This window comes from Malus sylvestris, chromosome 12, assembly GCF_916048215.2.
Source record: "Malus sylvestris chromosome 12, drMalSylv7.2, whole genome shotgun sequence".
Taxonomy (NCBI): domain Eukaryota; kingdom Viridiplantae; phylum Streptophyta; class Magnoliopsida; order Rosales; family Rosaceae; genus Malus; species Malus sylvestris.
Window position 1 is genome coordinate 23,116,082 of NC_062271.1, and position 144,179 is coordinate 23,260,260.

Genomic DNA, 144,179 nt, shown 5'->3' on the forward strand with positions numbered 1-144,179 from the left:
AATTCATTAACTTAAGGAGAACTTGAAGGTTAATTTAAGCGTATCTAATTAACTTGGGGTGTTGAGTTTCATAATTCAGTGGAAGAACAACTGAAAATCGTTTTGTTTGCAAGTGTGTCATGTGTGGAGAAGAACCTCCTAACTAGCCTTTTATCCATCCTTTTCATCTGAAACGTTTTACAATCTGTTTGTTTTAAAGTTGCTGTTTTGTTTTCAATTTTCGTCCAAAACAAATCCCTCTTTATTTTGAAGTCTTAGATTAGTTAGAAAGTGTTTTGATTTGTGTTTTTAAGTGTTTTGAGTCAAGTTATAACATATATTCGTCCAAATTTGTGTTAGTACTCAAAACTGCCCAGATTGTGCTTCTAAGGCAGTTTTGAGTGTTTATTTGCTGTTTTGGTTCCTTTGCTTTGTTTTGGTGTTTTAACTTTTAATTTTACATTCTTTGAGTCTAGTTTAGTGTTTTAAACTTTGTTTTTACATTATTGAGTTAGTTTTCAAGAGTTTAGCAATCCCTCCTAATCCCCGGTTTAGAACGATCCCTACTTACATCTTTACTACAATTTGACAAAAGAGGGTTTAATTTGTGTGCTTATATTTTACGCATCAAATTTTTGGCGCCGTTGCCGGGGATTAGCAACTTTGCTAATCCCTTGTTTGTTTTGTTTGTTTCTTTTATTTCACTTTGTTTCTGATTTTGTTTAAGTTTCTGACCTAATTTTGTTTCTTGTTTCTTAGGTACTAGTTTATGACTAGAAGTTCTCAAACGGTTCGTGCGAACATCTTGGACTTTGACGACGACTTTGAGCGGACTTTGAGAAGGGCAAGGAACCAGCAAGAACACAACCCACCTAGCCCAGAACCTGACCTTGAAGAACAAGTCCTAGAAAATGAGGATCCCACGGCACAAGTGGGTGAAGAAGATCAAGGCATGGCGGTGGACAACCGTACACTCAAAGAGCTCTCGGCCTCGGGATTGGATAATGCCGCACCCTTGTGCATCCAATACCCCACGGCTGCCCAAGGTAAGACGGAAGAGTTTGAATTAAAGTCAAGTTTGCTTCATCATATTCCTAAATACCATGGCTTGTCCATGGAAGATCCTAACAAACATTTGAAAGAATTTGAAGTAGTTTGCTCTAGTATGACTCCCGTCAATGTTGACGGAAGTATTTTGAAGATGAAGGCTTTTCCATTCTCTTTGGTGGATAAAGCCAAGGATTGGTTATACGAGTTAGCTCCTGGCACTGTCACATCTTGGGAGAGTATGAAGAGAGCATTCTTGGAGAAGTTCTTTCCAACTTCTCGCATCATCCTCCTACGCAAAAAGATAAGCGGAATCCAGCAAGAAGAAGGTGAGTCTTTTCCTACATATTATGAACGATTTAAATCACTTGTTGCTTCTTGTCCACAGCATCAGATGAAGGAGGAGTTGCTTTTGCAATACTTCTACGAGGGTCTCCTACCTCTAGAACGTCAAATGCTTGATGCTTCAGCGGGGGGAGCATTGGTGGACAAAACACCCATGGCTGCCAAGATCTTGATCTCTAATCGAGCGTTGAACGCTCAACAATACGAAGGAGTAGGCCAAAGGGGACCCCCACGGCATCAAGTCCATGAGGTAAGTTCGACTCCCGACATTCATTCACAATTGGCTAATCTTACTTCTATTGTGTCTCAGATGGCCGAGGGCATAAAGATGCAAGGACCAATTGTATGTGGCGTATGTTCCATCCAAGGACATGTCTCCGAAAAGTGTCCACAATTGATTGAAAATGATGGATGGGAAAGCGCCCATGCAATTGGGTTTCAAGGTCAAAACCAACCAAGGAACGATCCATATTCAAACACATATAACCCCGGTTGGAGAGACCACCCAAATTTCAAGTGGAGGGAGCCCCAACAACCTCAAAACCAAGGAGGTTTTAGGCAACAACCCCCGGGGTTCTTCACCAAGCCGTACACACCCAATCAAAACCAACCACAATCTGACCCAAATGCTTCAGGTACGTCCCTAGACAATGATGCACTTCTTAAGATACTAACCAAGTTGACTCATGGGCAGGAAAAGCAAACCCAAGCAATGCAAAGCACGAACATTAGGGTAGATCAATTGGAGAAGCAAATTGGGCAGATTGCGGAGTTTGTTGGGCAGTTTAGAGAACAAGGAAAGCTTCCTAGTTCAACCATTGCAAATCCAAAAGGAGGCTTTGAAACCGCAAATGCAATCATGCTAAGGAGTGGAAAAGAAGTTGGGGCAGGTCCTACACCACCAAAATCAGGTCCCAAAGAGGATGAAATGTTGAAATCTGAAGAGGAGACACCAAGTCCACTCACGGCAAAGGTAGCACCACCTTTGCCGCAAGCACCCATGGCCACTAAGCCATCCAATTCGTCCACCCTAGGTAAGATGAGTCCAAGTTTGGTTAAGTCTAACATTATTCCACCCAATGTGCCCTTTCCTAGCAGATTTTTGCAATTCAAGAATGAAGAGGAGGAAAAAGATGTTCTAGAGACATTTAGGAAGGTTCAAGTTAACATACCTCTCTTGGATGCAATCAAGCAAATCCCGAAGTACGCCAAGTGTTTGAAGAAGCTTTGTACAACAAAGAAACGTTTTCGGGAGAAAGAAGTGGTACAGGTAAGTGAGAATGTGTCTGCCATGATACAACGTAAACTACCTCCTAAATGCAAAGATCCGGGTAGTTTCACCATTCCTTGTGTCATTGGTAATACTAGGTTCAAATCTGCCATGTTAGACTTAGGTGCATCCATAAATGTTATGCCATATTCAATTTATGCATCTATGAACCTAGGCAAGTTAAAAAATGATGGTGTAATCATACAATTGGCCGATAGATCTAATGCCTATCCAAAGGGAGTTGTGGAAGATGTTTTGGTGCAGGTTAATCATTTGATCTTTCTGGCGAATTTCTATGTTCTTGAGATGGATGAATCAGATCATGCTCCTTCATTGCCCATTCTCCTTGGACGGCCTTTCATGAAAACGGCTCAAACCAAGATTGATGTAGCCAAAGGAGAAGTAACTATGGCATTTGGTGGTGATATGATTTGTTTTAAAATTTCTGAATCCATTGAGATTCCTAACGTTGTTCGTTCTTGTTGTGTTATTGATACAATAGAAAAGATAGGGACGAACCATTCAGCCCCTAACACAAAGGTTGCATCAAGAGCCATGCAAGACGAGGGAATTGGAGTAGAGCATAAGGACCCCACAGCCACTGCCCTTAAGATAACCAATGTGGCCGAGAACACCATGAGGAAAAAAGTTCATGTTGCTGCCACTTCATCACAACACCAAGGTAAGACACCTAGTCCAAATCCAATTCCCATTAAAATTAAGAGGTGGTTTCCTTCTTGGGTGCAGGTACCCGTGCAGATCCCCGATGGTGGCCTAAGTCACATGGATTGTAGGATGCTCAACGCCCCAATCAAGGAGGATTACTATCCTCTTCCATTCATAGAGTTAGAGGATGAGATCCCACTAGATGCCGTGGGCTCCAATGGGGCATGATTGTGTCATTCGCGCTTCGTGGGAGGCAACCCATGCCTTCACCTTAGGAACGATGGAATATGCATTCCCTACTCAGATTTGCGTTCTTAAACCCTTTTCTTTGTTGTTTCTTTCAAATCTGCCTATTTAGTTGTTTTAATTGCTGTTTGTGTGTTTCCTTTTGTTTGGTGTGATTTTATGTTTGAAACATTGAAGACAATGTTTGATTTAAGTGTGGGGGGGTAACTAAGTGTTTTTTATGCAAATTCGTGGGATTTGATCACCCATTACTTATAGACTTGTTCCTTGCTGTTTTTAAGTGTTTTTAAGCAGTTTTGGTGTGTTTTAGTATGTTTTGAAGTAAAAATCCGAAAATCACATAAAAATTTGAAAAAAGTGTTTTGAAAAGCTTAAAAAGAGTGTTTTGAGTCATTTTTGTGTGTTTGTGTCTAGGATACCTTCCAACACAATGATGAGGATTCGGTTTGTAATTGCATGGCTGTTAAAATGAGTTATAAACATGGAGGACAGTTTGATTTACTTTTGGTATATGCTTGGTTGTGGTTATAGCTTATGAATTCACATGCAATCATAAAGGAAAAAATCAGTTTTTGTAACATGCTTGAAGGAAGGAACTCAAACTAACGCTACAACCTTGTGAGACTTGAGCCTAAACGTTTATTTAGAGAGTTAAAATCTGTGCATTCTTGTTTTCTAATGTCGTTGCATGATCTCATTATTCTTTGCTTGGTTACTACTTAGAAGGCGTCTCATCACTTAGTTCCAAATGCTAGAACTCATGTCAAATTCATTCAAAGCATGTTATTGATTTGCATAACACATATTCAAGATGAAGTTGTGTAGTTACCACCACCTTAGCCAAATGCCGTGTGCCCTCTCTCATTTTATGTTTAAGTTTAACCCCGTTGAGCCTTGTTAACCCATGTTATCCTCACCTAGCCTAGTTTAGGACCATTCTTACCCTTGTTCTTGAAGCATAGTAAAGCATGATTCAAATTGAATTCCTTTTGATTATTGTTTGGCAGAAAATAAGTGTGGGGGAAGGATTCTAATTGGGTAATAAGTGTGCCATAGGCACGGCAAGGAAAGAAAAAAAAAAGAAAAAAATGAAATTCGTGGAAAAAGAAAAAGAAAAAGAAAAAGTGTGTGAAAAGAATGAAAAAAGAGTTGAAGGATGTGAAAAAGAGTTCTAAAGTAGAGTTTGTTGAAGAAAGGGTCCAAAAAGTTGTATTTGACCCTAAGTGTGCTTGAATCTTCCCTTTGTGTTAAAAGTTGATTTCTGCATTCTAAAGTGAATTCTAAGTCTCAATTTCATTACTTTGCTTGCTTATGCTTTAAGAATGTTTGTTATCCTTATCCATCCTTTGTTAACCAATACCCCAAGCCCCATTACAACCCTTGACTTCAATCTTGAGTGTTGTGCATTTCAATTTGTGGAGTTTGAATTTGGTATGAGCATATGGTGTCACTGGTTCTCGCATCTAAGTAATAGCATTCCATTCATGAGATCATACCTTAACATGATTATTAACTCCAGAAATTGCGTTCTTTGTTATACATATATGTGAGCATTCGTTTTCATATCTACATCAATCTTCTCACATATAACTAGTATAGGGTGTGTAGTTAGAAAATCTGAGTGAAAATTGAGTGTATATCTTGTAAGGAATTGAGGGAATTCTCTAAGGCATGTTACTACATTCAAAATCATGTTTTAATTGGTTAAATGTGAACTCGTACGTGGTGACTATGATAAAGTATGTGTTTAAGTGTGAAGAGGATTAAAATCTGTGGAGATAATGATCTTTAACATGTCATGTGCATTGGAAATCCCTGAGGCAAACGTTGGAAGGTTTAGGTTGTGTTTTGTTTGTTTTGTTTCGTTTTGTTTTCTTTAGTTTGTTTGTTTTGCTCGAGGACTAGCAAAAGCCAAGTGTGGGGGAATTTGATAGGAGCATATTTATGCGACTTAATTGGCTTGTTCTCGTGCATTTAAGTTGTGTTTACTTAGCTATTTTAGTGTTTAAAGTCACTTTTGTGTGTTTTTAGGTTCTAAGGCCAAAGTGTGCAAAAAGAAGCAAATTGGAGCCTTTTGGAGCAAAATGAATGGATAAATTGAAGTCTTGAAGAAAGTTGGTTTCCTAATCCAAGAAGGATTCCTAATCAACAAAGGATTCCTACTCATTTGAGGATTCCTAGAAGAACAAGGATTCCTACTCCAACAAGGTTTCCTACCTGAAGTAGGAAAGTTAAGCCAAAGTTTCCTATTTTGGTTGACCTTCCCTATTCCTAAATGTCCTTAATTTCCAGCCACTTTGAATACCTTTTAAGCACTTTGGGACACCAAACAAAGGCCCTAAACCACTCTAGGACCTTTGCCGCACCTCCCTCATCCTTTCCTCTTCCTTGCCGTGCAAGGGAGAGGGTTTCTTTCCCACAATCTGACTTAAAACACATTCCGTTTGTGTTTTAAGTAATTGCCGCATATCCTTGCCTATTTCCTTTAAGTTTCTGATTTTATTTCCTAATTCTAGAATCCTTAGACTTAATTTCTGATTTCCTAATCAACCTAGGGTTTTAATTTCTGTTTTCCTTTAAATAATCCTCCTTGTTGTAGCCACAAAACATACCACACACACCCATTCACATCCATTCACGCCAGAAATCTTTCCCCTACCTTTGCCGTGCCCAACCTTCACCCAAATCCATATTTTCTGACCCCAAACCTTCCTAGCGTGCCATACACCCATCCTAGACACCTTCCCACCATTCTCCATCATCCAAAACCCATCCAAACCATCTCCATACCTTGTGCCGCAGCAAGAAGGAACAAGGAGTGCTCTTGAATGTGCTTGCTAGTCTATTGCAGATTGCTGGAACTTTTAGGTGTAATCTTTCTTATGTTTTCAATGTTTCAATTCAATAAACTTTGTGTTGTGAGTATGAGGAACTAAACCCCCTTAGTTGGGGGGTGATTCGAAACCATGTACATGCTTGCAATATGATTTGATTACATTCAGTTGTTATTTCATAAGTTGTGGATTCAATTCGTTCATCTACTTGATTGATAACTTATTTGTGTATGTTGATTGAGAGTGCACGCTTAGTTTTCATGCATGAATATGATGCTAGATTATGAGGGAGTTTCACCTAATAGTTACAATCTTATAATCACAAGTAGTGAAGGTCGCTTGAAAACGATCGCGTTGAATGAATTCTTGGCACTAGTTTCATGCTCATCATAGTAACGAATGCCTCGTCAACACTTATAGTTCTCATTGTGCTTCATGATTCTTGATTGTATCTTTATTGTGCTCGTCACGTAAGGAACCTTTGAGGAATGCTTTGAATTGTTGTATGCGCTTTCCCATCCAATTCATTAACTTAAGGAGAACTTGAAGGTTAATTTAAGCGTATCTAATTAACTTGGGGTGTTGAGTTTCATAATTCAGTGGAAGAACAACTGAAAATCGTTTTGTTTGCAAGTGTGTCATGTGTGGAGAAGAACCTCCTAACTAGCCTTTTATCCATCCTTTTCATCTGAAACGTTTTACAATCTGTTTGTTTTAAAGTTACTGTTTTGTTTTCAATTTTCGTCCAAAACAAATCCCTCTTTATTTTGAAGTCTTAGATTAGTTAGAAAGTGTTTTGATTTGTATTTTTAAGTGTTTTGAGTCAAGTTATAACATATATTCGTCCAAATTTGTGTTAGTACTCAAAACTGCCCAGATTGTGCTTCTAAGGCAGTTTTGAGTGTTTATTTGCTGTTTTGGTTCCTTTGCTTTGTTTTGGTGTTTTAACTTTTAATTTTACATTGTTTGAGTCTAGTTTAGTGTTTTAAACTTTGTTTTTACATTATTGAGTTAGTTTTCAAGAGTTTAGCAATCCCTCCTAATCCCCGGTTTAGAACGATCCCTACTTACATCTTTACTACAATTTAACAAAAGAGAGTTTAATTTGTGTGCTTATATTTTACGCATCAGTGGGCCGAAGTAACTAGATGTCGTCTTGAACTGATACTTGATATGAGGCGGTGCTCAATCTGAAATGATGCTCAACTAGAAGTAGCACATGTTGCGAGGCTGCTCTGCTTATGGCTTATGTTGCCTTAGTTAGCTCGGTTTGTGGCGTTGAAGGTGAGGGAGTCCTTTTTATAGAATAAGGGCTCGATCTTCAATACATGAATGATGGGCTAGAGTGGATGCTCTCTAATAATAGTGAAGGAGTCCCTTTTATAGAATAAGGGCTCGCTCCTCAATACATAAGTGATGGGTTAAGAGTGATGCTCACGGCGAGGCGGTTGCTTAGCTGGCGGTGATGCTCTCTAATGATGGTGAGGGAGTCCCTTTTATAAAATAAGGGCTCGCTCCTCAATACATAAGTGATGAGTTAAGAGTGATGCTCGAGGCGAGGCGGTTGCTCAGTTGGCGGCGATGCTCTCTAATGAAGGTGAGGGGGTCCCTTTTATAGAATAAGGGCTCGCTCCTCAATACATGAATAATGGGTGTTCTCTAATGAAAGTGAGGGAGTCCCTTTTATAGAATAAGGGCTCGCTCCTCAGTACATAAATAATGGGCTAAGTCCCCCAAGTATTTTTTATGAGGCCTAGTTGAAGCCCAATATATGGTGTATAGTGTAATCCCCCAAGTCTTCGGTTAATAGAGTCTATTGGCTGGAGACTTCAAATTGAATCCATGTATGGGCCGAAGTGGCGGTTGTTCGGAGGCGGTATTTGTATACCCTGCACTGAAGCTTTGTAGGTGAAGTTTTACAAGTGAAACTTTGAAGCTGGAGCTCTGTAAATGAAGCTTTTGAAGCTAGAGCTTTTGTAAATGATGCTTTGAAGCTAGAGCTCTGTAAATGAAGCTTTTGAAGCTAGAGCTTTTGTAAATGATGCTTTTGAAGCTAGAGCTCTGTAAATGAAGCTTTTGAAGCTAGAGCTTTTGTAAATGAAGCTTTCGAAGCTGGAGCTTTTGTAAATGAAGCTTTTGAAGCTGAAGCTCTGTAAATGACGTTTCTGAAGCTAGAGCTTTTGTAAATGAAGTTTTTGAAGCTAGAGCTCTGTAAATGAAGCTTTTGAAGAATGAAGCTTTTGAAGCTAGAACTTTTGTAAATGAAGCTTTCGAAGCTAGAGCTCTGTAAATGAAGCTTTTGAAGCTGATTGACATGAGTGATGCTCATGAATGTTTATGTTGATTGACATGAGTGATGCTCATGAATGTTTATGTATGATTGACATGAGTAATGCTCATGTATAATTTGAAATACTAAGCGTACTTTTGATCACCTGGTTGGTGATAATATGTATGGGCCGAAGTGGCGGTTGTTCGGATGCGGTATTTGTATACCCTGCACTGAAGCTTTGTAGGTGAAGTTTTGCAAGTGAAGCTTTGAAGCTGGAGCTCTGTAAATGAAGCTTTTGAAGCTAGAGCTTTTGTAAATGATGCTTTTGAAGCTAGAGCTCTGTAAATGAAGCTTTTGAAGCTAGAGCTTTTGTAAATGAAGCTTTTGAAGCTGGAGCTCTGTAAATGAAGCTTGTGAAGCTAGAGCTTTTGTAAATGAAGCTTTTGAAGCTAGAGCTTTTGTAAATGAAGCTTTTGAAGCTGAAGCTCTGTAAATGACGCTTCTGAAGCTAGAGCTTTTGTAAATGAAGCTTTTGAAGCTAGAGCTCTGTAAATGAAGCTTTTGAAGAATGAAGCTTTTGAAGCTAGAACTTTTGTAAATGAAGCTTTCGAAGCTAGAGCTCTGTAAATGAAGTTTTTGAAGCTAGAGCTCTGTAAATGAAGCTTTTGAAGCTGATTGACATGAGTGATGCTCATGAATGTTTATGTTGATTGACATGAGTGATGCTCATGAATGTTTATGTATGATTGATATAAGTAATGCTCATGAATGTTTATGTATGATTGACATGAGTAATGCTCATGTATAATTTGAAATACTAAGCGTACTTTTGATCACCTGGTTGGTGATAATAGCGGCAGGCTGCCGAATAAATTTGGGGTACTGGGCGTACTTTTGATCACCTGGTTGGTGATAATAGCGGCAGGGTGCCGAATAAATTTGGAGCCATAGGGCCTGGCTTTTTTGGGCATATGGGCCTTCGCCCTCCACATAACATTTCAGCCTATTACTTTGGGTTTGCCGTTTTTTTTTTTATTACCCTCCGATGAGGTTTATACAGATGTCTCCGAAAGATAAGAAAAATAAATTACATCATTAAAAAAAAAATTGCTGCAGATATTAGGGGTGGGTTCAAAAAACCGAAAACTGAAAAAAACCGAAAACCAAATCGAACCAAAACCGAAAAAACCGAACCGAATGAAAAAACCGAACCGAATTGAAAAAACCGAACTGAACCGAATTCTTTTGGTTCGGTTTGGTTTTAGTGATCTAGAAACTGAACCAAACCGAACCGAATCCATTTGAGTCCCCCGAGTATTTATACGAGATCTAAATACAAAGGCCCTAAGTATGATATAAACACTTTCATCACTTGGTTGGTGGTACAAAGGTGAGTTCCTTCATCACCTTTCATCACATTTCATCACCTGGTTGGTGGCACGAAGATGAGTTCTTTCTTCACCTGGTTGGTGGCATGAATGGCAAGTTGCCAAATGATATTAGAGTACAGGTTGTCATTTCATTACCTGGTTGGTAGCTTGAAGGAGAGTAGGGGTTGTACATTTCATCACCTGGTTGGTAGCATGAAGATGACTTCATTCTTCACATTTCATCACCTGGTTGGTGAGAATAAGGGCAAGGTGTCGAGGCACATTGTAGCAAGTGTCGAATGACACAAAGTATGTTGAACCCTTTCGAAGCACAGTTGACTTATGTATGGGATGTGTTGGAATGTATGACTGAACGAACATACTGTGAAGTTGTTCGTTTATTTGTATAGTCTTGTTGATATATACTTAGACTTTGTTTCATGTTGGAAGCATTCATGTTGAAGCTATGAACCTGAGTGTTTCATTGCTAGGAATGTAAGAGGATTAGGACCGAGTTGTCTAAATCACCTCTTTATTAAATTCATGCCAAATAGTCTTTGTTACATAGGATGCCGAACGGCTGAAGCTTAACACTTGTACAATGTGAGTTTACTTGTAATAGTACTTCAAGTGATCAGTGTTCCATGGATGGTCAAAGGTCTTGCCATCGAAGCTTCTAAGCTTGTAGGAGCCAGAACGACTAATGCCAACAACTTCAAACTGTTCATCTCAGTTTGGACTAAGTGTTCCTTCACTTGGGACTTTGTCGCAGAGTAATATTTTCTTCAATACCCAGTCCCCCACTTTGAAAGAACGAGGTTTGACCCTTGAGTCATAGTTGTTTGAGATGTGCTGCTTGTAAGCGACATTCCTCAAGTGAGCCTGGTTTCTGTGTTCCTTAACTAGATCTAAGTTGAGGGTAAGTTGTTTGTCATTTTTGCTTTGTACGTAGTTCTGGACTCAGAATGTTGCTTGCTCAAGCTCAACTGGGACAACTGCCTCTGTACCAAATGCAAGTGAGAATGGGGTTTCTCCTGTTGATGTCCGATACGAAGTGCGGTATGACCAAAGAACTTGGGGTACAAATTCTGGCCAACAACCTTTAGCCTTGTCCAAGCTGGTTTTCAAAGTTCGCTTGATTATTTTGTTGATGGCTTTAACTTGTCCATTAGACTGGGGATGAACTGGGAGGCAAAACATAAGTTGATGTTGAACTTAGAACAGAACATCCTGAACTTATTGTTGTCGAACTGTCGCCCGTTATCAGTGACTATCGCATTGGGAATGCCGAATCTGCAAAGGATGTTCTTCCATACGAAGTGTTCTATTTTTGCCTCGGTAATGGTTACCAAGGGTTATACTTCAGCCCACTTTGTGAAGTAGTCAACTGCAACGATTGCATAGCGGACCTTGCCCTTCCCTGCAGGCATTGGGCTGATCAAATCAAGTCCCCATTGGGCCAAAGGCCAATGGCTGATCATAGGAGTGAGCGGCTCGGGAAGGGAGTGAGGAATAGTTGCGTAGCGTTGACACTTATCACATGAGCGAGATATTCTGATGGTATCTTGGTGGAGCGTTGGCCAATAATATCCTTGGCCAAAAGTCTTGTGTGCTAAGGATCGAGATCCAACATGATCTCCGCAGACTCCTTCATGTATTTTTCAAAGGACAATTTCTGCCTCCGCGAACATAAGGCATCTTAGGTATGGTAGGTTAAAACCCCATTTGTAGAGTTGGTCATTAAAGATAAAGTAACGGGTAGCCTTGTATCGAATCTGCTTAGCTTAGACTTTATCATTTATGAGGGTACCATGTGCAAGGAATTTATAAATCGAGGTAATCCAACTATCCTCCTGTTGTAAGTTGCACACTTCTGCGGCCATGGTGTTTGGTGCTGCCAACAATTCGACCTGAATTTTTTGTCCCTATTTTGTCTTCCACTGCTGAGGCGAGGCGAGCCAAAACGGCTGCATGACTGTTTACCACTCGAGGAATTTGGGTGATCTGGTAGTGGAAGTGCTTGAGCAACAATTGTGTTTGTGCCAGATATGCTGCCATTGAGCTATCCTTAGCGTCAAAGTTGTTGGTGACCTGGTTAACCATCAATTGGGAGTCACTAAAGATATCAATTCGTTTAACCCAAGGTGTTTGGCCAAACGTAAGCCTGCTCGAAGAGCTTTATATTCGGCCTCATTATTCAATGCCTTGAATTTGAAACGAAGAACATACTCCATTGCCACTTTGTCAGGGGTCGTAAGGACTAGTCCTACTCCACAACCCTGTTGGTTGGACGAGCCATCAACATATAGACTCCATGCTGGAGCTGTTGGTTCTATTTTCTGAGCTTCTTAGGGTAATGAAACCACTTCTTTAGGCATAGAAACAATGTCAACATGATATGTGAAGTCGGCGATGAAGTTTGCCACTGCTTGGCCCTTCTCAGCTGGCTTTGGTTGGTAGGAGATGTCAAACTCACCCAATGCTATCTCCCATTTGAGCATTCATCCCGAAATGTCAGGCCTTTGGAGTATCTGCCGAAGAGGATGATTGGTAAACACGATGATGGAGTATGCTTGGAAGTAAGGGCGAAGTTTTCGAGCAGACATGACCAATGCTAGAGCCAATTTCTCAATGTTGGAGTATCGTGTCTTCGCATCTTGTAAGGCCTTGCTAGCGTAGTAGACAGGCCGTTCGACATTACCATCATTTCGAATGAGAAGGGAACTTACTGCTGAAGTTAATACCGATAGATAGATAATGAGAGTGTCACCAACCTCAAGTTTGGAGAGCATAGAGGCCTTACTCATGTAGTCCTTGAGGTTTTTGAATGCCTTGGCACATTCATCAGTCCATGTAATGTATTTCTTACTTCCCTTAAGTGCTTTGCAGAAAGGAGCACATCTGTCTGTGGCCTTAGAGATGAACCTAGTTAATGCCACCACCTTACCAGTAAGGCTCTGGATGTCTTTTGAAGTTACCGGTTCCTTCATGTCGAGGATTGATTTGATTTTCTTGGGATTAGCCTCAATGCCTCGTTCGCTTATCATAAAGCCTAAGAATGTGCCAGAGCTTATGCCAAAGGCACATTTGTTGGGGTTCAACCTCATTTGATACCTCTTCAGAATGGTGAAAGTTTCAGATAGGTTAGTGATGTGTTGGTCAGCATGTTTGCTCTTGACTAGAATATCATCAACGTAAACTTCCATGCTCTTCCTAATCTGTTTGGCGAACATTGAATTGACTAGTCTCTGATAAGTCGCTCCTGCATTCTTTAGGCCGAAGGGCATGACTTTATAGCAATATAGTCCCCTGTCAGTAGTGAAAGCTGTGTGTTCTTGGTCCGAATGGTTCATGAGGATTTGGTTGTATCCTGAGTAAGCATCCATGAAGCTCAAGAGTTCACACCCTGCCGTAGAGTCTATAAGTCTGTCAATGAAAGGAAGAGGAAAGTTATCCTTCGAGCATCATTTGTTTAGGTCGGTGTTGTCGACACACATTCTCCACAAGACCTTTTAGAGCGGGAGACTTTCTTTGGTCGAATTTTTCTTAACAAGGACCACATCTGCTACCCATGTTGGGTAATTGACTTCGCGGACGAAGCCTATGCCTTTGAGTTTTTCAACTTCTGCCTTCATTGCTTCGTATTGTTCAACATCATAAGATCTTTACTTTTGTCTCACCGGCTTGGCATTGGGGTCAATACTCCAGCGATGACATATGATATCGGGAAAGATGCCTGGCATGTCCTTGTATGACCAGGCGAAGACCTCAGTGTTCTCTTGCAAAAAAGAGATCAATGTCAACCGAATGGGTGGTGACAAGGTGGTGCTAATCTTCACTATGCGATCTGGATAATCTTTTGAGATAGAAACCTTTTCCAACTCTTCTGCGGGTTGTGCTTGCTGGGTGAAAAAGTCATCTCGAGGATCGTCAAGTTGACTATTGCCACTGTGAAGATCCAAGTTGGCTTCATCTGGGCTGGTCTTTATGACTTGGTCATGTATAGAAAGGGTTTCCTTGGGCACAGACAGGTGATGTTGCTTGACCGAAGTGTTGTAACATGATCGTGCACTAAGTTGATTTCCTCTGATGTAACCATTGCCATAGAGGGTTGGAAATTTCATCAACAACATATGTGTGGATACCATGGCCTTGAGATCATTGATGCATGTGCATCCGAAGATGACATTGTATGTTGTTGGGCAATCAACCACCAGGAAGTTAGTGGTAATGGTAGTTGTGTAAGGGCTTGTACCAATGGCGAAAGGTAAGTGTATGCTCCCCAAAGGTTGCACGATATCACTGGAGAAGCTTATCAGAGGAGAAATCGAGCTATCGAGCAAGTGTTCAGCTACATTAAGTGCCTTGAAAGCTTCAGCAAACATGATATTGACCGAAACCCCCGTGTCTACCAGGATTCGTCGTACTTCAAAGTTGGCTATGTGAGCTTCCACGATCAGTGGGTCATTGTGAGGGTAGATGATACCTCTTTCTTCCTCAGGGTAGAAACATATTGGATCCCAGTTAGGCTTTTGATACTTGCCTTCCCTGATGTCTTCCCCGTGAAACACTTGGTGACCAGGCCTTAAAGCTCGTTCGCTGTATTTCATGGCTCTATTGGAAGATTCAGATATGGGTGTGCCGCCGCTTATGGAATATATCACATTCACTTGCCATTGGTTACAGTTATCCCTTGAAAGGTGAAGGAGGAATTGATCAATTTTTCCTTCAAGCGCCAAAGCTTCAATATAATCACGAAGGTTGATACACTTCTCGCCGTCATGGCCGTTATGCTCGTGGTAGCAGCAAAACGTGCCCCTGTTCTTCGTGGGCTTGTAACCCAAATGCCTCGGCACTGGCTTAGGTATCAGGTGTGCTATGCTGGGGTAAATGGCCACGCATGTGGCGTTCAAAGGTGTGTATGTCTCATACCTCGGGGTAGGGCCTGTCCTGACACATGCTTGGCCCACTGTGTTGACTGCCTGGGGGCAGGCATTATCGTGGCGATACCCTTGGTTATCGGGATAGTGTCCCTTACTCTTTTTACTAAAATGAGACTGGTGAGGATGTAAATCTTTCCTTTTGCCCAGAGGTTGATATGTCTATTGTCTTGGCGAAGTATTAAGTAAGGTAGGGGGAGGCATCGCTGCCGTTTGGAAGGTCGAGGTCTTCTCATTTGGTTGGATCTGGCTTCCACTCCCTACTTGCTGATAAAGGGTGGCTATGGGGGGTTTCCCTTGATATGTCATTGCCTCGGCGGAGACATGGTTGTAAGCCTGTGCCATCACCTCAGAGTAAGTCTTCCAAGTGTTTGCATTGATCATGTACTTAAAGAAACAGTCACGTAGGCATGCCGTGAAGGCTTTGAGGGCAGTTTTGTCGTCTGCCTCGGCACAACGGGAATACTCATGGCTGAAGTGGCCAGCATATATACGTAATGACTCGTCTGGCTTCTGGCAAATAGTGTACAAGTCATCCGCAGAGTGCAAGCGATCGGTTTGGAAAATGTGTTGAGAAACAAACAGTTTCCTCAATTCCTCAAATGAGTCTACCATCTCAAGTGGAAGATGACAATACCAGTTTAGAGCTCCGCCAGAGAGGGTGGAAGGGAAGAGAAGACATCGCTCTTCGTCGGTGTGCATCCGGTATGCCATGGTAGACTCAAAGAGGTTAAGGTGTTCAATCGGGTCCTCATTTCCAGTATAGAGTTGCAATGTAAGCTTCTGCTTTGTCTTTGCTTAGAGGGGGTGTCGAGGATCCTCCTTGTAAGAGGGCCAGGCCTAGGTTGGTTCCAATCAGGTATCTCAGCTTGTCGTTTGGCCTTCAACTTGTTTACTTCCTTAAGGAGCTGTAGAACAAGAGGGTCCTGAGTAGAGTCGTGTAGGAAGCTTTCTTTTATAAATCTCCATCTCCTATTGGAAGTAGAAAGGTTTGATCAAGAGCATGTGATTTTTCCCTGGACTCGCCGTACTGACTTCCAAGGTATGTCTGTCGGAACATCTCAGAGTCCCCTATACCTTCGTGTTTCTCTAAGACTTGTTGCTCCTTTCCCAAATTGGTAGCCGGCTTCGGACATGGGAGGGGACCGAGTCTTTCAGAGACCCTTGGGTCATTGATTTCGAGCTTACATGGATGGGATTGTCTCGACGTTGCTTTAGGAAGTCTCGACAGTCGCGAAAGACAGCTTTTGATCCTTCCACTCCTTCTGTAAGGAGGTGGCTTCCTCCACTCCTCCTACTTCGGGTCGAAGCAGCTGGGTTGAGAGAAGTCTTATGTTGGTAGCCATTTCGATAAATAGCTCGCTCCTCAACAGGAATACCCATGTCGAGGGCAAATGACCCTCTGTGTTGGGGGGCACCCAGTTGATGGTTGACTTCCACAAGGGTGATAAGCTCGTGTGTTTTAGTATATCTAGCCTCGTTGAGCATCTCGAAGACCTTCTCATACTGCTCTTGGAGGATCTCATTCTTCATCTCTATCTTGTTGTTCTGAGCCTCCAGCTCATTGACTTTAGCCTGAAGAGCAAACTTCTTTTGTTCCTTCTTTCGTTGCTTCGCATCAGGTGCAAGAGGGGTGTCATTCTGTGTGTTGTGGCTTCCTTCGCTCCCCATGTTGGAAAGGGATGCCTGGTCAAAAGAGAGTGTACGAATGGTGGAAACCAACTTGACAAAGCTGAAGAGAGTAGGTATAAGTGTCGTTCCCACAGACGGCACCAAATGTTGATGCACAAAATCAGTGAGGACTTTGGTACAACAGAAAGTGTTAAGTTTGTGACCTTCGCTAGATTGATCCGGTCACTAGTGTTGATAAGTATGTAAATGGATAGAGACAGGGAAGCAAACACAAGATGTACGTGGTGCACCCAGATTGGCTACGTCTACGAAGTAGAGGAGTTTTCATTAATTGTGAAGGGTTTACACAAGTAAATAAGTTCAAGCTTTCCCTTAGTGAGTACTAGTGAATGATTTAGTACAAATGACATTAGGAAATATTGTGGGAGAATGATCCCGTTTTATAGAAGAGTTTCTAGCTTTGTTCTGACATTGACACGTGTCGTGTTGTGATTGACTTCTGATGTTGACACGTGTTGCGCTGTGATTGGCTTATGATGTCGACACGTGTCGCACTGTGATTGGCCTCCTGGTTAGAGGGAAACTCTTCTGGATCCTTGACGGTATAACGTTGACCGGTGCTCAGTAGTTTTGGGATTGGTCAAGTATGGTAGAAACAAAACTTTTAAGCATAATGGACCTTAAAGCCTTATTCAAGAAAAGGAAAAATAAACAGAAATAATAAAAATTAGAAATTAATTCCCTCCTAAAGTCCATTGAATAGCATTCTCATGTCCATTTGATCTTCAAATCCGTTGTAGTTTCATCTTCTTGTTGTAACTCATATGTCTTTGTGCAGTTAATTAGCCTCTTACTCCACTGGAATTACTCTAGACACTTAAAAAACTCATTTTTCATTTCATTTTTGCAAAACTCAATATTTAATGCCTATAAATTAAAACAATATAAATTAATGTATTTAACCCATTTATATATACAAAATCCAAAGAAAATATATGATTAAAGCCCTTGGACAAATTTCTGGTCTCTCTTCTCTCTATAGCTTTCCACAAATCTGGGGGTTTTTTTTCAGTCAAAGTCGTAGTCTTTAGGGCAAAATATAAAACTTTGTGTCACCATCCAATTTTTAGATGGACAAAAAATTGCCATGGACCGAAAGCAAACATCTTTTAACCGAATTGTGTTAGCATCATCACAAGTTTTCAAAGATTAGGATTGGAATTTGGTGTAGCCAATTTTTCTGCTTTGTAACAAAGTAGCAGTTACAAAGGAGACTTTGACCCCCACAGAGTTTTAGGTGGACACTTGTGAAGCCACACTAGTAAGACTACTAAAATTGTCCGGAGGGTACATGTGAATTTGTGATCATGCAGCTAAGATTTTTTTTTTTTTGTTTAACCTTTTCTCGTCGACTAATTGACATTTTTATCTTGCAAGATGAAAGGAATCGTTGCTCAGCCTTTTTAAATGATTGTTATTTGTTGATTGATAAGATTTCATTGTGTGTACTGTATGATCAATTAAAAGCCGATTAAAAGGCTAACGTCATCTGGATATTTGCAAATTCGGGAAGTCATTTCCAGACTCCACTTTCTTCCCTGGCACTACTTCCTTTCTACTCTTACAATTTGTTTTTAGTACAATGATATATTTTACATTAAGGAGAGGGGGAGTTCGACTAAGCCACACAATTGGCCACCTAATTTGGTGTCATATTCGTCATGGACAGGATTTGAATCTAAGACCTCTCATTTAGTACTGAGTGACATTTCTACTCTTACAATTGTATTGAACATTTGTACTGAATAAATCAAAAGTAAATCGATAATAGAAACAAAGGAATGAGTGCACCAAAATAACGAAAATGTGAAATTACCATCCTACAAATAATTATCTATTCTTGGCCCAATCTACTGCATTGGACCCCCTCTTTACGTAAGAAGAATCAGGGTCCAATACACATTCTAAAGCCTAAAGCCCGAAGTGATGATTTTTCAACTAGGCTCAAAGGCATGACATTTTAAACTTTGAAATTTCAACAAGGGCTAAAAACCCTAGCATGTGTCTGTTCATTCATCTGTACCACCTGAGATCCATGAAGCGCCAACATTGTCATTCACTCAGGTTCTAATGCGTGGATTCGTAACATCATATAATTGCATACTTGAAATTTTCCTCCGTTGTCCATGCGCATACAATGTGTTCGTCTGGAGGAATTTTCGATGGGGACGTTTCCTGGCCGACGAGCACACAACTTCCCGAGAGGTTGGCGCCGGTTGATATTGTATGTCGGGCTTCTGCTTATTAGCGGGCTGTAAGAGAATGACAGAGTTAATTCTGAAAAGTGCCTTTGTGGGGCCTTAGGTGTAGGCCTTGAGGCTCATAATCAAAAATAATTTTGGGTGTTCAGGCGTGCCACTGCCATCTTTAACATGACAGATGTAAAACAAATGTTTAGTTTAATTGTATATGCCCGAGAGACCAAGTTAGCTATGAAAGGTGCCTTTGTAGGGCCTTAGGTGTAATCCTTGAGGCTCGCAATCAAAACTAACCAAGTACTCGAACATATAGTGGTTGTTTCATTGTTGCAGAAGTATTACAACTGTTATACTTTAATCACCCGAGCCCGCAGAGCAGAACGAACCCAGATAGGTGCCTTTGTAGGGCCTTAGGTATAGGCCTTGAGGCTTCCCATCAGAATTAATTCTATACTCAAACGTTTTGTGGCAATCATAATATAACAGAAGTAAAACTAAGAAATAGGTTGATTACTTGCGCCCCAAGTAACTTCGGACTTCTTGTTATCGAGGATTGTCATGGATGGGTTAAGTCCACATAAAGTTCCTTTTTATGCCTTGAGACCAAGGACTTTTGATTGATCAATCTTGTATGCCCAAAATGTTAGAACTTAGATCTAGTCAAGCTATGAGTGTGGGTTCCAACTTTATCTTTTGCATGGTTGGGCACCATTAAACTGGCCAGATCCAAGAACCAAGAAGCCTTTTAATCATAAACTTGCTAGAAATAACTTGGATACAGATGGAAGTATACATCATATTACTAGATCTATGACTGAAAAGACAGAACAAAGAGGGTCGGGCAAGGTTGATCGTCTTGCAACTTCCTCTCTTTGTGATTTACAAAGGGTTTGAGTGCTAGAAGGGGAGATTGGGAGATGAGTTTATAGGAGGGAATCGATACTACGGCAAGATTCAGACAAGGTAGCAGAGCTTTTACAAAGGCTTTTTGGTGAAGGTTGATCCTGAAAAGGATGAAGGCTTGGTGCTGACTACAGCTTCGTATGCAAATCTGACTTGAGCAGAGTTTGTGTATTTGTTTGTTTGATTGAGTGTATTTGTTTGTTTGATTGAGTGTCGTTATCTCTGATTTCTCTTTCCCTTTTTATAGATGATTTGGCTTGGCTGCCTGCAGCACTGATCTTGCCCGAATGCAGCTGAAAGGTAGTGACTCATCAGCTTTTTACTTGTACTGCCATTATAAAGTACTTTTAGGCTGATTAGTTGGCTGGTCTACACCACTTGACCTCTAGGTAGGTGAGCAAGTAGCTTAAGTGATCTGCACTTAGTCGGGAAAAGGGCTTCTTCCGCCTTCTGGGCTTAGGCTGAGCCTTGGGCTTCCTTCCTTATAGACCTTCTTCTGGCTAACTTCCCTTTGAACCCAAAGTTTAAGTTTTAACCCAAACACAATGTTTTAGCCAAACAGCACGCGAAAAAGGGAATTTGATGGAAACATGCTAAAAAAAGAAGAAACTGCAGTAAGAGAAGAAGGCCGAGTGCATGAAAAGCTTTTTCAGCCGAACAGCACGCGAAAAAGGGAATTTGATGGAAACGTGCTAAATAAAGAAGAAACTGCAGTAAGAGTAAGAAGGCCAAGTGCATGAAAAGCTTTTAATGACTGGTGTTGCATGCTTGTTTGTACACACTGCAAATGGGTCCTCATTTTCTGCCTTTATTGTTTTCAGTTTTGTTATTTTGTGCGGGTTTAAAGGATCGTAACAGATTGCCCATGGGAACCTTTGTTTACTTATGGCTCAATTCTAGGACCACCCTCCACTTTCATTTCATGTCTGCATTTTCTATTTTGCAGAGAGTTGAAAGCCTCACTACTTGTTCTTAGTCACTAGGATTCAAAATCTAAGTTGTTGGTTTGTTTCCATTCTAGTATCTTGGGAAGGAGATGGAAGACCGACAGTAGAATTGTTGTTAAATTGATAATGGTAAGCACTCTATCATTAAAGCTACGATTTGTATGAGTTGTCGAAGTTAAAGCAGATGATGTTAATTTACCGTAGTGGTGGAAAACATTCATACATATGCACCCTGGTGCGAATCTGATCCCCACCGATCTCCCTACCCCCTAACAACTAACAATTAAAACATTCTTTTGAAAATATGACCTTAGCCCATAAAACTCAATTTTTTTTACAAACAATCCAACATAATTTTTTTTTACATGAATAAAATTCGGCAACTAGGCTCCACATAAACAAATTAATTAATTTTATTTGACTTTACACATTTTGTATCTTTCGGATGCTTAAAATATCCCTAATTACAATTTTAACGTAAATAGTTAATTGTAGGGTAAATTACATAGTAATCCCTCAAGTTTGAGGTCTATTACAATCCCATACAACATCTTTTAAACATTTCACTTTCATACCTCAAGTACTATTTTGTTTCAATATAATACATCCGTTAGATTTTTCATCCATTAATCCGTTAAATGCTGACGTGGCTGCCACATTGGCTGCCAAATGTGTGCCACGTGGCAAAAAAAAATTTAATTTTTTTTTAAATTGAATCTTCAACCCAAAAAAAAAAAAACCAAAACCCCACTTCGTCTTCCCTCCCTCCCTCCCCCTCCCCCTCCCCACACCCCCAAAAAAAAAAACCGAACCTGCAACCCAGATGAAAAAGAAGAAAGAAAAAAAAAAAAAAAAAAAAAAACCCATCTTCATCTTCCCCGACCCTCCTTCCTTGCAACCCACTCATTTCTTCCCCCCCCCCCTCCCGTCTTTCCCAAACCCACCGCACCCATCCTCCACGTCCTCCTCTGCACCCACCCTCGCACCCACCCCTGCACCCACCCTAGCACCCACCCCCTGCACCCACCCCCTGCACCCACCCTCCTCCTCTACACATCTCACTCCTTAAATCCATACCCATTGGGGAAGATGGGATTTGAGTTGCAGGGAAAGGGAGATGGGTTTTTTTTTTTTCTTCTTTCTTTTCTGGGTTGCAGGTAGTGTGGAGGGGGGTTTGAGTGAGGTGGGTCGCGAGGTTGGGGGGTGCTACAGAGGTTGGTCGCATAGGGGGGTGGGATGGGGGATATGGGGAAGGGATAATCGTTTTGGGGGGGAAGATGGGATCTGGATTTGGGTTTTTTTTTTTTTTTTTTGGGTTGAAGATTCAGTTTAAAAAAAATTAAAAAAAAAAAATTTGCCACGTGGCACAAATGTGTCAACCACGTCAGCATTTAACAGATTAATGAATGGAAAATCTAACGGATATATTATATTGAAATAAAATAGTACTTGAGGTATGAAAGTGAAATGTTTTAAAGATGTTGTATGAGGTTGTAATAGACCTCAAACCTGAGGGGTTACTATTTAAAGTGGATTTGAAAGGATATATTAATGATTCTCCAAAGAAAAATACATTACTTATTGGGAAATTTTATTTGAACTCATCCTACATCCAATGTAAATTTTAAATGTGATTTGTCTTTTTACCCTATTGCATAGCGGATTTGAGTTTTTGTTGAAAGTTTAAACATAGTGAATTTTTATCTGAAAAATATAAATTGTAAGGGTCTATATCTAAAGAACTTGATTTTTTTTTTTTTCAAAATCCCATAGCGTGAGGAGAATATAAAGTGAGAGTTTTAGTGATATATAACATGGTAACTTAAATTTACTTGTGGCATCAACAAATGGGAAACACAAAACATGAACCAAGAAATGGAAAGCAAAATTACGTGTTCCTATTCTCCCAGATACTTTTGGCATCATATAGAATGTGAGCTTCTAACTCAAAATTAATTGCCAGTAAGTTGAGATGCGCAAGATAATTTAATTTTTCATGTTAAAGCTTTAATTTTCCGACGTAGAGATACACACTCTCACTGGTGGAGCCAATGAAAGTCCAGGAGGATCACTTGACCCTTCTCACTTCCAAGTTTTAATTACATGATTGTTTGTATTTGGTTGTTTTATTTTATTTTATTTTTTTATATCAAAGTTTTTAAAGCTTTGACCCTTCTGGTCTATTGAAAAGTATGACACTTTAATTCTTTGACCTGTGTCCTTAGAGATGTAACTCGTGAATGAAATTTACCATTTTCTATTTTTTTTCTCTAATGTGTTAACTTAGCTAATCACATAACCCTGGTTATACAATTTATGTCTAATCATGTCACATTGGAAATGTAGAAGCTAATATACATAATACATTTAAAATTGTCATCAACGAGCTTTCAAACTATGATTTTGTGTTATTATATAAACTTTCGTAATTTTTTTTCTTTTTCACTTTATGCTTCTAGATATTAGTTAAGGTTGACCCCGCATTGTAGAATTTCAAGTTTCGACAATGCACACTCAACATCTCTGAGTTCTGAATTTGCCAAATAGTAAAGAGAGAAATACAGTGGAAAATACATGACTTGGTAAACAAAAAATTGATGCACTTCATTAAAAAAACCAGAGTAGATAACAACAGCCAATTTAGGACAACCCCATTGAACTTAATTCTGCTACACCAGCAAAAATGGGATTTTTTTTCCTTAAAAGATTGGAAATTTTGGATTCTGATACACGATTGAATCTAAATTTGAAACAAAGTCCCTACTCATCTCTCAAACCCACAAATGTGAATTACTAATATTTTACCTATGACAAACACATCTGTAGTGGTATGCACTATGGATGGGGTCATTTCCCTCCACAGGGACTTGCTCAGCTCTGCACTTGTACTTGCACCCTCTGCATTCATTGTAAGTGCATGTTGGTGCTGTTGATCCAATCATCAGTCTCCTTGCATAGTTCATCCTTTCCTTGCTTCTCTATATCCTCAAAATTATAAAGAATCATTGTCAGCAAAATATATCAGAAAAATTATGGTCCTTTTATTTTGATTTATTTATTTATTTTATATGCCTGTCTATATTCATCACCTGCTTTGGTTTTTCTCCTTGTGATGTAGAGAAATCATTGACCCTTTGATTGTGTGGAAGTTCTGCTACTTGAGTTCTGGACCCTGCAGCAACAATGAAACCATAAAATCAAAATGATGAAAACAAAAAACAAACTTTCAAACTATCAATGCTTGGAAATTTGGTGACTGGGAGCCTGGGAGCAAGGAAGAAAAAAAGGAGGAGAATTTTGGGCAACTAACACCCATTTAGAAGAGGTGGCTAGGTCAGTGTGCCCGCCCATGTACCTAAGTTGAAATCCTCGTTCCAGTATTACAATAGTTTAGACTATCGTTTTTATAAAAATACGATATTTGAAAAAACCAAGAAGCTGGAATCAAACATTGGGCAACAACCAATTTGGAAAAGGCAGAATTTTTAATTTTAATTTTGTGAAAGAATGAATTTAGATAACAAAAGGGAAAGAAGGAAAGAGTTTAATTTGCAATGGATAACCTTGTACAACATAAGCTGCAAAGAGTAAAAGTGTTGTGAAGAATGGTAAGAGTAGTTTAAGCCCTGATTTGGTACTGAGATGATTCTAAAAAAAGCTGGCAGCTTATTTGTGTTTGGTAAACATTCAGCTTCAGCTTTTTTTCACAGTTTTAGGTGAAAAAAAGCCAAAAACAGGAAGCTGCAAAACTCAGCTTTGAAAAACCGGTTTTTTTTCATATCTGTTTTACATAAAAGTTTACTACACACTATAATACTGTTTTTTTTTTTCAAAAGCACTTTTATAAAAAAGTTTACCAAACACTCTACTGCTTTATTTCACAGCTGTTTATTCTCACAGTACAGCAGAAGCAGCTTTTTTCCAAAGTACAGCAATACCAAATCCGCCCTAAGTCTTGTGGATTTGGCCATCTTTTTCTTTTTCCCTATAAATGAGAGATGAATTATTTGTGGTCAATATACTGGAAGGATAAGAAGTGAAGGAGAAGGAGAGGGTGAGGTGTGTCGCAATGAGCTATGCTACTGAACCAGTGAAGAGATAGGGTGGCAAAAATCTGTGCAGTGACTCAGACTCGGAGGGAGGCACACATGCACCTACAATTTAAGGACCCCTTGGGACTATATAATCTAGAAATTATGCCTCTTCGCCAGAACCCGTGGGACTATATAAGGGAATCTTTGGTGTGAATTGACTGTAATTCCCATTCCTACTCAAATATTGCAAACATAAAACATGCACAATCACAAATGCACGCGCATCCATAGATTTCCACTAAAACTTGAATTTGAAATGTTACGTAAGATTTTTTGTGCTACAACAAAATTGTTAAATGCATTTTTAAATTTCTCTAGATTTAGAGAGTCCCTATCCCACTCTTCAAACATTTTTTTTTCGATTATTAAAAGATGTGCTTGGCAAGGTTTACTAAAAATGAAATACTCAAAAAAGGTCAGATGATGAAAAGTTATTCTAATTCATTTTTTAGAACAAACCACATGACTCTTATTTGGGAAACGCAGTTTGGATTGCGAGTGATCGACTGAATACTCTTCATGTTTGCTTATTGTTTTATTCTTCTTAGTTAGATGCGTCGAGTATTGTGGCGGTGAGACTTCAGCTCATGTTGGCATAGTTTCATGATTGAGGCTTAGGTCATCTCCAACCCAAGGTTCAAGAGAGTTAGAGGGCCGAAAATAGCTTGAAAACCATCTCCAACCGAGAGCCAGGTCAAAAGGCTTGTGGGCCCCATTGGACAAAAAAAGGCCAAAAGGTCAACTGGCTGGCCCAGCCAGCCCCGTGGCGGCCACATGCTGATGTCATGATGACATCATATTTGATTTTTTTTTTTGCAAATTTTTTTTTTTAAAAAAAGAATTAAAAATTCTATTTTTTCCCCTATAACTGCCTAAGTCATCATACAACATAAGTAACATGAAACAACATTAAACAATATTAAACAACATTAAATAACATTAAGTAACATTAAACAACATAAAAAAATTTAACAACATGAAAATTATTAACAATTTATAACATAAAATTACTGAGGTAATTTAATTTAAGTAACCATAGTAATTCAATTAAAATAATAAATTATGTTTGGTCCTTTGGTCCTCGGCTGGAGATGATTTTTTTTTCACAATGCTATGTTTGGCCTATGGCCCTCTAGCCCCTCGTTGGAGATGGTAAGAAATATAGCAGTCCAATGTTCATTAAAATATTAATTTTTTGGAGGATTAAAGGACTCGTTTGGATATGTCCTTATTGTTTAGACAGAAGCCTTGGTTGTTTTCAGTTTCGTGGACTCAAATAATATATTATAATCGGTTATGTGAGTTTCTTGATTGTTTTCGCCGCTTTTTTCCGTTTTAGTTTTTGTCCTTTTAATGTGAAGCATGGCGCACGTTAACCACACACTCTTTTAATTTTAAATTATTGAATCAAATAAATTAAAGAAAAATAAAGGATAAAAATTAATAAAAATTTGTAGTTATCACCGTCTTATTATTTTTACAGTCATATTGAAATTCGTACTTCGTTGATTAAGATTGAACAAGTTATAGTGCTTCCAGTGCTTACCTCATTTAATGATAGAGTCCAAGTCTTGTTAAATAAAGAAGAGTTACATTTAATTGTGGAAAATTGAAATGGGGAAAAGGTGTGCTCATGATTACAAAGGGAAATGCAAAACGACAATCTAATTGAGTTCTCCATTACCCCCACACTCATACGCACACCTAGGCCTGGCAAACGGGTCGTGTCTGTCGTGTTCGTATCATTTTCGTGTAACACATGTTATCTTAACAAGTTGTGTCGTGTCACACCTGTTATCTTAACGGGTCCTTAACAGGTCGGGTCAACGGGTAAAGTGACCTAACCCGATATGACCCGTTACGACCAGTTAAGAAAAATATATTTTTTTCTTAAATTTGCACATACCACACATTGCCACATAAATATTACTTCAAAAACACATTTATCGTTTAAGTACTACATCTACACTCGAAAATAAGAGCTTAATAAAAAAACATTTATACACTACTAATCAAAATTTTAAATTTAATTTAATATATAGATTCACTTAGGGGTGGGTTCGGTACGGTTACCGTACCAAAACCCTTGTACCAATTACCGTACCAAACTTTCGGTTTGGTAAAATCTATTACAATTACCGTACCAAACTTTCGGTATACCAAAGTTCGGTATTGCCAAAAGTTTGGTTGGCATGGTATGGCAATGGTAATTGCCATTTTGTTTTGGGACAAAATATGTTTTTGTTTTTTTAACCCAATTCAAGGGCAAAACTTTTTTTTTTGTACCTTTATCTCATACATTATAGATTAAATTCATTTATTATTCATCATTCACAATTCACACACATAATAATTCAAATGAAGCATCAAGATTCATCATGAAAATTAAGCTTACAATCCAAATAGAAGTTACGAACCAAAACAAATAGAAGTTAACAATCCAAATAGAAATTAAAGTTTCAAACCAAATGAAAATTGGAAGTAAACTTCAAGAAGGAGAATTCATTGATCAGTTATTCAAGCTTGAGATGTCGAAGCTTTTGGAGGAGGCATTGAACTTGTAGAAGATTGAGTTTGTATCAAGCTTACATTACAAACAAAGAAAACATATTAATTAGTAGCAAGAATAATTAAAGTTGAAAACCATTTAATAACAAATTTACTAAAAAAATTAAAGCATATCTTTCTTGTTTTCTCTTCTTCTATTTCCTTGTAAAATTGAAGCATATCTTCCGTTGGTCCTTGTAGAAGTTTACTTCACCTGCCCTCAGCCAACCAGTAGTACACACTAGTGCCTCAATTATTTTAGGAGTCAAGAATACCCTAAAAGGGTTCACAACCCTCCTCCCTAGACTAAATGCATTTTCACTAGCAACAGTAGAAGTGGGGGTTACAAAGATATTTTGGCTATTTTTGAAAGAATTAGGAACTCTTTTGTGTTTGATTTCCACAATTTTAAGAGATCAAAGTCACCAACAACAATGCTAATATAAGTAGGGTTTTATTTTCAAATTATTGGAATATTATAAATATGTGTTATATAATTATGTATTATATAAATTATAAATTATAAATTATATTGTATTTTCGGTATGGTACGGTAATACCGTGGTAATGATATCCATTACCAATACCGTACCATGAAATTTCGGTACGGTACAATACTGTACCATTACCGATTGGTACAAAAAATTTGGCACAAAATCGGTATGGCACGGTTGGCAATTCGGTTGGCATGGCAATTTGGCAAAAAAATCCACCCCTAGATTCACTAACACTTAAGTGCTTATTCATACTTTCATAAAGTATAACATAAGATTTTGTGGTATCCACTATTGTAAATATTTTAAATTGAAGATCGAGTTCATTCATTGTATTCATATAGGGTCAAGGAGTGTAGCTATAAAAAAATCATCAAAATCGAAGTTAAAATAACCGTTAAATCGTGATTTTTCATTTTATAACCGTCGAAAAGTTTTGTCCCGTTACTTGATCTCTTAATGTTTGTTTTTTGCAATTTTTGGCGTATGTGATCTCGAAGTATATACAAACATGTTTGACAATTGGATCGTTGAAACTAGTTTCGTAGAATGCATATCCCATAAAAACAAGAGATTCACTAATACTTAAGAGTTTATTCATACTTTCATTAAGTATAACATAAGATTTTGTAGTATCCACTATTGTAAATATTTAAATTGAAGATCGAGTTCATTCATTGTATTCATATAGGGTCAAGGAGTGTAGCTGTAAAAAATCATCAAAATCGGAGTTAAAATAACCGTTAAATAGTGATTTTTCGTTTTATAACCGTCGAAAATTTTGTCCCGTTACTTGATCCCTTAATGTTTGTTTTTTGCAATTTTTGGCGTATGTGATCTCGAAGTATATACAAACATGTTTGACGGTTGGATCGTTGAAACTGGTTTCGTAGAATGCGTATCCCATAAAAACAATAGATTCACTAATACTTTAGAGTTTATTCATACTTTCATTAAGTACAACATAAGATTTTGTGGTATCCACTATTGTAAATATTTTAAATTGAAGATCGAGTTCATTCTTTGTATTCATATAGGGTCAAGGAGTGTAGCTGTAAAAAATCATCAAAATCGAAGTTAAAATAACCGTTAAATCGTGATTTTTCGTTTATAACCGTCGAAAAGTTTTATCCCGTTACTTGATCTCTTAATATTTGTTTTTTGCAATTTTTATCGTATGTAATCTCGAAGTATATACAAACATGTTTGACGGTTGATCGTTGAAACTAGTTTCGTAGGATGCGTATCCCATAAAAACAATAGATTCACTAATACTTAAGAGTTTATTCATACTTTCATAAGTATAACATAAGATTTTGTGGTATCCACTATTGTAAATATTTTAAATTGAAGATCGAGTTCATTCATTGTATTCATATAGGGTCAAGGAGTGTAGCTGTAAAAAATCATCAAAATCGGAGTTAAAATAACCGTTAAATCGTGATTTTTCGTTTATAACCGTCGAAAAGTTTTATCCCGTTACTTGATCTCTTAATGTTTGTTTTTTGCAATTTTTGGCGTATACGATTTCTAAACATATACAAACATGTTTGACGGTTGGATCGTTTAAATTAGTTTTGTAGGATGCGTATCTCATCTTTTCCTCTCTTTTTTGTTTCCTTTTCTTATCATTTTCTTTTTTCCCTCCCTTTTTTTTTTGTTTGAAAACTTTTTCCCCCCATTTTTCTTCAAAGGGCGGACACCTCACCTCACCTACACTACCCGGTACAGTGGTACTGGTACACCCATCTTTCCCTCTCTTTTTTGTTTCCTTTTCTTATCATTTTCTTTTTTCCCTCCCTTTTTCTTTCAAAGGGCAGATGGCAGATGCATATTAATTGTTATTGTTTTTAGGGGTATAAAATTTAATATATATATATATATATATATAATTATTATAGTTAATATTTTGGGGGTATAATTATTATAGTATATATAATTATTATAGTTTTTAGGGGTATAAAATTGTTAAATTAATATATATATATATATATATATATAATTATTATAGTATTTGTTTAGGGTTATAAAATTATTAAATTAATATTCTGCTTATCGTGTATCATGTTACCCACGTGTATACCCGAACCAACCCGTTATCTTAACATGTGCTTATCGGGTTACCCAATAACGACCCGATTCGTTATCATGTCGACCCGAACACCTGTTAATTTTGTATCGTGTCGTGTCGGGTTATCGGGTCGTGTCAAGAATTGCCAGGCGTACGCACACCACAGACAAATCAGGCGCTTTTGATTTCCCCCATTTTTTATAAAGAAAATTAATGAAAAGAGTTTGAAAATTTTGAGTTTTAACGATAAAGAAAAAAAAGAAATATAGTTTGTCTGACTCTGATCATCCACCTTAAAGAAACCAGAGGATTATCGTTGGATTTTCTTTGTGAGGATTCTGAGAATTTTTCAATCATATATGTTTATCGTATATCGTGTGATCAGAAATCATTGTAAATTTTTTAATTAAAATTGAAAATAAACAATACTTGATAAAAACTAATCATACGATATACAACGAACGAATGTAATTAGAAGATCCTCGAAATCCTCACAAAGAGGATCCAGCAAGGATCCTCACAAGGAAAATCCAGCAAGCGAGGATACTCTCACTTAAACAAAGCCTCCATCTTGGACCCAACATGCCTGCCTGCCTGCCTCCCTCCCTCCTCATACTTCATTCACATTTTTGCTCCACATAATCATGGATTATTATACAAACATAATTACATATATTCTCAAAATATTTGCATGATCAATATCTCCATTTGTGCCGCTAATCACTCCACATGGCATCTTTCCGACCGAAAGATCGCAAACCAACGGTACACTACTCGTTTTATTTTTATTTTCGGGCATGTCGTAAATAAATTTTTTTGAAGATTTATGTCTCTATGGACTCTAAAATTGCCATCATCAGGATAATTTGAGGCAATTAGGGTTAGAAATGAGGTGGGTAGGTCTAATGATGGTGCAATTGGTATTGGAATTGGACTCCCTATCATAGCCATGGAAAGAAGTATATGATTATACAAGTTTTATTGTGAAGATCCCAAGACACGAGTGCAATTTCTAGGCATACCTACATAAGTAAGGTGGCAGGGATTTACTGAAAGTGAGACTCTTTATGAATTTTCTGTCACTTAATATAACCATAATTTTGTGACAACGTTATAAAATATTATGTCAAAACATAATGCGACAGAGAATCCATGAAGAATCCCACTTTTGAGAAAGTTTCCTTAGCATTTCTCTACATACACTACCACCTCTTCTCTTAGGACTTTACAAATAATCCAAAGAAAAATGTATAGGAGAGTCAAAAGTGAGACTCTCTACTATCTCAATTTTTTGACACAATATATAATATTCACACGAAAATTAACGTTAAACTGTAAAGTGACATTCTATAAAAAAACCATAAGAGTCTCTATAACATTTCTCTATTCCAAAATATAGATCTTTGGTGTGTGCAAAGTCTTGAAATTTACACTTCAAAAAAAAAAAAAAAAACTTGTAGTAGATTTATTATATAAATTGCATGAAAAAGAAAAGAAGGCCTTTGCTTTTTTACCCCTTGTCTTTTTTAGTGGTAAAAGTAGAGAGAGGCTGAGGAATTGTGATTAAATGGAAAGGATGTGCTTAAAAGACAGAGGTCAAACAGGACAGATCCCCAATTCTCCATATTTCTTTTAGGGATAGAACAATGTAGATCATGTGTAACACACGTATCTTCAAGTCTTTAAATTAATTTGTTAAATTGGGCTATAAGGGACCTAATACATGATTTTGGAGGCTGGGCTTTCATTGTTCCAAACTTCCAAGGCTCCAAGCTTAAGAATTTTGTTGATACTTTGATGATATGTTTACTTACCCGGAATGGTATTGGATATATTCTACTTCTCGACCTCTCATATGTCCCATGTTACAATTCGTCATCCAATATCTAAACAACTGGGAATTAGATTGAACGAGAAAATATGTCCGCGCGTTGTTGCGAGAACCTGTTGTTTCAGGTATAATCGGATGAATAAAACACATTTAAATTGAATAAATTCAACACAATCATGAACAAACAGAGGGATACATAAGTGAATTGAGGTCGATAAGATAAGCTGTTTTGCTTTTATATACATTCAAGTGAGCTGGCATATAAACACATTGCACAACATCTTTGATTAGAAAGAGATGGTTTCCAAAAAAGGTCTGTTTCCTTAAGAAACAAAAGAAACATATAGTTCACACATAAAATTTCAGTTACCAAATCCAAAAACAAAACAAAAAAACAAAAATGTGACTCTCTCTCTCTATGGCTTATATGAAGTGAATTCCCCAGTGGCAAGTAATATACTCTCATTAGCCCAAGAGGATATGAAATTGGTCGAGTACATTGTTCTAGCCATTTGGATCAAAAGCTCAAGTTTGCATTTTGCAAAACCCTAAATACTCAGACATATGAAATCCAATCTTCCACTTTACAAATCATATATGGGTAAAATAATAGCTCTAAAGAAACCGGAAGAAGTAAAAGCCTTTAGAACACAAATATACCTGAGGTTCCAAAATATGGAGTTGAGGAAGCGTTTTCTTCTTATTTTGAGGGAAGACGAATGCAGCTCTGAATTTGACCCATTTTCTTAACCCGCAATTCCTATAACCCATAAATTTTTTTAGTGTCATTCAAAATCACAAATACCCCAGATGAATTGAAAAACTGCATATATTAGTTAAAAACACCTGAACGGCATCATATTGCCTGTACTAAATATAACAATACCCCAAATTTATGGTGCTATCAAATTTATGTATATAACAACAACAACAACAACAAAAAAGCCTTTTCCCACTAAGTGGGGTCGGCTATGTGAATCCTAGAACACCATTGCGCTCGGTTTTATGTCATGTCCTCTGTTAGATCCAAGTACTCTAAGTCTTTTCTTAGGGTCTCTTCCAAAGTTTTCCTATATCTTCCTCTACCTCTTCGGCCCTGAACCTCTGCCCCGTAGTCACATCTTCGAATTGGAGCGTCAGTAGGCCTTCTTTGCACATGTCCAACCCACTCATTCCTAATCTTATCCTTTCTCGTGAGCCCACACCTCTAACGAAGCATCCTCATCTCCGCTACACCCATTTTGTGTACGTGTTGATGCTTCACCGCCCAACATTATGTGCCATACAGCATCGCCGACCTTATTGTCGTCCTATAAAATTTTCCCTTGAGCTTCAGTGGCATACGACGGTCACACAACACGCTGGATGCACTCTTCCACTTCATCCATCCCGCTTGTATTCCATATATTCTGTCTTTGATCGGCTTAGGCGAAGACCTTTAGATTCCAACACTTCTCCCCAAAGGTTAAGCTTCGCATTTACCCTTTCCTGAGTTTCATCTATCAACCCTATATCGTCTGCGTAAAGCATACACCGAGGAATAACATCTTGAATATGTCCTGTTAACTCATCTATTACCAATGCAAAAAGGTAAGGACTTAAGGATTGTTGATGCACAAAATCAGTGAGGACTTTGGTACAACAGAAAGTATTAAGTTTGTGACCTTCGCTAGATTGCTCCGGTCATTAGTGTGGATAAGTATGTAACATGATAGAGACAAAAGAGCAAACACAAGATGTACATGGTTCACCCAGATTGGCTACGTCCACGAAGTAGAGGAGTTCTCATTAATTGTGAAGAGTTTACACAAATACATAGGCTCAAGCTCTCCTTTAGTGGGTACAAGTGAATGATTTAGTACAAATGGCATTAGGAAATATTTTGGGAGAAGAAGAGAGTTTCTAGCCTTATTCTGACATTGACACGTGGCGTGTTGTGATTGGCTTCCGATGTTAACACGTGTCGCGCTATGATTGGCTTCTGATGTCAACATGTGTCGCTCTGTATTGGCCTCCTGGTTGGAGGGGAAGCTCCTTGGTTGGGGACTTGCAAGATCCAAGCCGCTGAGTAATCACGAAACTTCTAAGTATCGAAGTGTGGTATCGTCTACACTTGCCTTATCTGTCTCATAGGTAGATGTGGCATCTTCTCTGGAAGTACTCTTCCTCCGTCTAGGGGTGGTATCTTTAACTGGTGGAGATGCACAAGGTAATGTATCAATTTCACTTGAAGCTTACTTGTAGTTTCAGGTGTGGTCAAGCGCGATACAAACCATATAGTAGGAGTCCCCCAAGTCGCCGAGCTAGGGGATCTGCTGAAAGAGGTAACAAACAAGGTAAGCAATCAGAGCTCCAAGCAATCAGTCCTAGATCAGAAGTTTGATTTCGAGTTCCGGCTGATTGTTCTCATTCTCCTTATCTTGCAGGCAGCATGAAGGATAAAGAGAAGAAAAGGAAAAAAGATGATATGAGATACTTTTGCTTTTGAAGAAGTAACTTTCCACAGGCTTATTCTTGAACTGGGCTGGAGGGTTTTCTGGTTACCTCCAGAGTATAAGGCCGACTGAAGAATTTGAGGGTCAAAACAAGTCCATCAAATCTAGAGTACGTTCGACCCTGCTGATATGGGATACTTTTTCTATTGACAAAGTAGTGGAAGTATCGACACATGTTCTGTTACGCTTGTCTCCACACGCTTCCTTGTATCCTTCTCACTTGCCCTATCTGTTCCTCAGGCAGATGTGGTATCTTCTCTGGAAGCATAAGATGTTGAAGATGAGTACTCGAGAGCAATGCTAGGTAAGTAATCAGGTAAGGGGTTCCAGGCAGTCAATTCCTGACTGGAAGCTTGATTCCAAGTGCTGACTGATTGCTCTCTTTCTCCTTGTCTTGCATGTAAGAACAAGGCCAAAGGAAAAGACTGGGAAAAAGCATGATATGGGATACTTTTGCTTTTAACCCTGATGATATGAGATATTCTTGCTCTGGTGTAGCTTGTTTGTAGAGGTATTATCGGGGGGAAAGAAAGCTGAGTATTTCGAGAGGCTTCGTTGGGAGTGCCTCTCAGATATGAGGAATGGTTGAGCATTTTTGCAGGTCTGCCTGTCCGTTGAGGATGGAGGTCGACATATATAGAAGTCTCCCTAACAACAAGTAGTAATGCTATTCTTTTACCCTTCTTGTTCATAGCACTGTAGTGGGAGCTGCCAGCTTCACGTGTTTTAACTCTGTCAGAGCACTTTGAAAAAGTGGTCTGTGGTATCTGGAAAGCTGATGTTGCGTGTGAAGATTATAGACAAGCTTTATCCAAGGAGATCTAGCTCTCGAAGTTGAGAAAGCGATGCCTCTTCGGTTTTCGAACAAGCGATTCTGTTGAGGATCTGGCTCTCAGGATTCTGAGAACGGTGCCTCTTCGATTTTTGAGAAAGCACTTCTGCTGGGAGTCTGGCTCTTGAAATTCGAAGAGCGGTGTCTCTTCGATTTTTGAGAAAGTAATCCTGTTGGGAGTTTGACTCTTGAGATTCGGAGGGTGGTGCCTCTTCGAATTTGGAGCAAGCAATCTTGTTGGGAGTGTTTTCTCGAATGTGAGTAAAGGTTGGGCATTTTCGCTAGTCTACCTTGCCAAGGAGCACAGAGGTTGACACACAGGGACTTTCCAATTATCCAGCAGTGGTGCTGTTCCTTTACCCTTATAGGTAATAATATGGTAGCTAAACCTTCAAAATTTATGTGTCTAAACTTTGTTAGTGATGTTTCTTTGCTTTTCTTTACCCTTCTTGGTCATAGCGATGTAGTGGAAGCTGCAAGCTTCACGTGTCTAAACTTTGTCAGAGATCTTTGGCAAAGTTATCTGTGGTACCCATGAGTTGATGTTGCGTGTGGAAAGTGGATGATTGAACAGTAAGATTCACGTGCTTTCTACTTCACCAGAAATCTTCGACAGATTGCCCGTAATTTCCGCAAAGCTGAGTGTGCATGTGACAGGTACTGACAAAGCTAAGAAAGCAGATGCCTCTTCGATTTCTGAGATCGGCCCTCGTGATCTCTGAGCAGCCCAGCTTTTGAGAAAGCAAACACCTCTTCGGTCTCTGAGATCGGCCCTCGTGGTCTCTGAGCAGCCCAACTTTTGAGAAAGCAAATGCCTCTTCGATTTCTGAAGCTCCGTCGAGTGCAGATTTTTATAGAGGCTGGCATTAAGTTCCAAAGCACACTTGAATCTCCACCAGTAGAAGCTCTCTTCTTGCACTTCTAAGATCTTGATTTGTCCGACCTCTTCTCTCTTCAACACCTTTGAAAATGTCTGGCCCTTCCGACTGTCGTTTTGACTTGAACCTTGGTGAAGAGGCAACCGCGCCTTCTCCAGACAACATATGGCGCCCATCCTTCTTATCCCCTACTGGTCCTCTTACCATTGGAGATTTTGTGATGAAGAATGATATGACCGTTGCGTTGGTGGCCAGGAACATTCTCACTCCCAAAGATAACAGACTTCTTTCCAGACGGTTTGATGAGTTGGCTGTTAAGGATTCTCTGGCTCTCAGTGTTCAATGTGCAGGTTCTGTGTCTAATATGGCCCAACGCCTATTTGCTCGAACCCGCCAAGTTGAATCATTGGCAGCTGAAGTGATGAGTCTCAAGCAGGAGATTAGAAGGCTCAAGCATGAGAATAAACAGTTGCACATGCTCGCACATGACTATGCTACAAACATGAAGAGGAAGCTTGACCAGGTGAAGGAATCTGATGGTCAGATTTTACTTGATCATCAGAGGTTTGTGGGTTTGTTCCAAAGGCATTTATTGCCTTCGTCTTCTGGGGCTGTACCGCGTAATGAAACTCCAAATGATCAGCCTCCGATGCCTCTTCCTTCTAGGGTTCTGTCCAGTACTGAGGCTCCAAGTGATCACCCTCTGGTGCATTCTCTTTCTGGGGCTCTACCGACTGCTGAGACTTCTCCTAAGCAACCTTTGTGAAGGCCCCCTCTTGTTTGTTTATTTTGATTCATGTATATGTACATATGTGTAACTTATCGGAGATATCAATAAGTAAGTTTTGCTTCATTTCAACGTATTGTGTTAAATATACTTTGCTTCATTTCAACGTATTGTGTTAAATATACCAAAGCCTTCTTCACTAAGTTCTTTGAATTTTTCTTTTGTTGAAGCTTGTATGTTGAAGCTTTGTGAGTGAATCATGTAGGTTGAGGTAGTATTCCCTTAATTTCTCGAGTGAGGAAAACTTCTCAGTTGGAGACTTGAAAAATCCAAGTCACTGAGTAGGGTCGGCTATATGAATCTTAGAACACCATTGTGCTCGGTCCTGTGTCATGTCCTCCGTTAGATCCAAGTACTCTAAGTCTTTTCTTAGAGTCTCTTCCAAAGTTTTCCTAGGTCTTCCTCTACCCCTTCTGCCCTGAACCTCTATCCTGTAGTCGCATCTTCTAACCGGAGCGTCAGTAAGCCTTCTTTGCACATGTCCAAACCACCGTAACCAATTTTCTCTCAACTTTCCTACAATTTCGGCTACTCCTACTTTACCTCGGATATTCTCATTCCTAATCTTATCCTTTCTCGTGTGCCCACACATCCAACGAAGCATCCTCATCTCCGCTACACCCATTTTGTGTAAGTGTTGGTGCTTCACCGCCCAACATTCTGTGCCATACAGCATCGTTGGCCTTATTGCCGTCCTATAAAATTTTCCCTTGAGCTTCAGTGGCATACGGCGGTCACACAACACGCCGGATGCACTCTTCCACTTTATCCATCCAGCTTGTATTCTATGGTTGAGATCTCCATCTAATTCTCCATTCTTTTGCAAGATAGATCCTAGGTAGCGAAAGTAGTCGCTCTTTGGTATTTCCTGATCTCCGATCCTCACCCCTAACTCATTTTGGCCTCCATTTGCACTGAACTTGCACTCCATATATTCTGTCTTTGATCGGCTTAGGTGAAGACCTTTAGATTCCAACACAAATTTATGTATATAAATTGAGATATATTTTTTAATGACACTAAAGATTAATTCTGAACTTATGGTACTATCAAAGTTATGTATACAGCATACCTATATAGTATGATTCTAATTTACATATGTTTCTTATCAAAAAATTTATAACATAAATTTCAATATGTATGCTTACAACGCAAAAATTTTCTTTCGTTTCGTAAAATTACAAATAATTCACTAATACTTCATACATGGAGCGGCGAACCACTTTAGTTGGGTTCTCTTGGCACATATTTGAGTTAGAAAGTCAGGAGAATTCTAAAACCAGCATGAGATACTTTAGAACAATGACAAAATAGGGTGTGGATGTGTTTTAATATTCCTTCCAACAAACAACAAAACGTTATCCCCTAGATGAAAAAAATACAACAGAAAAAAAAAAAAGCACATGCACTTTACCCCAATGGCGCATGAGTACGAATGGATCCTAAATTTGACCTGAGTAAAAGTTGATAAAAGGATAGTACTTCTTATATATATTTGTACCAGCTAAGGGCAGCAAAAAAATTAATGAGCAATCAAAAAGTAGCCAAAACCGCTTCAGCCATATGCATCATGAAACACAATCTAAGCTATCTGGACAGACTATCTAGAATCATTATCTGATATACTGTTGCAAATATGCCTCTATAACAAACACAAAACATTGAATTCCATTACCTTCTTGTTATTGACCTCTTTCTCAGTCAAAATCGCCAGAGCTTCCGAACTGTCGACCAGGACCATGTCGCCTTCGTGCACCTGTGGCCAAAGCTGAAGAGGAGATTCAGAATTATAATATATCATACTGACAGATTCTCAGACACATTTCATTGAACACCTAATGTGCCACGTTCTCATATGCTTTCTTGTAAGATTGATTGAAGAACAGTAAGTTTTTGAACAAAATTAACTTCTAAATGAGTAATTTAACAGAAAAGAAGCAATAAAAAGACCCATAAATCTTTAATTGAAGAACAATACTTGGTATTTGAACAAAATTTAACTTCCAGATGAGTAATTTAACAGAGAAGCAGCAAAAAGAAACCTAGAAATCTTGAAAAAAAATTGTCTATAAGAAATGAAATTGAGCTCAAAAAATGGAAATATCACTTCAATTAAGCAGCTTTTCAGATGTTTACAACTTAAATATGCATGATAACAAAAAGAAGCATCATTTCTTCACTAATTGTACACTAACAGAAAAACCCTAATTCATATTATTCAGATTACAAATACACAAGACCAAATAGCTAAGAAAGCTGAAGGGATTTACCTTTGGATTCTTTGGCTTTCAAATGGAGTTTGCTTGTGTATAGGCCTGTAACTTCGTTTGCAGGCGTGATGTTTCCATGGAATTTCTCTCGGGTTTACATAGAGAGCAAAGCGAGAGAGCTCTCCAGATTTTGAGCAAAACCCCCCTAAACTACGACGTATATAGCTTCAGCTGGGATACAGGTAAACAAATTCAAAGGTCAAAACCTAAAACTGAGCTCAAAAACTGGAAATCTCACTTCAATTAAGCAGTTTTTCAGATGTTTACAGCTTAAATATGCATGATAACAAAAAAGAAGCATCCTTTCTTGACCAATTGGACACTAACAGAAAAACCCTAATTCATATTATTCAGATTACAAATACAAAGGCGACCAAATAGCTAATAAAGCTGGACAATTTGACCCCAATCCAACCCAAAAATTGTTGTGGTTATACATGCAATACCCGCCTAAAATATCAACAATTCCAAATTAAAATGGAAAAATGAAATGAAGCAACATAGATTGAATACAATTTGGGGAAAATTATCTCACCTGGAGCTCCGAATCTCCAAGAAGTCTCGATCCGAGCAGGCTTCGAATTGGGATGAAGCCATTAGGTCTGGGGGGAGAGGAACACGGAGCTACTTTGAGAGAGAGAGCATGCGTTGTCCTTTTGTTTTATACAACCACTGGACCGCAATTCCTTCACAACAAATTATATGCATGTGTTAGTTTTACAAGTTCTAGTCTTGCAATCGACTAAAGAACACCATAATCGAAGAGTTTGAAGGGGTTTACCTTTGGATTGTTCCGCTTTCAGATGGAGTTGTTTGGTGTATCAGACTTCTGAGCTTCTTTTTCTTCTATAAGACCTTTTGGTTTGGTCCTCCACCTCTGTCATTTCCTCCTCATCGCCTACTTCCACATCATCTACATGCGAACACTGCCTCTAGAAGAGCCTTACCAATAACCAAGTTAATAAGCATAAGTTCAAACATTAAACGAATATAAAATGATATATGTACAAAAAAAAAATGTTCCATTTTTACATGAACAACTAAGCAAAAGCATTATTACAACTAAGCATAAATTTTGAGGACAAACCTAAACCAGATGCTTTCATCGTTAACACGAATAACCATCTATATGAATACTAATTGCATACTCCCTCAAGGTCCTATGGATAACTATGAATGTTTACAAATTCACCTGCCAATGACAAACACAAAAATAATACAAAAAGTTTTAACATGAATAAAAAACATATGTATACGAAATGGTAAGCATATTAATCCATAAGATATTGATGATTCACATACAGCCAATAAGAAAGGTATCAGATAAGTGTTGCATAAATAAAATGACACAGTAATCCGAACAACCACTACAAACGGCAATGCCATTACGAAATAATGCAACTTTTTTTGGATCAAGAACTTAAAACACCAAGCAACTTCACATTGTTCAACAAAAATAAGAACCAATAATTCATACACATTCACAGATCTTCATAACAATTGAACAACAACAAATTAAACTAAAGGTCGTACCCAGTGCACAAGGCTCCCGCTTTACGCAGGGTCTGGGAGAGGTAAATGTCGGCTAACCTTACCCCCATTTATGGAGAGGCTGCTCCCAAGGGAGAGGCTGCTCCCAAGTAGCTCTACTTTATTACCCTCAATATTCGACATTGGAATGCAATGCAACACTACAAATTACGAACAATAAACATGAAAAAAATAAAACCCCGAAAAGATACAGCAATGCATCGGCTGCATGATCCAAATTTACCACAAAAACTTTCCTGCACACCAAAACAACAAATTGCCACTGTAAATATTTCAGATGTATTCAAAAACCAAAATTGAAGCCATGGAAAAACTTGAAAACCCAGAATTCAGAGTGAAAATTTTTACCTTCGGATGAGCTAGATATACTCAGACATGCCATTGCAGTAAGTGGTATTTCTTAACCCAGGCGGGCCAATCACCACTTGCCAAAAAAAAACCATTTTTGGGTTTTAACATTGAGCAGTAATAAACCCAACAAAGAAATCAGTCAGGTAAAACTAACATCTCATTTCAATTTTTCAATTGACTATTTAATTATGTAAATCTCACATCCAAGTGTTTTAAAATCACAGAAGTTGTTAACCATGTCATCTGATAATCATAAATTTAAGAAAATTTAAAATGAATTTGATTCACTCCAAATGTTGATATTATATGTTGACATATATATTCACACCAACAAAAAATTCAATTTTGAGCAGCTGAGATCAAAATAAAAACAAAAGACACTAATTCCAGTGCCTACACATATAAACATCGCATAAAAACACTCATTTTCAAATGGGGGGCAATCTCATATAAAGTTATATGTTTATATGGGTAGCAAATAAGCAGTATAGATGCAGGCACATTTATAAAGCTAAACCACATATCGATTTCATAAGCATATTTTGCTTAAGCTTTTATCAAGGGAGACATGCAAAATCATACAGAAACATCCATGAGCAAACTGGACAATTTCAATATATATGGAAGCACGCATGAAATCATAATGAATTACCAGAAGCTCACACTCAACATATCCTAGTACATTAATGAAGCCGCCCATTTACAATCAGGCACAAAACTATACAATGCTTGCAAACATTTAGCCATAAACCAAACATCAGAACTGAATCTAAGATTTGAGGATCGATCACATACCAGCTTAACAGCGACCTCCTCCCCACTGTGTACATTTACACCTAACACCAGAAGAGCAATTTCATTACAAAACACATTAAATTAACACAAAGAATAATTTTCTAAGGAAAAAAGGATATTAAGCACTGATTACCATACCTAAATAGAGTTCTTCGAAAGACCCACTCCCAATCTTCCTCCCCAGCTTAAACTTCCCAGCAATCACATGCTCCATGATGCAACAATGTCCAATAGGATTCGACCCACAGGCTCAAAATGGCTTTATTTGACAGCAATTCGTGCAAAATTCTGCCTTCCCAGTCAAATCCAGTTGCACGACATGCTCAACCGGCGAAAATATGCATATCCCCTTCTGATTCATCCATTCTGAAATCTGCAACCTAAAACACATTATTACGAAAGCAGAGGAAATTCCGATTACTTATGATACAAACAAACACATAAACTAACAAAAATCCTAATTCCCTCTTTCACTCACTTTCTTTAACTAAAATTTAATTACTTTGATTCTTCTTTCAATTTTCTTTCATTTTCTGAGCAACCAAACAGGGGATAACACAAATTGCAAGGTAAGAAAGAAAAATGGAAACCTGGAGGGCTTGGGAGAAGTGTTTCCATTTTCAGAGGTCGTGAATGATGCGCTGAAGCTCGGTGACTCGGAGTCGTCGAGCTCTGGAACCACATTCAAGCTAGGGTTTCCGAGCAAGCTGATTTTGTTGTAGAAGGTTAGCTACTTGGTCCTGCTCGTGTAGTAGGTCCTGCTATTGTACTGGGAACGATTATAATAGCAAATACTAAATATACGCACAATCAAGAAAATCAAAGGTAGTTTTTGGATAGGAAGGAAAAAAAAAACAACAGCAATGTTTTAAAAAACTCGCCTCGGGGCGCGCCTAGGGCGCCCTTGAGGCTGGGCGCCATGGATAACGCCTCAGTTTTGCTGGAGTGGGCGAAAGGCTTCGCCGGAGCCGCCTAGGCGTCGCCGGAGCCGCCTAGGCGCCGCCTCAGTGGTTTTTTTTTTTTTTTTTTTAACTCCCAAACCCAAATTTTGGGTAGGATTTTAACTGCCTCACGCCTCTTCCTTGCACTTTCATCTCTATGCCTTTTTTCTAATTTTTATTTTTTATATAATGGATGTGTATGCGGTCTACGTGCATTGTTATATGTGTGCTCATTGTGCTTTTCATTCTCTATTTTATACATATGTAATATAATATATTGTTTTATCCAAATACTTAAAAATGTCACAAAAACTGGGTGGCTGTCTCCACTGACCAGCCACCGAACAATAATTATTAAACTAACTTACACTTATCCAAATGCAACGAAATTTTATACACATAAACTAGACACACAGTACGACAGTCTCACAAATTTTTGGGATTTTTGGAGTTGATTTGCTATTTAAATTAAATCGTACAAAAATAGTACAGAAACCTATTTTAAATAATACCAATAAATTTTAATTCACAAGTTAAGAAAACGAGTTAGGGGACATGCTATCCACCACCAAATAATCATGTAAGTATGTTATGTTTCATTCAAATCCCTTTTATTTCCGGATGAAGATGCTCAAGTTGGCTCAATGTTAGAACACAACCTATTACTCTTTCTTACGTAGTATGTTAAGAGAATGGCGTTTTCAACTTAACTTAGTCCCTAGCATGCAATCTAGAATGGTGTGTTCATAGATTTAACAAGTAGAAATCATTAAGAATAAAAAGAGTTTGAGTCATCACAAGGCATTGTAAGTACTGGTGTTGTCTTACTTATCCTAGAAATCGTTTCACATGTTAACCACAATTAACAAGTGTTACTCTAGAACATATATAGGTCCTCATTCAACAAGGGCAGGCATACATATACTCATAGCATTAAAATCCTAGATATGCTCACTATGTATGCATCCATAGAAACACATAAAGAATTTATCAATGACATAAGTAGTGAAACAATTTTCATCATTTCATAAAAGTCATTCAAACAAAATATCACAACAAACTTACAATCATATTCGGGGCTTCAAAACAGCCCCTAACTACTTAAAATTTAGTTACACATAATTATGTGATTAAACCAAAAGTAAAATATAAGTTTGGAAAGATTTAACCGAGAGAGAAAAGAGTGCTTCAGTGCTTTGTCTGCCCAGCGTCCTCTACGAGCTGCTCTCTGTTTTTCTCTAAAAGTCGCTGCACCTCAAGGCAGCTTTTCTTTTTTTTTTTCTTGTTTTTCTTCTCTGCGCAAGGCTGCTTCTGTTTGTCTTCCTCAAGCTGCCAAGGGGCAGCTTTTTTTCTTCTCTTCCTGCTCACTGCCTTCTCTCTTCTTCAGTTTTTATTCTTTTCTTTACTCACCAAAAGCAGCTGTTATGCTTCTCCTCTTCGATTAGAATATTGCCATCCCACTCACAGCTCTCCCTTTTGTTCTTTCAAGCCGCCTCCACCATCTGTGAGTCTCCCACTTTGGATTAATTAATCAAAAAAATGAATGCTAGCTGGACTCGATCACCATAAAAAAAAAAAACTCTGATCCTTTCTTTTCTTTTCTTTTTTTAGTGGAAGATGATGAGCTGCCAATTCCTCTATCATTTTGCTCCTAGAAACATAATATGGCAAAAGTATCACAAATCCTATAATACGTAAAAACAAGGTAAATAGCTAAAAAATATAAGGAACTAACTAAGAAAAGACGAGTGAATTTGAAGTAAAAATATATATAAATATGATCCGATCAAATACCCCCACACTTAGCTTTTGCTAGTCCTCGAGCAAAACAAAGAAAACAAGAACAAGTAGTAACAAGAAAAACATTAGCTTTCCCCTATGTGACCCTCATAGAATTTCATTTGAGAACACAAATCAACAAGAACCATAGCTAGCACCAAACAAGCTAATCCAAGTTCATCTTCCTTATTCAAATATTAGCAGTAATCTTTAAATCATCCTTGAAGTGTAGTGTGTGAGATAGCCATGCTAATGCAATTTCAAGTTTTTATTTTTAAAATCATCATATGCAAACTAGCGACATTCTCACGGGATATGCACTCAATCACACATGTGTTTAGTTTTAATGTGTTTCGCTAAAAAAATCAAATGTGAAATTTCTACCATAAGCTTGCATAAAGATCTCATCTCCACAATCATAATTGCAAAACTTAAATCAAGAGGACTTTTATTGGATATAATGAGGTTTAGGGATAGGGTTATTGAAACGAAAGAATAGGAAAACACAAGTTCCAAGCTATATTGCAAGCAATTCTTTTCTTTAGATTTATAAGAACTCAAGCTCTCCAGCAATTCTTCTAGCACCTCCAACCACACCCTTAAACTGAAACTTTAAAAACTTTTTATTTTCTTTGTATACAATCTTTCTTTTTCTTTTTCTTTTCTTCTCTTTTCTATTTTTTTTATTTTTTTTATTTTTTATTTTTTAAATACAAACATGAAATACCCCCACACTTATTATTTTGCCAAACACCTTCATAGTACTTCACAAACGTTTCTCATAAGACAATTGATAGGAGCATATTTATGCGACTTAGTTAGCTTGTTCTTGTGCATTTACGTTGTATTTCCTTAGTTATTTTAGTGTTTAAAGTTATTTTTGTGTGTTTTCAGACTCTAAGTACAAAGTATGCAAGAAGATGCATTTTGGAGGCCTTTGGAGCAATTTCGGGCTTGGAATGGATAGCAAATGCATGGGCCAAAGTGGATGGACGAATTTGAGAACTAAAGAGGCCAAGAATGTGAAGAATTATGGTCCAAAAGATGAAGAATTCAGCCCAAAAATCTGCACTCCAAGTTGCACACTCCTTGCCATGCAAAACACATAGAATTCCCTTTGGATTCCATGCCATACTTGATCACTCTTGTCCCCTACATAATTTCTAATTTCATGCTTCAATTCATTTAATTATTACACTCAATTGCTTGATACCTCTTGTTCCCTTCACTCATTAGATTTTAGACAACATTTACATCCATTACATGCACCAATTGATGCTCCATCATTCACATTTGGAATCCAATGCCATGTGCAACACATGTTGTTGCACCTTTGACCCATTTGTTGACACATTTCACCTCCCTTTCCATCTCTATGCAATGTACACAATCATTCATGCTCCCTAGCTACAAGACCACTCCATTTTACCCTTCACACTTTGCATCATCACTTCATTTTCACCCTTGGACCATTGCACACCACACACACAAACTTGCCATGCACTTCATCCCTAGCCTAACCTAATTCTCTAAGGTTTTTGGGGCCTATAAATACATGTTTACACCCCTTGGCCAAAGAACAATCCCCCATATTCATCATTCTATCACAGAAATTCGTCCATACACACCCTAGGAAGCAAAACACCCCAAAAACACCATTCTAGTGCCTAGAAAACAAAACAGCCACTCCACCTTCTTCCACCCTCTTTGCCTAGTTCTCCACCACCCTCCAACCCTCAAACACTCCTCCACACTCACCCTAAACCTTTCCATACCATTCCCCATCCATTCTATATCATAAAACTACCAAAAATCCGTCCACAAAGCAATCTGCCGCAAGCAAGCAAGGGAGAATTCTTGGATGCACTTGTTGCCAAGTTGGAGCATTTTAGGTGTTTTCTTTCTTTGGATTTTAATGTCTAATTCATGTAATCTTTGTTTTTCTTTAAGTATGATTGGCTAATTTCGTTTTGGCTAAGGGTGTATTCAAAACCATGATTATATATGTGAAATAAGTTGATCAATTCCAGTTATCGTTGCACAAGTCGTGAATACAATTTGCTTAACCGTTTGATTTAGAACTTATTCTTGTATGTTGATTGAGAGTGCACGCTTAATTTGCATGCTTGAATTTGATGCTAGGATATAAGTTTGTTTCACCTAATCGTTATGAACTTATATTCGCAAGTAGTGAAGGTCGCTAGTCACGATCATGTTAAGTAGATTCCTGGCAAGAGTATCATGCTTTTCATAGTTACAAATGCCTTGTCGATGCTTATGATTTCCAAAGAACGTAATGATTCTAACTTGTGTCTTTATCATGCTGTTCATATAGAGAACTTGTTAGGAATAATTTGTTTGCGATGCATATTCATCCAATTCAATGATTCCAGGGACATCTGAAGGTTAATTTAAGCGGACCTAATTAACTTGGAGTGTTGAGGTTCATAACTTATTAAATTGATAACTGGAATTTGATTTACGTTGCATATATTTCATGTGTGGAGAAGAACCCCTTAGCTATTCCATCCATCCATTTAAACCAATTTCGTTCTAAAACCTATTTTGTTTTACAAAGTTTTTGTTTTATTTTTAAATTCATCAAAACCAATTCCCCCTTTACTTTATCGAGTCATATTAGTTAGAACTTGTTTTAGATTGTATTTTTAAGTGTTTTGAGTGCTGTTTGAGTCTTCTTGTTTATCTTAATATTTTAAAATATAGTTTTGCATTCTTTGAGTCTAGTTTAGTGTTTTAAACTTTGTTTTTACGTTTTCAAGTCAGTTTCCAAGTGATTTAGCAATCCCTCCTAATCCCCGGCCTAGAACGATCCCTACTTACATACTTTACTACAATTGATAAAAGAGGGTTTAATTTGTGTGTTTAGTTATTTTAAGCATCAACAATCTCGCATTGCTCGCTTGGAAAGGGTAAGGAAAAATGTTTCAGGTATAAGGGTAGACATCTCTGGTGATAAGAAATAAAAGGCTCAACATACACGGCTCAAATTGGCAATCTAATGATATCATTTTTTTTTTCTTTGGGAAACATGGTTATTTGGGCCATAGTGGTAAACCTAATGCCTCTATCATTTCCAAGTTCATGCAATCAATGACAAACATTTCGAAAGATCGTTACGCAAGTTCTAGAGATGTATCTCACATAAGTTCATCACACATGAAAAGAATAGGAGTGTATGAAAAATGCACACACTTTCAATAGGCTCAAAAACTCACATAGGATATATATGGTCACTAAATTCACATATGAAGCTTTAAGTCATGCTTTATTTCACATCAACAAGGCTATGTCCATTTGGTTTTTCAAAGATGATCAAACATGTACAAAACTAACAAGAGAATTAGGAATTTCACAAAACACATGTTAACTAAGTTCTTGATGATCATGGTTCAAATTTTATTCAATTATATCATCGGATCGGGAAACTAACAAAAATCTAATTCAAAACAATAAGGAAAACAAGACAATATTTTTTGATTTTTAAATTTTCCGATTTTTTTTTAATTTAAATTTTTTTTTTTAAAGAAAACAAAACTAATTAAGAAAACAAAAAGCAACAACACGGAAACAAATGAAACCAGTTCGTAGTTGAAGGTACAAAAAATTTCAATTTGCTCTTTACCCCCATCCTTAAATTTGACATTGTCCCCAATGTCAATGAAAGGAATTTTTGAACAATAAAACATAAAAATGGAAGGAAAGAAATATAAAATGAAATAAAGACACATAAAGAAAAGGAAAGAACACACCAATTTGTGTAGGCGAATCTCTGAGTTGGATTTGAAACCAAGGAACTCTGAATTTTGCAGTCTGCATTCTTCTCTGCTTGTTTCTTCTGCACGGCAGGTAGGCACGAGGTAGAGGTGGTGGTCTGTTTCTTTACTCAATCTTTCCAAGTGCCCACCTCTTGTTTGCTTTCTCCCTTATCCTTAGTTGAGGATGAATCAGCACGTTGCTTTCCAAGTGCCCAACTTCCCTTATTGTTCCCCAGGCAGATGTGGTAGAGACGAAGAGGAAACATAAGATGTTGAAGATGAGTACTCGAGAGCAATTTCTCCATGTCCTGCAGGTTAGAACAAAGACAAGGAAAAGGACATGGAGAGTGCATGATATGGGATACTCTTGCTCTCAACCGTTATGATATGAAATACTTTTGCTCTGGATGGGTTGTTTGCAGGGGTATCCCAAGGGATGAGAAATACAGAGTGACTCGAGAGGCTTCTTCGGGAATACATTCTCAGAGAGGAAGAAAGGTTAGTGAGGCTGAAAGTTGAGTGAGGTTACCTTTAACATTTAAAGAATTTTTCTTAATGGCTGGGAATGCATTGTTCTAGTACTCGTGTCAGCAAGCCTGGGGTAATTTAACAGTAAACTTCACGTGCATTCCGCTTCTCCAGAAATCTTCGACAGATTGCGCGTGATTTACGCAACGCAGATGTGCAATTGACAGATGCTGACACGTCTGATAAAGCAAAGGCTTCTTTAATATCCGGAATTAGCGCTTCGAGTTCTGAGCTTCGTTGAGTGCAGAGGTTGCATGTGACAAGTGCGGACAAATTTAGAACAGGAAGATTGGCCCGTGATTTCAAGCCCAACTTTTGAGAAAGCGAGTGCCAACGAGGCTGAGAGAGACAGGCGCTTGGAATCGGCGCTTCGACAAACTTTCCATGATTTTTGCAAAGCTGAGTTTGCGTGTGACGGGTGCTGACGAGTGCTGACAAAGCTGACACTTCTTCGATTTCTGAGATCAGCCCGTGATTCCTGAGTAGGCCTAGCTTTGGAGAAAGCAGGCGCTTCATCGATCTCTGAACTCGCATCTTCGATCTTTGAAATCCCATCGCGTGCTGTTTTTATAGAGGTACGCAAGATGTTCAAAGCACACTTGAATTTCTGCCTGTAAAAACTCCCTCTTTGCATTTCTACGATCTTGACTTGTCCGACCTCTTCTTTCTTTAACATCTCTGAAAAATGTCTGGCCCTTCCGACCGTCGTTTTGACTTGAATATCGGAGAAGATATTGACCTGTCTTCTCCAGACAACATTTGGCAGCCGTCCTTCGTATCCTCCAACGGTCCTCTTACAGTTGGGGACACTGTGATGAAAAATGATGCAACGGCTACAGTGGTTGCCCGGAATCTTCTTACTCCGAGAGACAGTAGGATGCTATCTAAGCGGTCTGATGAGGAGGCTGTTCAGGATTCTTTAGCTTTCAGCGTCCAATGTGCCGGCTTAGTAGCAAACATGGGCCAACGCCTTATCGCCCGATCTCGTCAAGTTGAATCCTTAATGGCTGAGGTGGCGAATCTTCGGCAGGAGATCAGAGGGCTTAGGCACGAGAATAAAGAGTTGCATATGCTAGCAACTAGTTATTCAACAAGCATGAAGAGGAAGCTGGACCAGCTGCAGGAGTGTGAAGTTCGGGCTCGAAATGATCATCAAAGATTTATGGCATTACTCCCGAGGCAACTTCTGCCCTCATCTTCTGGCGCTTCTCCAAATGTTGAGGCTCCGGACAATCAAGCTCTGCTGCTTCGCCTTTCTGATGTTCCTACGACTGCTGCGACACCTCCTAACCAATGAAGACTCCTTCTTGTTTGTATGCTCATCTTTGAATTTTTCTACCGTATGTTCCTTTTCTCTTGTGAAGCGATTCATAGATCTTCCTTATTTGCATTTGCCTTCGTCTTCTGGGGCACCGCCGACTGCTGAAGCTCCCTCTTGTATTTATATGCTTAATGTTCCTTTCGTTTTTATGAATGTAAAACTAACTTGCAAGAAGTTGTGGTAGAGATTGCAAAATCATTACCTGCATAAAGGAACAAAAGTAGGACTTAAACACAAAAACCAGAAAACAAGAAAAAAACAGAACAAGAACATTTAAAATTATTCAAAATAAAGATGAAAGATAGAAAGCTTGGGTTGCCTCCCAAGAAGCGCTTTCTTTAACGTCTTGCAGCTGGACGATGCCAAGATTAATCATCCAAAGGGAACTGGTTCTTGGAGAGGTACAACCTCCACATCATGCTCCGCAAAAGACTTGTAATATGGCTTGAGTCTATGCCCCTTCTCCACCCACTTGTTATCCGAAATAGGATATATGATGCCAACATCAAGAAGTTTGATAACCTCTTTTTTTACGACTTCCATCATGAGTGGGTTTAAACGGCGTTGGGCTTCCCTGGTTGGTTTTGCACCTTCCTCCAACAGAATCCTATGCATACATGTAGCTGGATTTATACCTTTGATATCTGCAATGCTCCAGGCTATGGCAGTTTTGTGATCCTTCAGTACCCGGATCAGTTTTTCCCCTTCTTCTGTTGAAAGTTGTGACGATATGATAACTGGTAATGTTTCATCCTCTCCCAAAAATACATACTTCAAATGTTCAGGAATTGGTTTAAGCTCCAATTTAGGTGCCTGAATCACAGAAGGAAGAGTTTTTTCGTTAGAAGTAGGAAGAGAAATAAAATAGGAAGAACACTTACCACGAATTGGTGAAAGAGACTCAAGATCTGCCATAGTCTGAATTAATTCTTCTTCAATGTGCTCGAAAGTATTAAGCTTTTCATGTGTAATGCTATGCACTAACACCTTTTCTAAACTACCTTGTCCCACACTTTCATTAAAACAATCCTGCATAAAATAGTCAAACGCATCAATAGAAAAACAAGATTCAAAATCATTAGGGTACCTCATAGCATCGAAGATTCTGAATTTGACAATTTCTCCATCAATTTCCATGGTCAAGGTACCATCATAGACGTCAATCTTTGTACGTGCCGTTCTAAGGAATGGTCTTCCCAAAATAAGAGGAAGTGCAGTAGGCATAGGGTCATGTTCCATCTCAAGAACAAAAAAATCAGCGGGAAAAATGAGCTCATTCACTTGTACAAGTACATCCTTCAATATGCCTTTGGGATATCTATTTGAACGATCTGCCAACTGGATTACTACCTTTGTTTCCTTCAAGTCTCCAAGGTTCAATGACTCATACACTGAATATGGCATCAGATTGATGGATGCCCCCAAATCACACAATGCTTTCCCAAACTTTTTGCCTCCAATTACACATGGAATGGTAAAGCTACCGGCATCTTCCAACTTCGGTGGCAGCTTTCTCTGCAAAACAGCTGATACTTCCTCGCTTAATGCCACAGTTTCTTAATCATTGAATCTTCTCTTGTTCGTACAAAGCTCTTTAAGGAACTTTGCATACTTGGGCACTTGTTTTATGGCATCTAAAAGAGGTAAGTTCACTTGGACTTTCCGGAAAGTATCCAAGATTTCCTTATCAGTTTGCTCTTTCTTAGACTTCATAAACCTACGAGGAAAAGGAATAGACACATGAGTTAAATGAATTTTGAATTTCTTTACTTACCTTATCAGAATCTTTTTTGTTCAATTTTGTATCTTTAGGAGACTTTTCAGTTTTTGTTGAAGCCTCATCTTGCTCAAAAACTTCTTTTCCACTCCTTAAAGTCACAACATTCATCTGCTCCGCATTTGGATTCACTACAGTTTGGCTAGGCAACCTTCCGGGTTGGTGTTGTTGCCCCATCAAACTTGCTAACTGACTCATTTGGCGTTCAAGGTTTTCAATTGCTTTGTCTGTTTTCTGTTGATGAGATTGAGTAGAGTTAGCTAAATAAGCAATTAAATCCTCAAGAGACTTACTTGGAGCTTGTTGTTGTTGAGGCTGAAATGGTGCCTGCGGTCTTGCTTGAAAGAAGCCAGGTGGACGGTTATAATTGTTGGGAACAGATTGTTGTCCATTGTCTTGATTGTTCCACTTTAAGTGTGGATGATCGCGCCATCCTGCATTATAGTTGTTGGAATATGGATCATACTTTTGCCTTTGTTGCCCTAGAAATCCTCCTAATGCATTAGCTTGCTCAAAACCACCTTGATCCATCAACGAAGGGCACATGTCCGTGGCATGTCCCATCATTGAACATACACCACACACCTGTTTTGGAGCCACAATAACCTGTTGCACAAGATTAGTCAAGTTAGCTAATTGTAATTCAATACTAGAATTAGCACTTACCTCGTTAACTTTCTTAAAAGGTAGCTCATCTCTCCCTCCAAATTGTCGTGTGTTGCCAGCAATGTTCTTTAGCAATGCCTTAGCATTAGTAGGCGTCTTGTCCATGAATGCTCCTCCACTTGCTGCATCAAGCATTATACGATCAGTACCACATAATCCTTCATAAAAATACTGTATTAGTAAATGCTCTGAAATTTGATGATTAGGACAAGATGCAACCAAATGTGTGAATCGCTCATAATAATCTCCAAAGGGCTCTCCATGTTGTTGTCGGATTGCACATATGTCTTTCCTTATGCTTGCAGCTTTGGTGGCCGAAAAATATTGCTCCAAGAATGCTTGCTTCACCTGATTCCATGTGTTCATTGATCCCGGAGGTAAATTGTAAAGCCACTCCTTTGCCTTGGCTTCTAATGTAAATGGGAATGCCCTCAACTTGACTTGCTCCTCATCCACATTGGCTGGTCTCATTCCTGAGCATACCACATGAAACTCCATGAGATGCTTGTTGGCATCCTTTGTTGAGAAGCCATGGAACTTAGGCAAATAATGAATCATGCCGGACTTAAGCTCAAATCCTCCTCCTGCATTTGGATATGTGATGCACAATGGTTGTTGATTCGTATTTGGCATTGCCAACTCCCTCAATGTACGGTTATCAGCCATGCCTTCTTGTGGTTCCTCCTCTATTGAACTAAAATGTAAATAAAAAGTACCTGAAATAAACCCAAAACCAAAAACACTAGATAGACAAGAAATAGAAAATAATAAAAATAAAAATAATAAAAATAAAATATAAGCAATCAGAAATACAATCCCCGGCGACACGGCGCCAAAAATTTAATAGTAATTATAACGCACCACAAAGTAGCACACAATAATCCTATTAATTTTCCTTATTAACACTAAGATTTGTCAATTGTAGCATATGAAAATAAGGGTCTTTCCCGCAGAAGATTGTTTTATCCAAATACTTAAAAATGTCACAAAAACTGGGTGGCTGTCTCCACTGACCAGCCACCGAACAATAATTATTAAACTAACTTACACTTATCCAAATGCAACGAAATTTTATACACATAAACTAGACACACAGTACGACAGTCTCACAAATGTTTGGGATTTTTGGAGTTGATTTGCTATTTAAATTAAATCGTACAAAAACAGTACAGAAACCTATTTTAAATAATACCAATAAATTTTAATTCACAAGTTAAGAAAACGAGTTAGGGGACATGCTATCCACCACCAAATAATCATGTAAGTATGTTATGTTTCATTCAAATCCCTTTTATTTCCGGATGAAGATGCTCAAGTTGGCTCAATGTTAGAACACAACCTATTACTCTTTCTTACGTAGTATGTTAAGAGAATGGCGTTTTCAACTTAACTTAGTCCCTAGCATGCAATCTAGAATGGTGTGTTCATAGATTTAACAAGTAGAAATCATTAAGAATAAAAAGAGTTTGAGTCATCACAAGGCATCGTAAGTACTGGTGTTGTCTTACTTATCCTAGAAATCGTTTCACATGTTAACCACAATTAACAAGTGCTACTCTAGAACATATGTAGGTCCTCATTCAACAAGGGCAGACATACATATACTCATAGCATTAAAATCCTAGATATGCTCACTATGTATGCATCCATAGAAACACATAAAGAATTTATCAATGACATAAGTAGTGAAACAATTTTCATCATTTCATAAAAGTCATTCAAACAAAATATCACAACAAACTTACAATCATATTCGGGGCTTCAAAACAGCCCCTAACTACTTAAAATTTAGTTACACATAATTATATGATTAAACCAAAAGTAAAATATAAGTTTGGAAAGATTTAACCGAGAGAAAATAGTGCGTCAGTGCTTTGTCTGCCCAGCGTCCTCTGCGAGCTGCTCTCTGTTTTTCTCTAAAAGTCGCTGCACCTCAAGGCAGCTTTTCTTTTTTTTTTTCTTGTTTTTCTTCTCTGCGCAAGGCTGCTTCTGTTTGTCTTCCTCAAGCTGCCAAGGGGTAGCTTTTTTTCTTCTCTTCCTGCTCACTGCCTTCTCTCTTCTTCAGTTTTTATTCTTTTCTTTACTCACCAAAAGCAGCTGTTATGCTTCTCCTCTTCGATTAGAATATTGCCATCCCACTCACAGCTCTCCCTTTTGTTCTTTCAAGCCGCCTCCACCATCTGTGAGTCTCCCACTTTGGATTAATTAATCAAAAAAATGAATGCTAGCTGGACTCGATCACCATAAAAAAAAAAAAACTCTGATCCTTTCTTTTCTTTTCTTTTTTTAGTGGAAGATGCTGAGCTGCCAATTCCTCTATCCTTTTGCTCCTAGAAACACAATATGACAAAAGTATCACAAATCCTATAATACGTAAAAACAAGGTAAATAGCTCAAAAATATAAGGAATTAACTAAGAAAAGACGAGTGAATTTGAAGTAAAAATATATATAAATATGATCTGATCACTCGCCCACGCCTCACGCTTTTAATACATTGAACAACAGTAATCTGTCATCCTTTTCGACCATGAAATTTTTCAGAGCTTCAATTAACTTTATAGTCATAATTCATTTCGTTAAATATTTTTGTCCTAGAAAGAAAAAATTAAAAAGATTTAACATTCCCAAAACATGAATAACAAACACACTCATTTCAAAGCATAAATAAGCAGATTCAAAGATTCAACTTTTGTAAAGAAATGAGCCAAAAGCACATGCCGCTTTAATGTATGAGCCAAAAGAACTTTCTGCTTTAGCAGCCCATAACCGACACCCCAAATTTGAGATATATTTGAGACTCAAAAATGTTTACACAGAAATGTCAAACAACACAGATCTCTAACCTGATCCTAACAAAAAAAGAAAAAAAAACAAAACTTCACGAATTACCCAAATGAACATTCGCAGGCACACCAAAAGCTGCCTAACAAAAGAAGAAAAAAAAACAAAACTTCACGAATTACCCAAATGAAATTCAGCGCAAAATTCCAAAAAAAAAATGAAAATGAAAGCAGGAAAGAGTGAGAGTAGTGAACCGAGCCGATGTCCGATTCGTTATGGAGCTGGAGCATATCTTGGAATATGTCTAGGTCAGCGGAGTCGAGACTGGTTTTTCAGCTCCTCCAAAGGGCCTAAAGATTGTACTCCACTGACTCCTTCGAATTGGACCAGACCAGGAGCGGCAAAAGGCTCAACAACATGTGCTCCATGGATCGTCCAGCTTTGCCATTGAAAAAAGAATGAAGAAGAAGACGACAACTGAAGTGAATAGAGGGAAAAGAATCAATATTTGAACAAATTAAACGTGCTGCATCAGGAGTTTTTGGATCCATTTATAGATTAGATTTGCCTTAAAAACATGACATATGAGAAAACAAATGATACCCAAATCTCAACATTAGTGTAGTAGATGAGTGAATAATATATGACAAAAAAATTCAATGGTGCATACTAAAAATGAGTGAATAGAGTAAGACAGAGTACATGAGTGACTTTGAAATGAATGAATTAAATTCCAAAAGTGAGTGACAAAGAATAACTAAGGCAGAAGCTTAACTACCCTATCAATTTTAAATTCAATGTCTGTTAACTGCATATGCCTTCACTTATATATTAAATTTTGTTCTAATTCAATGTATGTTCACTGCATGCTAATCTGTGTTTCGGCATACTCTTATTGGGATTTGGTCACAAAACTACAACCATTTTTATAAATTCCATAAGCCAACAATGGTATTAAAAATCACGAAGCAACCTAGAAGGAGGCAGAAAACAGAAATCAAAGAACGGAACATTTGAGAACCAAAACGTTAAAAACAGCACATACCCATTTCAAAGACCAAAAATCATGCAAAGATAAAAAAAATCCCAAAAATTCAGTATCTTAGCACTCCCTGCAAAAGGCCAAAATCAAAAAATTAGAAAAATAGAATTTGATAACATTATACTTTAAAAACACTAAAATTTCCAGTCAAAGGAAAAGTAATACCTATGCAAAAAAATAAAAAATAAGCAGGAGATAAAAACTCAAAACGCAAAAATTAAAATCAGCAAAATAAATCCTATAGTTTGATAAAAATTTAGGAGAAGGGTAAGATTGGATACACAAAGAGAGGGTGGCCTTGTATTTCTGCTACTCTGAAATGCAATCCTCAATGTCCCAGGGCCCTTCAAACTTCTCCGAGTAACACCTGCATACAGAAACAATATCCATTTAGCATATTCAGAAATCGAAAAATGGATTTTAGAGAGAGGAGAGATAATTAGGGTTTAAGAGTAATCGTGGAAACTAATTGTGTTGAGAGGAAGCAATTGTGGTCCGCATCTTCACACAACAAATTGGAACGTGGGATTGCATACATTTGGGATTTTAACAGTAACCAGCAGTCATTCAAAATTGACCAGTCACAATTAGAGCTTAAGTGATACCAGTCATCAATACGCCTGCTCACACGCTAAGACCTAAACCCTAAATCATTCGGATCCTTCTCTTTCTCCTCATTGGAGACTCTGATTCAAGTAAAATCAAACATTCAAACAACTCATCTCTCACTTGATTGATTGGTACCAAATGAAGGTCAATAATACTTATTTGTAATTTAATTAAAAAAAAATTAAACGCTTGAATAAAAAAGTAAGAAATTAAGAGAGAAATGGAGAAATACCTGGAATGGAATAAGTGAATCGTAGATGAAGGAGTATATGTTTTAATTTCTGTTTCCAAACCAGAACCAAACCAATTTGGGACAAAAATGAACAATGCTTTCAATTTTTTTCAAGAATTTAACAATTGACCTAAATCAAAATATTAAGAGGCAAAGAGCTTACGTATGTATGAGCTGACGAATGAAACTCGAGAATTTTTTGTGCTTGAAATAGCTGGGAAACAGAACCCGAGCGAACTCGCAAGAAGAGAGACGGAGCAGGAGTAGCAGACAGGGAGGAGGTAGAGGGAGTTGATCCAAAAGTCGGGATCGATGTTCTTTCAGTCGACGACGGCCTCGGTTCGGCTCGAATCTGACGAATCCCCTCTAACATCATTCGTCGGAGGTGAGGTTGTTGGTTTTACAGAGTCACCTGATACTGGGCTTGCTGATTTGTCAACATCCTCACCCGATTTTTGAGCTTCTTCTTCTTCTCTGGTTTTTAGGGTTCCTCCGACTTGGCGTATCAGACTTCTGAGCTTCTTCTTCTATCATCGTAATTCTGCAAGCCGCAGACTCTCTCTCCCTCTCTGCTCGTTCTGTCTGCCTCCCCTCTCTCTCCCCAAGTAAAACCTGAGATGTAGCTGCTGAAAATCGAGTGGCATTTTTGTAAATAAAGCGAACGTTGGCTAAAAGCATCCGAGTGGCAGTCTTGTAAATAAACTAAAATGTGGTTCAAAACATTGTTCATTGATACAGTGCAATTGAAAAACCTTCTTTAGACTAAACTAGAAAATTTGCCCGCGCTTTACTGCGGGTTTTAAAACCTTTGTCCACAACAGGCATGAATAATTTGCACAGAAAGATGCATTACAAAGATGGTACGAATGGAGTCACGCCCTAAAATGCACCAATGCAGATAACACACATTTCACCAGAGTAAATCCAACAAAATCACAAATCAATATAGGCATCTCTAAAGAATTTGAATGACCAAAAGATAAGGGAATCGAGCTGATAAGTATTTAAATAACCAAGAGATGGGTGAACCACGGGAAGAAAAGCATGCTACCTTTTACTATAATTGGAACGAATTTAAAAATATCTCACCATCACACTGCCCAGAACTACAACTCTTAAGGAGAAAGTGAGAATTAAAGAGGTATTCTCCAAATGATTCTCAAAACATCATTTTACAATTTTTCACCCAATATCTCCCATGTTAATAGGTCAAATGCACAACAGTGAACTGGGTAAGGGGGAAAATCTACCTTAGGAGCCAATAACGAAAGGAAATACAGGCTAAAACACTCTTTGAATTGTTCTAACAATAGGATAATGGGATTCACTAAATCATTAGAGATTGCAACAGTGAGAGAGTATATAAGCCCACCAATGTTCCCCTCTACACGTAGAACAAAATATCTGCAAAACAAGTAACATTCGGTCACCCTAGATACAAATCAAAATGCACAATTAATACTTAAATAAGATTATACTGCTCAATAAACTTAATGTAAAGGAATCTTATTGATAGTAATGTAGGTGCATGATGTTTAAACATGAGTCCAATAAAGATATGCTCTAGTTTAGTGAGAATTAGGATAAACCTGCAATTATCAGTTACAGGTTCCACTGGATGAGAGTGTGCGAGCATATAGTTCACCTGCAACGATACATCAGACCATCCTTCAATTTCACTAACAACAAACCTACCCTGTCCCTTCTCTCTCTGTCTGAATTCCTTTCAAATAACAGACAAATACAACCACCATACATGAAATCACATTTTCGCTTCTCCCAAGCAATAAAGCTGAAAAACAAAGTAGACTTCCAAAATCAAAATAATTGATTTTACCATCCTCAATGTGCTCGAAACCCAAAAGAACAAAAACAGAAATGAAAGCAAACGGAATAACTTCACTCATAAATGGACTTAAAGCACTCAATTTAGTGAATTCATTAATCTTCTATCTTTTTTTCCCTCGATTTTCTCGGAAACCAAACAGAAAATGAGAAATGAGTTAAACACTATTCAAAAGGGAGAAAAGCGCAAATTCCCTATCACTCAATTTCTAATATCAAACAAACAAAATTAATCCAAACCCAATACAACACTAAACGTAAATATTCAAACTTTACAACATTTTAGCTCTCTGAATTTACTATCAAGCCAAACACAGAAACTAAATCCAGTAAAAAAATTATCCATTATTTAAAACCACTTGTCAATTCAACATAAAAAAAAAAGGAACAGAAACAGTCCTAATTACTCGACGACACTGCGCTTTTTTTGGTCTAGTAATGCTAGATACATGAAAACTTAAAGCTCAAACGTAGACATCCAAGAAAATTAAATCCTTCTGCAAGGGATACAACTATTAACAAATATTTGGGAAATTTCAATTTTCTGAATAAAGCATCTCTTCTGAATGACAAACTCAAATCTTGGAAATAAACAATAATATTACTATAGGCAAAGAAAAAAGAAGAAAAATGTAAGCCAGTATTATAGGTGGTCCGTGGAAATGACAAATTGCACTGCGATAAATCTCTGAATTGCTCATTGTCCACCATCCCCAACTCAAACTCAAATAGAGAGAGGCACCACCGGGGTTAGAAATTTAATATTAGCGTTCAACTGAACTTCTAGAATCCCCAAAAAAAGATCCTATTTTGCTAAAGATACCCGAAACAGTGTACAATGGAATCCAAAACCCAATCAAATTAAAATCTCTAATATCAAATTTAAGAATCCCAATTAAACAAAAACAGACCTAATTAATGGGATATCCCCGCGAGAACTATTCAAATGTTTCATTCCAGAAAAGAGGTAGCTCAGAAACCTCATATCTGAGAACTGAACAGAGAAGTTGGTTTACGCTGCAAAAGTGAACCGAGAAATAACTTCTCCATTGCGAAGCCAATAAATCAGAGTCTACAGCTGTTGGATTCTCTCTGTCCCAATCAACCAAGTTCTCCATTTCAAACCTCCCATCAAATATTTGACAGCAATACAACCAATAACAACAAAAAAATTTAAACCAATCCAAAAACTAAAACCCTTTTAATTTTCCATGTGTATTCAATGATTTGGTTCCTATAAAAATAGGAAATATGGAATAATTATTTGGAGATAGAATCACATATAGAGCTAGCAGAGGAAGCAAAGAAGATATGCAAAAGCAAATTAAGAGATCATCATATCACAAAAGCTACATAAGAAAATTAGGAGATCCTCATATTTGGAGACATACACACATATAAAGCTGCAAAAACAAATTATTATTGCTGACAAAATACTTGAAAATCTAAAGGCTAGGGATTTTCACTCTCTCACTGGAAAAAAAAAATATCCCGTTTCTGAGTAATATAACCAAACTCATCTTATACAGCAAAGAAGCATAGGACTGAGAAATCAGATCCTAATTTCCAATATCAAAAGAGTATGAATTATTCAACTTAAACGCTAATTTCGTTAACGAAGATTAAAATAGGCACGCAATCCATACAATTTATACGTTACCATTGATTCAAGTTCTGGTAAGGTGTGCGACGGCGATGAGAAGGCGAGGTGTGCAAGGGAGATCAAATATACCTGCCAAAACCAAATGCAAGCAAAACCATAAGAAAAACCCAACGCAAGGTAAACCATCAACCAAAACCAATAATTTATCAATTGCAGTAATTAGGTCAAACCCACATTGACATTTCAGCCAGAAAAGTAAAAAAAGAAAAGCTACCTTGCACTGGGCGGCCTCCTGGGCATTTCATGTTCAAACTCCGGGCACTTCATTGGTTGTTGGAAATACCAACGGAGATGAGAAGGCGGGGTGAACAATGGAGATTGCAAAGCAGGGCTTGAAGAGACAACGAAATAGAGATCGAAGAAATGGTCAATTGCGCTGCAGAGTGAGAGTTAAGATAAGGAGATACTCACAGCCCAAAACGGATAACATCACCAACACGTAAATCCACATAAACCTTTATGTTCACCTGATTATTAGGCAAGAGAAAACCATTAGGAACAATCAAGAGCCTTTGTATAGAGTATAACAAAACACCAGCCATCCACACTACAAAGTTAATTACTAATTTGTAAACAACTCTTAAGATTTCTCAGGTCAATCCGTGTTTTCATTCTTTGAACCAAACGACATGGATAAAAAGCGAGGAAAGCAATCAGCTGCATATAAATACCGAAAACATGGAAATTCATAACCCATACACCGAAAATAAAATCGAAAAGAATTCAAATTAAATTAAATAAACACAATCGAACAAAAGAAGCATTTGAATTACTCACCATTGTTGAAAATTCGAATGCAGTAATGGAGGAGGAGTTGCAGAGAGGAACTCTGTTCAGCTAGTACTAATTCTATTTACTGAAAAGAGGATGATGATTTTTGGAGTGGAAATAACCAACCCTACACCCGCACCTCAACCTACACCTCCTTCCCCACAACCCCACCCCCCTGGGCAACCATACCTCCCACTCTCTCTGCAGCAAACACGCGTCCCTTTCCCAGAACCTTACCCCTAAATCGAACATGACCGCACCCACCCTCTCACATTCTCTCCCTGTAATCCGCACCCAAACCCCACTCTGTCCACCCGGAACCCCTCCCGTCAACTCTCTCTCTACCTGCAACCCATCAACCCCTCTGACAACCATGCTTCTGACGACATCGACAACAACCACCCCTAAACACAGAATGACTAAAGTGCCTTCAGATCCTGTTCGTTAGATCTGGTTTGAAGAGGGCAAAAGAGTCATTTCGACTCTTTCTGTGCAACGCAGCCCAACACATTGGACAACCCACTTCCGAAGCCCACACCTGGCCCAAAACCAGCAACCCAAAATAGGTCTAAATCAGGCCTAGGGTACCCAGACCTACGGACAATATTACCCTCCTAACTTTTAGTAATTACCCCAGCCCAACACAGATTTGGTGGCAGCAGTGTGTAAATAAAGCAAAATCAAGGGGGGGAAGCTACAGTCAAATCCTTCCTCAATTTTAGAATAGATAATAAGGGACGCTAGTTGATTTCATAACCATCCCCTCTCTCCTGTATACTGACTTCTCCAATTAATCACTTTCCTCATTTCCAAGTAATCAAACATAAACAAATTTATGACGACGCGAAAAAAAAGACCTACATATTCGAGTAGAAAATGAGTATGTAAATGGTTATTTGGTATAATCGAATGCAATCTCTACTCTCTATTATGTTGGAGGAGGTCGTGAGTTCAAAATAATTGTAAGCTGTAAAGTCTCCAAGGTTTAGCCCAAAAAGTATTAACCCAAAAATGTAGATCCACAAAATTGGGCCACTCGGCCTCAGTATTTGTGCCCTCGGCCCATGACCCGACCCATTAAATCCGTTTACTTGATTGTTTTCTCCCCCGCTTCTCTTCCATTTCAGACTTCCAGCCGCCCGAAAATTTATGGGCGGACCGAAAGCACCCCCCATAACATGCCGTAACAATGAGACACAGCAACCACACAAATTTGCAACTCTGCCACTGCCATGGTCGACTTCCCCAAATCTCTCTCTCCGAAGCGAGTCCTGAAGCTCCTCAAAACCGAGAAGAACCCTCATTCCGCACTCGCCCTGCTCGACTCAGCGACCCGCCACCCGAACTACAACCACTCCCCCGACGTCTTCCACCACATCCTCCGCCGGCTCGTCGACCCGAAGCTCGTCGTCCACGTCGGGCGGGTCGTCGAGCTGATTCGGACGCAGAAATGCAAGTGCCCCGAGGACGTCGTATTGACGGTGATCAAAGCGTATACGAAAAACTCCATGCCCGATAAAGCGTTGGCCGTGTTTCAGCAAATGGAAGAGATTTTTGGGTGTGCGCCCGGCGTAAGGTCGTACAATTCGCTGCTGAATGCGTTCATTGAGTCTAATCAATGGACCGAGCTGAGAAATTTTTTGCTTGTTTCGAAACGGTGGGTTTGGAGCCAAATTTGCAGACTTATAATGTTCTGATCAAGATTTCGTGCAAGAAGAAGCAGTTTGAGAAGGCTAAAGGGTTGCTGAATTGGATGTGGGAAAAGGGTTTGGAGCCTGATGTGTTTAGTTATGGGACTTTGATCAACGGGCTTGCGAAAGGTGGGAACTTGAGTGATGCATTGGAGGTGTTTGATGAAATGCTTGAGAGAGGGGTTGGTCCTGATGTGATGTGTTATAATATTATGATTGATGGGTTTTTCCGGAAAGGTGATAGTGTGAGTGCTAATGAGATTTGGGAGAGGTTGGTGAAGGACTCAGAGGTTTATCCTAATATTGTTACTTATAATGTTATGATCAATGGTTTGTGTAAATGTGGGAAGTTCAATGAGAGTTTAGAGATATGGAATAGGATGAAGACAAATGATCGAGGGCCTGACTTGTATACTTGTAGTTCTTTGATTCATGGGTTGTGCAAAGCAGGGAATCTGGATGGGGCTGAGAGAGTTTATAAAGAGATGGTTGATAAAGGGGTAGTTCCGGATGTGGTTGTCTATAATGCAATGCTCAATGGGTTCTGTCAAGCAGGGAAGACTAAGGAGTGCTTTGAGCTGTGGGACGTGATGGAGAAGTGTGGTTGTTGTAATGTTGTGAGTTATAACACATTGATTAGAGGGTTGTTTGAAAACGAGAAGGTTGATGAAGCAATTTCTGTCTGGGGACTAATGCGTGATAAGGCTTGTGTTGCAGATGCCACAACCTATGGAGTATTAATCCATGAACTGTGTAAAAATGGGTATTTAAACAAGGCTTTGCAGATTTTAAAAGTGGCAGAAAACACAGGAGCTGATCTGGATGCCTTTGCGTATTCGTCAATGATTAATGGGTTATGCAAGGAAGGGATACTAGATGAAGCAGCCAGGCTAGTAGGTAAGATGGATAAGTGTGGCTATAAACCGAATTCTCATGTTTGCAATGCATTGATATACGGGTATATCCAAGCTTCCAAACTTGAAGATGCCATTTTGTTTTTTAGAGGAATGTGCACCAAGTTTTGCTCTCCAAATGTTATCTCCTACAATACTCTCATAAATGGTTTATGCAAAGCAGAAAGATTTAGTGACGCATATGTGTTTGTGAGGGAAATGCTGGAAAAAGGATGGAAGCCGGATGTGATCACATATAGCTTGTTAATGGATGGCCTTTGTTAAGGCAAAAAGATTGACATGGCCCTCAACGTGTGGCATCAAGCCCTTGACAAGGGCTTCGAGCCTGATGTAACTATGCATAACATTATAATTCATGGTCTTTGCTCTGCAGGCAAGGCTGAAGATGCTTTGCAGCTTTATTTTCAGATGGAGCATTGGAACTGCGTTCCAAATCTTGTAACCTACAACACCCTAATGGAGGGTTTTTACAAAATTACAGACTGTGAAAAGGCATCAGAAATTTGGGCCCGCCTTCTAAAAGACGGATTACAACCAGATATCATCACCTATAATGTTACTCTCAAAGGGTTTTGTTCATGCAGTAGAATATCAGATGCCATTAGGTTTTTAGAAAAGGCTTTACGTCTTGGAATTCTTCCAACTTCCATTACGTGGTACATACTTGTTAGGGCAGTGCTCAACAATGGGACCACTTCAAACTCTTCTTGGGTATAAATTAGCGTGGAAGCAAGTTTTATCTCCAGTTGCTTTTCTTTGATGTCATCACATGCATCGTTTCATCTGGGATCACATGATGAGACCTCCATAGTTTCCTTTTGTTCTCTTGTCATATTTTGTTAGCACTGGGATACTTTAAAATTCCACGTGTCACGAGAAAAGGTCTGTGGAAATATGTCCCTGGGCTAGTCGGTTGGTGCTTGGGATACTACTGATGAGGAATCTGTACAGCAATATTATTCTTCATGAAGAACATGCTTTTCTTCTGAAAGTGACATAAGGTATGAATGATCTGTTTTTTGCCTACATTTGTTTGTTGGGTGTGTTGCATTCTCATTGCAAAATCTGCCTACTGCAGGTTAGATGCCAATTTTATTGAATCCTGGAAAAGACTAGTTGGCAGAAGAATGAGTTTCTAGAATTCAGATCCAAAATCTTGCTTACAAGGTTTAATATCAATTGCCATTCAGTTATCAATTCTGGGTTGTATTGCACGTAGTGGGTTTTATTTAGAACGTATAGAACATCGGAGACGTTACTTATAAATTTAAAATCTTGAGGCCTGTCTTAGCATGAATTATAATAATTAAAAGCTCATGAAGCATCATATATGGTAACTGAGTGCCATAGGTTTTGGTGATTGCAGTAATATCACCAAGATCACCCTTTGATGATGCAAAAGCAAAGTGGCTTGATGCATCAAACCCAAGGTGTGAGATTTACTTGGGGTTATTAATCATGCTATATTTGTAATAGTGCAGAGCTCCTGATGCAGGTTGGATGCCATCTTTAAAGTCATTATTTGGCACACGTGTGGCTTTCACGGGATTTGTATCATTAACCTTCCTCACCAGATTCAATTTCTGCAGCTACTGCTTTCAGGTCAACATGCATTTTGTTGTACACTAGTGGGTATAGAACATTTAGAAGGTCATATATACACCAGTGGATTCATAAAGCATCATATATGTAACTCGGTTACATAGTTTTTGGTGATTACAGTAGTTTCACCAAGATCACCTTTTGATGATGCAAAATTAAAGGCTTGATGTATCAAACCCAAGTTGTAAGATTTACTTGGGTTTATTGATCATGCTATATTTGCGTAGCGGAGCAGTAGTGCATCATTTCCATTCGTCTTTTTGGGCAGTTAAATTCTAGAAATGTCTGTATTAGAGTTTCTCATATTTTTTAGATAGTCTACACTTTTAATTGGATAATGTAAAAGAGTTATGGCTAAAATTTTTACAATTGAGTTGATCAGGAAAAAACATGTTATATCTGCGTAGACCCAAGCTATGTTTAGTAAAATAGTTGAGGCCGAAAGTTTTACAGCATAATATTTTTGCTTCTAAGGGTAGGGCAAGGTAGGGCATCACCTTCTTTCTTCCTGTGTCTTCCCTTCTTCTGTACTTTCTGTTTCTGATAACAATTTCTGCTCATAGATGACCTGAGAAACCAAACCCACAAAAATTGCCCCGAGAAATGCAACTTTTCTCCAATCAGGTGTTGAAGTGATGAAAGAGTCGACAAGTTTTACGAGTAGCAGACCAATAAGTGCAAGGTAAATGTTCCTCCTGGCTTCTGATCCTGCACTTTTTTTGGTAAGCTTCTTGATTTTATTTATATCCTCGGCAGCATCTACTTTTTTTTTTTCAGCTTGCCCTGCGTCAAATTCTTAAAAAATAACCCTTCATTTCGCTCTGTTTCATCTGACCTTCGAATGCTTCTAACTCATTTTCGTATTTCTCCATCTCCTCTATGTTCACTCCTGCAGATTCCTCAAGGGCCTGCATGCGGCTGTTTATATTCTCCAATATCTTTTCCAATCTTGTCAAACTCAGCGTTTGCCTCCTCTCCAAATTTGGTAAGATAATCTGACCTTTCATCCAAGTAATCAGCGAGATGGACTTTCTGAGCTTGAAGCATTGCTATCCTCACCAGCAGCTCTTGCTTGCAAGTGTCGCCTTCAGGAGGGGAAGCATCCGACTCTGAATCAGAATCATTGGACTTGCTGAATCGCAAGATGGAATTCTTGGCGTTGGACGATCATCCTGTGTGTAAACTGGCATTTTTGGTGGGGGTGAAGGAGGTATGAATGAGCTTGAGGCCAATCATCTTCTCCGTTTTCAGTGCTGGCTTTAAGTTTGGATAAAGGGGAGAGAGAGAGAGATTTGTATATCGACAGTTAAAACTGTTGAGAGTGCCTTTTAGCCTCTCATCTGGCGTTGCATTATCCATTACTCTAAAAAAGTGTTTCTTAGACCTAAAAGTTCTTGTTAAAGAGTGGGATTTATCACCTAATTGTTCCTCTCGTTCTATTTGAACTCCCAGAACAACAACCCACAATTGAAAGGACCAAAATTAGGGACTAAAAATTGAATCGAGGTGTGGGTTTTGCAATTTGCATAATAAAATTTGATGGGTTTGTACTGAAAATTTGAATGGAGTTGTAGAAAACTCGGAGATCAAAAATTACAAATTTTAAAAGGGTTTGCATGTGGAACACAGCATATACCTATTAAAATTTGGACCAAGAAAAACAAATAATGGATAATAGTGTTCAAATTTGAACCAAAAAAAAAAAAAACTGTCCTGTTCCGTCCATGCGTTACCAAACGCAGAACGGAACATGGGTATTTTAGTCATTTTAATCTTTTGGTTCCGTTCCGTCCATGCGCTACCAAACGCAGAACGGAACAACTGGCCTGTTCCGTCCTGCGCATACCAAACACAACACAGAACATCTGTTCCGTCCCGTCCCGTCCCGTCTGCGTACCAAATGCTACCTGGATGTTGCACTCCTCATCTGCAGTCTCATAGAGAAGAGACTTGTCAGCAGGAACTTTCACTTCGCATTTCCTGATGGATGCAGCAACCACCTGAGCAATCCTTGTGAGGGGACTCCCGCCTGGTTTCTGAAGACGATATAACTTGCTTCCCAAGAAAAAGAACACAACTGCAATCCCCATTGCGACAGCTGGGACTCCGAACCCCCAATTCCATCCCACATTCATTTGCATCCAGACCAAAACTGTTGAAGCAATAAGCGCACCGACATTGATTGACATGTAAAACCAGTTGAAGAAGGAGCTCTTCTTCTTCCTCTCAGTCTCGTCAGTTTCATCAAATTGATCTGCGCCGAAGGATGAAACGCATGGCTTGATTCCACCAGTACCTACTGCAATCAAGTACAGAGCTACAACGCAGGCCGCTCTTTGGGATGATGTTGCGTTGCAACCAGAGCTATCGCAATGCGGTTTTAATCCGTTGATAGATGCAGTGAGGGTCAAGAGTGTCATACCCTAGAATGAAAACAACAATTCTTCAATATATAGCCTCTTGAAGAACACAATTTGTATTTGGACCAAACTTACAAGAACATAAACGATTGAAAAGATGGCAATTGTCCAATATCTTCCCAAGTATGAATCAGCTAGGAAGGCTCCTATCAATGGCGTTGCGTAGCACGTCCCTGACCAATTAGAGACGCTGGTTGCTGCCGTGACATTTCCCATGCCGAGACGTTTCTCGAGATAGTTCACTAGATTGGTACTCATTCCATAGTATGCCAATCTTTCACAGCAATCATTTCCTGCAACAGGATTATTTAGTGATCAACATGAGGGCGCCATAAAATACCATGAACAAATCAAAATAAAAAATCAAATTCATAACCAATAAAACCATACCGAGAATAAAGCGGCATGCCTTCCAATTTCCAGTCTTCTTCTTGTTAGCCGGTTTTTTATGGATGTCCAGAGTCCCATCGTTCGTGTAAAAATCATCGCCCACCATAGCTGCAGATTAGCTATCCTTCGAGTTCCAGGCCTTTTTTTCTTGGTATTTAAAACCAAAGACTCACCTACAAAATCACCATCATCATCACACACAGGCTGAGATAAGGGATAAGAGAGTAATCATGAAAAATTTGAAAGTGAAAGCATTGCCTTGGAATATATATTCTCTTTAGGAATTATGTGGCCAACTAAATTCTAGATTCTCAAAATATGAAATTAGTAACTTCACCAAACACTTGGACATGTAACAGGTCACACGTATGGTACCAACCTTACCAACCATCTATATACCTATGTTTTCGAACATCGTTAGATGATTAAAGTACAGTTCACACAGCATTTCACATAAAAATGGCATCATACAACACATGAGAAGTACTTCTTACAGTAGCAGTCTTGTAACATGACTATAGTTTTTGATACTGCCTTAAGAAAAAAAGAGTTTAAAATCCTATTGAAAGATAATTGTAGAGACAGAAACCCAAACTAGCTAATTAGGTTTCTTTACATCTCAATAAAATTGAAGGGAATGTATCTAATATTATCTACTAGAGCCTCTACAATCATCATAGAATCCACAACCCACATTTTAATTAATCGAAATTCCATGAACACAAATAAGCAAAAGTTGAGTGAAGCCTAAGCAATATGTGATCATTTAGAGAGTCATACTCCATCTTTTTAGAATTAGGGACTTTTCAATATGAAAAGGTAAACCTCCACAATCCAATATCATATGAAAAGGAAAACCCAAGAAAAATACGGTATAATTGTGTGCAAGAGCAACACAAAAAAAGTTGAAGGATCAGAAATCATAAAGAGACTTGAGACGATTGTTGCTCACTTCGCTAAAGAGCATTTGCACTTGAGGTCTCGAGTTCGATTGCCCCCTTTCGTTAGATCGCTTGAGAGGAAAAACCTACCATTCTCTAGTCTAAAGATATATGCATCTTTGACATGAATGACTAGAGGGGAAGAAAGTGCAGACAAATCACATACCTTCAAAAGAGCGAAAAAAGTAGATTTTTTATGGGGTTGGTGAATGGTGATTAGGGATACTGACTTTTAATAGCCGTTGATCAGTGTATTGCACACGCCTTCATCAATGGCTAGCGTCGGTACAACTGTGATTGGGATGGCCTTTTTACGATAATAGATGGGTAAAGAAGTTTCATTAGAAAGGGAATTTTGTTCTGGTTTACCATAAGAACTTGAAATTAATGGTTTTTTGTAATCCTTGATTTATTGTCATTTTAGGTTAACTTTGTACCCGGACTCTTTACTGGAGCTATCAATTGAAACCCCCATTTTCTTACCAAAATATGAAAAATAAAGAGTCCCATTTTTACAGCACAGTCCTACTCTAGTTGAAAACCGATCGACGGTCAAGATTTTCTAGTCATGTGAAAGTATCACATAGATACAATTGACTGGAGAAGGCATGCGACATTGCCATGCCCTCGACAGCTTTACTTTGTTTACAAACTTTCTAAACGGATATATAAGAAAGAAAAAAAGAATCTAAAATGGAAGGTGTAACAAGAGAAATGATTTTGTGTGACAGCCATGTGCAGTGTGTTGCTGATTCACTAAATTGCAATATTTGTTTGATCATTAATTTACTACACAACAAGTTCTAAGCTGTATAAACTTAACGTTGCGCATTTTATGAACTAGGTGGACTCATAACACCATCATCAATATTTGTTACTTGGTGCCACCAAGGGCGGAACCACTCTTAAACTATGGCGGGCTCTACATCGGTGCAAGTTTTTGGACAAATTGAAACTATATGCTTAATTATTTAGGAAGTCCACCACATTTAGCCGAAATTAGCGCTTTCTACTCTAGCAAAAGAGGTGATGCAAGACAAACCAAGGGAGTCTCGGGGAGACGGGGGATGATAACCTTGGATTCACTCAACTAGGGGCAACGGAGCACGCTCGGCGTTGCTAATAGTAAATTTTCTCACACGACTAAGCCAAATGCTTGATTTTAGAAGGAGAAGTCACTCTGTTCAAATGCACAAGGCAAATACAATTTTAATTCATTCTAGTCTACAATTCAAGACTCTCCACTACAATATTTATAAGCGTTTACAAATTAATAGACCTCAAGTTTCCATGACACCCTTACAACTCCCAAAATAACTTAACAAATTCCTAAGTAATTAAAATACAAAACCTTTGTTATTCCAAAGCATATTAATGGTTTCAAATTGTTTTATCTGAGTCTTCCTCCTGCATCATTCTCCTCTTCTCGAAGAAAATTCGTCCTCGAATTTCATTTGCTCTTCCTCGATATTTCGGATGCCCAACCAATGTTTCCCATAGTAGAGATTTTAGTAAGATAATCACAATTCGTACAACATTGCAAAGAGCACAAAATTCATAATATATTTTTTGTTTCCATTGTGTATAAACTGGTCCCCTTTTTCTTCCAAAGGAATTGTGATGCATATAGGCTTCCAAACTTATTGCTTCTGGGAGACCGTAAATATTCATGATTGAGAAAAGAAAACTCCAATAATGAGCAAAAGGTAGTTCCTTATCCAAGCATTTTCTCTTAACCAAAGCACGATCAATGAATTCATCCCAAATATAATCATGAAAATAGAATGCAAGAGGCTTCACATTCTTTGTAAGTTGTCCACATCGTTGTTCAACCCATGAACTCTTACTTGCGTCTATATAGCAGTCAACAAAAATTGGGGCAGAATCCCAATATGGAGAACAAGTGACCTCAAGCTGCCTACAACACTCTTGATTAGCCACTAAAATCAAATACTTGTAATAATCATTTTTCTCGTCAAAGATTGGTGTAGAACTCCAATCAACAAAGTTCTCATTGACTTCTTTGTTGCCATCAACGTACTTGTCATAAATTGACAGCGAATTCCAATCGACCGAGCTAGTCTCTTCAACCAATTGATTTTCAAATGGATGGAAAGTCTCACCCATGATCTTTATACGCAACGGAAAACCTGCTCTGATGCCACTTGATGCAGGAAAGACCAAGGGTCTCGAAAAGATGAGGGATAGATAACCTGGGAATCACTCAACCAGGGGCAACAGAGCTCACTCACGTCGCTAATCGTGGATTTGCTCACATGACCAAACCAAATGCTTGATTGGGGAGGGAGAAATCACTCACTTCAATTGCACAAAGCAAAATATATTTTAATTCATTCAAATCTACCATTCAAGGCTCTCTAGTACAATATTTATAAGCGTTTACAAATTAATAGACCTCAAGTTTCCATGACACCCTTACAACTTCCAAAATAACTTAACAAATTCCTAAGTAATTAAAATACAAAACCTTTGTTATTCCAAAGCATATTAATGATTTCAAATTGTTTTCTCCGAGTCTTCCTCCCGCATCAAGAGGCCCACCACCCAGTAACTCCTAAGACAATACTAATTAAGCACCCACGCATAATAGATGAAGAAAACAAAAAATATACCCACCACTGAGAAAATTCATGGTTCTGCCATTGGGCACTATTTGCTACCATCATACAATAATATTTTCGTAATACATTGCAAGTCAAGAATGTCAGGCTTCATATTTTGCTTAAGCTGAGTAGGTGATGTTTGATCTTATTAGTTTTGGATCAAGGTCGCTACCAAAATGGATCCTTGCTACATAAACTTGATGCTTCAACAATGCAGCAATAATACTAGTCACTGCTCAATGACTAGGTACTACTGCCCTCTTGTAAGTGTACCATCTAGCAACCAAAAGATAAAACCCTAAATTCACCACACTCAACAAAGCCAGAAACCAGAAGAAGTAGTGAAGGTGCCCATAATTCAAGTTGTACGGAATCTATCCCGGCTTCCCATCCTTAGTGCTTACATCGGTCACAATGTTCACCAGCATTGTACTCAAATAGTTCTCCAAAGCAGCAGTTGTAAGTGAAAGAGCAGAACACAAACTCCTCATTGCATCAGGAGCCTGCTCATGGAAAAACTCCAGTTGCCCAATAAATGTGAAAACCTCAGCACACCCTGCTATAATAAAATACTGAGGAACTTGCAAAAAATCGACATGGGTACATGCTTTAGGTCATAGTAGTTGTGTTTTCGAACTTCACGAAGTCTCACAAGCTCCAAAGCCCTCGCGGCAAGCATGGCAAAGATGGAGATTACTAGCCCAACTGCTATTCTTTGGAGTTGGGTGAAGCCGCTGTTTCTGCCCGTGAATCTTCGCACAAATGGAACTATCACACGGTCGTAAACTGGAACCCAGAAGATGACACTGACGGTGTCAAAGAGGGAGAGCGAGGTGGATGGGATTTCGAAGGATTTGCTGACATGGAGGTCCATTGTGTTGCCTTGGAGCACAAACAATGTTCCCATTTGACTGTAGATTGCTGAGAAGATTATACCAGTGGCCCATATGGGTAACAACCTTATGAGGGACTTGAGCTCTTCCACTTGTGTCACAGTGCAGAGCCTCCATGGCATCGCTGAGCCTTTGACTTTATCTGACTGTGTCTCTACCGCCGCCTTGTCCAAGAAACTACAAAGTTCGTAATTGAAAAAGTTGTTATTGCCTCGTTTGTTAGCTGGACTGTAATTGATTATACTATAATAAACAATAGAACATCCAACGTAAGTCTGTCCGTAATGTGTGGTTCAAATTCACAGTTCTTCAACCTAAGTTTGGCAATAGAGCATTTTCTATTTTACCTTGTTTAGGTTTTCTAGGACTCTAGCAATTAGCAGAAGTCTTCATATCAAAATTTAGGTTTCAAAAGCAACAAATTAAAGTACCTCTTTGTTACATGCGTAAGAATTACCTTTGCTGGTCAGTGTGATCAAGCTTCCGACTTCCTTTGACAACAGATTCCTCGTCGGCAGTCTCATACAAGAGAGACTTGTCACGAGGCACTCGAACACAGAACTTTCTGAAGGATGCAACAAGCACCTGGCAAATGTGAGTGAGGGGACTCCCACTGAGAATCTGGTTTCTGTACAATTGAGTGCCCGAAAAGAAGCTCACAACATCAAGTGCTATAGCCACGGCTGGGATGCCAAAGCCCCAGCTCCATCCAACGTTCGATTGTATCCAAACAAGCACAGAAGAAGCTACAAGGGCACCAACGTTGACTGAGAAATAGAACCAATTGAAGAAGGAGCTCTTGTTCTTTTTTAGGCATCATCGGAGTCATCAAATTGGCCTGCTCCAAATGATGAGACACAAGGCTTTATGCCTCCAGTTCCAAGTGCTATGAGGTAAAGCCTTGTGAAGAACACCCTTGTTTGTAACCCTGTGGGATGGCACACATTGTTGTTGTCACATGGTGGTTTTAGTCCTTGGATTGATGCTGATAAGGTTAATAAAGTCATTCTTTGCAACAAATTATGGCTTTTCATTTCCTATAAGTTCAACAAGAATTACAATATACTGCATGCAATGTTCATTTGTTAGACTTTTGTTGTCATTCAAATGCTTAGTCAAATTAACTTTAGGCCGAGATCTTATGTTGTCAGATTGACTAACAATAGATCTTATGTTGTGACATTATTGACAGCAACCACATTCCCCTGGTTCAATTGTAACTTGAGGTAATTAACAAGATTTGTGTTTGTTGATGTACAAAATCATCGAGGATTTTGATACAACAGAAAGTGTTAAGTTTGTGACTTTCGCTAGATTGCTCCGGTCACTAGTGTGGATAAGTATGTAAATGGATAGAGACAGAGAAGCAAACACAAGATGTACGTGGTTCACCCAGATTGGCTACGTCCAAGGAGTAGAGAAGTTCTCATTAATTGTGAAGGGTTTACATAAGTACATAGGTTCAAACTCTCATTTTGTGAGTACTAGTAAATGGTTTAGTACAAATGACATTAGGAAATATTGTGAGAGAATGACTCTATTTATAAAGGAGAGTTTCTCGTTTCATTCTGACATTGACACGTGTCGTGTTGTGATTGGCTTCTGATGTTGACACGTGTCGTGCTATGATTGGCTTCTGATATCGACACGTGTCGCGCTGTGATTGGCCTTCTGGTTGGAGGGAAACTCTTCTGGGTCCCTGATGGTATAACGTTGACCGGTGCTCAGTAGTTTCGGGATTGGTCAAGTATGGTACAAACAGTGCTCATCTAAGTTCCCGAGTGAGGGAAGCTCTTCGGTTGGGGACTTGCAAGATCCAAGCCATTGAGTAATCACAAAACTTCTAAGTACCGAAGTGTGGTATCATTTTCACTTGCCTTATTTGTCTCATACGTAGCTGTGGCATCTTCTCTGGAAGTATTTTTCTTCCATCCAGGGGTGGTATCTTTAACTGATGAAGATGCACAAGGTAATGTATCAATTTCACTTAAAGTTTACTTGTAGTTTTGGGCTTGGTCAAGTGTGATACAAAACCCTATAGTAGGAGTCCCCCAAGTTGCCAAGCTAGGAGATTTGCCGAAAGAGGTAACAGACAAGGTAAGCAATCAGACTTCCAAGCAAGCAACCTGGATTGGAGGTTCGACTTCAGCTTCCGGTTGATTGTTCTCTTTCTCCTTGTGTCGTAAACAGCAACAAGGATAAGGAGAAGCAAATGGAGAAGAGATGATATGAGATACTTTTGCTTTTGAAAAAGTAACTTTCTACAAGCTTATTCTTGAACTAGGCTTGAGGGTTTTCTGGTTTCCTTTAGAGTATAAGGTCGACTCAAGAATTTGAGGGTCAAAACAAGTCCATCAAATCAAGAGTGTGTTTGACCTTGATGATATGGAATACTTTTGCTGTTAACGAAGTAATAGATGAATCGGCACGTGTTTCGTTGCGCTTGTCTCCACATGCTTCCTTGCATCCTTCTCACTTGCCCTATATGTTCCTCAGGCAGATGTGGTATCTTTTCTGGAAGCATAAGATGTTGAAGATGAGTACTCGAGAGCAATGCCAGGTAAGTAATCAGGCAAGGGGTTCTAGGCAGTCAATTCATGACTGGAAGCTTGATTCCAAGTGCTGACTGATTGCTCTCTTTCTCCTTGTCTTGCAGGTAAGAACAAAGGCAAAGGAAAAGACAGGGAAAAATCATGATATGGGATACTCTTACTTTTGACCCTGATGATATGAGATACTCTTGCTCTGGTGTGGCTGGTTTGCATAGGTATTATTGGGGGGGGGGGGAAGAAAGCTGAGTCTTTCAAGAGGCTTCGTTGGAAGTGCCCTCTCAGATATGAGGAAGGGTTGAGCATTTTTGTAGGTCTGCCTGTCCATGGAGGATGAAGGTCGACATATATAGGAGTCTCTCTAACAACAAGTAGTAATGCTATTCTTTTACCCTTCTTGGTCGTAGCAATGTAATGGGAGCTGCAAGCTTCACGTGTTTTAACTTTGTCAGAGCACTTTGAAAAAGTGGTATGTGGTATCTGGACAGTTGATGTTACGTGTGAAGATTGCAGACAAGCTTTATCTAAGGAAATCTGGCTCTTGAAGTTCAGAGAGCGATGCCTCTTCGGTTTTCGAATAAGCAATCCTGTCGGGGATCTGGCTCTCGAGATTCAGAGAGCGGTGCCTCTTCGATTTTTGAGAAAGCAATCATATTGGGAGTCTGGCTCTTGAGATTTAGAGAGCGGTGCCTCTTCGATTTTTGAGAAAGTAATCCTATTGGGAGTCTGGCTCTCGAGATTCGGAGGGCGGTGCCTCTTCGATTTTTGAGCAAGTAATAATGCTATTCCTTTACCCTTCATGGTCATAGCAATGTAGTGGGAGCTGCAAGATTCACATGTTTTAACTTTGTCAGAGCGTTTTGAAAAAGTGGTATGTGGTATCTGGAAAGCTGATGTTGCATGTGAAGATTACAGACAAGCTTTATCTAAGGAAATCTGGCTCTCGAAGTTCGGAGAGCGATGACTCTTCGATTTTCGAACAAGCAATCCTGTCGAGGATCTGGCTCTCGAGATTTAGAGAACGGTGCCTCTTCGATTTTTGAGAAAGCAATCCTGTTGGGAGTCTGGCTCTCGAGATTTGGAGAGTGGTTCCTCTTCGATTTTTTAGCAAACAATCTTGTTGGGAGTGTTTTCTCGAATGTGAGTAAAGGTTGGGTATTTTTGCCAGTCTGCCTTGCCACGGAGCACGGAGGTTGACACACATTGGGACTTTCTAGTTATCAAGCAGTAGTGCTGTTCCTTTACCCTTGTGGGTAATAGTAGGGTAGCTGGACCTTCAAAATTTATGTGTCTAAACTTTGTCACAGATCTTTGGCAAAGTTATCTATGGTACCCGAGGAGCTGATGTTGCGTGTGGAAAGTGGTGCCTCTTCGAAATCCGAAGAATGGTGCCTCTTCGGAATTCGGAGAGTGGTGCCTCTTCGATTTTTGAACCAACGGCCCTATTGCCCTTTCTTTTATAAGGGCACCAATTGTGTGCAAGGAGTACATTCAGAGAGTTATTGCTTGTAGGAATTTTCCCCTTACTTCAGAGATTTATTGCACCTCATTTCTCCTTTATCATTTCTGAGAATGTCTGGCCCATCCGACCGTCGTTTTGACTTGAACTTTGGTGAAGAGGCAACCATGCCTTCTCAAGACAACATATGGTGTCCATCCTTCTTATCCCCTACTGGTCCTTTTACCGTTGGGGATTATGTGATGAAGAATGATATGACCACTGCGGTGGTGGCCATGAACCTTTTCACTCCCAAAGATAACAGACTACTTTCCAAACGGTCTGATGAGTTGGCTGTTAAGGATTCTTTGGCTCTCAGTGTTCAGTGTGCAGGTTCTGTGTCAAATATGGCCCAACGCCTATTTGCTCGAACTCGCCAAGTTGAATCATTGACGGCTGAAGTGATAAGTCTCAAACAGGAGATCACAGGGTTCAAGCATGAGAATAAACAGTTGCACAGGCTCGCACATGACTATGCTACAAACATGAAGATGAAGCTCGACCAGCTGCAGGAATCTGATGGTCATATTTTACTTGATCATCAGAGGTTTGTGGGTTTGTTCCAAAGGCATTTATTGCCTTCATCTTCTGGGGCTGTACCGCGTAATGAAGCTCCAAATGATCAACCTTCGGTGCCTCTTCCTTTTGGGGTTCTGCCTAGTACTGAGACTCCGAATAATCACCCTCTGGTGCCTCCTCTTTCTGGGGCTCTGCCGACTGCTGAGACTTCTCCTGAGCAACCTTTGTGAAGACTTTCTCTTGTTTGTTTATTTTGATTCATGTATATGTACATATTTGTAACTTATCGGAGATATCAATAAACAAGATTTGCTTCATTTCAACATATTGTGTTAAATACACCAATGCCTTCTTCACTAAGTTCTTTGAATTTTTCCTTTTGTTGAAGCTTGTATGTTGAAGCTTTGTTAGTGAAGCATGTAGGTTGAGGTAGTGCTCCTTTAATTTCCCGAGTGAGGAAAACTTCTCGTTTGGAGACTTGAAAAATCAAAGTCATTGAGTGGTCGTGAGACTTTTGAGTATCAAGGTGCAGTAGCATATGGTAGGAGTCCCCCAAGTCTCCGGTCGAGGGAGTTGACGAATGAGGCATTTCCTTTCGAAATGGTAGCCTAAAACTCCTTCTTCATATATATTTGTTATGAAAGTTGTTAGGCCCAAAGAAGAGGAGGCCTAGGCATTTAAAAAAAAAAAATATATATATATATATATATATATATTTTTTTTTAAAGCTTTGTAGGTGAAGCTTTGAGGTTGTAGCTTTGTTGGGCATCATGAATTGATTTTGCTTCACACTATCTTGATCAAGATAGTGTGAAGCTTTTGTGTTGAAGTTTTGTAGGTGAAGCTTTTGTGGGTGAAGCTTTTGTGGGTGAAGCTTTTGTAGGTGAAGCTTTTGTGGGTCAAGCTTTTGTAGGTGAAGCTTTTGTGGGTCAAGCTTTTATGGGTGAAGCTTTTGTGGGTGAAGCTTTTGTGGGTGAAGCTTTTGTAGGTCAAGCTTTGTTGGGCACCGTGAATTGATTTTGCTTCACAGTATCTTATCAAGATAGTGTGAAGCTTTTGTAGGTGAAGCTTTTGTGTTGAAGTTTTATAAGTGAAGCTTTTGTGGGTCAAGCTTTTGTAGGTGAAGCTTTTATGGGTCAAGCTTTTGTGGGTCAAGCTTTTGTAGGTGAAGCTTTTGTGGGTCAAGCTTTTGAGAATTTGTAGTTGTCCTCCATTGATGAAGCTTTTATTGGTGAAGCTTTTGTGTTGAAGCTTTTGTGGGTGAAGCTTTTGTGTTGAAGCTTTTGTAGGTGAAGCTTTGGAGTTGAAGCTTTGTAGGTGAAGCTTTCGTTGGGTACCATGAATTGATTTTGCTTCACACTATCTTGATCAAGATAGTGTGAAGCTTTTGAAAATTTGTAGTTGTCTTCCATTGATGAAGCTTTTGTGTTGAAGCTTTTTAGGTGAAGCTTTGGAGTTGAAGTTTTTTTTTGGTACCATGAATTGATTTTGCTTCACATTATCTTGATCAAGATAGTGTGAAACTTTTGAGAATTTGTAGTTGTCCTCCATTGATGAAGCTTTGTTGAATTTCCCTTTTTTTTTTCTTTTTTTTTTTGGGAAACTAGAAATTTGAAAATGTGGGAGAAACAACATATACAAATTTTGCTTCCACACTGTTGAGCAAGAGATTGTGATGCAAGCCACACCTTGTAGTAGTCGAAGGTTTGGATGAACCATATAAATTGAATTTGCTTCGAATAGTCTTGAATTTGCTTCGAAGGTTTGAGAATTGTAGTTGCTCTCCATTGATGAAGCTTTTGTTGACACCATAAATTGGTTTTGCTTCATACTGTCTTGATCAAGAGTGTGTGAAGCTTTTGAGAATTGTGTTTGCCCTCCATTGATGAAGCTCTTGTTGGCACCATAAATTGGTTTTGCTTCACACTGTCTTGATCAAGAGTGTGTGAAGCTTTTGAGAATTATGGTTGAACTCCTTTGATGAAGCTCTTGTTGGCACTATAAATTGGTTTTGCTTCACACTGTCTTGATCAAGAGTGTGTGAAGCTTTCTACGAGTTGTAGTGTTTGCATTGTTACAGAGGGGAAATGTTTAAAGCAGATGCAAGAGGGCTGAATAGCTTGATTTTCGTATGCCATGCACTGAAGTTGTTGTTGGCTTGCAATAAGACATTGTTGGTGACTATAACTCTTGTTGGGCATAAGTGCTCCCCTAATTGAGTTGTCAAGCTTGAGGGTTTTTTATTATTTATGAATGCTAGGAGTTCATATGTACGAGTTGTACCACTCGTCTTCTGGTAGGTAGAATGAATGGTAAGTTGCTTTCATCACTTGGTTGGTGGTACGAAGGTGAGTTCCTTCATCACCTTTCATCACATTTCATCACCTGGTTGGTGGCACAAGGATGAGTTCTTTCTTCCCCTGGTTGGTGGCATGAATGGCAAGTTGCCAAATGATATTAGAGTACAAGTTGTACATTTCATCACCTGGTTGGTGGCATGAAGAAGAATACGGGTTGTACATTTCATCATTTGGTTGGTGGCATGAAGATGATTTCCTTCTTCACCTGGTTGGTGGCATGAGTGGCAAGTTGCCAAATGATATTAGAGTACGGGTTGTACATTTCATCACCTGGTTGGTGGCATGAATGGCAAGTTGCCAAATGATATTATAGTACAGGTTGTACATTTCATCACCTGGTTGGTGGCATGAAGGAGAGTACGGGTTGTACATTTCATCATTTGGTTAGTGGCATGAATGGCAAGTTGCTAAATAATATTAGCGTATGGGTTGTACATTTCATCACCTGGTTGGTGGCATGAAGGAGAGTACGGGTTGTACATTTCATCATCTAGTTGGTGGCATGAAGATGAGTTCTTTCTTCACCTGGTTGGTGGCATGAGTGACAAGTTGCCAAATGATGTTAGAGTACGGGTTGTACATTTCATCACCTAGTTGGTGGCATGAAGGAGACTACGGGTTGTACATTTCATCACCTGGTTGGTGGCATGAAGATGAGTTCCTTCTTCACATTTTATCACCTGGTTGGTGAGAATAAGGGCAAGGTGTCTAGGCACATTGTAGTAAGTGTCGAATGACACAAAGTATGTTGAACCCTTTCAAAGCACAGTTAGCTTATGTATGAGTGTGTTGGAATGTATGATTGAACGAATATACTGTGAAGCTGTTCGTTTATTTGTATAGTCTTGTTGACATATACTTAGACTTTGTTTCATGTTGGAAGCATTCATGTTGAAGCTTTGAACCCGAGTGTTTCATTGCTAGGAATGTAAAAGGATTAGGACCGAGTTGTCTAAATCACCTCTTTATTGAATTCATGCCAAATAGTCTTCGTTACATAGGATGCCGAACGGCTGAAGCTTAACACTTGTACAATGTGAGTTTACTTGTAATAGTACTTCAAGTGATCAGCGTTCCATGGATGGCCAAAGGTCTTGCCATCGGAGCTTCTAAGCTTGTAGGAGTTAGGGCGACTGATGTCAACAACTTCAAACGGTCCATCCCAGTTTGGACTAAGTGTTCATTCACTCGGGACTCTGTCGCTAAGTAATCTTTTCTTCAATACCCAGTCCCCCACTTTGAAAGAACGAGGTTTGACCCTGGAGTCATAGTAGTTGGAGATGTGCTGCTTGTAGGCGACATTCCTCAAGTGAGCCTGGTTTCTGTGTTCCTTGACTAGATCTAAGTTGAGGGTAAGTTGTTTGTCATTTTCACTTTACACGTAGTTCTGGACTCGGAACGTTGCTTGCTCAAGCTCAACTGGGACAACTGCCTCTGTACCAAAGGCAAGTGAGAATGGAATTTCTCCTGTTGATGTTCGATACCGACAGATAGATAATGAGAGTGTCACCAACCTTAGGTTTGGAGAGCAGAGGGGCTTTACTCATGTAGTCTTTGAGGTTCTTGACTACCTCAACACATTCATCAGTCCATGTAATGTACTTCTTACTTCCCTTAAGTACTTTGAAGAAAAGAGCATATCTGTCTGTGGCCTTAGAGATGAACCTAGTTAAGGATGCCACCTTGCCAGTAAGGCTCTGGATGTCTTTTGAAGTTATCGGTTCTTTCATGTCGAGGATTGCTTTGATCTTCTCGGGATTAGCCTCAATGCCTTGTGGGCTTATCATGAAGCCTAAGAATTTGCCAGAGCCTACGCCGAAGGCACATTTGTTGGGGTTTAACCTCATTCGATACCTCTTCAGAATGGTGAAAGTTTCATATAGGTTGGTGATGTGTTGGTCAGTATGTTTGCTCTTGACTAGCATATTATCAACGTAAACTTCCATGCTCTTCCCAATCTGTTTGGCGAACATTGAATTGACCAGTCTCTGATAAGTCACTCCTGCATTCTTTAGGCCGAAGGGCATGACTTTATAGCAATATAGTCCCCTGTCAGTAGTGAAGGCTGTGTGTTCTTGGTCCGGAGGGTTCATGAGGATTTGGTTGTATCCTGAGTAAGCATTCACGAAGCTCAAGAGTTCACACCCTGCCGTAGAGTTTATAAGTCTGTTTATGAGAGGCAGAGGAAAGCTATCCTTCGGGCATCCTTTGTTTAGATCGGTGTAATCGACACACATTCTCCATAAGACCTTTTGGAGCAGGAGACTTGCCTTGGTCAGATTCTTCTTAACAAGGACAACATTTGCTACCTACGTTGGATAATTGACTTCGCGGACGAAGCCTATGCTTTTGAGTTTTTCAACTCTGCCTTCATTGCCTCGTACCGTTCAGCGTCATAAGATCTTCACTTCTGTCTCACTGGCTTGGTCTTGGGGTCAATACTTAAGCGATGACAGATGATATCGGGAGAGACGCTTGGCATGTCCTCGTATGACCAGGCAAAGACCTCAGTGTTCTCTTGCAAAAACGAGATCAATGCCGACCGAATGGGTGGTGACAAGGTGGTGCCAATCTTCACCATGCGATCCGGATAATCTTTTGAGATAGAGACATTCTCCAACTCTTTAGCGGGTTGTGCTTGCTGGGTGAAAGAGTCATCTCGAGGATTGTCGGGTTGACTATTGCCATCTTGAAAATCCAAGTTGGCTTCGTCTGGGCTGGTATTTATGACTTGGTCATGTATAGAAAGGGTTTCCTTGGGCACAGGCTGGTGCTGTTGCTTGACTGAAGTGTTGTAACATGATTGTGCACTAAGTTGATCTCCTCTAATGTAACCATTGCCATAGGGGGTTGGAAATTTCATCAACAACATATGTGTGAATACCATGGCCTTGAGATCATTGATGCTTGTGTGTCCGAAGATGACATTGTATGCCGTTGGGCAATCAACTACCAGGAAGTTAGTGGTAATAGTAGCTGTGTAATGGCCTGTACCAATGGTGAAAGGTAAGTGTATGCTCCTCAAAGGTTGCACGATATCACCGGAGAAGCTTATCAGAGGGGAAATCGAGCGATCGAGTAAGTGTTCAGCTACATTAAGTGCCCTAAAAGCTTCAGCAAACATGATATTGACCGAAGCCCCCGTGTCTACCAAGATTTGTCGTACTTCAAAGTTGGCTATGTGAGCTTCCACAATCAGTGGGTCGTTGTGAGGGTAGATGATACCTCCTTCTTCCTCAGGGTAGAAAAATATTGGATCCCAGTTAGGCTTTTGATATTTACCTTCCCTGATGTCTTCCACGTGAAACACTTGGTGGCCAGACCTTAAAGCTCGTTCACTATTTTTCATGGCCCTGTTGGAAGATTTAGATATGGGTGTGCCACCACTTATGGAATATATCACATTCACTTGGCGTTGGTTACGGTTACCCCTTGGAGGGTGAATGAGGAATTGATCAATTTTTCCTTCACGTGCCAAAGCTTCAATATGATCACGAAGGGTGATACACTTCTCGCCGTCATGGCTGTTATGCTCGTGGTAGCAGTAAAACGTGCCCGTGTTCTTCATGGGCTTGTAATCCGGGTGCCTCGGCTTTGGCTTCGGTATCAGGTGTGCTATGCTGGGGTAAATGGCCACGCATGTGGCATTCAAAGGTGTGTATGCCTCATACCTCGGTGTAGGGGCTGTCCTGACACGTGCTTGACCCACTGTGTTGACTGCTTGGGGTCGGGGATTATCTTGGCGATACCCTTGGTTATCGCGGTAATGTCCCTTACTCATTTTACTAAAATGAGACTGATGAGGATGGAAATCTTTCCTTTTGCCCTGAAATTGATATGTCTGTTGACTTGGCAAAGTATTAAGTAAGGCAGGGGGAGGTACTGCTGCTATTTGGAAGGTCGAAGTCTTCTCATTTGGTTGGATCTGGCTTCCACTCCCTACTTGCTGATAAGGGGTGGTTGTGGGGGGGTTTCCCTTGATATGTCCTTGCCTCGGCGGAGGCATGGTTATAAGCCTGTGCCATCACCTCAGAGTAAGTCTTCCAAGTGTTGGCATTGATCATGTACTTGAAGAAATAATCACGTAGGCCTGCCGTGAAGGCCTTGAGGGCGGTCTTGTCATCTGCCTCAGCGCAGCGAGAATACTCATGGCTGAAACGACCAGCATACTCTCGTAGTGACTCGTCCGGCTTTTGGAGAATGGTGTACAAGTCATCTGCATAATGCAAGCGATCGGTCTAGAAGATGTGTTGAGAGACAAACAGTTTCCTTAGTTCCTCAAATGAGTCTACTATCTCAGGTGGAAGACGGCAATACCAGTTTAGAGCTCCGCCAGAGAGGGTGGAGGGGAAAAGAAGACATTGCTCTTCGTCGGTGTGCATCCGATATGCCATGGTGGACTCAAAGAGGCTAAGGTGTTCAATTGGGTCATCCCTTCCAGTATAGAGTTGTAAACCAAGCTTTTGTTTTGTCTTCGCTTGAAGGGGGTGTCAAGGATCCTCCTTGTGAGAGGGCCAGGCCTGGGTTGGTTCCAGTCAGGTATCTCGGCTTGACGTTCGGCCTTCAACTTGTTTACTTCCTCAATGAGCTATAGGACAAGGATGTATTGAGTGGAGTCATGTACCATTGGGATTTTCTTTCGTAAGTCTCCATCGTCTCTTTGAAGTAGGAAAGTTTGAGCAAGGGCGTGTGATTTTTCCTTGGACTCGCCATACTGACTTCTAGGGCGAGTCTGTCGGAATACCTCAGAGTCCCATGTACCTTCATGTTCCTCTAGGACATGTTGTTATTTCCCTAGATTATCAGCTGGCTTGGGTTGTGGGAGGAGACCGAGTCTTTCAGAAACCTTTGGGTCATTGATCTTCGAGCATATGTGGAGGGGATTCTCTCGACGTTGCTTTAGGAAGTCTCGGTAGTCACTATAAACGGCTTTCGATCCTTCCAACCCTTTTGCAGGGAGGTGTCTTCCCCCACTTCTCCTGCTTCGGGTTGAAGTAGCTGGGTTGAGAGAAGTCTCATGTTGATCAATGTTTTGATGATTAGCTCGCTCCTCATCAGGGATACCCATGTCGAAGGAAGGTGACCCTCTGTGTTGGGGGGCACCCATTTGATGGTTGATGTCCATAGGGGCAATAAGCTCGCGTGTTTGAGTACGCATAGTTTCATGGAGCGTCTCAAAGAGCTTCTCATACTGCTCTTGGAGGACCTCATTCTTCATTGCTATCTTGTTGTTTTGAGCTTCTAGCTCATCAACTTTAGCTTGAAGGGCAACCCTTTTTCCTTTCTTCTTTCGTTGCTTCGTACTAGGTGCAAGATGGGTGTCATTCTGTGTGCTGTGGCTTCCTTCGCTCCCCATGTTGGAGAGGGATGCCTGGTCAAAAGAGAGTGTACGAATGGTGGAAACCAGCTTGACAAAGCTGAAGAGAGTGGGAATAAGTGTCGTTCCCACAGACGGCGCCAAATGTTGATGCATAAAATCAGCGAGGACTTTGGTACAACAGAAAATGTTAAGTTTGTGACCTTCGCTAGATTGCTCCAGTCACTAGTGTGGATAAGTATGTAAATGGATAGAGACAGGGAAGCAAACACAAGATGTACGTGGTTCACCCAGATTGGCTACGTCCACGGAGTAGAGGAGTTCTCATTAATTGTGAAGGGTTTACACAAGTACATAGGTTCAAGCTCTCCTTTTGTGAGTACTAGTGAATGGTTTAGTACAAATGACAATAGGAAATATTGTGAGAGAATGATCTCTATTTATAGAAGAGAGTTTCTAGTTTCATTTTGACATTGACACGTGTCGTGTTGTGATTGGCTTCTGATGTTGACACGTGTTGCGCTATGCTTGGCTTTTGATATCGACACGTGTCGCGCTGTGATTGGCCTCCTGGTTAGAAGGAAACTCTTCTGGGTCCTTAACGGTAAAATGTTGGCCGGTGCTCAGTAGTTTCGGGATTGGTCAAGTATGGTACAAACAATGTTAATCCCATAGTAAGCCAGTCTTTCACAACATTCATTTCCTGTTAATCAAAGGCCAAGAATTGCAATTAATACAACATATTTTGTTGACCACTTGATCATATTTTTCTGTACAATTATGATTATTCCACATTGCATCTAACTTTCGTCTAAAATGTCACATTTTTGTAAAGAAAAAGCAACAAAAGAATTTAACGGACGAAATGTTGACGATAGGGAAGAATTCACCAAAATATAAGTTTTAATAGAAAATCGGTAGTAGGGTGCAAGTTTGAGATAGGAAACCAGCAAAACACCCCTAGATTTTAGTTACCAAGAATATAAGGGCAGCTTTCCATGTTCCCGTTTTCTTCTTGATGGCATGCCTGTTGTGGTAATCAATTGTTCCATCTTTGGTGTGGATATCTTCTTCTTCCATTAGTAATGTTGCTATCTCACTCATGAATCTTTTCTCTCGATCCCTTGAGCTCAAGGTAGTTTTATGCTTCAATAAGTAGAGACCTATCACTTGTGCATAAATGACAAATGACATGCGATTCGAAATGACTCTTAAATGCATTGTTGATTCAAGGTTGAATATCTAAAATGGTCTCTGAGATTTGCATAACACATTACTTTGGTCCTTGATATTGAAAATCAATAGAAATGGTCTATGAGATTGTCCACCATCCATCATTTGGTCATTCCGTTAGAAACTCCGTTAAGTGTCCCGGAGCTCTTGGCTAGAAGTTTGAGCAATTTTCAAAACTTCGTAACTCAATCGTTTCTTAACCAAATTTAACCCATAATATATCAAAATGAAGATAGGAAAGTGTAGAACAAGATTATACCTATTTGGAAGCCCAATGGTTGCCGGAGATAGCCGGAAAATAGCCTCAAAGTTGACTGGTCCGCGGGAAAACTTTAAAAACTCGTCGGAAACTGGGTAAACATTAAACGTTCATAACTTCTTCAAAAACGAAAATCATACTTCTCGAGAATTCAAAGAGAATGGTACTTTCCTATTGAAGAAGTTATGAGCATTTTGTTCTACACTTTCCTATCTTCATTTTGATATATTATGGGTCGAATTTGGTTAAGAAACGATTAAGTTACGAAGCTTTGAAAATTGCCCAAACTTCCGCCAAGAGCTCCGTGACACTTAATGGAGTTTTTAACGGAATAACCAAAATGATGAATGGTGGACAATCTCAGGGACCATTTTTATTGATTTTCAATCTTAGGGACCAAAGTGATGTGTTATGCAAATCTCAGAAACCATTTAGGTTATTTAGCCTTGATTCAATGTTGCACATAAATATAGTGCAGGACTTGTGTCGTTTTCAGCTATAGCAGTGAGGTGGTGGTGACAAGTGACAATTTGGGAATGATGAGAAATTGGATTGCTAAATGCCATTAACTTTGAAATCTTATATGATTGGTTTGCGGCAAAGAATACGATTCTTTTTCGTCTTATATTTATTTTCTCTCATTTTTTTCTCACAAATTATTTTTTATCTTCTTCTGATTATTAAAAATTAATACAAAATATTAATATGATTTAACTATAATTGTTCAAATAAAAAAAAGAAAAAAAATTAGAAGGAAAGACAATCCTACTTATGCAACAGATCTTATTGATGCTACATGTATTTTAGTTCTACATCTTTGGTTGGCGCACAAAAAAAAAAATCTACATGTTTAGAATTTGCTTTCTTGGCACACCTTTTTAGGCAAAGGCATGGGAGTTGTTACCAACCTTTGCCTTCGAATTGACAATTGAGGCCTCCTTTAGCAGTTTAGTATGGACACGTCAAGAAGCACATTTAGTTTGAAAGTACTTTTAGTTTTTTTATTGTTAAGTAATTTGGTGCTCATAAGAGCTACTATAGGAAGCGATAACAAGTGCTTTGAAAAATTTAAAATAAAAATCAAGTGTTTTCTGAAAAAAAAAAAAATGAAGAGCAGTGTGCTCTCTAATTTATAAGCACTTTAGTTTTCACTTCCAAACATTATTAGAAGTGCTTTTGGTTAAATTTGGATCCCAATCTAGGATGTCTAAGTTGACCCATCAAAGAAAGCCTACGAGTTTTTGTGGGTGCATTGATTTGAGATTTTGAAGAATTTTGAAAGAGTTTGAAAGTCTTAAGAGTATTCTTATGTTATAACAATCTAGATGTATTCTTTTTTTATTTGTAAATGAGAAGTCTTAGGTTTGAATCTCGTGAATGATAAGTTTGAAACCAATTTATTTTCCTACCATTATAATATAAATATATCGTTGTACATAAAAAAAAAATCGTAGAGTATCCAATCAAAAATTTTAAAGACTTTAGTTAGGGGTAGTCTTGAATTTTATGGACTCTATTAAAAAATTCATTAGCTTGAAATGATTATAAAAAACACTGAATTATGGTAGATTTGATAGATTTTACAATGTATATAGAACATACAAATCCAGCATCTCTTCCTAAGATTTTGATAGACTTTTTTTTCCCTCTTATAAGTATATAATTAGCAACCATCCTCCTAACCACAATGTCTTCACTGCAAACTACTACTGCGACGTTCGTGGCACCTCCACCGCCTTGTCATGACCATCACCACTTCCACCCCCACCCCCATCACCATCACCAACCCAATTCCCCACCACCATCAACACCTAACTCCATCACCATTGCCACCTCAATTCCCAGCGTACTTTTGCGACCACGTTTTCATGGCCATCACGACAACTTTCACCATCGCCACCACCACAACTACTATCACCACTAACATCACAGATGATGGCCAACCACTATTTCAAGTAGTGAAAATTGAAACTAGTGGAAATGCTCATTAAATAGGCCACTAAATAGTCCATGGTAATTCACGAAATTTTATTCGTTAAAATTCATGATAAAATTCTCACAAACTCTACTAAAACTCATACAGAATTCTCTGTAAGTCCATTTGAAGTCTCACATGCTTCATCAAAATTCATGAACTTACAAACTCTCAAAATTAAAAAAAATATCAATTGAATACACCTCTCGAGCTTCTTGAAGCTCGGATGGGTGTCAGCTACAAGCTCTTTGGTAAAACTTCAGACTGGGCACTTTTTTGGGCTAATAGAATGACTTGCATACACATGACCCAACCCAACATTCATTATATCTTTGACTAGCCCATGATATTCCTGAGTTAACATTTGGTCAGCCCTTTTTGGGATGAAAATTTCCCAGCATATGTTTTCAGCTGGCCTAACATTGTATAGGCTCATGGATCATACCCAACTGCAATGCTGTCAATGTATAAGAATCCGTTGTTCTTCAAATTCATCTCATAGCATTTTGTTTGGATAAGTTTGTTCTCTTCGTCAAAGATTCATGATCACTAATCTATGAAGTTGATATATATATATATATATATATTTTTTTTTTTTTATTCAAATGAATTCGATGTTAATAATTTAGATTAAAATATTGAAAGTACATTATGGTAGCAAAACTTTGCAGTTTTCAGTTTTGGATGAATTTGTACCTACAAAACAAATAAACACTCTTTGGTCAAGGCATAAGCCTCACACGGCCACGAGATATTGGGAGGGGGGGTTGGTTTGATCAATGGGTCTTTGATGCCTAAGTCAGTTTCTTTGAAGAAAAAAAAGTTGAGTGTTTAGAGAAGTTCGTAACAAAATCTTACCAGAACTTGGTGGAGATGGGGCATTTATAGGGAGGTGGCCAAGCACAGGGTTAGGGTTTTGGCCGTACGCAAGGCGACTTTCCATTGGCCAAGGTGGATTAGGATGGATAAGGAAAAAATAAATCCCAAATATATTAATTATGAGATACTATTTTAGGATGATGATTGTGATGATGACTCCTTATTTGTTTGAGTTGATCTTTAATTATGAATGTATTAAAGATATGATTTAGTAATTAATTCAATCTTTATTGCCTTTGATTTTTACTCCTTGCCATGAGCATGAGAGATTTGTGGGTCTTGCCCATTTAATGAAGGCATTCCTGTCTTTTTTGTGTAAAAGTTCATGTGTTGTATTTTGGATTTTTGAATTATTTTTGGCTCTACACACATCTAGGGGTGGTATTGGTACGATTACCATACCAAAACCCATATCAAATTTTTGGTATGACAAAATCTATTATCATTCCCTTGCCAAATTTTCGATATACCGAATTTTGGCATGCCAAATAGTTCAGTTGACATGATATGGAAATGATAATTATCACTTTTTTTAGGGGCCACTCTTTTGGGCCAAATTTTTTTTTTTCCGACCCAATTCAAGGCTCAAACGTGTTTTGGCCGCTCTCTTTGGGTTCCTAAAACTTTTTATTTAATTATGAGAATTTTATAGAGATTCATTTAAGAAAAAAAATGTAAATAGATGGAAGAATTGCTGAAACCCAGCATCCCTAAAAAAAAAAAATAGTAAAAAGATCCTAAATTCCATCTCTACATTCTTTAAGATTGTACAAAAATTAACTTGATAGACGAAGCTGGGTAGAAAGACAACCCAATTTGATGAAGGAGAAGATGAGATGGACTGCAGAGAGAGAGAGTCGTTGGAAAGGGAGCAACAGAGATGAAGTCGATGACAAGATGAGTGAAAAGATGAAGTCGTAATGGCAAGAAGGCCTAGACTTTTTTTTAGGGAACTTTAACGAAAAGCTCCTGGTACTGTTCACTTTAACGAAAAATCACATTTTTACACTAAAAAGTCAATCATGGTACTATTCACTTCACCCTTTATTTTGTTCTTATCATTAAAACTCAGAGTTTTCAAGCCATTTTTATTAGTTTTCTTTTTTTTTTATTGGGAAAGTGAAGGTTAGAGGGTGAGAGGATGGTTTTGGATAAATGACTAGGAAAAAAAAAAATACAAAGTGCATATATAATGATAATAATACCTAAATAAATAAATAAATAAATGATATAATATTAATAGTAGTGATACGGTACGGTATACCATTGATAATTGTTTGAATACCATTACCGTACCGAAAATGTATGATACGGTACAAAAACCATACCATTACCAATGGTACAAAATTTTTGGCACAACTTTGGTATGAGACGGTTAATAATTCGGTTGATATGGTGATTTGGCAAAAAATTCCACCCCTACACACATCTATTTATTTTTCAACATTAATATCAAATTTGAAGGTGAATGATGTCCATGCATTCTTTAATCATTTGATAACTAAGAGAACATTTATGTTATTTGTAAATCGAACTAAATATTAAATTATATAGCTTCCCAACCTCATGAAAGTTTTATTGCAACTTCATTGAAAGTTTTGTTATAACACTTGATGGATTAGTCGCAACCTCAGAACCTTCTTCAACGTTTAATTTCTGAGCTGCGGAAATTTTGCTTCATCAAGATTCAAGATATTAAGATGAAGTCGTGTCTTCAATGAAAGTTACATGAATTCTCGCCTTGTTCTGGATGTGCCATTGTTTCAATGAGATTAGATATCAGTTTATACTATCAATGTCTTAATTGACTGGCACTATGACTCATAACCTAGCCAAAATAATTTCTACCTTTTTTTTCCATTTAAACAAACTCGACTATCATATCTAGAAGATATTGGTGACTCAATATATCTAGTTATGTATATGAAGATTACAAATAAGAAATTATCATACAATACTGAAACTAAATCTTAATTACTAAGTTTTGTGTTATAACATATGATTAAGCTACTGATTATACTGTATGGTACATCGATCGAGAAATCACAATCTCACAATTAATTTACTATAATAACGGTAACATGGTTATCTCAAGCAAAATAGCTAAGCATGATGAAGACTGACTTCCAACCAAATTGACCTTCATAACCTCTAATCAACGTACATGTGAATTTGTCAAGTACGCTTAATGTAATCAGTCATGTGTTTGTGTGGGAGGATGAGACAGTAGGTTTTTTTTTTAAAAAAAAGGGGAAATAATATGGACAAAGCAGAAGAAGTTGATGAAAAAAAAAAAACATGCTGAAGAGGAAGTTTGAAGAAGACTGAGTGACCTACCCACCTTCGGTTTAAATTTGATCGGCTTTCAAACAAACTATCATGTCGTCCATCGTCCATCTGTTGGAGCTCCTATCTGATTTATGACGTGAAAGTCATCTCCCAACCATAAGCTAATTTGCTCCCTAAGCATCCAATTAGGCGGCATGCAGTAGATGTTTAGTATTTTATACTTCCCTATACGCATTTCACTACCTACCAGATCTACATGTATTTGGCTTTTTACTACCACTTCAATTAAGATGAAATACCTAAGCATCCAATTAAGATGAAATACCAAATACGTATGCCCTTATTTCTGCAATTAATTAATAGCTTAAAAATGTCAAAAAAATCTCCCAAAATCTTATCGGTCCATTGGGATGTAGCTTGATGGTAATCGATCATGTCATGTTTGCAGTGTTTGTATCATTTTCATAACATACTTGATATTTTAACAAATTGTGTCGTATCAAATCCGTTTAAATAAACGGGTAATATGACCTGACCTAAACTTGACCTGTTAAAATTAATGGGTAATATGACTTGGTTATTAACTCAAGCAAGAGTACTATTTGCTAGCGGAGCTTCTTTGGGAATGCCATTGTTTTTCTTATTTTAAAATATCGGGAATGAGAGCATCTCGGCATTACATTTACATATTATTTGAATTTTCGACGTATATAAATGTGAATTTTACTCCAATGGATGAATAAATTTGGGAACTCATTTATCATCCGGCCAACAAGAAATGTAAAATGCTTATTTCAGGCCGTTTTGCACTCTGGTAATTGAAAATTTGTTATAATGTTTTGGTTTGTCTATAGAGTAGCACTGAAAACAAAATATCCGTTCACAATAATGCAGCAGTGTATAATTGATTTAAATTTTTGGCTAGTTTAAATATTACATGTTATTAACACATACACTTACACATTATTTGGCAAACAAATTTAATAAAAATAATAATTGGTGACTCTAGTATTGACACCTTTATTTATGTCAGATCCTGACCTAGGGTGGACCACTTCCCGGGCCTGCTCCACCATCGTAGCACGATATTGTCCGTTTTGGGCTTACTATTCCCTCACAGTTTTGTTTTTGGAAACTCACGAGCAACTTCCCAGTGGGTCACCTATCATGGGAGTGCTCCGGCCACCTTCTCGCTTAACTTCGGAGTTTCGATGGAACCCGAAGTCAATGAGCTTCCAAAATGCCTCATGCTAGGTAGGGATAGGAATATACATTTAAGGATCACTCCCCTGGGCAATGTGGGATGTTATAATCCACCCCCCTTAGGGGCCCAACGTCTTCGTCGGCACATTTTCGGCCAGGGATTGGCTCTGATACCATTTGTCACATCCCGGCCTTGGGCAGACCACTTCCCAGGCCTACTCCACCATCGTAGCACGATATTGTCCGCTTTGAGCTTACCATTCCCTCATGGTTTTGTTTTTGGGAACTCACGAGCAACTTCTTAGTGTGTCACCCATCATGGGAGTGCTCCGGCCACCTTCTCGCTTAACTTTGGAGTTCTGATGAAACCCGAAGCCAGTGAGCTCCCAAAAGGCCTCATGCTAGGTAGGAATGAGAATATATATTTAAGGATCACTCTCCTGGACGATGTGGGATGTTACAATTTAGGTTCATAATATGCTAAAACATGTATAAGAAATTTGGTATTAACTACTTTGCTTCCAAATATACTCAAAATTATTACTAATGAATGGATAAAAAAACAAACCTCACTAATATAAGCATATCCAAATGGCCAACCAGCTGCTGGGTTGACCCATATACTTAATGTATAAGTTGTCCCAAACACTTTACAAAGTCCACCCGATTAACCAAATTGGTAACAAAAAGGATTAAATCAGATAAAGGGGAATTTAATAAGCATATTATAAACAGCATTTACCAAAAATATGCAGCTGGAAGCTGGTAAATTAAAAACTTTATGTAACATGTAAGAAATCACAGAGAAAACCTTGGGTTAACTTAAGAATCTTGTTTTCAAAGATTACCATCGTCCACCTACCCTGGAAAAACGACATCACAGCCGTGCCTCTCGTCACCCTTTATAAGCTTGCGCTGGCAAGTCATGACCATGAACGCAACACCAATAGCAACAAAAACCATTAAGAAACGAAGTTTATCGTACTAGTACACTAGCTAGTGCACAGATATTCAGAAAGAGTATTGAGAAATGGTGTGGTCGATTCGATTTATTGTGCTTTTTCTGGCATGCGTTCTTCCTGCTTTGGTTGAGAGCAGAGTCCGCCACTACAAGTTTAATGTAAGTACTGTTAGCAACGTTGTTCTTGCTACATGGTTTCTTGTTACGTACATTACTACAAAAAAGGGTCACAGGTGACGGACTTTCACCGTCGTCTGCATGGAAATCGTGCCGTCGTCTATGTATACACTAATTGTGTTCTTGCTGTGTATGGTATTTGTTCTGGCCATGAGGATCTTCATGCTCAATTTTACTACAATTGATTTTAATTTGTTCATACATGCATAGATAAATTATAAATGTGGAAAAGATATTAGAAATGTCAAAGTGGAAATTTCAGATAAAACCAAAATCATATAATCTCAGACATGGATTTCTTAGATTTAAAGCTAGCTGAGAGGGTGAGTCCACTTAAGTAGTGCAAAGTTACGGATTTATTACTCAAAAATGGAAAGTACATGTAAGCTTGGTACACCCTCAAAACCTAAAAGTTACACCTTTGGATAACTAATTAACTGCTTAGCTTACTTAATACACTCAGTTAATCATAAGTCTTAACATGAAGATGTGAGTTGTGCTAGTTGGTTAGCATAACACATCAGTCTCTTAATTTTTACACAAGTTCGAATCTCTATTCCTGTGACTTAGAGTAGTTTAGAATATTAACTTTGATTTTTCCATTGTCATGTTGATAATGTGCGCAGGTGGTGCTGAGAAATAAAACTAAACTATGCTCAAGTAAGCCAATAGTTACCGTTAACGGCAAGTTCCCGGGGCCAACTCTCTATGCCAGGGAAGACGATACTGTGCTTGTCAAAGTCACCAACCATGTCAAGTATAACGTTTCCATTCACTGGTGAGAACTTAATTGCCACCTTAATCATATACCACTTTATGATGAATCATTCGTCTAAATTACAGTAAAATTCAAATTAATTTTTGAACCGGCAGGCATGGTATCCGGCAACTACGAACCGGTTGGGCAGATGGTCCGGCATACATCACACAGTGTCCAATTCCCACAGGCCAAAGCTATGTGTACAACTTCACCATCACAGGGCAAAGAGGCACACTTCTTTGGCATGCACATATTCTCTGGCTAAGGGCAACTGTCCACGGTGCCCTTGTAATTTTGCCCAAGCGTGGGGTGCCTTATCCATTCCCAGCACCCCACAAGGAAGTAAATGTGGTATTAGGTGAGACTAAATTGATTTTCTTTCTTTCTAATAATAACACAATTAAGGTGATCAATGTTTGGGATTTTATATAATTTGATCTAAGAATATGAAAATTGCAGGTGAATGGTGGAAATCAGATACTGAAACTGTGATCAATCAGGCTCTCAAATCTGGTATAGCACCTAATGTATCAGATGCTCACACTATTAACGGTCATCCAGGTGTCGTTCCAAATTGTTCTTCACAAGGTACGTAAAGCTCTGAATAGAAATAAAATGTTGTCTGATAAGAGAACATTACTGATGATATTTACTAATGCAGGTGGCTTTACATTGCCTGTGGAAAGCGGCAAGACTTACCTTCTACGAATCATCAATGCTGCGCTCAATGAGGAGCTCTTCTTCAAAATTGCAGGACACAACTTGACCATAGTGGAAGTAGATGCCACATATGTGAAACCCTTCAAGACGGACACCATTGTGATTGCCCCGGGACAAACCACCAATGCCCTAGTCACGGCCAATCAAAACTCCGGCAAGTACATGGTGGCAGCCTCGCCATTTATGGACTCTCCAATCGCTGTTGACAACCTCACCGCCACCGCCACTCTTCACTATACTGGCACACTTGCTAGCACACCTACAACCCTCACTAGCCCACCTCCCCAAAACGCAACCCAAGTTGCTAACAGCTTCATAAACTCTCTAAAAGCCCTAAATTCCAACAATTTTCCAGCCAAAGTCCCATTAAAAATCGATCACAATCTTTTGTTCACAGTTGGACTTGGGATTAATCCATGCCCCAGTTGCAAAGCTGGTAATGGAAGCAGAGTAGTGGGTAGTGTTAACAATGTCTCATTTGTTATGCCAACCACAGCTCTGCTTCAAGCACATGTTTTCAACAAAAGTGGGGTTTTTACCACGGATTTCCCCGGCAACCCGCCGACAGCTTTCAACTATTCTGGAGGTCCACCGGCTAATGCAAGCTTGGCAACTACAAATGGCACAAAGCTTTATAGGCTAGCTTATAACTCAACAGTTCAACTTGTGTTGCAAGACACTGGGACTATAGCCCCTGAGAACCACCCTATCCATTTGCATGGATTCAATTTCTTTTGTGTGGGTAGGGGCGTTGGGAACTATAACCCCAAGACGGATCCTAAGAAGTTCAATCTTGTTGATCCTGTTGAAAGGAACACAGCTAATATTCCATCCGGCGGATGGACAGCTATTCGATTTGTCGCTGATAATCCAGGTAAATTCTATTCAATCATCTTAAAAAAATTTCATATGTAACCTCTTTCTCACAACATATACGTAGAATCCACTATTATCTAATGGGATTCACATGCATGTTGTAGAGAGATGTCACACATGACCAGTGCATACAATTTTTAGTTGGTCTTAACTCCCCCCCCCCCCCCCCCTTCCCAAATTTGTGTATAAATTTTAGGAGTTTGGTTCATGCATTGCCATTTGGAAGTGCACACAACATGGGGGCTTAAGATGGCATTCTTGGTGGACAATGGCAAAGGACCTAATCAATCTCTTCTTCCACCTCCAAAGGATCTCCCAAAATGTTAACCTAGCCAAAAGGAGCCTCTGTTATTGCAAGTAGAGAAACCTAACGAAAATTGAGCTGTGCAGACTCAAAGGCACACACACATGGTCAAGAAGAAGATGAAGAAGAAAGAGAGGATGAATAAACAAACAAATTTATCTATATGTAGATTCAAGCTTTGTTGCTTGAGTGAATGAAACAATTTGCTCAAGCAAGTTGAATTAATTTTTGGATTGCTGAAGTTGATAATATACACATTTTTTTTCTCAATAATTAATATATGTATTGGTCTTGGATGTGCAAGTCTTTGTTTATGTATTATAAAGTTGTGAAATGGGATTTTCAAATTTCCTTTTTATGATCTCCTTATTTATTTTTTATTTTTATTTATTTTTAAAAACGATAGCATTAATGAGTTAAATTATCAAATGTTAGGGAGGAGAGAGATCGATGAGAATTTTTTTGAGGGAAAGTACGATCTTTATTGTAAAGCGGAGATGACGTACATACTAAGAATGGTGTGCTTTTTGGACCTCAATAAAACTTTGTTGGGGCTTTCAACCCGGTCTAAGGGAAAAGAGCGTCCCGCACGACAAGAAAACTATCCTCACATGACAATGCATAAAACCAATACAAACTATGAACTTTCGTTAAACCCACACTAAAATGTATAGACATTATTATTTTTCATCACTGCCTTAAAACGTTATCTGTTTATCACCTCTCTTCAATATCTAAACTCTCAAACGCAGCCGCATATTTGGAATTAAAGCAAAACCTTATAATGTCTCGGACTCTACCAAGTAAATGACTTGCAATTAAAGCAAAAAAAAAACAAAAAAATCCCGGTTTGGGGGCCATAAATTCATAAAAAAATTTAAAAAAAAAATCTCTAGTAATATGACATATTTTATAGACAGGTATAACATGACTCACTGACCTTTTCAATAGGATTTTGAAAACGAAGAAGATGCCAAATGAGTGGCGAAAGAGCACTTTGGTGCCTATCTACAAGAATAAGGGCGACGTACAAAATTGCATGAACTATAGGGGTATTAAGCTAATGAGTCATACAATGAAGCTCTGGGAGAGAGTCATTGAGCATAGATTGAGGCAAGAGACACGGGTTTCGGACAACCAATTCGGGTTCATGCCAGGGCGCTCAACCATGGAGGCAATCTATCTTTTACGAAGATTGATGGAAAGACATAGAGAGGGGAAAAAGGATTTACACATGGTCTTTAAAGATTTGGAAAAAGCGTATGATAGGGTCCCAAGAGACATTCTCTGGAGGATTTTGGAGAAGAAAGGAGTACGAGTAGCATATATCCAAGCTATAAAGGAGATATGTATGAAGGAGCAAAAACTGCCGTAAGAACTCATGAAGGACAAATCGAAAGCTTCCCCATAACTGTAGGATTACATCAAGGCTCATCCTTAAATCCTTACATTTTTGCGTTGGTAATTGATGATTTAACAGGACATATTCAATATGATATTCCTTGGTGTATGCTTTTCGCAGACGATATAGTGTTGATAAATGAAACTCAGGAAGGGGTAAATGTGAAGCTTAACCTTTAGAGAGAAGTGTTGGAATCTAAAGGTCTTCGCCTAAGCCGATCAAAGACAGAATATATGGAGTGCAAGTTCAGTGCAAATCGAGGCCAAAATGAGTTAGGGGTGAGGATCGGAGATCAGAAAATACCAAAGAGCGACTGCTTTCGCTACCTAGGATTTATCTTGCAAAAGAACGGAGAATTAGATAGAGATCTCAACCATAGAATACAAGCTGGATGGATGAAGTGGAAGAGTGCATCCGACGTGTTGTGTGACCGCCGTATGCCACTGAAGCTCAAGGAAAAATTTTATAGGACGGCAATAAGGCCGGTGATGCTGTATGGCACAGAATGTTGGGCGGTGAAGCATCAACACGTACACAAAATGGGTGTAGTGGAGATGAGGATGCTTCGTTGGATGTGTGGGCACACGAGAAAGGATAAGATTAGGAATGAGGATATCCGAGGTAAAGTAGGAGTAGCCGAAATTGTAGGAAAGTTGAGAGAAAATCGATTACGGTGGTTTGGACATGTGCAAAGAAGGCCTACTGACGCTCTGGTTAGAAGATGCGACTACATGATAGAGGTTCAGGGCCGAAGGGGTAGAGAAAGACCTAGGAAAACTTTGGAAGAGACTCTAAGAAAAGACTTAGAGTACTTGGATCTAACAGAGGACATGACACAGGACCGAGCACAATGGCGTTCTAAGATTCATATAGCCGACCCCACTCAGTGACTTGGATTTTTCAAGTCTCTAACCGAGAAGTTTTCCTCACTTGAGAAATTAAGGGAACACTACCTCAACCTACATGCTTCACTCACAAATCTTCAACATACAAGCTTCAACAAAAGAAAAATTCAAAGAACTTAGTGAAGAAGGTTTTCGTGTATTTAACATAATACGATGAAATGAAGCAAAGCTTATTTATTGATATCTCCGATAAGTTACAAATATGTACATATACATGAGTCAAAATAAACAAATAAGAGGGGGCATTCATAAAGGTTTCTTAGGAGAAGTCTTAGCAGTCGGTATAGCCCCAGAAAGAGAAAGCACCGGAGGGTGATCACTCGGAGCTTCAGTACTGGACAGAACCCTAGAAGGAAGAGGCATCAGAGGCTGATCATTTGGAGCTTCATTACGCGGTACAGCCCCAGAAGACGAAGGCAATAAATGTCTTTGGAACAAACCCACAAACCTCTGATGATCAAGTAAAATATGACCATCAGATTCCTTCATCTGGTCAAGCTTCCTCTTCATGTTTGTAGCATAGTCATGTGCGAGCCTGTGCAACTGTTTATTCTCATGCTTGGGCTCTCTAATCTCTTACTTGAGACTCATCACTTTAGCCGCCAATGATTCAACTTGGCGGGTTCGAGCAAATAGGCGTTGGGCTATATTCGACACAGAACCTGCACATTGAACATTGAGAGCCAGAGAATCCTTAACAACCAACTCATCAAACCGTTTGGAAAAAAGTCTGTTATCTTTGGGAGTGAGAATGTTCCTGGCCACCACCACAGCGGTCATATCATTTTTCATCATGAAATCCGCAACGGTAAGAGGACCAGTAGGGGATAAGAAGGATGGTCGCTATATGTTGTCTGGAGAAGGCGCGGTTGCCTCTTCACCAAGGTTCAAGTCAAAGCGACGGTCAGAAGGGCCATACATTTTCAAAGGTGTTGAAGAGAGAAAAGGTCGGACAAATCAAGATCTTAGAAGTGCAAGAAGGGAGCTTCTATTGGTGGAGATTTAAGTGTGCTTTGGAACTTAATGTCAGCCTCTATAAAAATCTGCACTCGACGGAGCTTCAGAAATCGAAGAGGCGCCTGCTCAGAAATCGAAGAGGCGTTTGCTTTCTCAAAAGCTGGGCTACTCAAAGACCACGAGGGCTGATCTCAGAGATCGAAGAGGCGTTTGCTTTCTCAAAAGCTGGGCTGCTCAAAGACTACGAGGGCCGATCTCAAAAATCGAAGAGGCGCTTGCTTTCTCAAAAGCTGGGCTGCTCAGAGACCACGAGGGCCGATCTTAGAAATCGAAGAGGCACCTACTTTCTCAGCTTTGTCAGCACTTGTCACATGCACACTCAGCTTTGCGAAAATTACGGGCAATCTGTCGAAGATTTCTGGTGAAGTAGAAAACACGTGAATCTTACTGTTTAATCATCCACTTTCCACACGCAACATCAGCTCATGGGTACCACAGATAACTTTGCCAAAGATCTCTGACAAAGTTTAGACACGTGAAGCTTGCAGCTCCCACTATATTGCTATGACCAAGAAGGGTAAAAGAATAGCAAAGAAACAGCACTAACAAAGTTTAGACACATAAATTTTGAAGGTTTAGCTACCATATTATTACCCATAAGGGTAAAGGAACAGCACCACTGCTGGATAATTGGAAAGTCCCTGTGTGTCAACCTCTGTGCTCCGTGGTAAGGTAGACTAGCAAAAATGCCCAACCTTTACTCACATTCGAAAAAACACTCATAACAAGATTGCTTGCTCCAAAATCGAAGAGGCACCGCCCTCCGAATCTCAAGAGCCCGACTCCCAACAAGATTACTTTCTCAAAAATCGAAGAGACACCGCTCTCCGAATTTCAAGAGCCAGACTCTCAGCAGAATTGCTTTCTCAAAAATTGAAGAGGCACCGTTCTCCGAATCTCGAGAGCCAGATCCCTGACAGGATCGCTTATTCGAAAACCGAAGAGGCATCGCTTTCTCAACTTCGAGAGCCAGATCTCATTGGATAAAGCTTGTCTGTAATCTTCACACGCAACATCAGCTTTCCAGATACCACAGACCACTTTTTCAAAGTGCTCTGACAGAGTTAAAACACGTGAAGCTGGCAGCTCCCATTACAGTTCGATGACCAAGAAGGGTAAAGGAATAACATTACTACTTGTTATTCGGGAGACTCCTATATATGTCGACCTCCATCCTTAACGGACAGGCAGACCTGCAAAAATGCTCAACCCTTCCTCATATCTGAGAGGGCACTCCCAACGAAGCCTCTCGAAATACTCAGCTTTCTTTCCCCCCGATAATACCTCTGCAAACTAGCTACACCAGAGTAAGAATATCTCATATCATCAAGGTTAAAAGCAAGAGTATCCCATATCATGCTTTTTCCCTGTCTTTTCCTTTGGCCTTGTTCTTACCTGCAAGACAAGGAGAACGAGAGCAATCAGTCAACACTTGGAATCAATCTTCCAGTCAGGAACTGACTGCCTGGAACCCCTTACCTGATTACTTACCTGGCATTGCTCTCGAGTACTCATCTTCAACATCTTATGCGTCCAGAAAAGATACCACATCTGCATGAGGAACAGATAGGGCAAGTGAGAAGGCTACAAGGAAGCATGTGGAGACAAGCGTAATAGAACACGTGCTGATACTTCCACTACTTTGTCAACAGCAAAAGTATCCCATATCAGCAGGGTCGAACGTACTCTAGATTTGATGGACTTGTTTTGACCATCAAATTCTTCAGTCGGCCTTATACTCTGGAGGTAACCAGAAAACCCTCCAGCTCAGTTCAAGAATAAGCCTATGGAAAGTTACTTCTTCAAAAGCAAAAGTATCTCACATCATCTTTTCTCATTTTCTTCTCTTTATCCTTCATGCTGCCTGCAAGATAAAGAGAATGAGAACAATCAGCTAGAACTCGAAATTAAACTTCTGATCTGGGACTGATTGCTTGGAGCTCTGATTGCTTACCTTTTATGTCACCTCTTTTAGCAGATCCCCTAGCTCGGCGACTTGGGGGACTCCTACTACATGGTTTGTATCGCGCTTGACCAAGCCTGAAACTACAAGTAAGCTTCAAGTGAAATTGATACATTACCTTGTGCATCTCCACCAGTTAAAGATACCACCCCTGGATGGAGGAAGAGTACTTCCAGAGAAGATGCCATATCTACCTATGAGACAGATAAGGCAAGTGAAGATGATACCACACTTCGGTACTTATAAGTTTCGTGATTACTCAACGGCTTGGATCTTGCAAGTCCCCAACCGAGAAGCTTCACCTCCAACCAGGAGGCCAATCACAGAGCGACACGTGTCGACATCAGAAGCCAATCATAGCGTGACACGTATCAACATCGGAAGCCAATCACAACACGACACGTGTCAATGTCAGAATAAGGCTAGAAACTCTCTTTTATAAAAGAAGATCATTCTCCCAAAATATTTCCTAATGCCATTTGTACTAAATCATTCACTCTACTCACTAAAGGAGAGCTTGAACCTATGTACTGTAAACCCTTCACAATTAATGAGAACTCCTCTACTCCGTGGACGTAGCCAATCTGGGTGAACCACGTACATCTTGTGTTTGCTATCCTGTCTTTATCCTTTTACATACTTATCCACACTAATGAACGGAGCAATATAGCGAAGGTCACAAACTTAATACTTTCTGTTGTACCAAAGTCCTCACTGATTTTGTGCATCAACAATCCTTAAGCCCTTACCTTTTTGCATTGGTAATGGATGAGTTAACAGGACATATTCAAGATGTTATTCCTTGGTGTATGCTTTTCGTAGATGATATAGGGTTGATAGATGAAACTCAGGAAGGGGTAAATGGAATATAAAGGTCTTCGCCTAAGCCGATCAAAGACAGAATATATGGAATACAAGCGGGATTGATGAAGTGGAAGAGTGCATCCGGCAAGCGGGATGGATGAAGTGGAAGAGTGCATTCGGCGTGTTGTGTTATGTGACCGTCGTATGCCACTGAAGCTCAAGGGAAAATTTTATAGGACGGCAATAAGGTCGGCGATGCTGTATGGCACAGAATGTTGGGCGGTGAAGCATCAACACGTACACAAAATGGGTGTAGCGGAGATGAGGATGCTTCGTTGGAGGTGTGGGCTCACGAGAAAGGATAAGATTAGGAATGAGTGGGTTGGACATGTGCAAAGAAGGCCTACTGACGCTCCAATTCGAAGATGTGACTACGGGAAAGAGGTTCAGGGCCGAAGGGGTAGAGGAAGACCTAGGAAAACTTTGGAAGAGACCCTAAGAAAAGACTTAGAGTACTTGGATCTAACGGAGGACATGACACAAAATTGAGCACAATGGCGTTCTAGGATTCACATAGCCGACCCCACTTAGTGGGAAAAAGCTTTGTTGTTGTTGTATACTTATTTCTAGTTATCATGTACTACCTTGGAAATTTAAACATATGAATTATATATTCATAAGTATGAAAATGTGGAGAAAATAAAAAATAAATCGATTTATGGTTATAAAAATAGAAGAGTTTTGTTTCCGGAAATTATTATAATTTACGTATTGGTATTATTGAGATTTTATATGATCTTTCGAGAATTTATATAAAATTATTTGGGTTTAGTTTTAAATTAAACTAGTTACGAAGTTTGAAGTTCGGAAATTATTTATTTAAAATCTGTAGACCGTTTGAGGTCGCAATTTATATTTTTAAATAGAACTTGATCTCATGAACACGTAGGCACAAACCGTTCATGAAACAGAGTTATAACGAAGAAGTTATTAACGTTTAAAGTCGGAGACATTTTTGTAAATTTAACCCCCTTTAGAAGGCTCCAGGAAATTGGAGCCAATGTGTTGTGCCACGTGTGTGGCTGAGATGAAAATAAAAAGGAAAAGGGACGGCTAGGATGGAAAGGAGAGAAAAGGAGGGAAGAACCGGCCAATGGGAGAAAGAAGTAAGGAGGGGAAAGAAGGGAGAAAAAGAAAGGGAGAACCGGACCTTCCCTCGACTCGTGACCCGACCCGCTCAAATCTCCCAACTCCGGCCACCTTGGATGACAAGGTTGGTATTAAAATGTCCCTTACCTCAAAGCCAATCGATCCCTCTTCCATTTTCATTCAAAAATTGGGTAAAACTTGGTGGATTTTGGGTAAATCCCCACGGAGGGCCGCATGGTTTGGATTAAAATTTACCATGATTTGAAACTAACTCCTCCAATTACCATCACCAAAACACTCATCTCAACCCCAAGAACAAAGCCCATGCATTGGCTGGGGAGTCAAAGTGGTTTTGGAGGCGAATCAAGAACACCCAAAAATAAGGGTTTCCGGCGGTTTGTGGCCAATTTGAGGTGTTTCCCAGCCAAATTGGACTTGGATGCAGGTATGAAAGTTTCTCTACTCATTTAGATATACTTTTCTGTAAAATTTGGTAATTTTTGGAAATAGTTGAATTTTTCGGTGAGTCGGGGTGGCCGACTGCCACCCGCGGCGGCACGTGGATAGTGGGCCGACTCTGTCATTTTCATGCAAAATTTAACGTTCTGAATCCATATTTAATATGCATGTGTTGTGATTAAAATGTTTGGACCGAACTTGTGATTGTTAGTCACTAAAATGTCGAAATTAATGAATTAGGAAGTGGATTGTGAACTGCGAAAGACTTGATCTCACTCAAGGGTACATAGGCAGTCTAACAGTGTTAGATGTAGCCTTAAATAATTCATGCAATAATTATTTTGAATGGGAAGTGATCTATAAATCGAAATGGTGACAAAGTGAGAATAAATTAGTAAGTTTGGTTTTAAAGTTTTAGTTATGATTCATGGTTGGAAACAAGACACATAATTAAAAATCACGAGAAGTGGTAATTATTCGAGAGAAGTTCATTGTTGTAATTTTTTCCCAAAGAAAGGAATTTGGTAAACAATTTGAGTTTTTACCTTATGGTAATTTAAATAAAGGTTGGTCATGAATTTAATGTAAAGGATTAGTGAGTTGAATTAGAAAAGCATGGATAGTTTTGTACGGAACTAAATTGTTCAAAGTAAAGAAATGTAATTAAGGGTAATAAATTAACCATGATTCTAAATTGGGCTTATCATTGAAATTAACTCCCGAAATAAATATTTTTCGGGGCGGGGCGCGACATATCAGATTACATTTTTTTTCAAAAATTAAATAGATGTTTCTGAAAAGAAAAAAAAAAATTATTAGAGGGAAGGAAAGTGTTCAAACTATTATATTAATAAAAAAAGGAGAGTTTCAAATTCGGAGCTCATAGAAGAGAAATTCTAAGGTTATTTCCAACCGAAATGGCTAGACATAGACCAGTCCAGAATCATAACCTTGCTAAATTTTTTTTTTTAATAAATAGTGTTAGACCATACTCATATATCATCTCCAACAGAAGGCCGAAGGGGCTAAACATGAAGGGAAAATTTGTGAAAAACAAGTTCATTTGAGCGACATCTATGCATGCTATTAACAATTAAAGATGGAATCATGCTTGGATGCACTCAAAAAAAAAATTACCCATGAAATTCAAGGCCTAGTAGTTATGGTGAACCAAGACTCAACTCAAATTTTGAAGAAATAGTTGATAATTGTATACCTTTGAAGCACTTCTTTTCATAAGCGAAGACTAATCACCCAAGAAAGAGGGCTTTCATTCCTTACTTCTTAGCTCCATGGATTTCTTGGAGGAAGATGGTTGAATGGATTCTCCAAGTTCCCAAGAAAGGGAACCTCTAAGTTTCCTCACCAAGGAGGGACTTGAAGAAGAGATGAGTGACCTTGGAGGAGGATGGATACTAGTAATCTCCTCGAAGGGGGCCAGCCTCCTAGAGAAAAAGGAGAGCTTTTGTTCTCTCCAATTTCCTTAAGAGAGAACCCTAATGAATTTTGACTATAAAGTCCTTTATATAGTCACTTCACTTAAGTGACAAAAAGAACCAAAACTTTCATTCATGATATGGCCGGCCTTATAAAGGCTTTGGGCTGTTTGGGCCCTTTTGAGTCTTTAGTCATTAAGTTGTCATACACCTTAAGTTAATGGGCTTGACGGTTCTAAACCCAATGAGCCTTGAGGTCTACTAATTGCTCAAAAGCTAAAACGAACTTATTCGTTTAATTAATTAACAAATTAATTAATCCTTGCCATAAATAATTAAACCATTTAATTATCCTTACTCATCTCCGTTGTTTCTTCAATCTCTACCTTACACGGTGTACGATCCATTAGGTTCCTTTTAGCAAGGCAGTGGACGATTAGAACTCTTTCAAATCGATTATGAATTGAAACTTACTTTCAATTCTCCCTTTAGTGATTATACACATTTAAGGCTTCCACAGATCATGAGTGACACCTAGTAGTATGTTATGGCTACCCAAGCCAATTAGAAGAGGTGGAGAACCTATTCAGTTTGGGATTACAATGCAATACGGTCTTTCTATATTACAATACTCTTGACCATATTGTTTGAAACACCCCAACCCCCTTTTATATTTTAAAAATAGTTTTAGTCCTTAATTGGCGAGCCGTGGGGCCCACCTTGTTTTATTTTTGTGTTGTCCGGTCTCTCATTGTCCTCTCTCAATTCTCTCTTCTCCCTCACCTCTTTTGCAACTCTCTCTCCCTTACACTCTCTTGGCTCTCTCTATATCAGCCCCCCCGAGGGCTTTTCTTACCAACAAACATCACCATCATCTTTATCTCGTCGCTACGAACTCAACCATAGTCTTGGCATCTTGGAAGTCGAACCATGAAGCCCCGTACACTAGCTCCGACGCAGACCGCCACTTTCGAGGCAATTTTCGGCCAAACCACGGCGAGTTGGCTGGTGTGTAAGGTATCAATCTCTTCGTCTCACTGAGAACTACAACTTTCCTTTTCGTTTCACTCAATTTCGTTGAGTATTGAAGAAGTTATACTCATTTGAATCTTACCCAGTTTCCGGCGACCTCCTAGGTTTTCGAGGAATTTTCCGGCCAAACCACGGCGATGTCGTGTAGGTACCATTCTCTTCGTCTCTTCGAGGGCTACAAATTTCATTTTTGAATCACTTGATTTTGTTAAGTATTGACAAAGTTATGAGCGTATAAAATTAGAGAACTTTCCGTTCGAATTTCCGGCCTTCTTCATCCTTGGGTCCTGGGACCCACCAAACCCAAGCCATTTGGGCCTTTCCTGCCGAGCCCAACCCAAAACCCATTTCAATTTTTATTATTTATTTTAAATATTGTTTTAATGTAAAAGGCCCTTAGGCCATTTTAAATCAGGGCCTTAGGCCCGTCCTCTTTAAAACCCAAAAACTCTTTACTTTAAGTTGTTTTTATTTTTATTACTAAACTAAAGGCCTTTAGGCCATTTTCCTTTAGGGCCTTAGTCCCGTGCATCCTAAGCCAACCTTTTTAACCCCATTACCCTAAACCCTTAACCCTAATTGGTCCAAACCCTTTATGGGAAATATTCTGTTAGGGACTATTCCGTCAGGGAATATTATAGGAATATTCTATCGACGTTTACGAAATTTATCCAGGACCTTTCTTAGGGTAATTCGACGTTCTAAATCCGTTTCCAATGTCCATTTTCCCAAATTCAATTGCTATTATATAGTTTTATTTATTGGACTCTTTATGTGCTTAGGGGCAATTATAAGTGCTTAGGGGCAATTATAGTGGCGTTTCTGTCTTCGCTAGCTGCGTGACTTTTCGACGGCAAAGTACTGTGAGTAGACCCCTTCTAAAATTACATGATTTTATAGTTCAATTGCATAAATGAATAGCATGCCTTACGAGTTTATGTTTTGATTTTATGTTAAGCATGTTTATTAAATATGTTGATTTTCGTCTCGTGTTTTTTGTGAGGAATTAATTGTTGGCCTATATTGAGCTATATTTTAATATATCGTATTTTCTATAAAAACCATGAACTGGTAGACTATCCGATGGATGACGATAGGATGCTAGGACATGTTTTAGAAACCCCTCTTTATAGTATAGACGATGGATGACTTTATACTATGAAGTGGTTATTTTTAAGAGGCGTAACTATTTGTGCGTACCTAGTGGACATTATGCTGCCTGGGGTGAGGATCTGGTGTTGGCAGATAGGCCGGGAGAAATAATTCCTAGCTACGGGCTGAGGGACATGAAGCAGGCATTGGGTCGGGAGTTGGTAATTCTGGCTACGGGTGCAAAGACCATGGAGCATGCATTGGGCCGGGAGTTATATTTATTCAGTGATCTTACTAGCAGCACACCGCGCTTACGAGACGATCTACGAAATGATACACACGATGATTTATATGATGTTTTTTCGTGTTATACCCATCCAGATATTTTATGGCATGCTAGAGTTTAAGAAAAACCTATCATTTATTATGTTAGTAGTTTTCATTGTTTATAAACCTGGGGGTTAGTATGTTTATAACTTTTTTCATATTATGTATATATATGAACTTGGTCCACTCACCCTTGTTTTGCGCCCCCATTTAGGACTGAGGATCAAGGCACCTAATCCCGACGTCAGACACTTCCGCAGCAACATCTTTAAATCCTCTCGATGTATGACCCACTTCTTTATTCATTCAATTTTATTTTAATTCTTTTTAGTGATTAGGTTTAGTTGTATGCTCTGAACACGTTCCTAAATTGTTAATTCATTGTATTTTAAATTCATAACCCTTATTTATTTCTTATTCTTAGCTTTTGTATCAATTAATGGCTTTCGTCACCCTCGAGTGTCGGCCAACACGTGTCCATCCTGGTATTCGAGGAATATCAGGGTCAGGGCGTGTTATTGTTTGGTTTGATAGTTTATTCATGTCTACTATCCAATGTGGTTCTCTTACGCATATGATTACTTAGAACTTGATTTGGAACGACTTCCTAAATCTCATTCATACTCTGGCCAGAGATTCTTAATCATATCATAGAGTATTCTTCCTCAAACGATTTGAAGGTTAGAGATCCATTGTTGTGCATTCACTTGCCTCCATAGCTAAGTGGCTTAACCCTAACTATGTCGTGGACACCCTTTGACGGAGTGACTTTGACATAATCAAAGATCAATGACCTAACCACAAGACAACTATGATGCCTTAGGTCAAAGGACTACTTTGCATTATCCAAACCATGAGTTCTCATGTGACATGAGTATGAGAACTTCTTGTTGATCGCGTTCAGTGGACTCATTCTCTATTGAGCACCTACATGCTTATCTTGGTGTCAGTCACACCATTGACTCGAGACCAGTCACTCTCTCTAAGAGAAGACATAGCACATACTGATCTTAACGGACTGTTAATGCCTAATTGGCAATCATATGATCGGGAACGTTTAGGATATGTATACGAAAGAGAATGGTCTCATGAATCTAACTTCTTTAGACCACATTCTCCCAATTACATATTCCTTGGACTTATCATTTAAACATATAACATTTATATGAGATGACTTTAAACAATAATCTTTGCCCTTTACATTAAACTAGATTAGTTTAACATGTGAAATGTCCGTAAAGTATCATCATATGATTGACTTTAAGGCACATTTCCAACAAAACATAGCCCCTCGATAATTTATCAGTGTTATGTTTTTATATTTTAAATTTATTGGTTAATTTAATTAAACTATTGTTGGTTGTTTTCAAATCTAGCCGTTGAATTTGAATCTGTTGATGCACAAAATCAGCGTGGACTTTGGTACAACAGAAAGTGTCAGGTTTGTGACCTTCGTTTGGTTGCTTCGATCACTAGTGAAGATAAGTACGTAAATGAATAGGGACAGGGAAGCAAACACAAGATGTACGTGGTTCACCCAGATCGGCTACGTCCACAGAGTAGAGGAGTTCTCATTAATTGTGAAGGGTTTACACAAATACATAGGTTCAAGCTCTCATTTTGTGAGTTCTAGTGAATAGTTTAGTACAAAATGACATTAGAGATTATTGTGGGAGAATGATCCCTATTTATAGAAGAGAGTTTCTAGTTTTGTTATAACATTGACACGTGTCGTGCTGTGATTGGCTTATGATGTTGACAAATGTCGAGCTGTGATTGGCTTCTGATGTCGACACGTGTCGCATTGTGATTGGCCTCCTGGTTGAAGGGAAGCTCTTCTGGGTCCTTGACGGTATAACGTTGACCGGTGCTCAGTAGTTTCGGGATTGGTCAAGTATGGTACAAACAGTGCTCCCCTAAGTTCCCGAGTAAGGGAAGCTCCTCGGTTAGGGACTTGCAAGATCCAAGCCATTGAGTAATCACGAAACTTCTAAGTACTGAAGTGTGGTATCATTTTCACGTGCCTTATCTGTCTTGTATGTAGATGTGGCATCTTCTCTGGAAGTACTTTTCCTCCATCCATGGGTGGTATCTTTAACCGATGAAGATGCACAAGGTAATGTATCAATTTCACTTGAAGCTTACTTGTAGTTTCGGGCTTGGTCAAGTGCGATACAAACCCTATAGTAGGAGTCCCCCAAGTCGCCGAGCTAGGAGATCTACCGAAAGAGGTGACAGACAAGGTAAGCAGTCAAACTTCCAAGCAAGCAACCCAGGATCGGAGGTTCGACTTCGGCTTCCGGTTGATTGTTCTCCTTCTCCTTGTCTCTCATTCAGCTGCCAAGATAAGGAGAAGCAAATGGAGAAGAGATGATATGAGATACTTTTGCTTTTGAAGAAGTAACTTTCCACAGGCTTATTCTTGAACTGTGCTGGAGGGTTTTCTGGTTCCCTTCAGAGTATAAGGCCGACTCAAGAATTTGAGGGTCAAAACAAGTCCATCAAATCTAGAGTACGTTCGACCTTGATGATATGGGATACTTTTGCTGTTGATGGAATAATGAATGTGGTATGGAAATGTGTCGTGCTGTAGTGATCTGTTTCAGCTCACCGTTGAACCTTCTGCTTCAATCTTTTGCATGGCAGAAGTGGTGTGCAACCTTTGCATTTAAATGGTCATTCAGAACATTCCTTCATAGTGACTCATCCATGCTTGGCAGCTTCAGTGTAAAGAGCCAATATCTGATCAACTGTCATGAGGTATGTGCCGGTGGAATTCATGACCTTGACAGCAGTTGAGGATGAGTTCTCGAGAGCAATGCTAAGTAAGCAACCAGGCAAAGGTCTCAGGCAGTCAGTTCCAGATTGGAGGTTTGATTTCAGGTTCCGACTGACTGCTCTCTTTCTCTTTATCCTGCAGGTGTAGACAAGGACGAAAACAAGGACAGGGAGAAAGCATGATATGGGATACTCTTGCTTTCGACCTTGATGATATGAGATACTCTTGTTCTTGGTGTGACTTATTTGCTGAGGTATTATCGGGGGGAAATAAAGCTGAGTATTTCGAGAGGTTATGTTGAGGGTGCATTCTCGAATGCGAGAAAGGGTTGAGCATTTTTGCAGGTTTGCCTGTCCGTTGAGGAGGGAGGTCGATGTATATAGGGATTTCCCAATAACAAGTAGTAATGCTATTCCTTTACCCTTCTTGGTCACAGCAATGTAGTGGGAGCTGCCAGCTTCACGTGTTTTAACTTTGTCAGAGCACTTTGAAAAAATGGTATGTGGTATCTGGAAAGCTGATGTTGCGTGTGAAGATTACAAACAAGCTTTATCTAAGGAAATCTGCCTCTCGAAGTTCTAAGAGCTGTGCCTCTTCGGTTTTCAAACAAGCAATCCCGTCGGGGATCTGGCTCTCGAGATTCGGAAAGCGGTGCCGCTTCGGTTTTTGAGAAAGTAATTATGTTGAGAGTCTTTTCTCCAATGTGAGTAAAGGTTGGACGTTCTTGCTAGCCTGTCTTGCCACGGAACACGGAGGTCGACACACATAGGGACTTTCCAGTTGTCAAGCAGTGGTGCTGTTCCTTTACCCTTGTGGGTAATAGTAGGGTAGCTGGAACTTCGAAATTCTCGTGCCTAAACTTTGTCAGAGATCTTTGGCAAAGTTATATGTGGTACCCGAGGAGTTGATGATGCGTGTGGATAGTGGTGATTGAACAGTAAGATTCACGTGCTTTCTACTTCACCAGAAATCTTCGACAGATTGCCCGTAATTTCCGCAAAGCTGAGTGTGCATGTGACAGGTGCTGACGAGGCTGAAAAAGTAGGTGCTTCTTCGATTTCTGAGATCGGCCCTCGTGGTCTCTGAGCAGCTCAGCTTTCGAGAAAGCAAACGCCTATTCGATTCCTGAAGCTCCGTCAAGTGCAGATTTTTATAGAGGTTGGCATTATGTTCCACATCACACTTGAATCTCCACCAGTAGAAGCTCCATTATTGCACTTCTAAGATCTTGATTTGTCTGACCTCTTCCCTCTTCAACACCTTTGAAAATGTCTGGCCCCTCCGACCATCGTTTTGACTTGAACCTTGGAGAAGAGACAGCCACGCCTTCTCCAGACAATATATGGCGCCCATCCTTCATATCCCTTACTGGTCCTCTTATCGTTGGGGATTCTGTGATGAGGAATGATATGACCGCTGCGGTGGTGGCCAGGAATCTTCTCACTCCCAAAGATAACAGAGTACTTTCCAAACGGTCTGATGAGTTGGCTGTTAAGGATTCTCTGGCTCTTAGTGTTCAGTGTGCAGGTTCTGTGTCTAATATGGCCCAACGCTTATTTGCTAGAACCCGCCAAGTTGAATCATTGGCTGCTGAAGTGATGAGTCTCAAACAGGAGATTAGAGGGCTCAAGCATGAGAATAAACAGTTGCACCGGCTCGCACATGACTATGCTACAAACATGAAGAGGAAGCTTGACCAGATGAAGGAATCTGATGGTCAGGTTTTACTTGATCATCAGCGGTTTGTGGGTTTGTTCCAAAGACATTTATTGCCGTCATCTTCTGGGGCTGTACCGCGTAATGAAGCTCCAAATGATCAACCTCCGATGCCTCCTCCTTCTGGGGTTCTGTCCAGTACTGAGGCTCCGGATAACCACCCTCCGGTGTTTTCTCTTTCTGGGGCTCTACCGACTGCTGAGACTTCCCCTGAACAGCCTTTGTGAAGGCTCCCTCTTGTTTGTTTATTTTGATTCATGTATATGTACATATTTGTAACTTATCGGAATTATCAATAAACAAGATTTGCTTCATTTCAACGTATTGTGTTAAATACACCAAGGCCTTCTTCACTAAGTTCTTTGAATTTTTCCTTTTGTTGAAGCTTGTATGTTGAAACTTTGTGAGTGAAGCATGTAGGTTGAGGTAGTGCTCCCTTAATTTTCCGAGTGAGGAAAACTTCTCGTTTGGAGACTTGAAAAATCCAAGTCACTAAGTGGTCGTGAGACTTCCGAGTATCAAGGTGCAGTAGCATATGGTAGGAGTCCCCCAAGTCTCTGGTCGAGGGAGTTGACGAATGAGGCATTTCCTTTCTAAGTGGTAGCCCAAAACTCCTTCTTCATATATATTTGTTATGAAAGTTGTTAGGCCCAAAGAAGAGAAGGCCTAGGCAATTTTTTTTTTTTTTTTTTTTTTGAATTTTCAAATTTCCGGATTTTTGAATTTTCGAATTTCCGAAAAAATAAAAATTAAAAATAATATATATATATATATATATTTTAAAGCTTTGTAGGTGAAGCTTTGGTGTTGAAGCTTTGTAGGTGAAGCTTTGGTGTTGAAGCTTTATAGGTGAAGCTTTGGTGTTGAAGGGTTAAAGCTTTATAGGTGAAGCTTTGGGGTTGAAGCTTTATAGGTGAAGCTTTTGTTGGCACCATAAATTAATTTTGCTTCACACTATCTTGATGAAGATAGTGCAAAGCTTTTGAGATTGATATTTGTCCTCCATTGATGAAGCTTTTGTTGGCACCATAAATTGATCTTGCTTCACACTATCTTGATGAAGATAGTGCGAAGCTTTTGAGATTGATATTTGTCCTCCATTGATGAAGCTTTTGTTGGCACCATAAATTGATCTTGCTTCACACTATCTTGATGAAGATAGTGCGAAGCTTTTGAGATTGATATTTGTCCTCCATTGATGAAGCTTTTGTTGGCACCATAAATTGATTTTGTTTCACACTATCTTGATGAAGATAGTGCGAAGCTTTTGAGGATTGTAGTTGTGTTCCATTGATGAAGCTTTGTTGAATTTCCCAATTTCCAATTTCCTTTTTTTTTTTTTTTTTTTTTTTTTTTTTTTTTTTTGTTGGGAAAACTAGAAATTTGAAAATGTGGGAGAGACAACGTATACAAATTTTTCTTCCATACTGTTAAGCGAGAGATTGTGATGCAAGCCACATCTTGTAGTAGTCGAAGGTTTGGATGAACCATATAAATTGAATTTGCTTCGAACAGTCTTGATCAAGAGCGTGTGAAGCTTTCTATGAGTTGTAGTGTTTGCATTGTTACAGAGGAGAAATGTCTGAAGCAGATGCAAGAGGGCTGAAGAGCTTGATCTTCGTATACCATGCACTGAAGCCATTGTTGGCTTGCAATAAGATTTTGTTGGTGACTATAGCTCTTGTTAGGCATAAGTGCTCCCCTAGTTGAGTTGTAAAGCTTGATGGTTTTTGATTATTTGTGAATGCTAGGAGTTCACATGTACAAGTTGTACCACTCGTCTTCTGGTTAGTGGAATGAATGGTGGGTTGCTTTCATCACTTGGTTGGTGGTACGAATGTGAATTCCTTAATCACCTTTCATCACATTTCATCACCTGGTTGGTGGCATGAAGGAAAGTACGCGTTGTACATTTCATCACCTGGTTGGTGGCATGAAGATGAGTTCCTTCTTCACCTGATTGGTGATAAGGGTGGCAAGTTTCCAAATAATATTAGTGTACGGGTTGTACATTTCATCACCTAGTTGGTGGTACGAAGGTGAGTTCCTTCATCACCTAGTTGGTGAGAATAAGGGCAAGGTGTCGAGGCACATTGTGGCAAATGTCGAGGCACATTGTGGCAAATGTCGAATGACACAAAGTATGTTGAACCCTTTCGAAGCACAGTTGGCTTATGTATGGATGTGTTGGAATGTATGATGTTTATGCATGAATGTGTTGGAATGTATGATATTTATGTATGAATGTATTGGAATGTATGATGTTTATGTATGAATGTGTTGGAATGTATGATGTTTATGTATGAATGTGTTAGAATGTATGATGTAGATCCTTTGTATAGTCTTGTTGACACATACTTAGATTTTGTTTTGTATTGGAAACATTTGCGTTGAAGCTTCAACAGTTGAGTGTTTCATTGCTCAGAATGTAAAAGAGTTTAGGGTCGAGTTGGCTAAATCACCTCTTTATTGAATTCATACCAAATGGTCTTTGTTACATAGGATGCCGAACAGCTGTAGCTTAACACTTGTACAATGTGAGTCTATTTGTAATAGTACTTCAAGTGGTCAGCATTCCATGGATGGCCAAGGGTTTTGCCGTCGGAGTTTCTGAGCTTATAGGAGCCAGGGTGGCTAATGCCGACGACCTCGAACGGTCCGTCCCAGTTAGGACTGAGTGTTCCTTCACTTGGGACCCTATCACAGAGTAATCTTTTCTTCAGTACCCAGTCTCCCACTTTGAAAGAGCGAGGTTTGACCCTTGAGTCGTAGTAGTTGGAAATGCGCTGCTTGTAGGCGACATTCCTCAGGTGAGCCTGATTTCTGTGTTCCTCGACTAGATCCAGGTTGAGGGTGAGTTGTTTGTCGTTCTCACTCTGCATGTAATTCTGGATTCGGTATGTTGCTTTCTCAAGCTCAACCGGGACAACTGCTTCTGTACCAAAAGCAAGTGAGAATGGAGTTTCTCCTGTGGAAGTCCGATATGAAGTGCGGTATGACCAAAGAACTTGGGGTACGAATTCTGGCCAACAACCTTTAGCTTTGTCCAAGCTAGTTTTCAGAGTGCGCTTGATTATTTTGTTAACGGCCTCGACTTGTCCATTAGACTGGGGATGGGCTGGAGAGGCAAAACATAAGTTGATGTTGAACTTAGAGCAGAACATCTTGAACTTCTTGTTGTCGAACTGCCGCCCATTGTCCGTGACTATCGCATTGGGAATGCCGAATCTACAGAGGATGTTCTTCCATACGAAGTCTTCTATTTATTCCTCAGTAATGGTTGCCAAGGGTTCTACTTCAGCCCACTTTGTGAAGTATTCAACTGCAACGATTGCATAGCGGACCTTGCCCTTCCCTGCAGGCATTGGGCCGATCAAATAAAGTCCCCATTGGGCGAAGGGCCAAGGGCTGATCATAGGAGTGAGCGGCTCGGGAGGGGAGTGAGGGATAGTTGCGTAGCGTTGACACTTATCACATGAGCGAGATATTCTGATGGCATCTTGGTGGAGTGTTCGCCAATAGTATCCTTGGCGAAAAGTTTTGTGTGCTAGGGATCGAGACCCAGCATGATCTTCGCAGACTCCTTCATGTATTTCCCGAAGGACAATTTCCGCCTCCGCAGGTGTAAGGCATCTTAGGTAGGGCAGGGTAAAACCGCGCTTGTAGAGTTGGTCATTAATGATCAGGTAGCGAGCAGACTTGTATCGAATCTGCTTAGCTTGGACTTTGTCATTTGGGAGGGTGCCATGGGCAAGGAATTTATAAATTGGGGTGATCCAACTATCTCCTTGTTGCAAATTGCACACTTCCGCGACCATGGTGCTTAGTGCTGCCAACAATTCGACATGAATTTTTCTCCCAATCTTGTCTTCCACTGCCGAGGTGAGGCGGGCCAAAGCGTCTGCATGACTGTTTACCGCTCGAGGAACTTGGGTGATCTGGTAGTGGAAGTACTTGAGCAAAAGTCGTGTTTGCGCAAGATATGCTGCCATGGAGCTATCCTTAGCATCAAAGTTGTTCGTGACTTGGTTGACCACTAATTGGGAGTCACTGAAGATATCAATTTGTTTAACTCCAAGATGCTTGGCCAAACGTAAGCCTGCTAGAAGGGCTTCATATTCGGCCTCGTTGTTCGATGCCTTGAATTTGAAACGAATAGCGTATTCTATCGCCACTTTGTCAGGGGTAGTGAGGACTAATCCTGCTCCGCAGCCCTGTTGGTTGGATGAGCCATCAACATACAGACTCCATGCTGGGGTTGTTGATTCTATCTTCTGAGCTTCCGATGGTAATGAAGCTATTGCTTCAGGTTTAGAAGCAATGTCAACAGGATATGTGAAGTCGGCGATGAAATCTGCTACTCCTTGACCCTTTTCGGCTGGTTTTGGTTGGTAGGAGATGTCAAACTCACCCAATGCTATCGCCCATTTGATCATTCGCCCAAACGTGTCAAGACTCTGGAGTATCTGTCGAAGAGGGTGATTGGTAAACACGATGATGGCGTGTGCTTAGAAATAAGGGTGAAGTTTTCGAGCAGACATGACCAATGCTAGAGCTAATTTCTCAATGTTGGAGTATCGTGTCTCCGCATCTTGTAGGGCCTTGCTAGCATAGTAGACGGGCCGTTCGACACCACTGTCATTTCGAATAAGAACAGAACTGACTGCTGAAGCTGAAACCGATAGATAGATAATGAGAGTGTCACCAACTTCTGGTTTGGAGAGCAGAGGGGCTTGACTCATGTACTCTTTGAGGTTCCTGAATGCCTTGGCACATTCCTCCGTCCATGTAATGTACTTCTTATTTCCCTTGAGTGCTTTGAAGAAATGAGCACATCTGTCTGTGGCCTTAGAGATGAATCTGGTTAAGGCTGTCACCTTGCCAGTAAGGCTTTGGATGTCTTTTGAAGTTACTGGCTCTTTCATGTCGAGGATTGCTTTGATCTTTTCGGGGTTAGCTTCAATGCCTCGTTGGCTAATCATGAAGCCTAAGAATTTGCCAGAGCCCACGCCGAAGGCATATTTGTTGGGGTTCAACCTCATTCGATACCTCTTTAAAATGGTGAAAGTTTCAGATAGGTTGGTGATGTGTTGGTCAGCATGTTTGCTCTTGACTAACATATCATCAACGTAAACTTCCATGCTCTTCCCAATCTGTTCGGCGAACGTTGAATTGACCAGTCTCTGATAAGTTGCTCCTGCATTCTTTAGATCGAAGGGCATGACTTTGTAGCAATATAGTCCCCTGTCAGTAGTGAAAACTGTGTGTTCTTGGTCTGAGGGGTTCATGAGGATTTGGTTGTATCCTGAATAAGCGTCCATGAAGCTCAAGAGCTCACACCCTGCCGTAGAGTCTATAAGTCTATCAATGAGAGGAAGGGGGAAACTATCCTTCGGGCATCCTTTGTTTAGGTCGGTGTAGTCGACACACATTCTCCACAAGACCTTCTGAAGCAGGAGACTTTCCTTGGTCGGATTTTTCTTAACAAGGACAACATTTGCTACCCATGTTGGGTAATTGACTTCACGGACGAAGCCTATGTCTTTGAGTTTTTCAACTTCTGCTTTCATCGCCTCGTATCGTTCAACATCATAAGATCTTCGCTTCTGTTTTACTGGTTTGGTCTTGGGATCAATACTCAAGTGGTGACAGATGATATTGGGAGAGATGCCCGGCATATCTTTATATGACCAAGCGAAGACCTCGGCGTTCTCTTGCAAAAACGAGATCAGCGACAACCGAAGAGGTGGTGACAAAGTGGTGCCAATCTTCACCATGCGATTTGGATGGTCTTTGGAGATAGAGACATTCTCTAACTCTTCAGCGGGTTGTGCTTGCTGGGTGAATGAGTCATCTCGAGGGTCGTCGGGTTGACTGTTGCCATCATGAAGATCCGAGTTAGCTTCATTTGGACTGGTTTTTACTACCTGGTTATGTATAGAGAGGGTCTCCTTGGGGGCAGGTAGGTGTTGTTGCTTAACTGAAGTGTTGTAACATGATCGAGCACTAAGTTGATCTCCCCTGATGTATCCATTGCCGAAAGGGGTTGGAAACTTCATCAACAACATATGTATGGATACCATGGCCTTGAGATCATTGATGCCTGTGCGCCCAAAGATGACATTGTATGTCGTCGGGCAATTGACCACTAGGAAGTTAGTGGTAATAGTAGCTGTGTAGTGGTATGTACCAATGGTGAAGGGTAAGTGTATACTCCCTAAAGGTTGCACGATATCGCCAGAGAAGCTTATCAGAGGAGAAATCGAGCTATTGAGCAAGTGTTCAGCTACATTAAGTGCCTTGAAAGCTTCAGCAAACATGATATTGACTGAAGCACCTGTGTCTATCAGGATTCGTTTCACATCAAAATTTGCTATGTGAGCCTCCACGATCAGCGGATCGTTGTGAGGGTAGATGATACCTCTTTCTTCCTCAGGGTAGAAACATATTGGATCCCAGTTAGGTTTTTGATACTTGCCTCCCCTGATGTCTTCCACGTGAAACACTTGATGGCCATGTCTCAAAGTTCGTTCACTATTTTTCATGGCCCTATTGGAAGATTCAGACATGGGTGTGCCGCCGCTTATGGAGTATATCACATTCACCTGGTGTTGGTTACGGTTATCCCTTGGAGGGTGAAGGAGGAACTGATCAATTTTTTCTTCACGTGCCAAAGCTTCGATATGATCACGGAGGATGATGCATTTCTCGCCGTCATGGCCATTATACTCGTGGTAGCAGCAAAACACGCCCGTGTTCTTCGTGGACTTGTAATCTGGCTGCCTTGGCTTTGGCTTTGGTATCAGGTAAGCTATACTGGGGTAGATGGCCGCGCATGTAGCGTTCAAAGGTGTGTATGTCTCATACCTCGGGGTAGGGCCTGTCTTGACACGTGATTGGCCCACTGCGTTGACTACCTGGGGATGGGTGTTATTGTGACGATATACTGAGTTATCGCGATAGTGCCCCTTATTCTTTTTTTTTAAAATGAGATTGGTGAGGATGGAAATTTTTCCTTTTGCCCTGGGATTGATATGTCTGCTGACTTGGCGAAGCATTAAATGAGGCCGGGGGGTGTGCTGCTACCGTTTGGAAGGTTGAGGTATTTTCATTCGGTTGGATCTGGCCTCCATTCCCTACTTGCTGATAAGGGGTGACTGTAGGGGGTTTCCCTTGATATGTCCTTGCCTCGGCAAAGGCATGGTTGTAAGCTTGTGCCATCACCTCAGAGTAAGTCTTCCATGTTGGCATTGATCATGTACTTGAAGAAACAGTCACGTAAGCCTGCCGTGAAGGCCTTGAGGGCGGTCTTGTCATTTGCCTCAGCGCAGCGGGAATACTCATGACTGAAGCGGCCAGCATACTTTCGTAATGACTCGTCCGGCTTCTGGCAAATAGTGTACAAGTCATCTGCGGAATGCAAACGATCGGTCTGGAAGATGTGTTGAGAGACAAACAACTTCCTCAACTCTTCAAATGAGTCTACCGTCTCGGGTGGAAGATGACAATACCAGTTTAAAGCTCCGCCAGAGAGGGTGGAGGGGAAGAGAAGGCACCGTTCTTCATCGGTGTGTCTCCGGTATACCATGGTGGACTCAAAGAGGTTAAGGTGTTCAATCGGGTCTTCCCTTCCAGTATAGAGTTGTAAGTCAAGCTTCTGCTTTGTCTTCGCTTGGAGGGGGTGTTGAGGATCCTTCTTGTGAGGGGGCCAGGCCTGGGTTGGTTCCAGTCAGGTATCTCGGCTTGACGTTCAGCCTTCAACTTGTTTACTTCCTCCAGGAGCTGTAGGACGAGGGAGTCATGAGTGGAGTCGTGCATCACTGAAGTTTTCTTCCTTAAGTCCTCATCGCCTCTTGGAAGTAGGAAAGTTTGATCAAGATAGCATGATTTTTCCTTGGATTCGTCACACTGACTCCTAGAGTGAGTATGTCGGAACATTTCCGAGTCCCCTGTACCTTCATGTTCTTCTGGGACTTGTTGCCCATTCCCTAGATTAACTGCTGGCTTGGGTCGTGGGAGAGGACCGAGTCTTTCAGAAACTCTTGGGTCATTGATCTTCGAGCTTATGTGGATGGGATTCTCTCGACGTTGCTTTAGGAAGTCTCGACAATCGCGATAAACGGCTTTTGATCCTTCCACTCCTTCTGTGATGAGGTGTTTTCCTCTACTCCTTCTGCTTCGGGTTGAAGCAGCTAGGTTGAGAGAAGTCTCATGTTGATTATCACATTGATGTGTAGCTCGATCCCTATCAGGGATGTCCGTGTTGGATATCGGTGACCCTCCGTGTTGGGGGGCATTCAGATAATTGTTGACCTCAGCAGGGGCGACGAGCTTGTGTGCTTGAGCATGCCTAGCCTCGTGAAGCATCTCGAAAAGTTTTTCATACTGCTCCTGGAGGACCTCGTTCCTCATCACTATCTTGTTGTTCTGAGCTTCTAACTCATCGACTTTAGCTTGAAGAGTAACTCTATTTCTTCCTGCTTTCGTTGCTTCATACTAGGTCCAATGGGGGTGTCATTCTGTGTGCTATGGCTTCTTTCGCTCCCCATGTTGGAGAGAGATGTTTGGCCAAAAGAAAGTGTACGAGCGGTGGAAACCAGCTTAACAAAGCTGAAGTGAGTGTGAGTAAGTGTCTTTCCCACAGACGGCGCCAAATGTTGATGAACAAAATCAGCGTGGACTTTGGTACAACAGAAGGTGTCAGGTTTGTGACCTTCGCTTGGTTGCTTCGATCACTAGTGAAGATAAGTACGTAAATGAATAGGGACAGGGAAGCAAACACAAGATGTACGTGGTTCACCCAGATCGGCTACGTCCACGGAGTAGAGGAGTTCTCATTAATTGTGAAGGGTTTACACAAATACATAGGTTCAAGCTCTCATTTTGTGAGTTTTAGTGAATAGTTTAGTACAAAATGACATTAGAGATTATTGTGGGAGAATGATCCCTATTTATAGAAGAGAGTTTCTAGTTTTGTTATAACATTGACACGTGTCGTGTTGTGATTGGCTTCTGATGTTGACACGTGTCGAGCTGTGATTGGCTTCTGATGTCGACACGTGTCGCATTGTGATTGGCCTCCTGGTTGAAGGGAAGCTCTTCTAGGTCTTTGACGGTATAACGTTGACCGGTGCTCAGTAGTTTCGGGATTGGTCAAGTATGGTACAAACAGAATCAATTATTACAACTGAGAAGCTAGGTGGCTAAGAAGAGGCTACATTTGGTCAGCCTGATACCTTTTTGGCCACATTGCATGTGAGCTCCATAGAATTATAACCTATCCATAAGTTGGAGATGGCCTAAGGGAATTTTTCATTGACTTTTTGCCACCTTACTGTCTAACAACAATTTTCGTGTTAACATTACAAAACATTGTGTCAAAAGCTTGAGATGACACATTGTTCATAGAGAGTCGCACTTTTAAAAGAGTCCTTTTAACATTTCTCTTACATTTAATTAGCCTATAGTTAGTTACAATATTTGGGAATGTTCTAATTTCTATTTACAAAGTGACATTACTCGTCGAGTGTGTCACTTTGCAATACAAACTTGCACTTACTTTTTGTATATATAGTGTAATAAACTTTTCGGTAAACTTCCACTTTTCTTTTTCCTTTCTCAATAATGCAAACCAATTATTACTCCCAACTTTTCCTGCAATTAGTCCCTTTTCACTCTACTTTATATAGAAATTAGAGATAACCAAATAAAAACACTTCATCACAAAACCATTTTTTGTTAATATACATCAATATTGTGTTGGGATGTCGACGTGAAAATGTGACTTTGCATGAAATAGTCATTTGAGGAGGTTTTTCATTTTTGTGTTATTCAAGATCCGAAAATGCTTCTATGAGTTTTCTTGGTTTGTATAAATATGAACTATTGTAGTGAAACCATTAGTTGGTTCTTAAAAAAGTTAAAACCCGAAAATAAACCCAGGGTTATATGAACCCATTTTACCTTACCACTTAAGTTAATTGCAAGGGCCGGCAGAATAAGTTTTTGTGTTTAGAAGACTTTAGAATTTGATTTGAAATATTTGTTACCTTATATCGCAAGGACCAATATATATGTTGAAATACAATATATTTTACATAGAAATTTAACATGATTGGTTATTTATTTGACTTTGTTCATATATACAAACCCAAAAGATGTATAAGCTTCAATTTCATGCACTAGTAAAAATTTAAGAGAGTTTAAAGATTAGTTAAAAGTAGGGGTGGGCACGGGCCGGGCCGGGCCTATTTTTGAAGGGACCGGACCAAACTCGGAATAAAGGGAGACGGGTCGGGCCGAGCCAGGCATTACAAATCTTAAAATAGGAACCGGACCTTACCCGGCCCGGTTGAAACGGGTCGGTTCGGTCCGGGTCCAAGGGTCCTCTTTTTTTTTTTTAAAAAAAAAAATTGCACAGAATATTGCAGTTTGCAAAAATTGCACATAATAGATTGCAGTTTGCAATTTGCATATATTGCAGTTTGCAACTTGCATATATTGCAGTTTGCAGTTTGCAAACTGCACAGACTGCAGTTTGCATAGAACACAGATCGCAGTTTGCAAACTGCACAAATCGTAGTTTGCACAGAACACGGATTGCAGTTTCCAGTTTGCACATATTGCAGTTTCCAGTTTGCATAAATTGCAGCTTGCAGTTTGCAGTTTGCATAGATTGCAGTTTGGCATTTTGCAGTGCACAGATTGAAATTAAAAAAAAAAAAAGTACAGATTGCAGTACTGCACAGATTGCAATTGCACAAATTTGCAATCTGTGCAAATTTACAATTGCACATATTCAATACATCCAAAATAACATTACATCATCCAACATCTAAAGATCAAATCAACATACAAAATATTCGAAACCGAGAGTCTAAGACATCCAAATTCCAAAGTCCAAAAATCAAATAATTCAAAACAACATAAACATGACATTTTTAATAAATTCCAAATGAACATAGGAAACCACATCCAATTCCAACATCCAAGTTCCAACATCATTCCTCATTGAATCTGTAAGGAAAAATAGAATATAAACTTGATATTATTAACGTCCATCATCATATTATCCTCATTGAATCATTGAAAAGTAAAGCTTATTCATTTAAGTTTAAAATATTACCGCAATTCCTTTTCCTTTATTCATTTGAGTTGTTTGAGAAGCTTCAATTTCAACATCACTTGATGAGATGGTTGAGCTTGTAGATATAACATTAGAATTTGCTTTTCATGGTTGAGCTTGTAGATATAACATTAGAATTTGCTTTTCTTCTTTTATATTCTACAACAAAGAACAAAAGGACATTAATTGTAAACAAATTAATATAAAGTTATAGACCAAATTATACAAAACAAAAGAATTACCTTCTTCACACTCTTGATAAAATTCAAGCTCCACCGGATTTACTTCATACTCAATGTTGCTAATTGGTTCACTTCTTAACCAGTTTTGGAGGCACATTAATGACTCCACTGTTTGAGGAAGGAGAGATGATCTAAAGGGGTCAATTACTCTTTTTGCTCCACTAAATGCACTCTCACTGGCAACTGTTGACACTTGAATTGGCAACACATCTTTCGCTATCAAAGCAAGTGTGGGATATGTGCTTCTCCCTTTCAACTTCCACCATTTCAAAACGTCAAATAATGAACCATGTTGTACTTTCTCTACAGTGTCGAGGAGATACCTATCCACCTCATGTGCAAGTGCAATATCCTCGGTGTCTTCTAGTTTTTTCTCCCAATCATCCATCATTTGACTAAATATCATTGGATTTTCTGTTAGCACACTAGATGATGGTTTTACCCTTGAACAAGTAGTATCATCAACAACTAAATCTCATCTACCCTTTTGTTGTGTTTGTGAACCGAAAGCTTGGTAAGCATATTCATCACACATCACCTTCAACAATGTCTTCACTTCATTACTTTTCTTTTGAATCTCTTCTTCATGAAGGTGTAATTGCTTTCTACACAAGTGCATGTAGTGCCTTAATTTGAACCTTGGGTCTAAGACAAGGGAAACTACAAATATTTGATTAAGGGACTCAATTGAACCAAAATACTTTCAATATTTGGCTCTCATGCTCATTGCCATGTCACGTAGCACCACCTCTACACTTCCTCCAATTTGCATATATTCAGGCAAAAAAAGCTTTTTAATCTCTCTCTCCACAACAATGACATCATGAACAGCTGTATTAGATGTCGGATAATTACTTGCACTAACTTTTAAAGTTATAAGATAGAAGACTTTCAAAAATTCCACAAATATTTCTGCACTATCCCAATCTTTGTCCTTCGGTGGTCCAACCCTCCCTTTACCCGCCACTTCTTCTCCTTCATCATTAAGCACATTTTCCCCGAAATAGGTGGAGTATATATTGGCTTCATCATCTTCGAACATCCTTTCAAATGCTTTTTTAAACTTCAAGCACGATTCTAGCATCATGTATGTGCTATTCCACCTAGTAGGCACATCCATAACAACTAGACCCCTACCATCCAACTTCTCATTCTCCACACATTTCTTGAAATAACTAAACCTTTGAGGACTTGATCTCACAAACCGCACGACATTTCTAAGAGCATAAACACTTGTATCTAATCTTTTCAACCCATCTTTCACTACCAAGTTGATAATATGGGCTAAGCACCTCACATGCATAAACTTGCCATTCATAACAATTTTGCTATTAGGCCATTTCTGCATTTTACAAACAATATACTCAATTGCGACCTTATTAGCCGATGCATTGTCAACTGAGATACACATCACCTTCTCAATCCCCCACTCAACCAAACATTGCTCAACTAGTTTCCTTATTTCTTTGCCTTCATGACTTGAAATCAAACAAAAATTTAGAATCCATTTGTGCATATTCCATTCGTCATCCACAAAATGAGCAGTTAGTACCATGTAGTTCAAATTTTGCACACTTGTCCATGTATTAGTAGTCAAGCTCACTCTATGCTTATGTATCTCCCTTTTTAACTGATCTTTCATGGTATCATACATATTGAATAAGTCCCTCACAATAGTTCTTCGAGATGGAACATGCAACCTAGGCTGAACTATGTACATCATCCGCCTAAACCCCTCAGTTTCCACAACACTAAAAGGTACCTCATCGAGCATAATATACTCAACAATACCTTCCACTGCCTCTTCTTGGCTCCACCCTTTAGCAACAAGCATGTTTTTAACGTCCCCAGAAGGTCCAGAATTGCCTAGAACCTTTTGCAACTCATCAGTTGGTTTATATGACTTGCAATGTTTATTGATATGTTTAATGTAAGTACTAGTTCCACCCCTACTAGTATCACTTGCAAAAAGGGCACTACAATGGTTACACTTAGCCTTTAATACTTGTACCTCCACCATCTCTTTCTTTCCATCCTTTTCTACTGCTTGTATTTCCGAGACGGTACACTTAGTGACATGATCCTAAACCCAAGATCTCTCAGAAGAAGATCTCTCTATTGAAGCTCATATAGTTGGTTGTTTTGTCTTTGGAATAGGTGATGCTTTTCTTTTTCTAGAGGAGGTGGGTTTTGGGGGAGGCATTGATGTTTTTTCTTGTGTGGGTTGTCGAGGACATGGTGATGTAGCCGTAGATGATGCTACATTGGTACTAGGGCTACTTTGACTTTAAGATTGAGACATTATGTAAAAATTAAATAATGAAAGTGTATTCATTAATCAAATAATGATATTTCGAAATATGCACACCAATTTCATGAAACTGCACAGTTTCTAAACTGTACAGTTTCAAAACTACACATACAGATTCTAAAATTACACATAATCAAAACTGCATAGTTTCAAAACTGCATTTTTACACAGATTTTAAAACTGCACAGTTTCAAAACTGCACATATAGATTCTAAAACTGCATTTTTACACATATTCTAAAATTGCACAGAATCAAAACTGCACAATTTCAAAACTGCATTTTTACACAGATTCTAAAACTGCACAGTTTCAAAATTGCACATATAGATTCTAAAACTGCATTTTTACACAGATTCTAAAATTGCACCGAATCAAAACACACAGCTAAGCTCATCACACAACACATAAATGCACAGCAGGGAGTTAAACACAGCTCATCAAAGAACTAACTTCTCAAAACATGTTATCACCACTTACCGATACGAATGCTAGAACCCTACACCAGAGGAGAACTGTGTAAATCTTTTTGCCCTTGAAAATGAAAGGATGGAAGGTCCACTGCAACAGAACATACACCACATGAGGAAAAATATAAATAAAACTGAACTTTTCTGTAAAGCACACAAGCTTGACTAGTATTTGTTAGAGAATAAACCATAATAATAGTGCGCAATAAGATGAAGACATATTAATAAATCAAAGAAAAGGACACCCTAGAAAGTTCATAAGGGAATAAAATTAAAACCCTGAATGGACAGCAGATAAAATGTTAAAGAAATTGGGAAAAATTAATCAGGAAAATGCACAACACAGAAACTGCACAAATTCAAAAACTGCACAGATTTAAAAAGAAGAGCTGATCAGAACAGCAACTCATATCTTCCATTCCAAACTACCCAATAAGCATACAACACACACACATAGTCATACACATCAAGCTTCATAAAAAAAAAAAAAAATCAAAGAATCAAACCTAAAAAAAAAAACCAAAACATAGAAGTAAATACTCAACCAAATAGCTACAACTCTACAAAATTCAGAGCGTATTCAGAACATATTCAGAGTTTATTTAACTTCTTATAGACATATTCAGAATATAGAAGTAAATACTCAACCAAACAGCTACAACTCTGCACATACGTGTGCATGATTGCACACACAGGGAGAAGCATGGCTTTTGATAGGGGAAGAGGCATAGAAGTCAGACAACATAAACTAACAGATTATAGTGTATCTTTCATCAAAATTAAGGAGAAGGTAAGAGGAATAAATAGAAAGAAAGATCACAATTATAACATCAAAAAAAAAAATGTAAAGTATAACCTGAAAAGTTAAATCTCACGGACATTATCAAAAGCTATCAAAAACATGGCAAGATGCATAATTATTCAGAGGCATTACATCACCCATTAAAGAAAGTTACCAAGAAGAAGAGTCTTTTTGAAGCCAATCCGCTCCCCAAGCAAACAACTCTCTCACCCAAGCAAGCAAGCAACTCTCTGATCCACCACGAGTAGCTAAGTGAAATGGTGTACTTCCAGGGTAGCTGCACATATATGGAACACATAGATTGAAAAACGCAGTAAACACACAGATTGAAATCCCGATCCCAATCCTAATCCCAAATTCCAATCAATAACCAAATCGCAACACAAATTCGAAATCTCAAATCCCAAATCCCATTCCCATCCAATCCTTCACCCAAATGTTCATGCATTCATCAAATTACTCCTACCTACAGTTTCTAGTGCTTCTGATCCTCCACATCCACAAAAATAAAATTCGGAGAAGACATAAGTAGACTTACGGTATCCGGCGAAGTAACGGATGTCGTCGAGGTCAGATGATGGTTGAATGGGTGGTGGTGGTGGTGCCGATGCGTTGGTCGCAGCGGCGGTGATGGGCGTTCTCTGTCGTCGGAGTCAAGTCGAGTCGAGGGATGGTGGGAGGGAGTGAGAGAGAGAGTAAAGGTCGTGAAACTGAAACAACAGTCTCTGAAAGTGAAACCCTAGGTTAGAAATTAACGGTTCAGATTGCATGATATGTTATCAATCAATCTCAACCATTGATTATAATTACAAACGAGCCGGTCCGGGGCCTCGTTTTTCTAAGGTTTAGGAACCAGCCCGCCCCGTAAATAACTATGGCCCGCCCCGTCTGTTCCCAAAATAAACAAGGCCCGGCCCGTACCCTGCCCGAACCTACACTACCCGCCCCTACCCGCGGGCCCAGGGCCCAATTGCCCACCCCTAGTTAAAAGATGAAAACGACTAAGACAAGTACTCCTAATAAGTACCCTAAGGGTGCGTTTGTTTCACTAAACTATCTTGGACTGGACTAGCTTAAGGGATTAAGCTGGACTGGCTTGGCATGGACTAAGCATAATAAGAATAGTGAAATGTTTGGTGCAGATAGTGGATGAGAGGAGATGAGGACAGACCAAACAAAGGGCTTAGCAGTCCCATGCTCTTGGGGGGCTCTTGCTAAGACCTCCTAGTGAGGGAGATAGTCGGAGCGAATCCCCTTTAGTCTCATTAACTTTAGTCTGTGCACGCAACAAACATGGGATTTCACTAATAGCTAATCCAATCTAGTCTAGTGAAAGTTAGTGAGGCTAAACAAACACACCCTAATACTTTTCTAATGTACATGCACATGGCATTATATATGCAAGTGCACTTCTATCGACAGTTATTAACAAATTTCAAGACACTTAATTAATTATGATTTTCACACTAATTAATAATTAATAATCCCTTGCTAGTGTGTGTAGGATTACCACTTGATACGACAATCCAATAGTATTTTTCTTTACTAGTAAGTGAGAGGTCTTAAGTTCGATTCTTATCAAATGTGAATTTAAACTATATTATTACAAGCCCATTATAAGACTAAACACTCAATTTCTTAGACAATCTCCAACCCTTGGGCTAAAAGCCAAATTTTTTAGCTCGGAAAATTTAGCTTTTAGCCCATAAACAGTTTTTTTGCTTCAACCCTTCTAGCCTAAAATTTTAGCCCGAGATTATTAAAGAATGAACTTAGGCTAATTTTTTTTTCTTAAATTAACTTTAAAAAAAAATTATGTAGACTATCGTAAATTAATTTTATGAACATTTTAATCTAAAAATATTTAAATTCCGATAAATATTGAAAAATCACTAAATCTTTCCACAAAGCAAGCCTTCAACTTTCACCAATCGTTCAACTTTCACCAATCTTTCAACTTTCATCAATTATCCTCTATATAAACACAGGTTCAATATTAGTTGATCACACAATCTTTCAACCTTTAATCATTCTCTATATTCACCATTCTTTCAACTTTCAAAGTGTTTTTGTTTCCTAAAATTCCTCAATATCTCATCAATGGGTGATAGAAGAATGCATAATAGGGCAATGCAGATGGCACAATACCAAGCAAACCTTGACATTGAGGATGCATAAATGATCAACGCAGAAATTGAACTTGCAAACTCGCTTATGCAATATGAGCACCATGCCGAATCTAACTATCGTGGTTCTGTCACGGGGAGTTCATTTGTGCAGCGTGATAGAAAAGAGTGTTATGAACGAATAATGAAAGATTATTTCATCGAGTGTCCGAGATTTCATGCTCATGATTTTCAGAGGTGGTTTCAGATAAGGAGAGAGCTTTTTGAAAGCATCTTGAACGCAGTTGTCAATCATGACCACTACTTTGCAAGGAAGATAGATGCCTTAGGCCAACAAAGTCTATCATGACCACTAATTTTGCACAACACATGCAAAAGCTATTGGAAGAGATGTTGATTATCTCGCTACAACCACATATGAGACTTGACAAGATAGGGTCACATTGAGTGAGTATATGAGATGTTTAAATAGAATTCAAGCTCATCAAGGTCATGACACACTCCGCAAGGATTTGGTTGAGCATGTATGGTGCTGACAAGGTGAACGTTGATGATGTTAGTTAAGCATTTATGTAATAATTTTAAGTGTACTATGTTGGTATTTTCTAGTAATAAATTCAAGTGTCTTCTTGTGCAAAGTATTTTGTCTAGTACGTTGGATAAATTATTGTATGGATGTTGAATTATTGAAGGCATCTATTCTACATCAAAGTGTGGAATAATAAGTACAATAATTATTGAAGACATCTAGATTAATAGAAACAATAATTAATAAGCCATAAATTTAATACACATGACAATTAATAAAGTACATAAACTTAATACAAACGACAATTAATAAACCACATAAACTTAATACAACCGATAATTCATACATTACATAAACTTAATAATGATATCCACCACCTTGACTTGGTGGTGGACTTGGGATATAGGGTTGAGATGATTCATCATCTTGAAATATACTCCTTGGTGTATACTTTCGCAAAATTTCCTTTTGCTTACCACGTAAGAACCAATTCCTCTCTGGAGTGTATTTGTTGAGGTCCTTTATCATGAAATTAATTTCAAACCTATCTTGCTCCCTATCCCCTTCTTTCTTCATTTGCAAACGCATTCAAGCTGCTTCTTCTTGGCGAGCGCTATGGGTTTCGCTCAATCTTGCAATTCCGGTAGCAATGTGTCCACTCATTAGATCTTGGGACTTTCCTCTTCTCTTTGCTTCATTTTGCTTATCTCTTCCCAAGGGCCTTGCAAAAGAAGGAGTTGGGGTCATTTCATCAACACCTTCATTGACACCTTCATTTCTGGCATTTGTTGGTGCGGCTTCACGTTGAAATAATCTTCCCCATTGTTGGTCCGCATCGGTTCCCCACATCGTACAATCCTTGAGGACGTCCCAATCATGTTGCAACTTAAAAACTTGATTTTTTTGGTGTTACTCTTGTCTTGTAAATTTCCATTGGTTTGTCACCCTATGCAAAAAATACATAAAAATAATTAGTTGCAAAATAATATTATGTACATGACAAATAAAATATCAAGAAAAAAACTCACAATTTCTGTGGCGCTCCTCCACTAGCCATGCCAACCACTATTCTCTCCAAGCTTCCCTTCCATAAAGTGCATGCTTTGTTGATAGTCTTCCACCAATCATAAGCATCACCACCATCCTCCCGCCGCCATTGCAGTTTTCATGAAACTTTTCAATGATTTTATCCCACAAAATCTTTTTATTTTGATTCGTGCCAATTGCACCATCTTCGCTAACAGAAACTCATGCCAAGCATAAAACAACATCTTCCTCACAGGTCCAATTATGACCTCTAATATGCTCTCTTGCCATGTTGAACCATTTGGAAATGGAAAGAAGTGGTAGAAAGAAAAATTGGAAGAATTGTAGGAGAAAATTGAGTTTTGTGTGGATGTTTGAACAAATACATAGGTATTTATAGAGTTTTTGGGTGAATTTTGAGTTAAATAATTTTTTAAGGGTAAATTACATAGTAGCCCCTCAGGTTTGAGGTCTATTACAACCCCATACAACATCTTTAAAACATTTCACTTTCATACCTCACATACTATTTTATTTCAAAATAATACATCCGTTAGATTTTCCATTCATTGTTCCGTTAAAAGCTAACATGGCTGCCACATTTGTGCCACGTGGTAAAAAAAAAAAAAATTTCTGAATTTAAAAATCATTAATTATAAAAATGTATTTGTAAACACGGGAATTCCTGCAATGAACGAGACAAGAACACGTGTACAACATAATATTTGTATTAATGATTTAGGGGTTACAATCTTTTGTACAAATTTAGCCTCTGATTCTATCTTTGTAATGGGTAGATTTGATGTTGTTGATCTAAAGGGCCGTCGGGGCTTGATATATAGGATGAACGGATGATGAATGATGAACATTTTTTTTAAGGGCCGTCAGGGCTTGATCTTGAATTAGTGGAAGTTTCTTCAAGGGCCATTGGGGGCTTGATCTTGAAAGAGGATTTTGACGAAGAACGAAGAGGGCTTTCTTGATTCTTCGGGATTTGTTTGAAAGCTTTAGAGCTTCGAGGCTTCAAGGCTTTGGTGTGATGTGAATTTTCTTCCAATTTGGGAGTAGAGAGAATGTATGTAAAATCCTCCCTCCATTGCTTGATGGAGAAGCCTATTTATAGGCTTTGAGAATGAATCACCACCATTCATTTGTTTGCTGAAGTAAGTAGGTGGATTTGGTGGATTGTTGTAGGTGAATTGAGTGGATATTGTAGGTGAGGTGAGTGTATGATGTATGTGAAATGAATGTATGATGTAGGTGAAATGAATGGAGGTTGTAATTTTAATACAATTGTCAATATTTATTTCACCAAAATTTCAATGTCTATAGTATTTATAAAAAATAAAAATAAAAAATAAAAAACCTTAAACCCATCTTCCCCGACCCACTTCTCCTCTACTTTCTTCACTTTCCCTCCATTCTTTTTCCCACTCTTTCCTCTTTACCTCCCCCTGACCACCTCATCTCTTCCACTCTCTTCACCTCCCCCGCAACACCCCCCATCCCACCTCTTTCCCAGTTTTCTTCCACAACTTAAACCATCCGGGGCATCCTCGGCTGGGCTGCTCTCAGACTTAAATACCAGTCCCAAGAATCTCGAGGCTCGTTCATTGACATCCGATTGGATCTCCCGCTACTTCTCTGCCATGAAACCCTCGTTCTCAACCTTTTTCATCTTCTGCTTCCGCCGCCATTACCTCACCTTCTTGCTCAAAACCGACGCTGTCCCCCAAAATGTCCTTACAATGTCCTTCAAATGACCCTTCTTCTTCTCCCATTCCATATCTATCAACTCCTTCATCATCTTGAACTTTGCATCTACATCCGCATCCAAATCCAAAACATTACCTTCGTCTCCAGCTTCGTTCTTCTCCTTATCTCTCACTTCGACATCGAACTTTCTCGGCACTCCTTTGCGGTCGTCATCAATGTTGAAGAGCTTAGACCTGGAATGAGGGTTCTGGGTCGGGGGTTGTGAGGGAGGTGGGGGTGGGTATTGTGGGTGTGTAGATGGGTGCGTGCGTAGGTGTACTGTATGCAGAGAGTCCAAGGGAAAGATAGAGAGAGAGAGAGAAAATAGTGACCTAAGAGAGTGAGAGATCCGAGAAAGACTCGGGAAAAGATTTTTGGGTTTGGATTTTTCTTGTTTTTTTTTTCATTTTGTTTTGTTTTGTTTTTAATAGGGTTAATATTTTTAATGTATAAATTTTTTTTACCACGTGGCACCCACATCAGCACAAATGTGGTAGTCACGTTAGCATTTAACAGACCAATGGATGAAAATTTTAACAGAGGTATTGTTTTGAAATAAAATAGTACGTGAGGTATGAAAGTGAAATGTTTGAAAGATGTTGTATGGGGTTGTAATAAACCTCAAACCTGAGGGCTTACTATATAATTTACCTTTTTTTTTAATTATTTTAGCCGTTCGATTTAAATTTGGGCTGTTAGATCTTTTTTTTACCGTTAGATTTGATTATATTTGATCTCAGCCGTTGGATTCAATGTATTTTAAAATAACATTTTTTTTAAAAAAATAAAATTTGAATTTGGACCGTTGGATCAACCAACGGTCCAAAAATGCCAGTCGTTGGATATAAAAAGAGTCGTTGGGCTCTGGGTTGTGGTCGATAGCAGCTTGACAGTGGGCCCCCCTGTTGGGCGCTGAAGGCTCATGGACCGCGTGGGGCGAGTGGGAGAGTGAACGGGCTAAGAGTGGGGTAATTTTGGGCGAGTCCACGCTTTTGTGGGCTAAATCTTGGGGGATATTTGGCCTTGGTTTGACATTTGGCTTGGGTTGGGTTGTGTTTGGGTGGGGGAGGGATAAGTGGGGTATTTTGGCTTTTAGCCTAGGGTTGGGTGTAGTCTTAGAGCTAGTTTGGTATTGTTGTGCTTTGAAAAAAAAAACTGCTTCTGCTGTGCTATGAGAATAAGCTCATTTTTACTGCTTCACGTTTTCAACTTTTTTTTTCACCAAAAACTGTGAAAATAAGTTGTTTTTAAATGCTTAATAAACAATCTTTTTTAGCTCAGTTTCTTTTTTATCCCCACTTTTTATAAAAATACCTCAATACTAAATCAGTATTTAATATAAATAATATCGTTTGTTCAAAAAAATAATCTCGCATTTTCAAAAAATATAATATAAAGTTCTATCTGGGATTTTTTACAGGAAAAAAAATAAATTGGTCTGTTTCTGTGCGCAATTACCAAAAGGCCCACATGCGCATTCTGTCACCAATCAGCGAATCACAGGCTGTCAATTTCAAAGTCTCAACATTTAGTTCAGTTGGGCATCATTCTCCCTAGTTTCTCTCTACTCTTTCCCCTTCTCTCTCTACTCGCTGCGCCCACAAACCCATACCACCAATCACAATTCAACAACTTGACCTCTCTCCATTTTTCACTCTCCCTCTCTCTCTCTCTCTCTCTCTACTTTGTTACTGTTCCATAGATCGCTCAGTCTCACAATCCCCTTCTGCGTTCACTCCTTTCTCGCTCTTCTCCTCTTCTCTCTAGCTTTAACTCCGAAACCTGCAAACCCAGCAAAGAAAACATCAACTTTCTCCTCTTCAGCTCAGCTATGCAAAAAGCTCTCTCCTTTTTCCACTTTCCTTAATTGGGTTCTTGTTTTCTTTTCTGGGTTTTCGTTATAATCTTCTGAAGTTTTCATTTCTCTCTGCCAGCTTCAATCTTTCTTGGAAACTTGATCTGGGTTTTACTCCTTTCGATGTATTTCTGAATTGGCCGTCTAGGGTTTATCTTTGGCAATCTAAGATCTAATATTTTCGAACTTGCTTATTGGATTTCCCCTTAGGTTTTGTAAAGGTTGGGTATTTTTCAGATTCCACAACACGTGCTTGCGTTAAATCCCCCCGAGATTCCTTTCCAAATACTACGCCTTGATTAATTAAGCCTATTTGGTCACAGGGACCTTCACTTCTCTGCATTTCCTATCTGGGTTTTCTCTCTCTTTGAGCTTTCAAAGAGAGAGAGGAGAGAGAAACACTCATTGGCATACTTGCTATGTGATTCAATAGTTGCCCAGATCGGCCAAACTATTTGAAAAAAACCATGTTCAGAGGAATGGAAATTTTCTCTCCAAATCTGCAAAACTCCAATTGGTTGTTTCAAGAGAGCAAGGGAGCCGATTGGACTGCAGAAGAGAACAAGCTATTCGAAAATGCTCTCGCTTTATACGATAAGGACACGCCCGAGCGGTGGCTCAGTGTGGCGGCTATGATCCCCGGAAAGACTGTCGGAGATGTCATCAAACAGTACAAGGAATTAGAAGAAGATGTCAGTGATATCGAAGCCGGGCTTATCCCAATTCCTGGTTACACCAGTAACAATTTCACATTGGAGTGGGTTAACGATCAGGGATTTGACGGGTTGAAGCAGTTTTACAGTGTTGGTGGAAAGCGAGGTGCCTCGACTAGGCCCGCTGATCAGGAGAGAAAGAAAGGGGTGCCATGGACAGAAGAAGAACACAGGTACACTTACTTATTGAATATGTGATATATTTCTTTGTCCTGGTATTTGTTGAGAGCTTGAATCCCATGTCGGGGATTTAAAGCCTTTCATAATAGTTTACTTACTTGAAAAGCTTAGAAGATAAACATAAAGTACAGTTAAAAATCCAGCTGAACAAAGTTAAATGGTATATAGAGCTTCTTAAGCTAAGATTACGATGTTTTGAGGGCTAAAGTCTGTTTGATCTGGTAAATTAGGTTTAATTCGTACAATTTAATATACACATGAACAGTAAATAATCTGTTTAAAATATTGGCTTACTAGAAAAGTGCTTTTGGATTTGCTTCCTAGTGGTGTTCTGCTGCAGTTTTTGATGTTGAAGCTTCTGTAAAAATTGTACTGCAGGCAATTTCTGATGGGCCTTAAAAAGTATGGAAAAGGTGACTGGAGAAACATCTCTCGAAATTTTGTGACCACAAGGACGCCCACTCAGGTTGCTAGTCATGCACAAAAGTACTTTATCAGGCAACTCACAGGAGGGAAGGACAAGAGAAGATCTAGCATCCACGATATCACAACAGTCAATCTCCTCGATGTGAAACCGTCCTCACCTGACAGTACTAAGAGCCCGCCATCATCGGCTCATTCCTCAACCGTGGTGCAGCAGCCACACCAGCATCAGAAGTTGACCGGCACGAGCATTGACTGGAAATCAGCCGATGAGGGACAGCATTTGGTTGGTTCTGCAAATGGGAACAACAACTTCATGGGACCGTTTTGTGGGATGTCTACACACGTACCTAAGCTTGAGGAGCAAAGTTTTCTGAGTGGCAGTCTTCATGGATCTCAGTTTGGACATTACAATGCGAGGTTTGAGATGCAATCAATGCGATACCAGTGAACGTTCGTGCATTAGTTCAATGTTTTGGAATGGGAGGAGGGTGCATTACTCGACCTATGGTGGACAAAAGTTGATGAGGACTTTGTGTTAGTCCGTAGCTCTACAAAAGGATCAGTTAGTTCATCTTCGTATTTACATGAAGCTTTGAGCTTTATGATCACTTGTAATGTTCTGGTTGTGTGCTTTGCGAGTTTGAGTAAATAGTCAGAAACGAAAGAGTAATCTGGGATTGAAAATTTGCATCTGTTTATAAATATTCTATATCAAGTATAATTTTCTGCAAAAAGCGATTTTATGGTACATCCCCCTTTTCTTTTAAGATTTTTTTTGCACAGTTAAACCATCGATGCGGTATATAACTGTAGCATTTGAATCGAAACCCAAAAGTAGTGGAACGGGTAGATTCTTGAGTGAAACTAAGATTATTATTCTCCATTAGTATCTTGTCTGTTACATGACTTATATCCAGTAGTGGATTTAAAATTCTAACTTTGAGGGTCTCAATGTTAAAATAATAGTTATTTTAGATAGAAATGTAGCGCGAAACGAGTAAAAAAATTCACTTTATTCACTGAGGCATTTCGTAGAAAACTTGGTGAGATTGTTGTCGTCAGTCAAATTATATTGCGCACATGTCAACAGATATTGACATATGCCGAAGCAATTTGATGAGTAATATCAAGAAAATTATTGAGTGTTGTCGACATAACTTGTCGAGATATGCTTAACAGATATTACATCAAGCACTGATAGGCTCAAAAGAGATCCATACCAAACATTCGGAATGTCATCGGAAGATCTTCACATGTACATTTCCCAAACTCGATGGTCCTGGAACCACCTTGGTACCAATACACATCCACCATTGCTTGTATAAATGCACGCATAAATGTGTTTATGTGCTTTAAAACTATCACAGTATTAACTTCATTACTATCTCTTTATCACCAAATATTGTTAGTATCTCTCTCATTACGTTGGTACTAAAATAATTTTAATGCAAGAAAAAAGAACTATGCTTGGTTTTACACAATCCATGTCACGGATGCCCGAGTCCAGTGGATTACTTCAAGTGACAAAAATATAATTGGATCTCTTCACCCCTTGCTCGTTTAGGTAAAAAAGGATTTTATATAATGCATGTGACTGCCCCTTAATTGGATCGAATCTTGACCCTAAGCTAAGACCAAGAGCCACTAATTCAAGCGAGAGGAATCAAAATACTCATTCATATTAGAAAAATACACAACTCAAAAGGAATTTAGCGTGAGAGTTAATAGAAAAAACAAAGACAAGATTAAGTGTTTAAAAGGAAAAAAAAATTGCGAGGGGTCACATATATATGGTGGTTTAGCCCCTCGGCGGCATATGCATATTTCCTCTAGTCTGATTGTATGTTTAATGAATGCAGTAATTTCTCTCAAAAACGTTACCTGTGGAGTGTAATAAACTTGTAGTTGAAGTAATTAAGAACGTTTACTATGCATTTAAAAATCTTATGTCCAAAACTCTGATAATTCAACAGAAATTCTGATTTTGTGAAATAATTCTCCACAAAGAGCCGTACAACAAAATAAATTAAAAATGTTTCAAATTCCCTCCCACCCTCAAAAGCAAGCCAATTGTCAGTGATATCTGGATAGCCTTGGATTTTGGTTGACTGCCAAATGCAATCAACAAGGGGAATCATGGTTTAATGATTCTTAAGGTGTACTGTGCCATATAAAGCAAAACTTCAAAAAGTCCCCCTAATCCTATTCCTACGGTATTTCATGGGACATCTAAGCCATAATGTTATGACTAATCAATCTTTATGTCAATTTTCTGCATTACTTAATTTTTAGTTGGACCTCAACATATGGGGGCTTTGGATTCTTTGAGAAAAATAATCTTGACTTTTGTTTATGCGTGAAAGCACTTTCATGACAAAAGGGATCTTCTTGCTAGTCAATTTGCAATGTGGATGGAATGATCTTGACTGTATAAGTCACCTGTGCATGGATATCATCAAGCATATGAAACTGTTAACCATCCACGTAGTACTCGGTAATGACGAGAAGGATGCGTTTACATAAGTGGAATGAATTAATGTCTCACTTCGATTGATTTCTGCTTATCCCAATTTCTAACTAATATGATTCCTCCTGACCCTAGTTCTTGATTAGTAAACATTATTCTAAGGGTAAGGATTCTTCAACTGTTCAGTTAAATGGACGGAAGGTAAGATTCTAATGGACCAATTTCTAAGATGTAGCGTTATAGTTGAAATTTCTTCGGTATTAAGACCAATGTTGAAGTAACAATGTTATGGTTGAAAACTCTCTAATGGTGATAGTTCTTTAACATAAGTAGTCCTCCACGCGTTTGATCTTAATATCCAAGTGCGCACTTGCTTATTTCGGTTGAAACTGAGAACTGTCTTGTTTTAGTTGACTAGGGTTAACTGTGGATGAGCAGTCATTCCACCAAGCTCCATGTAGTTTACATATGTATGGAGCTCTCCTCATTGCAGAAGTTAGGATTATTTACCACCAACCTTTTTTTTTTTTATTTGGGATAAGAATTACCACCAACTTTGTGCTTGACTAAGATCAAGTAATTTTTTGGATAATCATTGTATGTCTCACGTGTCATTTTTTTCATTGGAACTAAAAGATTTCCCCCCATGTTTTATCTAGGAGGTAAATCCCAAACAACATCCATTAGGCAGTTAAACATTGGACAAGAATAGCACAATCCGTATTCTAATTCCTATCCCTATTCCCATTTCTATTCCCATTCCTTGAATTGGAGAGATTTTTCAGTATCCGGAAAACAAGCATATATGTTGTATATCATTATATAAGTGGAAAGATACTTGAAAAAAATAAATTGCATTTTAATAATGACATATAATATATGTATCCGTATTTTGGGCACATTAAAAAATCTCTCTTTGAATTGGACCTTTGTTTAGTTGCTTGCTGTTGCTAATTGCTGGCACTAAAATTATTGTTTGCTTTATGCAAAAACCTTATGAAAAGCCTAGTGCCCACCATATTGCCTTGTACACCTTATTTTGGTCCCACCCACTAGACAAAATACTTGAGGCAACATGACCAAATTATAAAGAATGGGTTATCCCTACAAAAAAATTTGAACTATTAAGCCAACAAGATCCTCTCCGGATTCTGGGAATTCGTGAATTGTGTCCATTCATCGTACATCGTGTGATCAATTTTTGTCAAGTACTATTTATACTTATTTTTAAATAAAATTATTTAAAATAATTTCTGATCGTATGATGTACGATAAACAAACACGATTCACAGATCTTCGAGATTCTCAAAAAAAAATCCTTCGAGAATTAGGACTCAACTATTAAGTGACAAGTTTACCCACTTTCTTTTTTCAAAGAAGCAACTTTTCTGCAAGTTGCATAGCAAAAGCACTTTTGGCTACCTTTATTCTAATTTTGATTATTAGCTTTTTATGTTTGATTTATGACCACATATACCTTAGTCACAAAACCCCCGCCCACTTTTTGGCTTTCTTGTGTTCCCTCAATGTTTATACAAAAGTATTGTGATTCTTCTCTCCAATAGTTTTGAGCTTTCAGTAGACATGCCTTTCAGCCATGCGTAAAATAAAATTTGGCAACCCAAATGGCACCAAGTGATGAAACAACGAATATGAGACGAACTGTAAATTTGTACATTTAAAATAATAGTGTTTTTTTTTTGTTTAAATTTATAAATAGAATACATGTAGTTAGTGGCAGAGTCAGAAATATTGTCATAGGTGGTCAATTTTACATGAAGTGAGAGATTTAACTAAGTCACACATTGAGAGTCAAGCCTAAAACTTCCCACTTACAATTGAAAATGAACAGAGCTAAAAAAATTGAACTCATTGTTGTTCATCAAAATAGAAAAATACACATCCATAAACAATATATATCTTAAATACTAATATATAATCTTTGATTCATTCTAATTGTGCATTATCTCTATTATTTTTCTTTTTAGTGTCTTATGACTGTTTATAATATAATAAATTCAATATATCTACACATTAGACTGATAATCATCATTCCAAAAATTATTATATATAGACTATTCCTGACTTATTTTGACTAAAATTCCAAAACAATGTTAGTAAGGAATTCAATAATTACTAGGGCGAGAAGGGTCAAAGCTGAACAAACTTGGCAAAATGTTAGAAAAGATCTACATTGCTATAGTGATGCAAATGGGCAGAAGGTTTAGCTGATCCTTCTAAGCCTGAATTGGCTCCGCCCCTGCATGTAGCCTTTGCAGATAATTGCACGTATTCAAAGTTAATCGTGTTTGAAAGAAAAAAAAACGCTTAGTGAATCGTTTGTGTGAATTATTTATTATTTTGTTTAGTGCATCATTTCGGTCGTTGGTGTCATTAACAGAAAAAAAGAAAAGAAAAAAAAAGTTGAAAGGGTGGAGAAAGTGGAAGAGATTTCATATCTGTTAATAACCAATGAACACTCTAATATATTTAATTAAGTTGCACATTTGGCATCCAAACAAATGAAACATGTTTTAATATACATTGCAACAAAGCAAATATATAATATTATAACTAAAAAGAGTGGCTTGCTGCATCAACTACTTATAATTTTCAATTTGAAAAGTGATTGTTGGGAAATAGTAATACACAACAAAAGTTGATTATTTGACGTGATATGTATATATGGTGATGCTGTCCACACATCATTTTTCATCTTTTACACATTTCTCATAATTTTTAGTCACCGATTGAATGGATTGAAAAAATATTAAATAATAAAAATTAACAAAGAGTGTAAGATAAGTAAAATAGATGTGTGGATAGCACCACCCATGTGTATATCATCTGTTTTGAGCTGCGTAGGCAATGTGACGAGAGGGTGGAAATCCTTGTCATGTTTTCCATTACTTGGTTAAAAAACCTAACTTTTCCTACTCTTTGTGAAGGTTGTTCCTAGTTCTTGTGCATATATATCACCGATTAATTTGGTAGAAAATAAGCACTTTCTTGCTTGTGAAAGAGGCTGCTGCTTTATTAGAGTGAAAAGGAAAAAAAAAGCAATAACACGTACTTCTCGTTTAATTGTATCAATTCACACTACTATGAGTATGCTAACTATCATCTACCAATATTATAATGCGTAAATTAGTAACATCATGTGACGGTGTGATCATCACATTAAAAATGTCTCATACTGTTATAGACTTTAGTATTGCAAGTTGAGGCAAATGATAATTCATTTGCTTCTACCAAAATGAAAATAAATATGGAAACAAGAACAGGAGGAATTGGTAAGATTTTGCATGCAGAGGGGTTGATTAACAAAGAATCTAGGTCCTTACTGCTCTTGCGAGACAGGGATACTTCTTAAGGTGTCCATCACACATTCACGTCAGTTGTGGGGCCATAATTTCAACAAAAAAAAGTTTCATTGGACTATATTGTTGAGTATTTGGTGGGCACTTACCGATTCTTGCACAATTTGTCAAAAGCCTACGCCAACGTATGTCGACAACTACTAGGATCAATAGAGGCTTGTTGAGGGCAACTGTAGTAAACTGTCTAGTAATGTTGAAGGCTGCCAAGGCTTGGCATTTCATTGAGCACTTGGTCGTAGAATAAAGTCACATACAAGAAAAGAGAAAGCAAAGACATGTTGTTGGAAAATATTAGTATTTAGGTTTATTTTAGTATTTGGGTTTCGCTTATTAGTTTAGAAATTGGGCTTAGTCCATCCGAGTTAGGAGTTCTTAGGTTTTGCTCTCTATAAATATAACTTGTAGTTTAGCATGAATAATAAGTCATTCGCAATGTAGTCTCTTAGGGTTTTGTAGTCATTTCGGCATTCTAGTTTGTTTAATAATATTCTTATTATTTTGTTAGTCTTGTTCATTTCGCACTCTGATATTCAACTTGGTATCAGAGCGGGTTCAATCCTTAGGGTACAATCCGTTCTCATTGGTATCAATTTGTTTGCCTTTGTCGTCATTCGTTTTAGATTGTTAGTTGGTATTGATTGTTTGAAAGAGAAAAAAAAGGAAAACAGAAAGGTTCTACTGTTTGTTCGCATGAAAGAAAAAGAAAGAAAAATGGGAAGGAAGGAAAGGATAGAAAAAGAAAAAAAAAAAGGCTGATGTTGTTGGTTCACACAGAAGGAAAAAAAGGAAGGAAGAAGGAAGGGGAAAAAAAAGGGAAAAAAAGAAAGAAAAAGTTGGAGGTTTTTTGGCCCACACGGGCAAAGAGAAAATATAGGCTGTTTGCCAGCCATTTTTTGGTTTGATTGAGATTGTTTTGTGTTCATCATTCGAGTGCTTGGAATTGTGACCACTTGAGTGATTGTGTTGTGTTTGTTCATTCGTTGTTACAATTGAGATATGGAAATCTCGTCCATTTAGTGACGGGTTCTTTCCATACTCTTAACTCTAGCTAGTCGGAACCAGAATCAGTTTGCCAGTAAGAATCAAGAATCAGTTTGCCAGTTTGCAATCAAGAATCAAGAATCAAGTTAAGTCAAGAATCAAGAATCAAGTCAAGTCAAGTCAAGTCAAGAATCAAGTCAAGTCAAGTTTGCATGCCTGCCAGTCCGCCTAACGGAGCCAGTCCGCATCTACTTTTTTGCAAACTCATGTCGTATACCACCATGAGTTTGATAGGGGGTGTTGGAAAATATTAGTATTTAGGTTTATTTTAGTATTTGAGTTTTGCTTGTTAGTTTAGTAATTGGGCCTAGCCCATCCGAGTTAGGGTTTCTTAGGTTTTGCTTTCTATAAATATAACTTGTAATTTAGCATGAATAATAAGTCATTCACAATGTAGTCTCTTAGGGTTTTGTAGCCGTTTCGGCATTCTAGTTTGTTTAACAATATTCTTATTATTTTGTTAGTCTTGTTCGTTCCGCACTCTGATATTCAACTCATGGATGATAAAAGAAAACAAAATTAAAAGAAGACAGAAGTTATGATTTAGTTTTCCATAACTGTTTATTGGGGTTAAATACAAATACACAATCATATATACATAGAGATTTTGAAGTTGTTGGGATCATGGACAACCAATGACATATGTGACTCCACCACGTAGTACTATCAATCACTATAGTTAAGACCAGCTGCATTTGAACGAATTTGTAAAATCCTTGTGGAAAATGAATAATAGATATATTATGTCTATTTTGACCCGGCTTCGAGTTCTCAATTAAGAAGTGAGGTCTTTCTAAAGGAAGAAAAAGCAATTCTTTAATTGTATATAAAGAGGACTAAGATATATTAGTCGTATGATTA

The 144,179-nt window shown here is 39.0% G+C and overlaps 7 protein-coding genes, 2 long non-coding RNA genes and 2 pseudogenes across 14 annotated transcripts; 3 read left to right on the forward strand and 8 right to left on the reverse strand.

Annotated features, from left to right (window-relative positions):
• Nucleotides 1-23,508: 23,508 nt before the first annotated feature.
• On the reverse strand, nt 23,509-24,680 carry LOC126592271 (EPIDERMAL PATTERNING FACTOR-like protein 9). Its single transcript, XM_050257983.1, has 4 exons — nt 24,648-24,680; nt 24,273-24,357; nt 23,799-23,881; nt 23,509-23,687 (listed from the first exon to the last, which is right to left on the reverse strand). Exons 1-4 carry the CDS (start codon nt 24,678-24,680, stop codon nt 23,511-23,513), a joined length of 378 nt encoding a protein of 125 aa, XP_050113940.1. The 3' UTR covers nt 23,509-23,510.
• Nucleotides 24,681-37,849: 13,169 nt separating this feature from the next.
• Nucleotides 37,850-39,691, reverse strand: LOC126593367 (uncharacterized). Its single transcript, XR_007612929.1, has 2 exons — nt 39,544-39,691; nt 37,850-38,506 (listed from the first exon to the last, which is right to left on the reverse strand). It is a non-coding gene; the product is annotated as an uncharacterized LOC126593367 (long non-coding RNA).
• Nucleotides 39,692-51,657: 11,966 nt separating this feature from the next.
• On the reverse strand, nt 51,658-52,776 carry LOC126593365 (uncharacterized). Its single transcript, XM_050259411.1, has 2 exons — nt 52,121-52,776; nt 51,658-51,767 (listed from the first exon to the last, which is right to left on the reverse strand). Exons 1-2 carry the CDS (start codon nt 52,626-52,628, stop codon nt 51,760-51,762), a joined length of 516 nt encoding a protein of 171 aa, XP_050115368.1. The 5' UTR covers nt 52,629-52,776; the 3' UTR covers nt 51,658-51,759.
• A 2,608-nt stretch (nt 52,777-55,384) lies between these two features.
• On the reverse strand, nt 55,385-57,734 carry LOC126593363 (uncharacterized). Of its 6 annotated transcripts, none has more exons than XR_007612925.1 (5): nt 57,323-57,734; nt 57,160-57,208; nt 56,600-56,685; nt 55,531-55,715; nt 55,385-55,418 (listed from the first exon to the last, which is right to left on the reverse strand). XR_007612925.1 is itself a non-coding variant. In XM_050259409.1 (4 exons), exons 1-4 carry the CDS (start codon nt 57,533-57,535, stop codon nt 56,371-56,373), a joined length of 366 nt encoding a protein of 121 aa, XP_050115366.1. In that variant the 5' UTR covers nt 57,536-57,734; the 3' UTR covers nt 56,298-56,370. The 6 variants fall into 6 exon arrangements, 2 of the variants coding, with proteins under 2 accessions (XP_050115366.1, XP_050115367.1); XR_007612924.1 differs by having other exon boundaries at nt 55,531-55,753; XR_007612927.1 differs by lacking the exon at nt 57,160-57,208.
• A 965-nt stretch (nt 57,735-58,699) lies between these two features.
• On the reverse strand, nt 58,700-61,624 carry LOC126593366 (uncharacterized). Its single transcript, XR_007612928.1, has 3 exons — nt 61,445-61,624; nt 60,882-61,134; nt 58,700-58,804 (listed from the first exon to the last, which is right to left on the reverse strand). It is a non-coding gene; the product is annotated as an uncharacterized LOC126593366 (long non-coding RNA).
• Nucleotides 61,625-62,641: 1,017 nt separating this feature from the next.
• Nucleotides 62,642-66,327, forward strand: LOC126593360 (pentatricopeptide repeat-containing protein At3g09060-like). Its single transcript, XM_050259407.1, is given in 4 exon segments — nt 62,642-63,058; nt 63,061-65,044; nt 65,525-65,645; nt 66,209-66,327. Coding segments are annotated over 2 exon segments (2,088 nt in total). The 5' UTR covers nt 62,642-62,670; the 3' UTR covers nt 64,761-65,044; nt 65,525-65,645; nt 66,209-66,327.
• Nucleotides 65,635-67,004, reverse strand: LOC126593362 (uncharacterized; annotated as a pseudogene).
• A 404-nt stretch (nt 67,005-67,408) lies between these two features.
• On the reverse strand, nt 67,409-68,634 carry LOC126592272 (protein NRT1/ PTR FAMILY 8.1-like). Its single transcript, XM_050257984.1, has 3 exons — nt 68,456-68,634; nt 68,141-68,358; nt 67,409-68,068 (listed from the first exon to the last, which is right to left on the reverse strand). The coding sequence occupies exons 1-3, from the start codon at nt 68,559-68,561 to the stop codon at nt 67,409-67,411; spliced, it is 984 nt and encodes a 327-aa protein (XP_050113941.1). The 5' UTR covers nt 68,562-68,634.
• A 3,622-nt stretch (nt 68,635-72,256) lies between these two features.
• LOC126592273 (protein NRT1/ PTR FAMILY 8.1-like) lies at nt 72,257-86,236 on the reverse strand (annotated as a pseudogene).
• A 7,697-nt stretch (nt 86,237-93,933) lies between these two features.
• LOC126593361 (laccase-4-like) lies at nt 93,934-97,150 on the forward strand. The gene is made up of 6 exons (XM_050259408.1): nt 93,934-94,114; nt 94,759-94,910; nt 95,006-95,250; nt 95,352-95,480; nt 95,554-96,486; nt 96,685-97,150. Exons 1-6 carry the CDS (start codon nt 94,025-94,027, stop codon nt 96,813-96,815), a joined length of 1,680 nt encoding a protein of 559 aa, XP_050115365.1. The 5' UTR covers nt 93,934-94,024; the 3' UTR covers nt 96,816-97,150.
• A 37,661-nt stretch (nt 97,151-134,811) lies between these two features.
• LOC126594339 (transcription factor DIVARICATA-like) lies at nt 134,812-137,164 on the forward strand. The gene is made up of 2 exons (XM_050260583.1): nt 134,812-135,997; nt 136,383-137,164. The coding sequence occupies exons 1-2, from the start codon at nt 135,579-135,581 to the stop codon at nt 136,876-136,878; spliced, it is 915 nt and encodes a 304-aa protein (XP_050116540.1). The 5' UTR covers nt 134,812-135,578; the 3' UTR covers nt 136,879-137,164.
• Nucleotides 137,165-144,179: the final 7,015 nt, after the last annotated feature.

What these genes read in the sequence shown, in the direction of transcription:
- LOC126593365 (XM_050259411.1), bottom strand. Translation starts at nt 52,628, where the DNA reads ATGCTTGATGCAGCAAGTGGAGGAGCATTCATGGACAAGACGCCTACT.
- LOC126593363 (XM_050259409.1), bottom strand. Translation starts at nt 57,535, where the DNA reads ATGATGTTAGAGGGGATTCGTCAGATTCGAGCCGAACCGAGGCCGTCG. An exon ending in ATTCGTCAGCTCATACATAC is followed by an intron (nt 57,209 to 57,322) that starts GTAAGCTCTTTG and finishes GTTTGGAAACAG; the next exon opens with AAATTAAAACATATACTCCT. An exon ending in ATTCACTTATTCCATTCCAG is followed by an intron (nt 56,686 to 57,159) that starts GTATTTCTCCAT and finishes TTCTGTATGCAG; the next exon opens with GTGTTACTCGGAGAAGTTTG.
- LOC126593361 (XM_050259408.1), top strand. Translation starts at nt 94,025, where the DNA reads ATGGTGTGGTCGATTCGATTTATTGTGCTTTTTCTGGCATGCGTTCTT. An exon ending in TCCGCCACTACAAGTTTAAT is followed by an intron (nt 94,115 to 94,758) that starts GTAAGTACTGTT and finishes TAATGTGCGCAG; the next exon opens with GTGGTGCTGAGAAATAAAAC. An exon ending in GGAAGTAAATGTGGTATTAG is followed by an intron (nt 95,251 to 95,351) that starts GTGAGACTAAAT and finishes TGAAAATTGCAG; the next exon opens with GTGAATGGTGGAAATCAGAT.
- LOC126592272 (XM_050257984.1), bottom strand. Translation starts at nt 68,561, where the DNA reads ATGGTGGGCGATGATTTTTACACGAACGATGGGACTCTGGACATCCAT. An exon ending in GGCATGCCGCTTTATTCTCG is followed by an intron (nt 68,359 to 68,455) that starts GTATGGTTTTAT and finishes ATCCTGTTGCAG; the next exon opens with GAAATGATTGCTGTGAAAGA. An exon ending in TTTCAATCGTTTATGTTCTT is followed by an intron (nt 68,069 to 68,140) that starts GTAAGTTTGGTC and finishes TTTTCATTCTAG; the next exon opens with GGTATGACACTCTTGACCCT.
- LOC126592271 (XM_050257983.1), bottom strand. Translation starts at nt 24,680, where the DNA reads ATGGCCAAATCCACAAGACTTAGGGCGGATTTG. An exon ending in CAAGACTTAGGGCGGATTTG is followed by an intron (nt 24,358 to 24,647) that starts GTATTGCTGTAC and finishes AGCTTTTTTTAG; the next exon opens with AATCATCTCAGTACCAAATC. An exon ending in AAGGAGAAAAACCAAAGCAG is followed by an intron (nt 23,688 to 23,798) that starts GTGATGAATATA and finishes TTGAGGATATAG; the next exon opens with AGAAGCAAGGAAAGGATGAA.
- LOC126594339 (XM_050260583.1), top strand. Translation starts at nt 135,579, where the DNA reads ATGTTCAGAGGAATGGAAATTTTCTCTCCAAATCTGCAAAACTCCAAT. An exon ending in TGGACAGAAGAAGAACACAG is followed by an intron (nt 135,998 to 136,382) that starts GTACACTTACTT and finishes ATTGTACTGCAG; the next exon opens with GCAATTTCTGATGGGCCTTA.